We start from the raw sequence: 144,179 nt of genomic DNA on the forward strand, positions 1-144,179 counted from the left end.
GTTGGAATACTTTCTACATGGTTGGAATGCTTTCTACAGGGTTGGAATACCTTCGACAGGGTTGGAATACCATTGTACAGGGTTGGAATGCTTTCTACAGGGTGGGAATGCTTTCTACAGAGTTGGAATACCTTTGTACAGAGTTGGAATAACTTTGTACAGGGTAGGAATACTTTCTACAGGGTTGGAATACTTTCTACAGGGTTGGAATACTTTGTACAGGGTTGGAATGCTTTGTACAGGGTTGGAATGCTTTCTAGAGGGTTGGAATGCTTTCGACAGGGTTGGAATGCTTTCGACAGGGTGGGAATGCTTTCGACAGAGTTGGAATACCATTGTACAGAGTTGGAATGCTTTCTACAGGGTTGGAATACCTTTGTACAGAGTCAGAATGTTATGTACAGGGTTGGAATTCTTTCTACAGAGTTGGAATACCGTTCTACAGAGTTGGAATGCTTTCTACAGGGTTCAAATACCTTTGTACAGAGTTGGAATGCTTTCTACAGGGTTGGAATGCTTCTGACAGAGTTGGAATACCATTGTACAGAGTTAGAATGTTATGTACGGGGTTGGAATTCTTTCTACAGATTTGGAATACCTTTGTACAGAGTTGGAATTCTTTCTACAGGTTTGGAATACCTTTGTACAGAGTTGGAATGCTTTCTACAGGGTTGGAATGCTTTCGACAGAGTTGGAATACCTTTGTACAGGGTGGGAATACATTCTACAGGGTTGGAATGCTGTCTAGAGGGTTGGAATGCTTTCTAGAGGGTTGGAATGCTTTCTAGAGGGTTGGAATGCTATCTACAGTGTTGGAATGCTTTCTACAGAATTGGAATACCTTTGTACAGGGTTGGAACAGCTTTGTACAGGGTTGGAATACTTTCTACAGGGTTGGAATGCTTTCTACAGGGTTGGAATTCTTTCTACAGAGTTGGAATACCGTTCTACAGAGTTGGAATGCTTTCTACAGGGTTCAAATACCTTTGTACAGAGTTGGAATGCTTTCTACAGGGTTGGAATGCTTCTGACAGAGTTGGAATACCATTGTACAGAGTTAGAATGTTATGTACGGGGTTGGAATTCTTTCTACAGATTTGGAATACCTTTGTACAGAGTTGGAATTCTTTCTACAGGTTTGGAATACCTTTGTACAGAGTTGGAATGCTTTCTACAGGGTTGGAATGCTTTCGACAGAGTTGGAATACCTTTGTACAGGGTTGGAATGCTTTCTAGAGGGTTGGAATGCTTTCGACAGGGTTGGAATGCTTTCTAGAGGGTTGGAATGCTTTCGACAGGGTTGGAATGCTTTCGACAGGGTGGGAATGCTTTCGAAAGGGTTGGAATACCTTTGTACAGAGTCAGAATGTTATGTACAGGGTCGGAATTCTTTCTACAGAGTTGGAATACCTTTGTACAGAGTTGGAATGCTTTCTACAGGGTTGGAATGCTTTCTACAGGGTTTTAATGCTTTCTACAGGGTTGGAATGCTTTGGACAGAGTTGGAATACCTTTGTACAGAGTCAGAATGTTATGTACAGTGTTGGAATTCTTCCTACAGAGTTGGAATACCTTTGTACAGAGTTGGAATGCTTTCTACAGGGTTGGAATACCTTTGTACAGAGTTGGAATGCTTTCTACAGGGTTGGAATGCTTTCTACAGGGTTTTAATGCTTTCTACAGGGTTGGAATGCTTTGGACAGAGTTGGAATACCTTTGTACAGAGTCAGAATGTTATGTACAGTGTTGGATTTCTTGTTACAGAGTTGGAATACCTTTGTACACAGTTGGAATGCTTTCTACAGGGTTGGAATGCTTTCTACAGGGTTTTAATGCTTTCTACAGGGTTGGAATGCTTTCTACAGGGTTGGAATGCCGTCGACAGAGTTGGAATACCTTTGAACAGAGTCAGAATGTTATGTACAGGGTTGGAATTCTTTCTACAGAGTTGGAATACCTTTGTACAGAGTTGGAATACCTTTGTACAGGGTTGGAGCAGCTTTGTACAGCGTTGGAATATTTTCTACAGGGTTGGAATGCTTTCTAGAGGGTTGGAATGCTTTCGACAGGGTTGGAATGCTTTCGACAGGGTGGGAATTCTTTCGACAGAGTTGGAATACCATTGTACAGAGTTGGAATGCTTTCTACAGGGTTGGAATACCTTTGTACAGAGTCAGAATGTTATGTACAGGGTTGGAATTCTTTCTACAGAGTTGGAATACCGTTCTACAGAGTTGGAATGCTTTCTACAGGGTTCAAATACCTTTGTACAGAGTTGGAATGCTTTCTACAGGGTTGGAATGCTTCTGACAGAGTTGGAATACCATTGTACAGTGTTAGAATGTTATGTACGGGGTTGGAATTCTTTCTACAGATTTGGAATACCTTTGTACAGAGTTGGAATTCTTTCTACAGGTTTGGAATACCTTTGTACAGAGTTGGAATGCTTTCTACAGGGTTGGAATGCTTTCGACAGAGTTGGAATACCTTTGTACAGGGTGGGAATACTTTCTACAGGGTTGGAATGCTTTCTAGAGGGTTGGAATGCTTTCTAGAGGGTTGGAATGCTTTCTAGAGGGTTGGAATGCTATCTACAGTGTTGGAATGCTTTCTACAGAATTGGAATACCTTTGTACAGGGTTGGAACAGCTTTGTACAGGGTTGGAATGCTTTCTAGAGGGTTGGAATGCTTTCGACAGGGTTGGAATGCTTTCTAGAGGGTTGGAATGCTATCTACAGTGTTGGAATGCTTTCTACAGAGTTGGAATACCGTTCTACAGAGTTGGAATGCTTTCTACAGGGTTCAAATACCTTTGTACAGAGTTGGAATGCTTTCTACAGGGTTGGAATGCTTCTGACAGAGTTGGAATACCATTGTACAGTGTTAGAATGTTATGTACGGGGTTGGAATTCTTTCTACAGATTTGGAATACCTTTGTACAGAGTTGGAATTCTTTCTACAGGTTTGGAATACCTTTGTACAGAGTTGGAATGCTATCTACAGTGTTGGAATGCTTTCTACAGAATTGGAATACCTTTGTACAGAGTTGGAATGCTTTCTACAGGGTTGGAATGCTTTGGACAGAGTTGGAATACCTTTGTACAGAGTCAGAATGTCATGTACAGTGTTGGATTTCTTGTTACAGAGTTGGAATACCTTTGTACACAGTTGGAATGCTTTCTACAGGGTTGGAATGCTTTCTACAGGGTTTTAATGCTTTCTACAGGGTTGGAATGCTTTCTACAGGGTTGGAATGCTTTCGACAGAGTTGGAATACCTTTGTACAGAGTTGGAATGCTTTCTACAGGGTTGGAATACCTTTGTACAGAGTCAGAATGTTATGTACAGTGTTGGAATTCTTCCTACAGAGTTGGAATACCTTTGTACAGAGTTGGAATGCTTTCTACAGGGTTGGAATACCTTTGTACAGAGTTGGAATGCTTTCTACAGGGTTGGAATGCTTTCTACAGGGTTTTAATGCTTTCTACAGGGTTGGAATGCTTTGGACAGAGTTGGAATACCTTTGTACAGAGTCAGAATGTTATGTACAGTGTTGGATTTCTTGTTACAGAGTTGGAATACCTTTGTACACAGTTGGAATGCTTTCTACAGGGTTGGAATGCTTTCTACAGGGTTTTAATGCATTCTACAGGATTGGAATGCTTTCTACAGGGTTGGAATGCTTTCGACAGAGTTGGAATACCTTTGAACAGAGTCAGAATGTTATGTACAGGGTTGGAATTCTTTCTACAGAGTTGGAATACCTTTGTACAGAGTTGGAATACCTTTGTACAGGGTTGGAACAGCTTTGTACAGCGTCGGAATATTTTCTACAGGGTGGAATGCTTTCTAGAGGGTTGGAATGCTTTCGACAGGGTTGGAATGCTTTCGACAGGGTGGGAATGCTTTCGAAAGGGTTGGAATACCTTTGTACAGAGTCAGAATGTTATGTACAGGGTCGGAATTCTTTCTACAGAGTTGGAATACCTTTGTACAGAGTTGGAATGCTTTCTACAGGGTTGGAATGCTTTCTACAGGGTTTTAATGCTTTCTACAGGGTTGGAATGCTTTGGACAGAGTTGGAATACCTTTGTACAGAGTCAGAATGTTATGTACAGTGTTGGAATTCTTCCTACAGAGTTGGAATACCTTTGTACAGAGTTGGAATGCTTTCTACAGGGTTGGAATACCTTTGTACAGAGTTGGAATGCTTTCTACAGGGTTGGAATGCTTTCTACAGGGTTTTAATGCTTTCTACAGGGTTGGAATGCTTTGGACAGAGTTGGAATACCTTTGTACAGAGTCAGAATGTTATGTACAGTGTTGGATTTCTTGTTACAGAGTTGGAATACCTTTGTACACAGTTGGAATGCTTTCTACAGGGTTGGAATGCTTTCTACAGGGTTTTAATGCTTTCTACAGGGTTGGAATGCTTTCTACAGGGTTGGAATGCCGTCGACAGAGTTGGAATACCTTTGAACAGAGTCAGAATGTTATGTACAGGGTTGGAATTCTTTCTACAGAGTTGGAATACCTTTGTACAGAGTTGGAATACCTTTGTACAGAGTTGGAATTCTTTCTACAGGTTTGGAATACCTTTGTACAGAGTTGGAATGCTTTCTACAGGGTTGGAATGCTTTCGACAGAGTTGGAATACCTTTGTACAGGGTGGGAATACTTTCTACAGGGTTGGAATGCTTTCTAGAGGGTTGGAATGCTTTCTAGAGGGTTGGAATGCTTTCTAGAGGGTTGGAATGCTATCTACAGTGTTGGAATGCTTTCTACAGAATTGGAATACCTTTGTACAGGGTTGGAACAGCTTTGTACAGGGTTGGAATACTTTCTACAGGGTTGGAATACCTTTGTACAGAGTTGGAATACCTTTGTACAGAGTTGGAATGCTTTCTACAGGGTTGGAATACCTTTGTACAGAGTTGGAATGCTTTCTACAGGGTTGGAATGCTTTCTACAGGGTTTTAATGCTTTCTACAGGGTTGGAATGCTTTGGACAGAGTTGGAATACCTTTGTACAGAGTCAGAATGTTATGTACAGTGTTGGATTTCTTGTTACAGAGTTGGAATACCTTTGTACACAGTTGGAATGCTTTCTACAGGGTTGGAATGCTTTCTACAGGGTTTTAATGCTTTCTACAGGGTTGGAATGCTTTCTACAGGGTTGGAATGCTTTCGACAGAGTTGGAATACCTTTGTACAGAGTTGGAATGCTTTCTACAGGGTTGGAATACCTTTGTACAGAGTCAGAATGTTATGTACAGTGTTGGAATTCTTCCTACAGAGTTGGAATACCTTTGTACAGAGTTGGAATGCTTTCTACAGGGTTGGAATACCTTTGTACAGAGTTGGAATGCTTTCTACAGGGTTGGAATGCTTTCTACAGGGTTTTAATGCTTTCTACAGGGTTGGAATGCTTTCTACAGGGTTGGAATGCTTTCGACAGAGTTGGAATACCTTTGAACAGAGTCAGAATGTTATGTACAGGGTTGGAATTCTTTCTACAGAGTTGGAATACCTTTGTACAGAGTTGGAATACCTTTGTACAGGGTTGGAACAGCTTTGTACAGCGTTGGAATATTTTCTACAGGGTTGGAATGCTTTCTAGAGGGTTGGAATGCTTTCGACAGGGTTTTAATGCTTTCTACAGGGTTGGAATGCTTTCGACAGGGTTGGAATGCTTTCGACAGAGTTGGAACACCTTTGTACAGAGTTGGCATGCTTTCTACAGGGTTGGAATACCTTTGTATAGAGTCAGAATGTTATGTACAGTGTTGGAATGCTTTCGGCAGAGTTGGAATACCTTTGTACAGAGTTGGAATAACTTTGTACAGGGTAGGAATACTTTCTACAGGGTTGGAATACTTTCTACGGGGTTGGAATGCTTTCTAGAGGGTTGGAATGCTTTCTACAGGGTTTTAATGCTTTCTACAGGGTTGGAATGCTTTCTACAGGGTTGGAATACCTTTGTACAGAGTTGGAATGCTTTCTACAGGGTTGGAATGCTTTCCACAGAGTTGGAATACCTTTGTACAGAGTCAGAATGTTATGTATAGGGTTGGACTTCTTTCTACAGAGTTGGAATACCTTTCTACAGAGTTGGAATGCTTTCTACAGGGTTGGAATGCTTTCGACAGAGTTGGAATATCTTTGTACAGAGTCAGCATGATATGTACAGGTTTGGAATTCTTTCTACAGATTTGGAATACCTTTGTACAGAGTTGGAATGCTTTCTACAGGTTTGGAATACCTTTGTACAGAGTTGGAATGCTTTCTACAGGGTTGGAATGCTTTCGACAGATTTGGAATACCTTTGTACAGGGTTGGAACAGCTTTGTACAAGGTGGGAATACTTTCTACAGGGTTGGAATGCTTTCTAGAGGGTTGGAATGCTTTCTAGAGGGTTGGAATGCTTTCTAGAGGGTTGGAATGCTTTCTAGAGGGTTGGAATGCTATCTACAGGGTTGGAATGCTTTCTACAGAGTTGGAATACCTTTGTACAGGGTTGGAACAGCTTTGTACAGGGTTGGAATACTTTCTACAGGGTTGGAATGCTTTCTACAGGGTTGGAATGCTTTCTACAGGGTTGGAATGCTTTCTACAGGGTTGGAATGCTTTCTAGAGGGTTGGAATGCTTTCTAGATGTTTGGAATGCTTTCGGCAGAGTTGGAATACCTTTGTACAGAGTTGGAATAACTTTGTACAGGGTAGGAATACTTTCTACAGGGTTGGAATACTTTCTACGGGGTTGGAATGCTTTCTAGAGGGTTGGAATGCTTTCTAGAGGTTTGGAATGCTTTCGGCAGAGTTGGAATACCTTTGTACAGAGTTGGAATAACTTTGTACAGGGTAGGAATACTTTCTACAGGGTTGGAATACTTTCTACATGGTTGGAATGCTTTCTACAGGGTTGGAATACCTTCGACAGGGTTGGAATACCATTGTACAGGGTTGGAATGCTTTCTACAGGGTGGGAATGCTTTCTACAGAGTTGGAATACCTTTGTACAGAGTTGGAATAACTTTGTACAGGGTAGGAATACTTTCTACAGGGTTGGAATACTTTCTACAGGGTTGGAATACTTTGTACAGGGTTGGAATGCTTTGTACAGGGTTGGAATGCTTTCTAGAGGGTTGGAATGCTTTCGACAGGGTTGGAATGCTTTCGACAGGGTGGGAATGCTTTCGACAGAGTTGGAATACCATTGTACAGAGTTGGAATGCTTTCTACAGGGTTGGAATACCTTTGTACAGAGTCAGAATGTTATGTACAGGGTTGGAATTCTTTCTACAGAGTTGGAATACCGTTCTACAGAGTTGGAATGCTTTCTACAGGGTTCAAATACCTTTGTACAGAGTTGGAATGCTTTCTACAGGGTTGGAATGCTTCTGACAGAGTTGGAATACCATTGTACAGAGTTAGAATGTTATGTACGGGGTTGGAATTCTTTCTACAGATTTGGAATACCTTTGTACAGAGTTGGAATTCTTTCTACAGGTTTGGAATACCTTTGTACAGAGTTGGAATGCTTTCTACAGGGTTGGAATGCTTTCGACAGAGTTGGAATACCTTTGTACAGGGTGGGAATACATTCTACAGGGTTGGAATGCTGTCTAGAGGGTTGGAATGCTTTCTAGAGGGTTGGAATGCTTTCTAGAGGGTTGGAATGCTATCTACAGTGTTGGAATGCTTTCTACAGAATTGGAATACCTTTGTACAGGGTTGGAACAGCTTTGTACAGGGTTGGAATACTTTCTACAGGGTTGGAATGCTTTCTACAGGGTTGGAATTCTTTCTACAGAGTTGGAATACCGTTCTACAGAGTTGGAATGCTTTCTACAGGGTTCAAATACCTTTGTACAGAGTTGGAATGCTTTCTACAGGGTTGGAATGCTTCTGACAGAGTTGGAATACCATTGTACAGAGTTAGAATGTTATGTACGGGGTTGGAATTCTTTCTACAGATTTGGAATACCTTTGTACAGAGTTGGAATTCTTTCTACAGGTTTGGAATACCTTTGTACAGAGTTGGAATGCTTTCTACAGGGTTGGAATGCTTTCGACAGAGTTGGAATACCTTTGTACAGGGTTGGAATGCTTTCTAGAGGGTTGGAATGCTTTCGACAGGGTTGGAATGCTTTCTAGAGGGTTGGAATGCTTTCGACAGGGTTGGAATGCTTTCGACAGGGTGGGAATGCTTTCGAAAGGGTTGGAATACCTTTGTACAGAGTCAGAATGTTATGTACAGGGTCGGAATTCTTTCTACAGAGTTGGAATACCTTTGTACAGAGTTGGAATGCTTTCTACAGGGTTGGAATGCTTTCTACAGGGTTTTAATGCTTTCTACAGGGTTGGAATGCTTTGGACAGAGTTGGAATACCTTTGTACAGAGTCAGAATGTTATGTACAGTGTTGGAATTCTTCCTACAGAGTTGGAATACCTTTGTACAGAGTTGGAATGCTTTCTACAGGGTTGGAATACCTTTGTACAGAGTTGGAATGCTTTCTACAGGGTTGGAATGCTTTCTACAGGGTTTTAATGCTTTCTACAGGGTTGGAATGCTTTGGACAGAGTTGGAATACCTTTGTACAGAGTCAGAATGTTATGTACAGTGTTGGATTTCTTGTTACAGAGTTGGAATACCTTTGTACACAGTTGGAATGCTTTCTACAGGGTTGGAATGCTTTCTACAGGGTTTTAATGCTTTCTACAGGGTTGGAATGCTTTCTACAGGGTTGGAATGCCGTCGACAGAGTTGGAATACCTTTGAACAGAGTCAGAATGTTATGTACAGGGTTGGAATTCTTTCTACAGAGTTGGAATACCTTTGTACAGAGTTGGAATACCTTTGTACAGGGTTGGAGCAGCTTTGTACAGCGTTGGAATATTTTCTACAGGGTTCGAATGCTTTCTAGAGGGTTGGAATGCTTTCGACAGGGTTGGAATGCTTTCGACAGGGTGGGAATTCTTTCGACAGAGTTGGAATACCATTGTACAGAGTTGGAATGCTTTCTACAGGGTTGGAATACCTTTGTACAGAGTCAGAATGTTATGTACAGGGTTGGAATTCTTTCTACAGAGTTGGAATACCGTTCTACAGAGTTGGAATGCTTTCTACAGGGTTCAAATACCTTTGTACAGAGTTGGAATGCTTTCTACAGGGTTGGAATGCTTCTGACAGAGTTGGAATACCATTGTACAGTGTTAGAATGTTATGTACGGGGTTGCAATTCTTTCTACAGATTTGGAATACCTTTGTACAGAGTTGGAATTCTTTCTACAGGTTTGGAATACCTTTGTACAGAGTTGGAATGCTTTCTACAGGGTTGGAATGCTTTCGACAGAGTTGGAATACCTTTGTACAGGGTGGGAATACTTTCTACAGGGTTGGAATGCTTTCTAGAGGGTTGGAATGCTTTCTAGAGGGTTGGAATGCTTTCTAGAGGGTTGGAATGCTATCTACAGTGTTGGAATGCTTTCTACAGAATTGGAATACCTTTGTACAGGGTTGGAACAGCTTTGTACAGGGTTGGAATGCTTTCTAGAGGGTTGGAATGCTTTCGACAGGGTTGGAATGCTTTCTAGAGGGTTGGAATGCTATCTACAGTGTTGGAATGCTTTCTACAGAGTTGGAATACCGTTCTACAGAGTTGGAATGCTTTCTACAGGGTTCAAATACCTTTGTACAGAGTTGGAATGCTTTCTACAGGGTTGGAATGCTTCTGACAGAGTTGGAATACCATTGTACAGTGTTAGAATGTTATGTACGGGGTTGGAATTCTTTCTACAGATTTGGAATACCTTTGTACAGAGTTGGAATTCTTTCTACAGGTTTGGAATACCTTTGTACAGAGTTGGAATGCTATCTACAGTGTTGGAATGCTTTCTACAGAATTGGAATACCTTTGTACAGAGTTGGAATGCTTTCTACAGGGTTGGAATGCTTTGGACAGAGTTGGAATACCTTTGTACAGAGTCAGAATGTCATGTACAGTGTTGGATTTCTTGTTACAGAGTTGGAATACCTTTGTACACAGTTGGAATGCTTTCTACAGGGTTGGAATGCTTTCTACAGGGTTTTAATGCTTTCTACAGGGTTGGAATGCTTTCTACAGGGTTGGAATGCTTTCGACAGAGTTGGAATACCTTTGTACAGAGTTGGAATGCTTTCTACAGGGTTGGAATACCTTTGTACAGAGTCAGAATGTTATGTACAGTGTTGGAATTCTTCCTACAGAGTTGGAATACCTTTGTACAGAGTTGGAATGCTTTCTACAGGGTTGGAATACCTTTGTACAGAGTTGGAATGCTTTCTACAGGGTTGGAATGCTTTCTACAGGGTTTTAATGCTTTCTACAGGGTTGGAATGCTTTGGACAGAGTTGGAATACCTTTGTACAGAGTCAGAATGTTATGTACAGTGTTGGATTTCTTGTTACAGAGTTGGAATACCTTTGTACACAGTTGGAATGCTTTCTACAGGGTTGGAATGCTTTCTACAGGGTTTTAATGCATTCTACAGGATTGGAATGCTTTCTACAGGGTTGGAATGCTTTCGACAGAGTTGGAATACCTTTGAACAGAGTCAGAATGTTATGTACAGGGTTGGAATTCTTTCTACAGAGTTGGAATACCTTTGTACAGAGTTGGAATACCTTTGTACAGGGTTGGAACAGCTTTGTACAGCGTTGGAATATTTTCTACAGGGTGGAATGCTTTCTAGAGGGTTGGAATGCTTTCGACAGGGTTGGAATGCTTTCGACAGGGTGGGAATGCTTTCGAAAGGGTTGGAATACCTTTGTACAGAGTCAGAATGTTATGTACAGGGTCGGAATTCTTTCTACAGAGTTGGAATACCTTTGTACAGAGTTGGAATGCTTTCTACAGGGTTGGAATGCTTTCTACAGGGTTTTAATGCTTTCTACAGGGTTGGAATGCTTTGGACAGAGTTGGAATACCTTTGTACAGAGTCAGAATGTTATGTACAGTGTTGGAATTCTTCCTACAGAGTTGGAATACCTTTGTACAGAGTTGGAATGCTTTCTACAGGGTTGGAATACCTTTGTACAGAGTTGGAATGCTTTCTACAGGGTTGGAATGCTTTCTACAGGGTTTTAATGCTTTCTACAGGGTTGGAATGCTTTGGACAGAGTTGGAATACCTTTGTACAGAGTCAGAATGTTATGTACAGTGTTGGATTTCTTGTTACAGAGTTGGAATACCTTTGTACACAGTTGGAATGCTTTCTACAGGGTTGGAATGCTTTCTACAGGGTTTTAATGCTTTCTACAGGGTTGGAATGCTTTCTACAGGGTTGGAATGCCGTCGACAGAGTTGGAATACCTTTGAACAGAGTCAGAATGTTATGTACAGGGTTGGAATTCTTTCTACAGAGTTGGAATACCTTTGTACAGAGTTGGAATACCTTTGTACAGGGTTGGAGCAGCTTTGTACAGCGTTGGAATATTTTCTACAGGGTTGGAATGCTTTCTAGAGGGTTGGAATGCTTTCGACAGGGTTGGAATGCTTTCGACAGGGTGGGAATTCTTTCGACAGAGTTGGAATACCATTGTACAGAGTTGGAATGCTTTCTACAGGGTTGGAATACCTTTGTACAGAGTCAGAATGTTATGTACAGGGTTGGAATTCTTTCTACAGAGTTGGAATACCGTTCTACAGAGTTGGAATGCTTTCTACAGGGTTCAAATACCTTTGTACAGAGTTGGAATGCTTTCTACAGGGTTGGAATGCTTCTGACAGAGTTGGAATACCATTGTACAGTGTTAGAATGTTATGTACGGGGTTGGAATTCTTTCTACAGATTTGGAATACCTTTGTACAGAGTTGGAATTCTTTCTACAGGTTTGGAATACCTTTGTACAGAGTTGGAATGCTTTCTACAGGGTTGGAATGCTTTCGACAGAGTTGGAATACCTTTGTACAGGGTGGGAATACTTTCTACAGGGTTGGAATGCTTTCTAGAGGGTTGGAATGCTTTCTAGAGGGTTGGAATGCTTTCTAGAGGGTTGGAATGCTATCTACAGTGTTGGAATGCTTTCTACAGAATTGGAATACCTTTGTACAGGGTTGGAACAGCTTTGTACAGGGTTGGAATGCTTTCTAGAGGGTTGGAATGCTTTCGACAGGGTTGGAATGCTTTCTAGAGGGTTGGAATGCTATCTACAGTGTTGGAATGCTTTCTACAGAGTTGGAATACCGTTCTACAGAGTTGGAATGCTTTCTACAGGGTTCAAATACCTTTGTACAGAGTTGGAATGCTTTCTACAGGGTTGGAATGCTTCTGACAGAGTTGGAATACCATTGTACAGTGTTAGAATGTTATGTACGGGGTTGGAATTCTTTCTACAGAGTTGGAATACCGTTCTACAGAGTTGGAATGCTTTCTACAGGGTTCAAATACCTTTGTACAGAGTTGGAATGCTTTCTACAGGGTTGGAATGCTTCTGACAGAGTTGGAATACCATTGTACAGTGTTAGAATGTTATGTACGGGGTTGGAATTCTTTCTACAGATTTGGAATACCTTTGTACAGAGTTGGAATTCTTTCTACAGGTTTGGAATACCTTTGTACAGAGTTGGAATGCTATCTACAGTGTTGGAATGCTTTCTACAGAATTGGAATACCTTTGTACAGGGTGGGAATACTTTCTACAGGGTTGGAATACTTTCTACAGGGTTGGAATGCTTTCTAGAGGGTTGGAATGCTTTCTAGAGGGTTGGAATGCTATCTACAGTGTTGGAATGCTTTCTACAGAATTGGAATACCTTTGTACAGGGTTGGAACAGCTTTGTACAGGGTTGGAATGCTTTCTAGAGGGTTGGAATGCTTTCGACAGGGTTGGAATGCTTTCTAGAGGGTTGGAATGCTATCTACAGTGTTGGAATGCTTTCTACAGAGTTGGAATACCGTTCTACAGAGTTGGAATGCTTTCTACAGGGTTCAAATACCTTTGTACAGAGTTGGAATGCTTTCTACAGGGTTGGAATGCTTCTGACAGAGTTGGAATACCATTGTACAGTGTTAGAATGTTATGTACGGGGTTGGAATTCTTTCTACAGGTTTGGAATACCTTTGTACAGAGTTGGAATGCTATCTACAGTGTTGGAATGCTTTCTACAGAATTGGAATACCTTTGTACAGAGTTGGAATGCTTTCTACAGGGTTGGAATGCTTTGGACAGAGTTGGAATACCTTTGTACAGAGTCAGAATGTCATGTACAGTGTTGGATTTCTTGTTACAGAGTTGGAATACCTTTGTACACAGTTGGAATGCTTTCTACAGGGTTGGAATGCTTTCTACAGGGTTTTAATGCTTTCTACAGGGTTGGAATGCTTTCTACAGGGTTGGAATGCTTTCGACAGAGTTGGAATACCTTTGTACAGAGTTGGAATGCTTTCTACAGGGTTGGAATACCTTTGTACAGAGTCAGAATGTTATGTACAGTGTTGGAATTCTTCCTACAGAGTTGGAATACCTTTGTACAGAGTTGGAATGCTTTCTACAGGGTTGGAATACCTTTGTACAGAGTTGGAATGCTTTCTACAGGGTTGGAATGCTTTCTACAGGGTTTTAATGCTTTCTACAGGGTTGGAATGCTTTGGACAGAGTTGGAATACCTTTGTACAGAGTCAGAATGTTATGTACAGTGTTGGATTTCTTGTTACAGAGTTGGAATACCTTTGTACACAGTTGGAATGCTTTCTACAGGGTTGGAATGCTTTCTACAGGGTTTTAATGCATTCTACAGGATTGGAATGCTTTCTACAGGGTTGGAATGCTTTCGACAGAGTTGGAATACCTTTGAACAGAGTCAGAATGTTATGTACAGGGTTGGAATTCTTTCTACAGAGTTGGAATACCTTTGTACAGAGTTGGAATACCTTTGTACAGGGTTGGAACAGCTTTGTACAGCGTTGGAATATTTTCTACAGGGTGGAATGCTTTCTAGAGGGTTGGAATGCTTTCGACAGGGTTGGAATGCTTTCGACAGGGTGGGAATGCTTTCGAAAGGGTTGGAATACCTTTGTACAGAGTCAGAATGTTATGTACAGGGTCGGAATTCTTTCTACAGAGTTGGAATACCTTTGTACAGAGTTGGAATGCTTTCTACAGGGTTGGAATGCTTTCTACAGGGTTTTAATGCTTTCTACAGGGTTGGAATGCTTTGGACAGAGTTGGAATACCTTTGTACAGAGTCAGAATGTTATGTACAGTGTTGGAATTCTTCCTACAGAGTTGGAATACCTTTGTACAGAGTTGGAATGCTTTCTACAGGGTTGGAATACCTTTGTACAGAGTTGGAATGCTTTCTACAGGGTTGGAATGCTTTCTACAGGGTTTTAATGCTTTCTACAGGGTTGGAATGCTTTGGACAGAGTTGGAATACCTTTGTACAGAGTCAGAATGTTATGTACAGTGTTGGATTTCTTGTTACAGAGTTGGAATACCTTTGTACACAGTTGGAATGCTTTCTACAGGGTTGGAATGCTTTCTACAGGGTTTTAATGCTTTCTACAGGGTTGGAATGCTTTCTACAGGGTTGGAATGCCGTCGACAGAGTTGGAATACCTTTGAACAGAGTCAGAATGTTATGTACAGGGTTGGAATTCTTTCTACAGAGTTGGAATACCTTTGTACAGAGTTGGAATACCTTTGTACAGGGTTGGAGCAGCTTTGTACAGCGTTGGAATATTTTCTACAGGGTTGGAATGCTTTCTAGAGGGTTGGAATGCTTTCGACAGGGTTGGAATGCTTTCGACAGGGTGGGAATTCTTTCGACAGAGTTGGAATACCATTGTACAGAGTTGGAATGCTTTCTACAGGGTTGGAATACCTTTGTACAGAGTCAGAATGTTATGTACAGGGTTGGAATTCTTTCTACAGAGTTGGAATACCGTTCTACAGAGTTGGAATGCTTTCTACAGGGTTCAAATACCTTTGTACAGAGTTGGAATGCTTTCTACAGGGTTGGAATGCTTCTGACAGAGTTGGAATACCATTGTACAGTGTTAGAATGTTATGTACGGGGTTGGAATTCTTTCTACAGATTTGGAATACCTTTGTACAGAGTTGGAATTCTTTCTACAGGTTTGGAATACCTTTGTACAGAGTTGGAATGCTTTCTACAGGGTTGGAATGCTTTCGACAGAGTTGGAATACCTTTGTACAGGGTGGGAATACTTTCTACAGGGTTGGAATGCTTTCTAGAGGGTTGGAATGCTTTCTAGAGGGTTGGAATGCTTTCTAGAGGGTTGGAATGCTATCTACAGTGTTGGAATGCTTTCTACAGAATTGGAATACCTTTGTACAGGGTTGGAACAGCTTTGTACAGGGTTGGAATGCTTTCTAGAGGGTTGGAATGCTTTCGACAGGGTTGGAATGCTTTCTAGAGGGTTGGAATGCTATCTACAGTGTTGGAATGCTTTCTACAGAGTTGGAATACCGTTCTACAGAGTTGGAATGCTTTCTACAGGGTTCAAATACCTTTGTACAGAGTTGGAATGCTTTCTACAGGGTTGGAATGCTTCTGACAGAGTTGGAATACCATTGTACAGTGTTAGAATGTTATGTACGGGGTTGGAATTCTTTCTACAGATTTGGAATACCTTTGTACAGAGTTGGAATTCTTTCTACAGGTTTGGAATACCTTTGTACAGAGTTGGAATGCTATCTACAGTGTTGGAATGCTTTCTACAGAATTGGAATACCTTTGTACAGAGTTGGAATGCTTTCTACAGGGTTGGAATGCTTTGGACAGAGTTGGAATACCTTTGTACAGAGTCAGAATGTCATGTACAGTGTTGGATTTCTTGTTACAGAGTTGGAATACCTTTGTACACAGTTGGAATGCTTTCTACAGGGTTGGAATGCTTTCTACAGGGTTTTAATGCTTTCTACAGGGTTGGAATGCTTTCTACAGGGTTGGAATGCTTTCGACAGAGTTGGAATACCTTTGTACAGAGTTGGAATGCTTTCTACAGGGTTGGAATACCTTTGTACAGAGTCAGAATGTTATGTACAGTGTTGGAATTCTTCCTACAGAGTTGGAATACCTTTGTACAGAGTTGGAATGCTTTCTACAGGGTTGGAATACCTTTGTACAGAGTTGGAATGCTTTCTACAGGGTTGGAATGCTTTCTACAGGGTTTTAATGCTTTCTACAGGGTTGGAATGCTTTGGACAGAGTTGGAATACCTTTGTACAGAGTCAGAATGTTATGTACAGTGTTGGATTTCTTGTTACAGAGTTGGAATACCTTTGTACACAGTTGGAATGCTTTCTACAGGGTTGGAATGCTTTCTACAGGGTTTTAATGCATTCTACAGGATTGGAATGCTTTCTACAGGGTTGGAATGCTTTCGACAGAGTTGGAATACCTTTGAACAGAGTCAGAATGTTATGTACAGGGTTGGAATTCTTTCTACAGAGTTGGAATACCTTTGTACAGAGTTGGAATACCTTTGTACAGGGTTGGAACAGCTTTGTACAGCGTTGGAATATTTTCTACAGGGTGGAATGCTTTCTAGAGGGTTGGAATGCTTTCGACAGGGTTGGAATGCTTTCGACAGGGTGGGAATGCTTTCGACAGTGTTGGAATACCATTGTACAGAGTTGGAATGCTTTCTACAGGGTTGGAATACCTTTGTACAGAGTCAGAATGTTATGTACAGGGTTGGAATTCTTTCTACAGAGTTGGAATACCTTTCTACAGAGTTGGAATGCTTTCTACAGGGTTCAAATACCTTTGTACAGAGTTGGAATGCTTTCTACAGGGTTGGAATGCTTCTGACAGAGTTGGAATACCATTGTACAGAGTTAGAATGTTATGTACGGGGTTGGAATTCTTTCTACAGATTTGGAATACCTTTGTACAGAGTTGGAATTCTTTCTACAGGTTTGGAATACCTTTGTACAGAGTTGGAATGCTTTCTACAGGGTTGGAATGCTTTCGACAGAGTTGGAATACCTTTGTACAGGGTGGGAATACTTTCTACAGGGTTGGAATGCTTTCTAGAGGGTTGGAATGCTTTCTAGAGGGTTGGAATGCTTTCTAGAGGGTTGGAATGCTATCTACAGTGTTGGAATGCTTTCTACAGAATTGGAATACCTTTGTACAGGGTTGGAACAGCTTTGTACAGGGTTGGAATACTTTCTACAGGGTTGGAATGCTTTCTACAGGGTTGGAATACCTTTGTACAGAGTTGGAATGCTTTCTAGAGGGTTGGAATGCTTTCTAGAGTGTTCGAATGCTTTCGACAGGGTTGGAATGCTTTCGACAGGGTGGGAATGCTTTCGACAGAGTTGGAATACCTTTCTACAGAGTTGGAATGCTTTCTACAGGGTTGGAATGCTTTCGACAGAGTTGGAATACCTTTGTACAGAGTCAGAATGTTATGTACAGGGTTGGAATTCTTTCTACAGAGTTGGAATACCTTTGTACAGAGTTGGAATACCTTTGTACAGGGTTGGAACAGCTTTTTACAGAGTTGGAATACTTTCTACAGGGTTGAAATGCTTTCTAGAGGGTTGGAATGCTTTCGACAGGGTTGGAATGCTTTCGACAGGGTGGGAATGCTTTCGACAGAGTTGGAATACCATTGTACAGAGTTGGAATGCTTTCTACAGGGTTGGAATACATTTGTACAGAGTCAGAATGTTATGTACAGGGTCGGAATTCTTTCTACAGAGTTGGAATACCTTTGTACAGAGTTGGAATACCTTTGTACAGAGTTGGAATGCTTTCTACAGGGTTGGAATACCTTTGTACAGAGTTGGAATGCTTTCTACAGGGTTTTAATGCTTTCTACAGCGTTGGAATGCTTTCTACAGGGTTGGAATGCTTTCGACAGAGTTGGAATACCTTTGAACAGAGTCAGAATGTTATGTACAGGGTTGGAATTCTTTCTACAGAGTTGGAATACCTTTGTACAGAGTTGGAATACCTTTGTACAGGGTTGGAACAGCTTTGTACAGCGTTGGAATATTTTCTACAGGGTTGGAATGCTTCTGACAGAGTTGGAATACCATTGTACAGAGTTAGAATGTTATGTACGGGGTTGGAATTCTTTCTACAGATTTGGAATACCTTTGTACAGAGTTGGAATTCTTTCTACAGGTTTGGAATACCTTTGTACAGAGTTGGAATGCTTTCTACAGGGTTGGAATGCTTTCGACAGAGTTGGAATACCTTTGTACAGGGTGGGAATACTTTCTACAGGGTTGGAATGCTTTCTGGAGGGTTGGAATGCTTTCTAGAGGGTTGGAATGCTTTCTAGAGGGTTGGAATGCTATCTACAGTGTTGGAATGCTTTCTACAGAATTGGAATACCTTTGTACAGGGTTGGAACAGCTTTGTACAGGGTTGGAATACTTTCTACAGGGTTGGAATGCTTTCTACAGGGTTGGAATACCTTTGTACAGAGTTGGAATGCTTTCTACAGGGTTGGAATGCTTTCCACAGAGTTGGAATACCTTTGTACAGAGTCAGAATGTTATGTATAGGGTTGGACTTCTTTCTACAGAGTTGGAATACCTTTCTACAGAGTTGGAATGCTTTCTACAGGGTTGGAATACCTTTGTACAGAGTTGGAATGCTTTCTACAGGGTTGGAATGCTTTCGACAGAGTTGGAATATCTTTGTACAGAGTCAGCATGATATGTACAGGGTTGGAATTCTTTCTACAGATTTGGAATACCTTTGTACAGAGTTGGAATGCTTTCTACAGGTTTGGAATACCTTTGTACAGAGTTGGAATGCTTTCTAGAGGGTTGGAATGCTTTCTAGAGTGTTCGAATGCTTTCGACAGGGTTGGAATGCTTTCGACAGGGTGGGAATGCTTTCGACAGAGTTGGAATACCTTTCTACAGAGTTGGAATGCTTTCTACAGGGTTGGAATGCTTTCTACAGGGTTGGAATGCTTTCTACAGGGTTGGCATGCTTTCTACAGGGTTGGAATACTTTCTACAGGGTTGGAATGCTTTCTAGAGGTTTGGAATGCATTCGGCAGAGTTGGAATACCTTTGTACAGAGTTGGAATAACTTTGTACAGGGTAGGAATACTTTCTACAGGGTTGGAATACTTTCTACAGGGTTGGAATGCTTTCTACAGGGTTGGAATGCTTTCGACAGGGTTGGAATACCATTGTACAGGGTTGGAATGCTTTCTACAGGGTGGGAATGCTTTCTACAGAGTTGGAATACCTTTGTACAGAGTTGGAATAACTTTGTACAGGGTAGGAATACTTTCTACAGGGTTGGAATACTTTCTACAGGGTTGGAATACTTTGTACAGGGTTGGAATGCTTTCTACAGGGTTGGAATGCTTTCTACAGGGTTGGAATGCTTTCGACAGGGTTGGAATGCTTTCGACAGAGTTGGAATACCATTGTACAGAGTTGGAATGCTTTCTACAGGGTTGGAATACCTTTGTACAGAGTCAGAATGTTATGTACAGGGTTGGAATTCTTTCTACAGAGTTGGAATACCTTTGTACAGAGTTGGAATGCTTTCTACAGGGTTGGAATGCTTTCTACAGGGTTTTAATGCTTTCTACAGGGTTGGAATGCTTTCTACAGGGTTGGAATGCTTTCGACAGAGTTGGAATACCTTTGTACAGAGTTGGAATGCTTTCTACAGGGTTGGAATACCTTTGTACAGAGTCAGAGTGTTATGTACAGTGTTGGAATTCTTCCTACAGAGTTGGAATACCTTTGTACAGAGTTGGAATGCTTTCTACAGGGTTGGAATACCTTTGTACAGAGTTGGAATGCTTTCTACAGGTTTGGAATACCTTTGTACAGAGTTGGAATGCTTTCTACAGGGTTGGAATGCTTTCTAGAGGGTTGGAATACCTTTGTACAGAGTCAGAATGTTATGTACAGTGTTGGAATTCTTTCTACAGAGTTGGAATACCTTTGTACAGAGTTGGAATGCTTTCTACAGGGTTGGAATACCTTTGTACAGAGTTGGAATGCTTTCTACAGGGTTGGAATGCTTTCGACAGGGTTGGAATGCTTTCGACAGAGTTGGAATACCTTTGTACAGAGTTGGAATGCTTTCTACAGGGTTGGAATACCTTTGTACAGAGTTGGAATGCTTTCTACAGGGTTGGAATGCTTTCGACAGGGTTGGAATGCTTTCGACAGAGTTGGAATACCTTTGTACAGAGTCAGAATGTTATGTACAGTGTTGGAATTCTTTCTACAGAGTTGGAATACCTTTGTACAGAGTTGGAATGCTTTCTACAGGGTTGGAATACCTTTGTACAGAGTTGGAATGCTTTCTACAGGGTTGGAATGCTTTCGACAGGGTTGGAATGCTTTCGACAGAGTTGGAATACCTTTGTTCAGAGTTGCAAAGCTTTCTACAGGGTTGGAATACTTTCTACAGGATTGGAATGTTTTGTACGGGGTTGGAATGCTTTCTAGAGGGTTGGAATGCTATCTACAGGGTTGGAATGCTTTCTACAGAGTTGGAATACCTTTGAACAGGGTTGGAACAGCTTTGTACAGGGTTGGAATACTTTCTACAGGGTTGGAATGCTTTCTAGAGGGTTGGGATGCTTTCGACAGGGTTGGAATGCTTTCGACAGAGTTGGAATACCTTTGTACAGAGTTGGAATGCCTTCTACAGGGTTGGAATACCTTTGTACAGAGTCAGAATGTTATGTACAGTGTTGGAATTCTTTCTACAGAGTTGGAATACCTTTGTACAGAGTTGGAATGCTTTCTACAGGGTTGGAATACCTTTGTACAGAGTTGGAATGCTTTCTACAGGGTTGGAATGCTTTCGACAGGGTTGGAATGCTTTCGACAGAGTTGGAATACCTTTGTTCAGAGTTGCAAAGCTTTCTACAGGGTTGGAATACTTTCTACAGGATTGGAATGTTTTGTACGGGGTTGGAATGCTTTCTACAGGGTGGGAATGCTTCCTAGAGGGTTGGAATTCTTTCGACAGCGTTGGAATGCTTTCGACAGAGTTGGTACACCTTTGTACAGAGTTGGAATGCTTTCTACAGGGTTGGAATGCCTTTGTACAGAGTTGGAATGCTTTCTACAGGGTTGGAATGCTTTCTACAGGGTTGGAATGCTTTCTACAGGGTTGGAATGCTTTCGACAGAGTTGGAATACCTTTGTACAGGGCTGGAACAGCTTTGTACAGGGTGGGAATACTTTCTACAGGGTTGGAATGCTTTCTAGAGGGTTGGAATGCTTCCTACAGAGTTGGAATACCTTTGTACAGGGTTGGAACAGCTTTGTACAGGGTTGGAATGCTTTCTACAGAGTTGGAATACCCTTGTACAGGGTTGGAATGCTTTCTACAGGGTAGGAATACTTTCTACAGGGTTGGAATACTTTCTACAGGGTTGGAATGCTTTCTACAGGGTTGGAATGCTTTCGACAGGGTTGGAATACCATTGTACAGGGTTGGAATGCTTTCTACATGGTGGGAATGCTTTCTACAGAGTTGGAATACCTTTGTACAGAGTTGGAATACCTTTGTACAGGGTTGGAACAGCTTTGTACAGCGTGGGAATACCCTCTACAGGGTTGGAATGCTTTTTAGAGGGCTGGAATGCTTTCGAGAGGGTTGGAATGCTTTCTACAGGGTTGGAATGCTTTCTACAGAATTGGGATACCTTTGTACAGGGTTGGAACAGCATTGTACAGGGTTGGAATACTTTCTACAGGGTTGGAATGCTTTCTAGAGGGTTGGAATGCTTTCGACAGGGATGGAATGCTTTCGACAGAGTTGGAATACCTTTGTACAGAGTTGGAATGCTTTCTACAGGGTTCGAATACCTTTGTGCAGAGTCAGAATGTTATGTACAGTGTTGTAATTCTTTCTACATAGTTGGAATACCTTTGTACAGGGTTGGAACAGCTTTGTACAGGGTTCCAATACTTTCTACAGGGTTGGAATGCTTTCTAGAGGGTTGGAATGCTTTCGACAGGGATGGAATGCTTTCGACAGAGTTGGAATACCTTTGTACAGAGTCAGAATGTTATGTACAGTGTTGGAATTCTTTCTACAGTGTTGGAATACCTTTGTACAGAGTAGGAATGCTTTCTACAGGGTCGGAATGCTTTGGACAGAGTTGGAATACCTTTGTAGAGAGTTGGAATGCTTTCTACAGGGTTCGAATACCTTTGTGCAGAGTCAGAATGTTATGTACAGTGTTGTAATTCTTTCTACAGAGTTGGAATACCTTTGTACAGGGTTGGAACAGCTTTGTACAGGGTTCGAATACTTTCTACAGGGTTGGAATGCTTTCTAGAGGGTTGGAATGCTTTCGACAGGGATGGAATGCTTTCGACAGAGTTGGAATACCTTTGTACAGAGTCAGAATGTTATGTACAGTGTTGGAATTCTTTCTACAGTGTTGGCATACCTTTGTACAGAGTTGGAATGCTTTCTACAGGGTTGGAATACCTTTGTACAGAGTTGTTATGCTTTCTACAGGGTTGGAATGCTTTCTACAGGGTTGGAATGCTTTCGACAGAGTTGGAATACCTTTGTACAGGGTTGGAACAGCTTTGTACAGCGTGGGAATACCCTCTACAGGGTTGGAATGCTTTTTAGAGGGCTGGAATGCTTTCGAGAGGGTTGGAATGCCTTGTACAGGGTTGGAATGCTTTCTACAGAGTTGGGATACCTTTGTACAGGGTTGGAACAGCATTGTACAGGGTTGGAATACTTTCTACAGGGTTGGAATGCTTTCTAGAGGGTTGGAATGCTTTCGACAGGGATGGAATGCTTTCGACAGAGTTGGAATACCTTTGTACAGAGTCAGAATGTTATGTACAGCGTTGGAATGCTGTCTACAGTGTTGGAATACTTTCTACAGGGTTGGAATGCTTTCTACAGGGTTGGAATGCTTCCTACAGTGTTGGAATGCTTTCTACAGGGTTGGAATGCTTTCTACAAGGTTGGAATACCTTTGTACAGTGTTGGAATGCTTTCTACAGGGTTGGAATGCTTTCTACAGGGTTGGAATGCTTTCTACAGGGTTGGAATACCTTTGTACAGAGTCAGAATGTTATGTACAGTGTTGGAATTCTTTCTACAGAGTTGGAATACCTTTGTGCAGAGTTGGAATGCTTTCTACAGGGTTGGAATACCTTTGTACAGAGTCAGAATGTTATGTACAGTGTTGGAATTCTTTCTACAGTGTTGGAATACCTTTGTACAGAGTCAGAATGTTATGTACAGTGTTGTAATTCTTTCTACAGAGTTGGAATACCTTTGTACAGGGTTGGAACAGCTTTGTACAGGGTTCGAATACTTTCTACAGGGTTGGAATGCTTTCTAGAGGGTTGGAATGCTTTCTACAGGGTTGGAATGCTTTCTACAGGGTAGGAATGCTTTCTACAGGGTTGGAATACCTTTTTACAGAGTTGGAATGCTTTCTACAGGGTTGGAATACCTTTGTACAGGGTTGGAACAGCTTTGTACAGGGTTGGAATACTTTCTACAGGGTTGGAATGCTTTCTAGAGGGTTGGAATGCTTTCGACAGAGTTGGAATACCTTTGTACAGAGTTGGAATGCTTTCTACAGGGTTGGAATGCTTTCTACATGGTTGGAATGCTTTCTACAGGTTTGGAAAACCTTTGTACAGAGTTGGAATGCTTTCTACAGGGTTGGAATGCTTTCGACGGAGTTGGAATACCTTTGTACAGAGTCAGAATGTTATGTACAGGGTTGGAATTCTTTCTACAGAGTTGGAATACCTTTGTACAGAGTTGGAATGCTTTCGACAGAGTTGGAATACCTTTGTACAGAGTTGGAATGCTTTCTACAGGGTTGGAATACCTTTGTACAGTGTTGGAATGCTTTCTACAGGGTTGGAATGCTTTCTACAGGGTTGGAATGCTTTCTACAGGGTTGGAATACCTTTGTACAGAGTCAGAATGTTATGTACTGTGTTGGAATTCTTTCTACAGTGTTGGGATACCTTTGTACAGAGTTGGAATGCTTTCTACAGGGTTGGAATACCTTTGTACAGAGTCAGAATGTTATGTACAGTGTTGGAATTCTTTCTACAGTGTTGGAATACCTTTGTACAGTGTTGGAATACCTTTGTACAGAGTTGGAATGCTTTCTACAGGGTTGGAATACCTTTGTACAGAGTTGTTATGCTTTCTACAGGGTTGGAATGCTATCTACTGGGTTGGAATGCTTTCGACAGAGTTGGAATACCTTTGTACAGGGTTGGAACAGCTTTGTACAGCGTGGGAATACCCTCTACAGGGTTGGAATGCTTTTTAGAGGGCTGGAATGCTTTCGAGAGGGTTGGAATGCTTTCTACAGGGTTGGAATGCTTTCTACAGAATTGGGATACCTTTGTACAGGGTTGGAACAGCATTGTACAGGGTTGGAATACTTTCTACAGGGTTGGAATGCTTTCTAGAGGGTTGGAATGCTTTCGACAGGGATGGAATGCTTTCGACAGAGTTGGAATACCTTTGTACAGAGTTGGAATGCTTTCTACAGGGTTCGAATACCTTTGTGCAGAGTCAGAATGCTATGTACAGTGTTGTAATTCTTTCTACAGAGTTGGAATACCTTTGTACAGAGTTGGAATGCTTTCGACAGAGTGGGAATACCTTTGTACAGAGTTGGAATGCTTTCTACAGGGTTGGAATACTTTCTACAGGGTTGGAATGCTTTCTAGAGGGTTGGAATGCTTTCGACAGGGATGGAATGCTTTCGACATAGTTGGAATACCTTTGTACAGAGTCAGAATGTTATGTACAGTGTTGGAATTCTTTCTACAGTGTTGGCATACCTTTGTACAGAGTTGGAATGCTTTCTACAGGGTTGGAATACCTTTGTACAGAGTTGTTATGCTTTCTACAGGGTTGGAATGCTTTCTACAGGGTTGGAATGCTTTCGACAGAGTTGGAATACCTTTGTACAGGGTTGGAACAGCTTTGTACAGCGTGGGAATACCCTCTACAGGGTTGGAATGCTTTTTAGAGGGCTGGAATGCTTTCGAGAGGGTTGGAATGCCTTGTACAGGGTTGGAATGCTTTCTACAGAGTTGGGATACCTTTGTACAGGGTTGGAACAGCATTGTACAGGGTTGGAATACTTTCTACAGGGTTGGAATGCTTTCTAGAGGGTTGGAATGCTTTCGACAGGGATGGAATGCTTTCGACAGAGTTGGAATACCTTTGTACAGAGTCAGAATGTTATGTACAGCGTTGGAATGCTTTCTACAGGGTTGGAATGCTTCCTACAGTGTTGGAATGCTTTCTACAGGGTTGGAATGCTTTCTACAGGGTTGGAATACCTTTGTACAGTGTTGGAATGCTTTCTACAGGGTTGGAATGCTTTCTACAGGGTTGGAATGCTTTCTACAGGGTTGGAATGCTTTCTACAGGGTTGGAATACCTTTGTACAGAGTCAGAATGTTATGTACAGTGTTGGAATTCTTTCTACAGAGTTGGAATACCTTTGTGCAGAGTTGGAATGCTTTCTACAGGGTTGGAATACCTTTGTACAGAGTCAGAATGTTATGTACAGTGTTGTAATTCTTTCTACAGAGTTGGAATACCTTTGTACAGGGTTGGAACAGCTTTGTACAGGGTTCGAATACTTTCTACAGGGTTGGAATGCTTTCTAGAGGGTTGGAATGCTTTCTACAGGGTTGGAATGCTTTCTACAGGGTAGGAATGCTTTCTACAGGGTTGGAATACCTTTTTACAGAGTTGGAATGCTTTCTACAGGGTTGGAATACCTTTGTACAGGGTTGGAACAGCTTTGTACAGGGTTGGAATACTTTCTACAGGGTTGGAATGCTTTCTAGAGGGTTGGAATGCTTTCGACAGAGTTGGAATACCTTTGTACAGAGTTGGAATGCTTTCTACAGGGTTGGAATTCTTTCTACATGGTTGGAATGCTTTCTACAGGTTTGGAAAACCTTTGTACAGAGTTGGAATGCTTTCTACAGGGTTGGAATGCTTTCGACAGAGTTGGAATACCTTTGTACAGAGTCAGAATGTTATGTACAGGGTTGGAATTCTTTCTACAGAGTTGGAATACCTTTGTACAGAGTTGGAATGCTTTCGACAGAGTTGGAATACCTTTGTACAGAGTTGGAATGCTTTCTACAGGGTTGCAATGCTTTCGACAGAGTTGGAATACCTTTGTACAGGGTTGGAACCGCTTTGTACAGGGTGGGAATACTTTCTACAGGGTTGGAATGCTTTCTAGAGGGTTGGAATGCTTTCTAGAGGGTTGGAATGCTTTCTAGAGGGTTGGAATGCTATCTACAGGGTTGGAATGCTTTCTACAGAGTTGGAATACCTTTGTACAGGATTGGAACAGCTTTGTACAGGGTTGGAATGCTTTCTACAGGGTTGGAATGCTTTCTACAGGGTTGGAATGCTTTCTACAGGGTTGGAATGCTTTCTACAGGGTTGGAATACCTTTGTACAGAGTCAGAATGTTATGTACCGTGTTGGATTTCTTGTTACAGAGTTGGAATACCTTTGTACACAGTTGGAATGCTTTCTACAGGGTTGAAATGCTTTCTACAGGGTTGGAATGCTTTCTACAGGGTTGGAATACCTTTGTACAGTGTTGGAATGCTTTCTACAGGGTTGGAATGCTTTCTACAGGGTTGGAATACCTTTGTACAGAGTTGGAATGCTTTCTACAGGGTTGGAATACCTTTGTACAGAGTCAGAATGTTATGTACAGTGTTGGAATTCTTCCTACAGAGTTGGAATACCTTTGTACAGAGTCAGAATGTTATGTACCGTGTTGGATTTCTTGTTACAGAGTTGGAATACCTTTGTGCAGAGTTGGAATGCTTTCTACAGGGTTGGAATACCTTTGTACAGAGTCAGAATGTTATGTACAGTGTTGTAATTCTTTCTACAGAGTTGGAATACCTTTGTACAGGGTTGGAACCGCTTTGTACAGGGTGGGAATACTTTCTACAGGGTTGGAATGCTTTCTAGAGGGTTGGAATGCTTTCTAGAGGGTTGGAATGCTTTCTACAGGGTAGGAATGCTTTCTACAGGGTTGGAATACCTTTTTACAGAGTTGGAATGCTTTCTACAGGGTTGGAATACCTTTGTACAGGGTTGGAACAGCTTTGTACAGGGTTGGAATACTTTCTACAGGGTTGGAATGCTTTCTAGAGGGTTGGAATGCTTTCGACAGAGTTGGAATACCTTTGTACAGAGTTGGAATGCTTTCTACAGGGTTGGAATTCTTTCTACATGGTTGGAATGCTTTCTACAGGTTTGGAAAACCTTTGTACAGAGTTGGAATGCTTTCTACAGGGTTGGAATGCTTTCGACAGAGTTGGAATACCTTTGTACAGAGTCAGAATGTTATGTACAGGGTTGGAATTCTTTCTACAGAGTTGGAATACCTTTGTACAGAGTTGGAATGCTTTCGACAGAGTTGGAATACCTTTGTACAGAGTTGGAATGCTTTCTACAGGGTTGCAATGCTTTCGACAGAGTTGGAATACCTTTGTACAGGGTTGGAACCGCTTTGTACAGGGTGGGAATACTTTCTACAGGGTTGGAATGCTTTCTAGAGGGTTGGAATGCTTTCTAGAGGGTTGGAATGCTTTCTAGAGGGTTGGAATGCTATCTACAGGGTTGGAATGCTTTCTACAGAGTTGGAATACCTTTGTACAGGATTGGAACAGCTTTGTACAGGGTTGGAATGCTTTCTACAGGGTTGGAATGCTTTCTACAGGGTTGGAATGCTTTCTACAGGGTTGGAATGCTTTCTACAGGGTTGGAATACCTTTGTACAGAGTCAGAATGTTATGTACCGTGTTGGATTTCTTGTTACAGAGTTGGAATACCTTTGTACACAGTTGGAATGCTTTCTACAGGGTTGAAATGCTTTCTACAGGGTTGGAATGCTTTCTACAGGGTTGGAATACCTTTGTACAGTGTTGGAATGCTTTCTACAGGGTTGGAATGCTTTCTACAGGGTTGGAATACCTTTGTACAGAGTTGGAATGCTTTCTACAGGGTTGGAATACCTTTGTACAGAGTCAGAATGTTATGTACAGTGTTGGAATTCTTCCTACAGAGTTGGAATACCTTTGTACAGAGTCAGAATGTTATGTACCGTGTTGGATTTCTTGTTACAGAGTTGGAATACCTTTGTACACAGTTGGAATGCTTTCTACAGGGTTGAAATGCTTTCTACAGGGTTGGAATGCTTTCGACAGAGTTGGAATACCTTTGAACAGAGTCAGAATGTTATGTACAGGGTTGGAATTCTTTCTACAGAGTTGGAGTACCTTTGTACAGAGTTGGAATACCTTTGTACAGGGTTGGAACAGCTTTGTACAGCGTTGGAATATTTTCTACAGGGTTGGAATGCTTTCTAGAGGGTTGGAATGCTTTCGACAGGTTTGGAATGCTTTCGACAGGGTGGGAATGCTTTCGGCAGAGTTGGAATACCATTGTACAGAGTTGGAATGCTTTCTACAGGGTTGGAATACCTTTGTACAGAGTCAGAATGTTATGTACAGGGTTGGAATTCTTTCTACAGAGTTGGAATACCTTTCTACAGAGTTGGAATGCTTTCTACAGGGTTGGAATACGTTTGTACAGAGTTGGAATGCTTTCTACAGGGTTGGAATGCTTTCGACAGAGTTGGAATACCTTTGTACAGAGTTAGAATGTTATGTACGGGGTTGGAATTCTTTCTACAGATTTGGAATACCTTTGTACAGAGTTGGAATGCTTTCTACAGGTTTGGAATACCTTTGTACAGAGTTGGAATGCTTTCTACAGGGTTGGAATGCTATCGACAGAGTTGGAATACTTTTGTACAGGGTTGGAACAGCTTTGTACAGGGTGGGAATACTTTCTACAGGGTTGGAATGCTTTCTAGAGGGTTGGAATGCTTTCTAGAGGGTTGGAATGCTATCTACAGGGTTGGAATGCTTTCTACAGAGTTGGAATACCTTTGTACAGGGTTGGAACAGCTTTGTACAGGGTTGGAATACTTTCTACAGGGTTGGAATGCTTTCTAGAGGGTTGGAATGCTTTCTAGAGGGTTGGAATGCTACCTACAGGGTTGGAATGCTTTCTACAGAGTTGGAATACCTTTGTACAGGGTTGGAGCAGCTTTGTACAGGGTTGGAATACTTTCTACAGGGTTGGAATGCTTTCTACAGGGTTGGAATACCTTTGTACAGAGTTGGAATGCTTTCTACAGGGTTGGAATGCTTTCTACAGGGTTGGAATACCTTTGTACAGAGTTGGAATGCTTTCTACAGGGTTGGAATGCTTTCGACAGAGTTGGAATACCTTTGTACAGAGTTGGAATGCTTTCTACAGGGTTGGAATACCTTTGTACAGAGTCAGAATGTTATGTACAGTGTTGGAATTCTTCCTACAGAGTTGGAATACCTTTGTACAGAGTTGGAATGCTTTCTACAGGGTTGGAATACATTTGTACAGAGTTGGAATGCTTTCTACAGGGTGGGAATGCTTTCTACAGGGTTTTAATGCTTTCTACAGGGTTGGAATGCTTTGGACAGAGTTGGAATACCTTTGTACAGGGTCAGAATGTTATGTACAGTGTTGGAATTCTTCCTACAGAGTTGGAATACCTTTGTACACAGTTGGAATGCTTTCTACAGGGTTGGAATGCTTTCTACAGGGTTTTAATGCTTTCTACAGGGTTGGAATGCTTTCTACAGGGTTGGAATGCTTTCGACAGAGTTGGAATACCTTTGAACAGAGTCAGAATGTTATGTACAGGGTTGGAATTCTTTCTACAGAGTTGGAATACCTTTGTACAGAGTTGGAATACCTTTGTACAGGGTTGGAACAGCTTTGTACAGCGTTGGAATTCTTTCTACAGGGTTGGAATGATTTCTAGAGGGTTGGAATGCTTTCGACAGGGTTGGAATGCTTTCGACAGGGTGGGAATGCTTTCGACAGAGTTGGAATACCATTGTACAGAGTTGGAATGCTTTCTACAGGGTTGGAATACCTTTGTACAGAGTCAGAATGTTATGTACAGGGTTGGAATTCTTTCTACAGAGTTGGAATACCTTTCTACAGAGTTGGAATGCTTTCTACAGGGTTGGAATACCTTTGTACAGAGTTGGAATGCTTTCTACAGGGTTGCAATGCTTTCGACAGAGTTGGAATACCTTTGTACAGGGTTGGAACCGCTTTGTACAGGGTGGGAATACTTTCTACAGGGTTGGAATGCTTTCTAGAGGGTTGGAATGCTTTCTAGAGGGTTGGAATGCTTTCTAGAGGGTTGGAATGCTATCTACAGGGTTGGAATGCTTTCTACAGAGTTGGAATACCTTTGTACAGGATTGGAACAGCTTTGTACAGGGTTGGAATACTTTCTACAGGGCTGGAATGCTTTCTACAGGGTTGGAATACCTTTGTACAGAGTTGGAATGCTTTCTACAGGGTTGGAATGCTTTCGACAGAGTTGGAATACCTTTGTACAGAGTCAGAATGTTATGTACAGGGTTGGACTTCTTTCTACAGAGTTGGAATACCTTTCTACAGAGTTGGAATGCTTTCTACAGGGTTGGAATACCTTTGTACAGAGTTGGAATGCTTTCTACAGGGTTGGAATGCTTTCGACAGAGTTGGAATACCTTTGTACAGAGTTGGAATACCTTTGTACAGGGTTTTAACAGCTTTGTACAGCGTTGGAATACCTTTTTACAGAGTTGGAATGCTTTCTACAGGGTTGGAATGCTTTCGACAGAGTTGGAATACCTTTGTACAGGGTTGGAACAGCTTTGTACAGGGTGGGAATACTTTCTACAGGGTTGGAATGCTTTCTAGAAGGTTGGAATGCTTTCTAGAGGGTTGGAATGCTTTCGAGAGTGTTGGAATGCTTTCGACAGGGTTGGAATGCTTTCGACAGGGTGGGAATGCTTTCGACAGAGTTGGAATACCTTTCTACAGAGTTGGAATGCTTTCTACAGGGTTGGAATGCTTTCGACAGAGTTGGAATGCCTTTGTACAGAGTCAGAATGTTATGTACAGGGTTGGAATTCTTTCTACAGAGTTGGAATACCTTTGTACAGAGTTGGAATACCTTTGTACAGGGTTGGAACAGCTTTTTACAGAGTTGGAATACTTTCTACAGGGTTGGAATGCTTTCTAGAGGGTTGGCATGCTTTCGACAGGGTTGGAATGCTTTCGACAGGGTGGGAATGCTTTCGACAGAGTTGGAATACCATTGTACAGAGTTGGAATGCTTTCTACAGGGTTGGAATACCTTTGTACAGAGTCAGAATGTTATGTACAGGGTCGGAATTCTTTCTACAGAGTTGGAATACCTTTGTACAGAGTTGGAATTCTTTCTACAGGGTTGGAATGCTTTCTACAGGGTTGGAATGCTTTCGACAGAGTTGGAATACCTTTGTACAGGGTTGGAGCAGCTTTGTACTGGGTGGGATTACTTTCCACAGGGTTCGAATGCTTTCTAGAGGGTTGGAATGCTTTCTAGAGGGTTGGAATGCTTTCTAGATGGTTGGAATGCTTTCTACAGGGTTGGAATGCTTTCGACAGAGTTGGAATACCTTTGTACAGAGTCAGAATGTTATGTACAGGGTTGGAATTCTTTCTACAGAGTTGGAATACCTTTGTACAGAGTTGGAATACCTTTGTACAGGGTTGAAACAGCTTTTTACAGAGTTGGAATACCTTTGTACAGGTTTGGAACAGCTTTTTACAGCGTTGGAATACTTTCTACAGGGTTGGAATGCTATCTGGAGGGTTGGAATGCTTTCTACAGAGTTGGAATACCTTTGTACAGGGTTGGAAGTGCTTTGTACGGGGTTGGAATACTTTCTACAGGGTTGGAATACCTTTGTACAGAGTTGGAATGCTTTCTACAGGGTTGGAATACCTTTGTACAGAGTTGGAATGCTTTCTACAGGGTTGGAATGCTTTCGACAGAGTTGGAATACCTTTGTACAGAGTTGGAATGCTTTCTACAGGGTTGGAATACCTTTGTACAGAGTCAGAATGTTATGTACAGTGTTGGAATTCTTCCTACAGAGTTGGAATACCTTTGTACAGAGTCAGAATGTTATGTACAGTGTTGGATTTCTTGTTACAGAGTTGGAATACCTTTGTACACAGTTGGAATGCTTTCTACAGGGTTGGAATGCTTTCTACAGGGTTTTAATGCTTTCTACAGGGTTGGAATGCTTTCTACAGGGTTGGAATGCTTTCGACAGAGTTGGAATACCTTTGAACAGAGTCAGAATGTTATGTACAGGGTTGGAATTCTTTCTACAGAGTTGGAATACCTTTGTACAGAGTTGGAATACCTTTGTACAGGGTTGGAACAGCTTTGTACAGCGTTGGAATATTTTCTACAGGGTAGGAATGCTTTCTAGAGGGTTGGAATGCTTTCGACAGGGTTGGAATGCTTTCGACAGGGTGGGAATGCTTTCGGCAGAGTTGGAATACCATTGTACAGAGTTGGAATGCTTTCTACAGGGTTGGAATACCTTTGTACAGAGTTGGAATGCTTTCTACAGGGTTGGAATACCTTTGTACAGAGTTGGAGTGCTTTCTACAGTGTTGGAATGCTTTCTACAGGGTTGGAATGCTTTCTACAGGGTTGGAATGCTTTCTAGAGGGTTGGAATGCTTTCTAGAGGTTTGGAATGCTTTCGACAGAGTTGGAATACCTTTGAACAGAGTCAGAATGTTATGTACAGGGTTGGAATTCTTTCTACAGAGTTGGAATACCTTTGTACAGAGTTGGAATACCTTTGTACAGGGTTGGAACAGCTTTGTACAGCGTTGGAATTCTTTCTACAGGGTTGGAATGATTTCTAGAGGGTTGGAATGCTTTCGACAGGGTTGGAATGCTTTCGACAGGGTGGGAATGCTTTCGACAGAGTTGGAACACCATTGTACAGAGTTGGAATGCTTTCTACAGGGTTGGAATACCTTTGTACAGAGTCAGAATGTTATGTACAGGGTTGGAATTCTTTCTACAGAGTTGGAATACCTTTCTACAGAGTTGGAATGCTTTCTACAGGGTTGGAATACCTTTGTACAGAGTTGGAATGCTTTCTACAGGGTTGCAATGCTTTCGACAGAGTTGGAATACCTTTGTACAGGGTTGGAACCGCTTTGTACAGGGTGGGAATACTTTCTACAGGGTTGGAATGCTTTCTAGAGGGTTGGAATGCTTTCTAGAGGTTTGGAATGCTTTCGACAGAGTTGGAATACCTTTGAACAGAGTCAGAATGTTATGTACAGGGTTGGAATTCTTTCTACAGAGTTGGAATACCTTTGTACAGAGTTGGAATACCTTTGTACAGGGTTGGAACAGCTTTGTACAGCGTTGGAATTCTTTCTACAGGGTTGGAATGATTTCTAGAGGGTTGGAATGCTTTCGACAGGGTTGGAATGCTTTCGACAGGGTGGGAATGCTTTCGACAGAGTTGGAATACCATTGTACAGAGTTGGAATGCTTTCTACAGGGTTGGAATACCTTTGTACAGAGTCAGAATGTTATGTACAGGGTTGGAATTCTTTCTACAGAGTTGGAATACCTTTCTACAGAGTTGGAATGCTTTCTACAGGGTTGGAATACCTTTGTACAGAGTTGGAATGCTTTCTACAGGGTTGCAATGCTTTCGACAGAGTTGGAATACCTTTGTACAGGGTTGGAACCGCTTTGTACAGGGTGGGAATACTTTCTACAGGGTTGGAATGCTTTCTAGAGGGTTGGAATGCTTTCTAGAGGGTTGGAATGCTTTCTAGAGGGTTGGAATGCTATCTACAGGGTTGGAATGCTTTCTACAGAGTTGGAATACCTTTGTACAGAGTTGGAATAACTTTGTACAGGGTAGGAATACTTTCTACAGGGTTGGAATACTTTCTACAGGGTTGGAATGCTTTCTAGAGGGTTGGAATGCTTTCTAGAGGTTTGGAATGCTTTCGGCAGAGTTGGAATACCTTTGTACAGAGTTGGAATAACTTTGTACAGGGTAGGAATACTTTCTACAGGGTTGGAATACTTTCTACAGGGTTGGAATGCTTTGTACAGGGTTGGAATGCTTTCTAGAGGGTTGGAATGCTTTCGACAGAGTTGGAATACCTTTGTACAGGGTTGGAACAGCTTTGTACAGGGTGGGAATACTTTCTACAGGGTTGGAATGCTTTCTAGAGGGTTGGAATGCTTTCTAGAGGGTTGGAATGCTATCTACAGGGTTGGAATGCTTTCTACAGAGTTGGAATACCTTTGTACAGGGTAGGAATACTTTCTACAGGGTTGGAATACTTTCTACAGGGTTGGAATACTTTGTACAGGGTTGGAATGCTTTCTACAGGGTTGGAATGCTTTCTACAGGGTTGGAATGCTTTCGACAGGGTTGGAATGCTTTCGACAGGGTTGGAATGCTTTCGACAGAGTTGGAATACCATTGTACAGAGTTGGCATGCTTTCTACAGGGTTGGAATACGTTTGTGCAGAGTCAGAATGTTATGTACAGGGTTGGAATTCTTTCTACAGAGTTGGAATACCTTTCTACAGAGTTGGAATGCTTTCTACAGGGTTGGAATACCTTTGTACAGAGTTGGAATGCTTTCTACAGGGTTGGAATGCTTTCGACAGAGTTGGAATACCTTTGTACAGAGTTAGAATGTTATGTACGGGGTTGGAATTCTTTCTACAGATTTGGAATACCTTTGTACAGAGTTGGAATGCTTTCTACAGGTTTGGAATACCTTTGTACAGAGTTGGAATGCTTTCTACAGGGTTGAAATGCTTTCGACAGAGTTGGAATACCTTTGTACAGGGTTGGAACAGCTTTGTACAGGGTGGGAATACTTTCTACAGGGTTGGAATGCTTTCTAGAGGGTTGGAATGCTTTCTAGAGGGTTGGAATGCTTTCTAGAGGGTTGTAATGCTATCTACAGGGTTGGAATGCTTTCTACAGAGTTGGAATACCTTTGTACAGGGTTGGAACAGCTTTGTACAGGGTTGGAATACTTTCTACAGGGTGGGAATGCTTTCTACAGGGTTGGAATACCTTTGTACAGAGTTGGAATGCTTTCTACAGGGTTGGAATGGATTCGACAGAGTTGGAACACCTTTGTACAGGGTTGGAACAGCTTTGTACAATGTGGGAATACTTTCTGCAGGGTTGGAATGCTTTCTAGAGGGTTGGAATGCTTTCTAGAGGGTTGGAATGCTTTCTACAGGGTTGGAATGCTTTGTACAGGGTTGGAATGCTTTCTAGAGGGTTGGAATGCTTTCGACAGAGTTGGAATACCTTTGTACAGGGTTGGAACAGCTTTGTACAGGGTGGGAATACTTTCTACAGGGTTGGAATGCTTTCTAGAGGGTTGGAATGCTTTCTAGAGGGTTGGAATGCTATCTACAGGGTTGGAATGCTTTCTACAGAGTTGGAATACCTTTGTACAGGGTAGGAATACTTTCTACAGGGTTGGAATACTTTCTACAGGGTTGGAATACTTTGTACAGGGTTGGAATGCTTTCTACAGGGTTGGAATGCTTTCTACAGGGTTGGAATGCTTTCGACAGGGTTGGAATGCTTTCGACAGGGTTGGAATGCTTTCGACAGAGTTGGAATACCATTGTACAGAGTTGGCATGCTTTCTACAGGGTTGGAATACGTTTGTGCAGAGTCAGAATGTTATGTACAGGGTTGGAATTCTTTCTACAGAGTTGGAATACCTTTCTACAGAGTTGGAATGCTTTCTACAGGGTTGGAATACCTTTGTACAGAGTTGGAATGCTTTCTACAGGGTTGGAATGCTTTCGACAGAGTTGGAATACCTTTGTACAGAGTTAGAATGTTATGTACGGGGTTGGAATTCTTTCTACAGATTTGGAATACCTTTGTACAGAGTTGGAATGCTTTCTACAGGTTTGGAATACCTTTGTACAGAGTTGGAATGCTTTCTACAGGGTTGAAATGCTTTCGACAGAGTTGGAATACCTTTGTACAGGGTTGGAACAGCTTTGTACAGGGTGGGAATACTTTCTACAGGGTTGGAATGCTTTCTAGAGGGTTGGAATGCTTTCTAGAGGGTTGGAATGCTTTCTAGAGGGTTGTAATGCTATCTACAGGGTTGGAATGCTTTCTACAGAGTTGGAATACCTTTGTACAGGGTTGGAACAGCTTTGTACAGGGTTGGAATACTTTCTACAGGGTGGGAATGCTTTCTACAGGGTTGGAATACCTTTGTACAGAGTTGGAATGCTTTCTACAGGGTTGGAATGGATTCGACAGAGTTGGAACACCTTTGTACAGGGTTGGAACAGCTTTGTACAAGGTGGGAATACTTTCTGCAGGGTTGGAATGCTTTCTAGAGGGTTGGAATGCTTTCTAGAGGGTTGGAATGCTTTCTAGAGGGTTGGAATGCTTTCTAGAGGGTTGGAATGCTTTCTAGAGGGTTGGAATGCAATCTACAGGGTTGGAATGCTTTCTACAGAGTTGGAATAACTTTGTACAGGGTTGGAACAGCTTTGTACAGGGTTGGAATACATTCTACAGGGTTGGAATGCTTTCTAGAGGGTTGGAATGCTTTCGACAGGGTTGGAATGCTTTCGACAGAGTTGGAAAACCTTTGTACAGAGTTGGAATGCTTTCTACAGGGTTGGAATACCTTTGTACAGGTTTGGAACAGCTTTTTACAGCGTTGGAATACTTTCTACAGGGTTGGAATGCTTTCTAGAGGGTTGGAATGCTTTCTACAGGGTTGGAATGCTTTCTACAGGGTTGGAATGCTTTCGACAGAGTTGGAATACCTTTGTACAGAGTTGGAATGCTTTCTACAGGGTTGGAATACCTTTGTACAGGGTTGAAACAGCCTTTTACAGAGTTGGAATACCTTTGTACAGGTTTGGAACAGCTTTTTACAGCGTTGGAATACTTTCTACAGGGTTGGAATGCTTTCTAGAGGGTTGGAATGCTTTCTACAGGGTTGGAATGCTTTCTACAGGGTTGGAATGCTTTCTAGAGGGTTGGAATGCCTTCTAGAGGGTTGGAATGCTTTCTACAGAGTTGGAATACCTTTGTACAGGGTTGGAACTGCTTTGTACAGGGTTGGAATACTTTCTACAGGGTTGGAATACCTTTGTACAGAGTCAGAATGTTATGTACAGTGTTGGAATTCTTCCTACAGAGTTGGAATACCTTTGTACAGAGTTGGAATGCTTTCTACAGGGTTGGAACACCTTTGTACAGAGTTGGAATGCTTTCTACAGGGTTGGAATACTTTCTACAGGGTTGGAATGCTTTCTACAGGGTTGGAATGCTTTCTAGAGGGTTGGAATGCTATCTACAGGGTTGGAATGCTTTCTACAGAGTTGGAATACCTTTGTACAGGGTTGGAACAGCTTTGTACAGGGTTGGAATACTTTCTACAGGGTTGGAATGCTTTCTACAGGGTTGGAATACCTTTGTACAGAGTTGGAATGCTTTCTACAGGGTTGGAATGCTTTCTAGAGGGTTGGAATGCTTTCTCGAGGGTTGGAATGCTTTCTAGAGGGTTGTAATGCTATCTACAGGGTTGGAATGCTTTCTACAGAGTTGGAATACCTTTGTACAGGGTTGGAACAGCTTTGTACAGGGTTGGAATACTTTCTACAGGGTGGGAATGCTTTCTACAGGGTTGGAATACCTTTGTACAGAGTTGGAATGCTTTCTACAGGGTTGGAATGCATTCGACAGAGTTGGAACACCTTTGTACAGGGTTGGAACAGCTTTGTACAAGGTGGGAATACTTTCTGCAGGGTTGGAATGCTTTCTAGAGGGTTGGAATGCTTTCTAGAGGGTTGGAATGCTTTCTAGAGGGTTGGAATGCTTTCTAGAGGGTTGGAATGCTATCTACAGGGTTGGAATGCTTTCTACAGAGTTGGAATAACTTTGTACAGGGTTGGAACAGCTTTGTACAGGGTTGGAATACATTCTACAGGGTTGGAATGCTTTCTAGAGGGTTGGAATGCTTTCGACAGGGTTGGAATGCTTTCGACAGAGTTGGAATACCTTTGTACAGAGTTGGAATGCTTTCTACAGGGTTGGAATACCTTTGTACAGGGTTGAAACAGCCTTTTACAGAGTTGGAATACCTTTGTACAGGTTTGGAACAGCTTTTTACAGCGTTGGAATACTTTCTACAGGGTTGGAATGCTTTCTAGAGGGTTGGAATGCTTTATACAGGGTTGGAATGCTTTCTACAGGGTTGGAATGCTTTCTAGAGGGTTGGAATGCCTTCTAGAGGGTTGGAATGCTTTCTACAGAGTTGGAATACCTTTGTACAGGGTTGGAACTGCTTTGTACAGGGTTGGAATACTTTCTACAGGGTTGGAATACCTTTGTACAGAGTCAGAATGTTATGTACAGTGTTGGAATTCTTCCTACAGAGTTGGAATACCTTTGTACAGAGTTGGAATGCTTTCTACAGGGTTGGAACACCTTTGTACAGAGTTGGAATGCTTTCTACAGGGTTGGAATACTTTCTACAGGGTTGGAATGCTTTCTACAGGGTTGGAATGCTTTCTAGAGGGTTGGAATGCTATCTACAGGGTTGGAATGCTTTCTACAGAGTTGGAATACCTTTGTACAGGGTTGGAACAGCTTTGTACAGGGTTGGAATACTTTCTACAGGGTTGGAATGCTTTCTACAGGGTTGGAATACCTTTGTACAGAGTTGGAATGCTTTCTACAGGGTTGGAATGCTTTCTAGAGGGTTGGAATGCTTTCTAGAGGGTTGGAATGCTTTCTAGAGGGTTGTAATGCTATCTACAGGGTTGGAATGCTTTCTACAGAGTTGGAATACCTTTGTACAGGGTTGGAACAGCTTTGTACAGGGTTGGAATACTTTCTACAGGGTGGGAATGCTTTCTACAGGGTTGGAATACCTTTGTACAGAGTTGGAATGCTTTCTACAGGGTTGGAATGCATTCGACAGAGTTGGAACACCTTTGTACAGGGTTGGAACAGCTTTGTACAAGGTGGGAATACTTTCTGCAGGGTTGGAATGCTTTCTAGAGGGTTGGAATGCTTTCTAGAGGGTTGGAATGCTTTCTAGAGGGTTGGAATGCTTTCTAGAGGGTTGGAATGCTTTCTAGAGGGTTGGAATGCTATCTACAGGGTTGGAATGCTTTCTACAGAGTTGGAATAACTTTGTACAGGGTTGGAACAGCTTTGTACAGGGTTGGAATACATTCTACAGGGTTGGAATGCTTTCTAGAGGGTTGGAATGCTTTCGACAGGGTTGGAATGCTTTCGACAGAGTTGGAATACCTTTGTACAGAGTTGGAATGCTTTCTACAGGGTTGGAATACCTTTGTACAGGGTTGAAACAGCCTTTTACAGAGTTGGAATACCTTTGTACAGGTTTGGAACAGCTTTTTACAGCGTTGGAATACTTTCTACAGGGTTGGAATGCTTTCTAGAGGGTTGGAATGCTTTCTACAGGGTTGGAATGCTTTCTACAGGGTTGGAATGCTTTCTAGAGGGTTGGAATGCCTTCTAGAGGGTTGGAATGCTTTCTACAGAGTTGGAATACCTTTGTACAGGGTTGGAACTGCTTTGTACAGGGTTGGAATACTTTCTACAGGGTTGGAATACCTTTGTACAGAGTCAGAATGTTATGTACAGTGTTGGAATTCTTCCTACAGAGTTGGAATACCTTTGTACAGAGTTGGAATGCTTTCTACAGGGTTGGAACACCTTTGTACAGAGTTGGAATGCTTTCTACAGGGTTGGAATACTTTCTACAGGGTTGGAATGCTTTCTACAGGGTTGGAATGCTTTCTAGAGGGTTGGAATGCTATCTACAGGGTTGGAATGCTTTCTACAGAGTTGGAATACCTTTGTACAGGGTTGGAACAGCTTTGTACAGGGTTGGAATACTTTCTACAGGGTTGGAATGCTTTCTACAGGGTTGGAATACCTTTGTACAGAGTTGGAATGCTTTCTACAGGGTTGGAATGCTTTCTAGAGGGTTGGAATGCTTTCTAGAGGGTTGGAATGCTTTCTAGAGGGTTGTAATGCTATCTACAGGGTTGGAATGCTTTCTACAGAGTTGGAATACCTTTGTACAGGGTTGGAACAGCTTTGTACAGGGTTGGAATACTTTCTACAGGGTGGGAATGCTTTCTACAGGGTTGGAATACCTTTGTACAGAGTTGGAATGCTTTCTACAGGGTTGGAATGCTTTCTAGAGGGTTGGAATGCTTTCTAGAGGGTTGGAATGCTTTCTAGAGGGTTGTAATGCTATCTACAGGGTTGGAATGCTTTCTACAGAGTTGGAATACCTTTGTACAGGGTTGGAACAGCTTTGTACAGGGTTGGAATACTTTCTACAGGGTGGGAATGCTTTCTACAGGGTTGGAATACCTTTGTACAGAGTTGGAATGCTTTCTACAGGGTTGGAATGCATTCGACAGAGTTGGAACACCTTTGTACAGGGTTGGAACAGCTTTGTACAGGGTTGGAATACTTTCTACAGGGTGGGAATGCTTTCTACAGGGTCGGAATACCTTTGTACAGAGTTGGAATGCTTTCTACAGGGTTGGAATGCATTCGACAGAGTTGGAACACCTTTGTACAGGGTTGGAACAGCTTTGTACAAGGTGGGAATACTTTCTGCAGGGTTGGAATGCTTTCTAGAGGGTTGGAATGCTTTCTAGAGGGTTGGAATGCTTTCTAGAGGGTTGGAATGCTTTCTAGAGGGTTGGAATGCTTTCTAGAGGGTTGGAATGCTATCTACAGGGTTGGAATGCTTTCTACAGAGTTGGAATAACTTTGTACAGGGTTGGGACAGCTTTGTACAGGGTTGGAATACATTCTACAGGGTTGGAATGCTTTCTAGAGGGTTGGAATGCTTTCTACAGGGTTGGAATACCTTTGTACAGAGTTGGAATGCTTTCTACAGGGTTGGAATGCATTCGACAGAGTTGGAACACCTTTGTACAGGGTTGGAACAGCTTTGTACAAGGTGGGAATACTTTCTGCAGGGTTGGAATGCTTTCTAGAGGGTTGGAATGCTTTCTAGAGGGTTGGAATGCTTTCTAGAGGGTTGGAATGCTTTCTAGAGGGTTGGAATGCTATCTACAGGGTTGGAATGCTTTCTACAGAGTTGGAATAACTTTGTACAGGGTTGGAACAGCTTTGTACAGGGTTGGAATACATTCTACAGGGTTGGAATGCTTTCTAGAGGGTTGGAATGCTTTCGACAGGGTTGGAATGCTTTCGACAGAGTTGGAATACCTTTGTACAGAGTTGGAATGCTTTCTACAGGGTTGGAATACCTTTGTACAGGGTTGAAACAGCCTTTTACAGAGTTGGAATACCTTTGTACAGGTTTGGAACAGCTTTTTACAGCGTTGGAATACTTTCTACAGGGTTGGAATGCTTTCTAGAGGGTTGGAATGCTTTCTACAGGGTTGGAATGCTTTCTACAGGGTTGGAATGCTTTCTAGAGGGTTGGAATGCCTTCTAGAGGGTTGGAATGCTTTCTACAGAGTTGGAATACCTTTGTACAGGGTTGGAACTGCTTTGTACAGGGTTGGAATACTTTCTACAGGGTTGGAATACCTTTGTACAGAGTCAGAATGTTATGTACAGTGTTGGAATTCTTCCTACAGAGTTGGAATACCTTTGTACAGAGTTGGAATGCTTTCTACAGGGTTGGAACACCTTTGTACAGAGTTGGAATGCTTTCTACAGGGTTGGAATACTTTCTACAGGGTTGGAATGCTTTCTACAGGGTTGGAATGCTTTCTAGAGGGTTGGAATGCTATCTACAGGGTTGGAATGCTTTCTACAGAGTTGGAATACCTTTGTACAGGGTTGGAACAGCTTTGTACAGGGTTGGAATACTTTCTACAGGGTTGGAATGCTTTCTACAGGGTTGGAATACCTTTGTACAGAGTTGGAATGCTTTCTACAGGGTTGGAATGCTTTCTAGAGGGTTGGAATGCTTTCTAGAGGGTTGGAATGCTTTCTAGAGGGTTGTAATGCTATCTACAGGGTTGGAATGCTTTCTACAGAGTTGGAATACCTTTGTACAGGGTTGGAACAGCTTTGTACAGGGTTGGAATACTTTCTACAGGGTGGGAATGCTTTCTACAGGGTTGGAATACCTTTGTACAGAGTTGGAATGCTTTCTACAGGGTTGGAATGCTTTCTAGAGGGTTGGAATGCTTTCTAGAGGGTTGGAATGCTTTCTAGAGGGTTGTAATGCTATCTACAGGGTTGGAATGCTTTCTACAGAGTTGGAATACCTTTGTACAGGGTTGGAACAGCTTTGTACAGGGTTGGAATACTTTCTACAGGGTGGGAATGCTTTCTACAGGGTTGGAATACCTTTGTACAGAGTTGGAATGCTTTCTACAGGGTTGGAATGCATTCGACAGAGTTGGAACACCTTTGTACAGGGTTGGAACAGCTTTGTACAGGGTTGGAATACTTTCTACAGGGTGGGAATGCTTTCTACAGGGTCGGAATACCTTTGTACAGAGTTGGAATGCTTTCTACAGGGTTGGAATGCATTCGACAGAGTTGGAACACCTTTGTACAGGGTTGGAACAGCTTTGTACAAGGTGGGAATACTTTCTGCAGGGTTGGAATGCTTTCTAGAGGGTTGGAATGCTTTCTAGAGGGTTGGAATGCTTTCTAGAGGGTTGGAATGCTTTCTAGAGGGTTGGAATGCTTTCTAGAGGGTTGGAATGCTATCTACAGGGTTGGAATGCTTTCTACAGAGTTGGAATAACTTTGTACAGGGTTGGGACAGCTTTGTACAGGGTTGGAATACATTCTACAGGGTTGGAATGCTTTCTAGAGGGTTGGAATGCTTTCTACAGGGTTGGAATACCTTTGTACAGAGTTGGAATGCTTTCTACAGGGTTGGAATGCATTCGACAGAGTTGGAACACCTTTGTACAGGGTTGGAACAGCTTTGTACAAGGTGGGAATACTTTCTGCAGGGTTGGAATGCTTTCTAGAGGGTTGGAATGCTTTCTAGAGGGTTGGAATGCTTTCTAGAGGGTTGGAATGCTTTCTAGAGGGTTGGAATGCTATCTACAGGGTTGGAATGCTTTCTACAGAGTTGGAATAACTTTGTACAGGGTTGGAACAGCTTTGTACAGGGTTGGAATACATTCTACAGGGTTGGAATGCTTTCTAGAGGGTTGGAATGCTTTCGACAGGGTTGGAATGCTTTCGACAGAGTTGGAATACCTTTGTACAGAGTTGGAATGCTTTCTACAGGGTTGGAATACCTTTGTACAGGGTTGAAACAGCCTTTTACAGAGTTGGAATACCTTTGTACAGGTTTGGAACAGCTTTTTACAGCGTTGGAATACTTTCTACAGGGTTGGAATGCTTTCTAGAGGGTTGGAATGCTTTCTACAGGGTTGGAATGCTTTCTACAGGGTTGGAATGCTTTCTAGAGGGTTGGAATGCCTTCTAGAGGGTTGGAATGCTTTCTACAGAGTTGGAATACCTTTGTACAGGGTTGGAACAGCTTTGTACAGGGTTGGAATACTTTCTACAGGGTTGGAATACCTTTGTACAGAGTCAGAATGTTATGTACAGTGTTGGAATTCTTCCTACAGAGTTGGAATACCTTTGTACAGAGTTGGAATGCTTTCTACAGGGTTGGAACACCTTTGTACAGAGTTGGAATGCTTTCTACAGGGTTGGAATACTTTCTACAGGGTTGGAATGCTTTCTACAGGGTTGGAATGCTTTCTAGAGGGTTGGAATGCTATCTACAGGGTTGGAATGCTTTCTACAGAGTTGGAATACCTTTGTACAGGGTTGGAACAGCTTTGTACAGGGTTGGAATACTTTCTACAGGGTTGGAATGCTTTCTACAGGGTTGGAATACCTTTGTACAGAGTTGGAATGCTTTCTACAGGGTTGGAATGCTTTCTAGAGGGTTGGAATGCTTTCTAGAGGGTTGTAATGCTATCTACAGGGTTGGAATGCTTTCTACAGAGTTGGAATACCTTTGTACAGGGTTGGAACAGCTTTGTACAGGGTTGGAATACTTTCTACAGGGTGGGAATGCTTTCTACAGGGTTGGAATACCTTTGTACAGAGTTGGAATGCTTTCTACAGGGTTGGAATGCATTCGACAGAGTTGGAACACCTTTGTACAGGGTTGGAACAGCTTTGTACAAGGTGGGAATACTTTCTGCAGGGTTGGAATGCTTTCTAGAGGGTTGGAATGCTTTCTAGAGGGTTGGAATGCTTTCTAGAGGGTTGGAATGCTTTCTAGAGGGTTGGAATGCTTTCTAGAGGGTTGGAATGCTATCTACAGGGTTGGAATGCTTTCTACAGAGTTGGAATAACTTTGTACAGGGTTGGAACAGCTTTGTACAGGGTTGGAATACATTCTACAGGGTTGGAATGCTTTCTAGAGGGTTGGAATGCTTTCGACAGGGTTGGAATGCTTTCGACAGAGTTGGAATACCTTTGTACAGAGTTGGAATGCTTTCTACAGGGTTGGAATACCTTTGTACAGGGTTGAAACAGCCTTTTACAGAGTTGGAATACCTTTGTACAGGTTTGGAATGCTTTCTAGAGGGTTGGAATGCTTTCGACAGGGTTGGAATGCTTTCGACAGAGTTGGAATACCTTTGTACAGAGTTGGAATGCTTTCTACAGGGTTGGAATACCTTTGTACAGGGTTGAAACAGCCTTTTACAGAGTTGGAATACCTTTGTACAGGTTTGGAACAGCTTTTTACAGCGTTGGAATACTTTCTACAGGGTTGGAATGCTTTCTAGAGGGTTGGAATGCTTTCTACAGGGTTGGAATGCTTTCTACAGGGTTGGAATGCTTTCTAGAGGGTTGGAATGCCTTCTAGAGGGTTGGAATGCTTTCTACAGAGTTGGAATACCTTTGTATAGGGTTGGAACTGCTTTGTACAGGGTTGGAATTCTTTCTACAGGGTTGGAATACCTTTGTACAGAGTCAGAATGTTATGTGCAGTGTTGGAATTCTTCCTACAGAGTTGGAATACCTTTGTACAGAGTTGGAATGCTTTCTACAGGGTTGGAACACCTTTGTACAGAGTTGGAATGCTTTCTACAGGGTTGGAATACTTTCTACAGGGTTGGAATGCTTTCTACAGGGTTGGAATGCTTTCTAGAGGGTTGTAATGCTATCTACAGGGTTGGAATGCTTTCTACAGAGTTGGAATACCTTTGTACAGGGTTGGAACAGCTTTGTACAGGGTTGGAATACTTTCTACAGGGTGGGAATGCTTTCTACAGGGTTGGAATACCTTTGTACAGAGTTGGAATGCTTTCTACAGGGTTGGAATGCATTCGACAGAGTTGGAACACCTTTGTACAGGGTTGGAACAGCTTTGTACAAGGTGGGAATACTTTCTGCAGGGTTGGAATGCTTTCTAGAGGGTTGGAATGCTTTCTAGAGGGTTGGAATGCTTTCTAGAGGGTTGGAATGCTTTCTAGAGGGTTGGAATGCTTTCTAGAGGGTTGGAATGCTATCTACAGGGTTGGAATGCTTTCTACAGAGTTGGAATAACTTTGTACAGGGTTGGAACAGCTTTGTACAGGGTTGGAATACATTCTACAGGGTTGGAATGCTTTCTAGAGGGTTGGAATGCTTTCGACAGGGTTGGAATGCTTTCGACAGAGTTGGAATACCTTTGTACAGAGTTGGAATGCTTTCTACAGGGTTGGAATACCTTTGTACAGGGTTGAAACAGCCTTTTACAGAGTTGGAATACCTTTGTACAGGTTTGGAACAGCTTTTTACAGCGTTGGAATACTTTCTACAGGGTTGGAATGCTTTCTAGAGGGTTGGAATGCTTTCTACAGGGTTGGAATGCTTTCTACAGGGTTGGAATGCTTTCTAGAGGGTTGGAATGCCTTCTAGAGGGTTGGAATGCTTTCTACAGAGTTGGAATACCTTTGTACAGGGTTGGAACTGCTTTGTGCAGGGTTGGAATTCTTTCTACAGGGTTGGAATACCTTTGTACAGAGTCAGAATGTTATGTACAGTGTTGGAATTCTTCCTACAGAGTTGGAATACCTTTGTACAGAGTTGGAATGCTTTCTACAGGGTTGGAACACCTTTGTACAGAGTTGGAATGCTTTCTACAGGGTTGGAATACTTTCTACAGGGTTGGAATGCTTTCTACAGGGTTGGAATGCTTTCTAGAGGGTTGGAATGCTATCTACAGGGTTGGAATGCTTTCTACAGAGTTGGAATACCTTTGTACAGGGTTGGAACAGCTTTGTACAGGGTTGGAATACTTTCTACAGGGTTGGAATGCTTTCTACAGGGTTGGAATACCTTTGTACAGAGTTGGAATGCTTTCTACAGGGTTGGAATGCTTTCGACAGAGTTGGAATACCTTTGTACAGAGTCAGAATGTTATGTACAGGGTTGGACTTCTTTCTACAGAGTTGGAATACCTTTCTACAGAGTTGGAATGCTTTCTACAGGGTTGGAATACCTTTGTACAGAGTTGGAATGCTTTCTACAGGGTTGGAATGCTTTCGACAGAGTTGGAATACCTTTGTACAGAGTCAGAATGTTATGTACAGGGTTGGAATTCTTTCTACAGATTTGGAATACCTTTGTACAGAGTTGGAATGCTTTCTACAGGTTTGGAATACCTTTGTACAGAGTTGGAATGCTTTCTACAGGGTTGGAATGCTTTCGACAGAGTTGGAATACCTTTGTACAGGGTTGGAACAGCTTTGTACAAGGTGGGAATACTTTCTACAGGGTTGGAATGCTTTCTAGAGGGTTGCAATGCTTTCTAGAGGGTTGGAATGCTTTCTAGAGGGTTGGAATGCTTTCTAGAGGGTTGGAATGCTATCTACAGGGTTGGAATGCTTTCTACAGAGTTGGAATACCTTTGTACAGGGTTGGAACAGCTTTGTACAGGGTTGGAATACTTTCTACAGGGTTGGAATGCTTTCTAGACGGTTGGAATGCTTTCGACAGGGTTGGAATGCTTTCGACAGAGTTGGAACACCTTTGTACAGAGTTGGAATGCTTTCTACAGGGTTGGAATATCTTTGTACAGAGTCAGAATGTTATGTACAGTGTTGGAATTCTTTCTACAGAGTTGGAATACCTTTGTACAGAGTTGGAATGCTTTCTACAGGGTTGGAATACCTTTGTACAGAGTTGGAATGCTTTCTACAGGGTTGGAATGCTTTCTACAGGGATGGAATGCTTTCTACAGGGTTGGAATGCTTTCTACAGTGTTGGAATGCTTTCGACAGAGTTGGAATACCTTTGTACAGTGTTGGAACAGCTTTGTACAGGGTGGGAATACTTTCTACAGGGTTGGAATGCTTTCTAGAGGGTTGGAATGCTTTCTAGAGGGTTGGAATGCTTTCTACAGGGTTGGAATGCTTTCTACAGAGTTGGAATACCTTTGTACAGGGTTGGAACAGCTTTGTACAGGGTTGGAATGCTTTCTACAGAGTTGGAATACCCTTGTACAGGGTTGGAATGCTTTCTACAGGGTTGGAATGCTTTCTACAGGGTTGGAATGCTTTCTACAGGGTTGGAATGCTTTCTACAGGGTTGGAATACTTTCTACAGGGTTGGAATGCTTTCTAGAGGGTTGGAATGCTTTCTAGAGGTTTGGAATGCTTTCGGCAGAGTTGGAATACCTTTGTACAGAGTTGGAATAACTTTGTACAGGGTAGGAATACTTTCTACAGGGTTGGAATACTTTCTACAGGGTTGGAATGCTTTCTACAGGGTTGGAATGCTTTCGACAGGGTTGGAATACCATTGTACAGGGTTGGAATGCTTTCTACAGGGTGGGAATGCTTTCTACAGAGTTGGAATACCTTTGTACAGAGTTGGAATAACTTTGTACAGGGTAGGAATACTTTCTACAGGGTTGGAATACTTTCTACAGGGTTGGAATACTTTGTACAGGGTTGGAATGCTTTCTACAGGGTTGGAATGCTTTCTACAGGGTTGGAATGCTTTCGACAGGGTTGGAATGCTTTCGACAGAGTTGGAATACCATTGTACAGAGTTGGAATGCTTTCTACAGGGTTGGAATACCTTTGTACAGAGTCAGAATGTTATGTACAGGGTTGGAATTCTTTCTACAGAGTTGGAATACCTTTCTACAGAGTTGGAATGCTTTCTACAGGGTTGGAATACCTTTGTACAGAGTTGGAATGCTTTCCACAGGGTTGGAATGCTTTCGACAGAGTTGGAATACCTTTGTACAGAGTTAGAATGTTATGTACGGGGTTGGAATTCTTTCTACAGATTTGGAATACCTTTGTACAGAGTTGGAATGCTTTCTACAGGTTTGGAATACCTTTGTACAGAGTTGGAATGCTTTCTACAGGGTTGGAATGCTTTCGACAGAGTTGGAATACCTTTGTACAGGGTTGGAACAGCTTTGTACAGGGTGGGAATACTTTCTACAGGGTTGGAATGCTTTCTAGAGGGTTGGAATGCTTTCTAGAGGGTTGGAATGCTTTCTAGAGGGTTGGAATGCTATCTACAGGGTTGGAATGCTTTCTAGAGGGTTGGAATGCTTTCTAGAGGGTTGGAATGCTATCTACAGGGTTGGAATGCTTTCTACAGAGTTGGAATACATTTGTACAGGGTTGGAACAGCTTTGTACAGGGTTGGAATACTTTCTACAGGGTTGGAATGCTTTCTAGAGGGTTGGAATGCTTTCGACAGGGTAGGAATGCTTTCGACAGAGTTGGAATACCTTTGTACAGAGTTGGAATGCTTTCTACAGGGTTGGAATACCTTTGTACAGAGTCAGAATGTTATGTACAGTGTTGGAATTCTTCCTACAGAGTTGGAATACCTTTGTACAGAGTTGGAATGCTTTCTACAGGGTTGGAACACCTTTGTACAGAGTTGGAATGCTTTCTACAGGGTTGGAATACTTTCTACAGGGTTGGAATGCTTTCTACAGGGTTGGAATGCTTTCTAGAGGGTTGGAATGCTTTCTAGAGGGTTGGAATGCTATCTACAGGGTTGGAATGCTTTCTACAGAGTTGGAATACCTTTGTACAGGGTTGGAACAGCTTTGTACAGGGTTGGAATACTTTCTACAGGGTGGGAATGCTTTCTACAGGGTTGGAATACCTTTGTACAGAGTTGGAATGCTTTCTACAGGGTTGGAATGCATTCGACAGAGTTGGAACACCTTTGTACAGGGTTGGAACAGCTTTGTACAAGGTGGGAATACTTTCTGCAGGGTTGGAATGCTTTCTAGAGGGTTGGAATGCTTTCTAGAGGGTTGGAATGCTTTCTAGAGGGTTGGAATGCTTTCTAGAGGGTTGGAATGCTTTCTAGAGGGTTGGAATGCTTTCTAGAGGGTTGGAATGCTTTCTAGAGGGTTGGAATGCTATCTACAGGGTTGGAATGCTTTCTACAGAGTTGGAATAACTTTGTACAGGGTTGGAACAGCTTTGTACAGGGTTGGAATACATTCTACAGGGTTGGAATGCTTTCTAGAGGGTTGGAATGCTTTCGACAGGGTTGGAATGCTTTCGACAGAGTTGGAATACCTTTGTACAGAGTTGGAATGCTTTCTACAGGGTTGGAATACCTTTGTACAGGGTTGAAACAGCCTTTTACAGAGTTGGAATACCTTTGTACAGGTTTGGAACAGCTTTTTACAGCGTTGGAATACTTTCTACAGGGTTGGAATGCTTTCTAGAGGGTTGGAATGCTTTCTACAGGGTTGGAATGCTTTCTACAGGGTTGGAATGCTTTCTAGAGGGTTGGAATGCCTTCTAGAGGGTTGGAATGCTTTCTACAGAGTTGGAATACCTTTGTACAGGGTTGGAACTGCTTTGTACAGGGTTGGAATACCTTTGTACAGAGTTGGAATGCTTTCTACAGGGTTGGAATGCATTCGACAGAGTTGGAACACCTTTGTACAGGATTGGAACAGCTTTGTACAAGGTGGGAATACTTTCTGCAGGGTTGGAATGCTTTCTAGAGGGTTGGAATGCTTTCTAGAGGGTTGGAATGCTTTCTAGAGGGTTGGAATGCTTTCTAGAGGGTTGGAATGCTATCTACAGGGTTGGAATGCTTTCTACAGAGTTGGAATACCTTTGTACAGGGTTGGAACTGCTTTGTACAGGGTTGGAATACTTTCTACAGGGTTGGAATACCTTTGTACAGAGTCAGAATGTTATGTACAGTGTTGGAATTCTTCCTACAGAGTTGGAATACCTTTGTACAGAGTTGGAATGCTTTCTACAGGGTTGGAACACCTTTGTACAGAGTTGGAATGCTTTCTACAGGGTTGGAATACTTTCTACAGGGTTGGAATGCTTTCTACAGGGTTGGAATGCTTTCTAGAGGGTTGGAATGCTTTCTAGAGGGTTGGAATGCTATCTACAGGGTTGGAATGCTTTCTACAGAGTTGGAATAACTTTGTACAGGGTTGGAACAGCTTTGTACAGGGTTGGAATACTTTCTACAGGGTTGGAATGCTTTCTACAGGGTTGGAATACCTTTGTACAGAGTTGGAATGCTTTCTACAGGGTTGGAATGCTTTCTAGAGGGTTGGAATGCTTTCTAGAGGGTTGGAATGCTTTCTAGAGGGTTGTAATGCTATCTACAGGGTTGGAATGCTTTCTACAGAGTTGGAATACCTTTGTACAGGGTTGGAACAGCTTTGTACAGGGTTGGAATACTTTCTACAGGGTGGGAATGCTTTCTACACGGTTGGAATACCTTTGTACAGAGTTGGAATGCTTTCTACAGGGTTGGAATGCATTCGACAGAGTTGGAACACCTTTGTACAGGGTTGGAACAGCTTTGTACAAGGTGGGAATACTTTCTGCAGGGTTGGAATGCTTTCTAGAGGGTTGGAATGCTTTCTAGAGGGTTGGAATGCTTTCTAGAGGGTTGGAATGCTTTCTAGAGGGTTGGAATGCTTTCTAGAGGGTTGGAATGCTATCTACAGGGTTGGAATGCTTTCTACAGAGTTGGAATAACTTTGTACAGGGTTGGAACAGCTTTGTACAGGGTTGGAATACATTCTACAGGGTTGGAATGCTTTCTAGAGGGTTGGAATGCTTTCGACAGGGTTGGAATGCTTTCGACAGAGTTGGAATACCTTTGTACAGAGTTGGAATGCTTTCTACAGGGTTGGAATACCTTTGTACAGGGTTGAAACAGCCTTTTACAGAGTTGGAATACCTTTGTACAGGTTTGGAACAGCTTTTTACAGCGTTGGAATACTTTCTACAGGGTTGGAATGCTTTCTAGAGGGTTGGAATGCTTTCTACAGGGTTGGAATGCTTTCTACAGGGTTGGAATGCTTTCTAGAGGGTTGGAATGCCTTCTAGAGGGTTGGAATGCTTTCTACAGAGTTGGAATACCTTTGTACAGGGTTGCAACTGCTTTGTACAGGGTTGGAATTCTTTCTACAGGGTTGGAATACCTTTGTACAGAGTCAGAATGTTATGTACAGTGTTGGAATTCTTCCTACAGAGTTGGAATACCTTTGTACAGAGTTGGAATGCTTTCTACAGGGTTGGAACACCTTTGTACAGAGTTGGAATGCTTTCTACAGGGTTGGAATACTTTCTACAGGGTTGGAATGCTTTCTACAGGGTTGGAATGCTTTCTAGAGGGTTGGAATGCTATCTACAGGGTTGGAATGCTTTCTACAGAGTTGGAATACCTTTGTACAGGGTTGGAACAGCTTTGTACAGGGTTGGAATACTTTCTACAGGGTTGGAATGCTTTCTACAGGGTTGGAATACCTTTGTACAGAGTTGGAATGCTTTCTACAGGGTTGGAATGCTTTCGACAGAGTTGGAATACCTTTGTACAGAGTCAGAATGTTATGTACAGGGTTGGACTTCTTTCTACAGAGTTGGAATACCTTTCTACAGAGTTGGAATGCTTTCTACAGGGTTGGAATACCTTTGTACAGAGTTGGAATGCTTTCTACAGGGTTGGAATGCTTTCGACAGAGTTGGAATACCTTTGTACAGAGTCAGAATGTTATGTACAGGGTTGGAATTCTTTCTACAGATTTGGAATACCTTTGTACAGAGTTGGAATGCTTTCTACAGGTTTGGAATACCTTTGTACAGAGTTGGAATGCTTTCTACAGGGTTGGAATGCTTTCGACAGAGTTGGAATACCTTTGTACAGGGTTGGAACAGCTTTGTACAAGGTGGGAATACTTTCTGCAGGGTTGGAATGCTTTCTAGAGGGTTGGAATGCTTTCTAGAGGGTTGGAATGCTTTCTAGAGGGTTGGAATGCTTTCTAGAGGGTTGGAATGCTTTCTAGAGGGTTGTAATGCTATCTACAGGGTTGGAATGCTTTCTACAGAGTTGGAATACCTTTGTACAGGGTTGGAACAGCTTTGTACAGGGTTGGAATACTTTCTACAGGGTGGGAATGCTTTCTACACGGTTGGAATACCTTTGTACAGAGTTGGAATGCTTTCTACAGGGTTGGAATGCATTCGACAGAGTTGGAACACCTTTGTACAGGGTTGGAACAGCTTTGTACAAGGTGGGAATACTTTCTGCAGGGTTGGAATGCTTTCTAGAGGGTTGGAATGCTTTCTAGAGGGTTGGAATGCTTTCTAGAGGGTTGGAATGCTTTCTAGAGGGTTGGAATGCTTTCTAGAGGGTTGGAATGCTATCTACAGGGTTGGAATGCTTTCTACAGAGTTGGAATAACTTTGTACAGGGTTGGAACAGCTTTGTACAGGGTTGGAATACATTCTACAGGGTTGGAATGCTTTCTAGAGGGTTGGAATGCTTTCGACAGGGTTGGAATGCTTTCGACAGAGTTGGAATACCTTTGTACAGAGTTGGAATGCTTTCTACAGGGTTGGAATACCTTTGTACAGGGTTGAAACAGCCTTTTACAGAGTTGGAATACCTTTGTACAGGTTTGGAACAGCTTTTTACAGCGTTGGAATACTTTCTACAGGGTTGGAATGCTTTCTAGAGGGTTGGAATGCTTTCTACAGGGTTGGAATGCTTTCTACAGGGTTGGAATGCTTTCTAGAGGGTTGGAATGCCTTCTAGAGGGTTGGAATGCTTTCTACAGAGTTGGAATACCTTTGTACAGGGTTGCAACTGCTTTGTACAGGGTTGGAATTCTTTCTACAGGGTTGGAATACCTTTGTACAGAGTCAGAATGTTATGTACAGTGTTGGAATTCTTCCTACAGAGTTGGAATACCTTTGTACAGAGTTGGAATGCTTTCTACAGGGTTGGAACACCTTTGTACAGAGTTGGAATGCTTTCTACAGGGTTGGAATACTTTCTACAGGGTTGGAATGCTTTCTACAGGGTTGGAATGCTTTCTAGAGGGTTGGAATGCTATCTACAGGGTTGGAATGCTTTCTACAGAGTTGGAATACCTTTGTACAGGGTTGGAACAGCTTTGTACAGGGTTGGAATACTTTCTACAGGGTTGGAATGCTTTCTACAGGGTTGGAATACCTTTGTACAGAGTTGGAATGCTTTCTACAGGGTTGGAATGCTTTCGACAGAGTTGGAATACCTTTGTACAGAGTCAGAATGTTATGTACAGGGTTGGACTTCTTTCTACAGAGTTGGAATACCTTTCTACAGAGTTGGAATGCTTTCTACAGGGTTGGAATACCTTTGTACAGAGTTGGAATGCTTTCTACAGGGTTGGAATGCTTTCGACAGAGTTGGAATACCTTTGTACAGAGTCAGAATGTTATGTACAGGGTTGGAATTCTTTCTACAGATTTGGAATACCTTTGTACAGAGTTGGAATGCTTTCTACAGGTTTGGAATACCTTTGTACAGAGTTGGAATGCTTTCTACAGGGTTGGAATGCTTTCGACAGAGTTGGAATACCTTTGTACAGGGTTGGAACAGCTTTGTACAAGGTGGGAATACTTTCTACAGGGTTGGAATGCTTTCTAGAGGGTTGCAATGCTTTCTAGAGGGTTGGAATGCTTTCTAGAGGGTTGGAATGCTTTCTAGAGGGTTGGAATGCTATCTACAGGGTTGGAATGCTTTCTACAGAGTTGGAATACCTTTGTACAGGGTTGGAACAGCTTTGTACAGGGTTGGAATACTTTCTACAGGGTTGGAATGCTTTCTAGAGGGTTGGAATGCTTTCGACAGGGTTGGAATGCTTTCGACAGAGTTGGAACACCTTTGTACAGAGTTGGAATGCTTTCTACAGGGTTGGAATATCTTTGTACAGAGTCAGAATGTTATGTACAGTGTTGGAATTCTTTCTACAGAGTTGGAATACCTTTGTACAGAGTTGGAATGCTTTCTACAGGGTTGGAATACCTTTGTACAGAGTTGGAATGCTTTCTACAGGGTTGGAATGCTTTCTACAGGGATGGAATGCTTTCTACAGGGTTGGAATGCTTTCTACAGTGTTGGAATGCTTTCGACAGAGTTGGAATACCTTTGTACAGTGTTGGAACAGCTTTGTACAGGGTGGGAATACTTTCTACAGGGTTGGAATGCTTTCTAGAGGGTTGGAATGCTTTCTAGAGGGTTGGAATGCTTTCTACAGGGTTGGAATGCTTTCTACAGAGTTGGAATACCTTTGTACAGGGTTGGAACAGCTTTGTACAGGGTTGGAATGCTTTCTACAGAGTTGGAATACCCTTGTACAGGGTTGGAATGCTTTCTACAGGGTTGGAATGCTTTCTACAGGGTTGGAATGCTTTCTACAGGGTTGGAATGCTTTCTACAGGGTTGGAATACTTTCTACAGGGTTGGAATGCTTTCTAGAGGGTTGGAATGCTTTCTAGAGGTTTGGAATGCTTTCGGCAGAGTTGGAATACCTTTGTACAGAGTTGGAATAACTTTGTACAGGGTAGGAATACTTTCTACAGGGTTGGAATACTATCTACAGGGTTGGAATGCTTTCTACAGGGTTGGAATGCTTTCGACAGGGTTGGAATACCATTGTACAGGGTTGGAATGCTTTCTACAGGGTGGGAATGCTTTCTACAGAGTTGGAATACCTTTGTACAGAGTTGGAATAACTTTGTACAGGGTAGGAATACTTTCTACAGGGTTGGAATACTTTCTACAGGGTTGGAATACTTTGTACAGGGTTGGAATGCTTTCTACAGGGTTGGAATGCTTTCTACAGGGTTGGAATGCTTTCGACAGGGTTGGAATGCTTTCGACAGAGTTGGAATACCATTGTACAGAGTTGGAATGCTTTCTACAGGGTTGGAATACCTTTGTACAGAGTCAGAATGTTATGTACAGGGTTGGAATTCTTTCTACAGAGTTGGAATACCTTTCTACAGAGTTGGAATGCTTTCTACAGGGTTGGAATACCTTTGTACAGAGTTGGAATGCTTTCCACAGGGTTGGAATGCTTTCGACAGAGTTGGAATACCTTTGTACAGAGTTAGAATGTTATGTACGGGGTTGGAATTCTTTCTACAGATTTGGAATACCTTTGTACAGAGTTGGAATGCTTTCTACAGGTTTGGAATACCTTTGTACAGAGTTGGAATGCTTTCTACAGGGTTGGAATGCTTTCGACAGAGTTGGAATACCTTTGTACAGGGTTGGAACAGCTTTGTACAGGGTGGGAATACTTTCTACAGGGTTGGAATGCTTTCTAGAGGGTTGGAATGCTTTCTAGAGGGTTGGAATGCTTTCTAGAGGGTTGGAATGCTATCTACAGGGTTGGAATGCTTTCTAGAGGGTTGGAATGCTTTCTAGAGGGTTGGAATGCTATCTACAGGGTTGGAATGCTTTCTACAGAGTTGGAATACATTTGTACAGGGTTGGAACAGCTTTGTACAGGGTTGGCATACTTTCTACAGGGTTGGAATGCTTTCTAGAGGGTTGGAATGCTTTCGACAGGGTAGGAATGCTTTCGACAGAGTTGGAATACCTTTGTACAGAGTTGGAATGCTTTCTACAGGGTTGGAATACCTTTGTACAGAGTCAGAATGTTATGTACAGTGTTGGAATTCTTTCTACAGAGTTGGAATACCTTTGTACAGAGTTGGAATGCTTTCTACAGGGTTGGAATACCATTGTACAGAGTTCGAATGCTTTCTACAGGGTTGGAATACCTTTGTACAGAGTCCGAATGTTATGTACAGGGTCGGAATTCTTTCTACAGAGTTGGAATACCTTTGTACAGAGTTGGAATGCTTTCTAGAGGGTTGGAATGCTTTCTAGAGGGTTGGAATGCTTTCTACAGGGTTGGAATGCTTTCGACAGAGTTGGAATACCTTTGTACAGAGTCAGAATGTTATGTACAGGGTTGGAATTCTTTCTACAGAGTTGGAATACCTTTGTACAGAGTTGGAATACCTTTGTACAGGGTTGAAACAGCTTTTTACAGAGTTGGAATACCTTTGTACAGGTTTGGATCAGCTTTTTACAGCGTTGGAATACTTTCTACAGGGTTGGAATGCTTTCTAGAGGGTTGGAATGCTTTCTACAGGGTTGGAATACTTTCGACAGAGTTGGAATACCTTTGTACAGAGTTGGAATGCTTTCTACAGGGTTGGAATACCTTTGTAAAGAGTCAGAATGTTATGTACAGGGTTGGAATACCTTTGTACAGAGTTGGAATGCTTTCTACAGGGTTGGAATACCTTTGTACAGAGTTGGAATGCTTTCTACAGGGTTGGAATGCTTTCGACAGAGTTGGAATACCTTTGTACAGAGTTGGAATGCTTTCTACAGGGTTGGAATACCTTTGTAAAGAGTCAGAATGTTATGTACAGTGTTGGAATTCTTCCTACAGAGTTGGAATACCTTTGTACAGAGTTGGAATGCTTTCTACAGGGTTGGAATACCTTTGTACAGAGTTGGAATGCTTTCTACAGGGTTGGAATGCTTTCTACAGGGTTTTAATGCTTTCTACAGGGTTGGAATGCTTTGGACAGAGTTGGAATACCTTTGTACAGAGTCAGAATGTTATGTACAGTGTTGGAATTCTTCCTACAGAGTTGGAATACCTTTGTACACAGTTGGAATGCTTTCTACAGGGTTGGAATGCTTTCTACAGGGTTTTAATGCTTTCTACAGGGTTGGAATGCTTTCTACAGGGTTGGAATGCTTTCGACAGAGTTGGAATACCTTTGAACAGAGTCAGAATGTTATGTACAGGGTTGGAATTCTTTCTACAGAGTTGGAATACCTTTGTACAGAGTTGGAATACCTTTGTACAGGGTTGGAACAGCTTTGTACAGCGTTGGAATTCTTTCTACAGGGTTGGAATGATTTCTAGAGGGTTGGAATGCTTTCGACAGGGTTGGAATGCTTTCGACAGGGTGGGAATGCTTTCGACAGAGTTGGAATACCATTGTACAGAGTTGGAATGCTTTCTACAGGGTTGGAATACCTTTGTACAGAGTCAGAATGTTATGTACAGGGTTGGAATTCTTTCTACAGAGTTGGAATACCTTTCTACAGAGTTGGAATGCTTTCTACAGGGTTGGAATACCTTTGTACAGAGTTGGAATGCTTTCTACAGGGTTGCAATGCTTTCGACAGAGTTGGAATACCTTTGTACAGGGTTGGAACCGCTTTGTACAGGGTGGGAATACTTTCTACAGGGTTGGAATGCTTTCTAGAGGGTTGGAATGCTTTCTAGAGGGTTGGAATGCTTTCTAGAGGGTTGGAATGCTATCTACAGGGTTGGAATGCTTTCTACAGAGTTGGAATACCTTTGTACAGGATTGGAACAGCTTTGTACAGGGTTGGAATACTTTCTACAGGGTTGGAATGCTTTCTACAGGGTTGGAATACCTTTGTACAGAGTTGGAATGCTTTCTACAGGGTTGGAATGCTTTCGACAGAGTTGGAATACCTTTGTACAGAGTCAGAATGCTATGTACAGGGTTGGACTTCTTTCTGCAGAGTTGGAATACCTTTCTACAGAGTTGGAATGCTTTCTACAGGGTTGGAATACCTTTGTACAGAGTTGGAATGCTTTCTACAGGGTTGGAATGCTTTCGACAGAGTTGGAATACCTTTGTACAGAGTCAGAATGTTATGTACAGGGTTGGAATTCTTTCTACAGATTTGGAATACCTTTGTACAGAGTTGGAATGCTTTCTACAGGTTTGGAATACCTTTGTACAGAGTTGGAATGCTTTCTACAGGGTTGGAATGCTTTCGACAGAGTTGGAATACCTTTGTACAGGGTTGGAACAGCTTTGTACAAGGTTTGAATACTTTCTACAGGGTTGGAATGCTTTCTAGAGGGTTGGAATGCTATCTAGAGGGTTGGAATGCTTTCTAGAGGGTTGGAATGCTTTCTAGAGGGTTGGAATGCTATCTACAGGGTTAGAATGCTTTCTACAGAGTTGGAATACCTTTGTACAGAGTCAGAATGTTATGTACAGGGTTGGAATTCTTTCTACAGAGTTGGAATACCTTTGTACAGAGTTGGAATACCTTTGTACAGGGTTTTAACAGCTTTGTACAAGGTTTGAATACTTTCTACAGGGTTGGAATGCTTTCTAGAGGGTTGGAATGCTTTCTAGAGGGTTGGAATGCTTTCTAGAGGGTTGGAATGCTTTCTAGAGGGTTGGAATGCTTTCTAGAGGGTTGGAATGCTATCTACAGGGTTGGAATTCTTTCTACAGAGTTGGAATACCTTTGTACAGGGTTGGGACAGCTTTGTACAGGGTGGGAATACTTTCTACAGATTTGGAATACCTTTGTACAGAGTTGGAATGCTTTCTACAGGTTTGGAATACCTTTGTACAGAGTTGGAATGCTTTCTACAGGGTTGGAATGCTTTCGACAGAGTTGGAATACCTTTGTACAGGGTTGGAACAGCTTTGTACAGGGTGGGAATACTTTCTACAGGGTTGGAATGCTTTCTAGAGGGTTGGAATGCTTTCTAGAGGGTTGGAATGCTTTCTAGAGGGTTGGAATGCTATCTACAGGGTTGGAATGCTTTCTACAGAGTTGGAATACCTTTGTACAGGGTTGGAACAGCTTTGTACAGGGTTGGAATACCTTCTACAGCGTTGGAATGCTTTCGACAGAGTTGGAATACCTTTGTACAGAGTTAGAATGTTATGTACGTGGTTGGAATTCTTTCTACAGGGTTGGAATACCTTTGTACAGAGTTGGAATGCTTTCTACAGGGTTGGAATGCTTTCGACAGAGTTGGAATACCTTTGTACAGAGTTAGAATGTTATGTACGGGGTTGGAATTCGTTCTACAGATTTGGAATACCTTTGTACAGAGTTGGAATGCTTTCTACAGGTTTGGAATACCTTTGTACAGAGTTGGAATGCTTTCTACAGGGTTGGAATGCTTTCTACAGGGTTGGAATACCTTTGTACAGAGTTGGAATGCTTTCTACAGGGTTGGAATGCTTTCGACAGAGTTGGAATACCTTTGTACAGAGTCCGAATGTTATGTACAGGGTCGGAATTCTTTCTACAGAGTTGGAATACCTTTGTACAGAGTTGGAATGCTTTCTAGAGGGTTGGAATGCTTTCTAGAGGGTTGGAATGCTTTCTACAGGGTTGGAATGCTTTCGACAGAGTTGGAATACCTTTGTACAGAGTCAGAATGTTATGTACAGGGTTGGAATTCTTTCTACAGAGTTGGAATACCTTTGTACAGAGTTGGAATGCTTTCTACAGGGTTGGAATACCTTTGTAAAGAGTCAGAATGTTATGTACAGGGTTGGAATACCTTTGTACAGAGTTGGAATGCTTTCTACAGGGTTGGAATACCTTTGTACAGAGTTGGAATGCTTTCTACAGGGTTGGAATGCTTTCGACAGAGTTGGAATACCTTTGTACAGAGTTGGAATGCTTTCTACAGGGTTGGAATACCTTTGTAAAGAGTCAGAATGTTATGTACAGTGTTGGAATTCTTCCTACAGAGTTGGAATACCTTTGTACAGAGTTGGAATGCTTTCTACAGGGTTGGAATACCTTTGTACAGAGTTGGAATGCTTTCTACAGGGTTGGAATGCTTTCTACAGGGTTTTAATGCTTTCTACAGGGTTGGAATGCTTTGGACAGAGTTGGAATACCTTTGTACAGAGTCAGAATGTTATGTACAGTGTTGGAATTCTTCCTACAGAGTTGGAATACCTTTGTACACAGTTGGAATGCTTTCTACAGGGTTGGAATGCTTTCTACAGGGTTTTAATGCTTTCTACAGGGTTGGAATGCTTTCTACAGGGTTGGAATGCTTTCGACAGAGTTGGAATACCTTTGAACAGAGTCAGAATGTTATGTACAGGGTTGGAATTCTTTCTACAGAGTTGGAATACCTTTGTACAGAGTTGGAATACCTTTGTACAGGGTTGGAACAGCTTTGTACAGCGTTGGAATTCTTTCTACAGGGTTGGAATGATTTCTAGAGGGTTGGAATGCTTTCGACAGGGTTGGAATGCTTTCGACAGGGTGGGAATGCTTTCGACAGAGTTGGAATACCATTGTACAGAGTTGGAATGCTTTCTACAGGGTTGGAATACCTTTGTACAGAGTCAGAATGTTATGTACAGGGTTGGAATTCTTTCTACAGAGTTGGAATACCTTTCTACAGAGTTGGAATGCTTTCTACAGGGTTGGAATACCTTTGTACAGAGTTGGAATGCTTTCTACAGGGTTGCAATGCTTTCGACAGAGTTGGAATACCTTTGTACAGGGTTGGAACCGCTTTGTACAGGGTGGGAATACTTTCTACAGGGTTGGAATGCTTTCTAGAGGGTTGGAATGCTTTCTAGAGGGTTGGAATGCTTTCTAGAGGGTTGGAATGCTATCTACAGGGTTGGAATGCTTTCTACAGAGTTGGAATACCTTTGTACAGGATTGGAACAGCTTTGTACAGGGTTGGAATACTTTCTACAGGGTTGGAATGCTTTCAAAGGGTTGGAATACCTTTGTACAGAGTTGGAATGCTTTCTACAGGGTTGGAATGCTTTCGACAGAGTTGGAATACTTTTGTACAGAGTCAGAATGTTATGTACAGGGTTGGACTTCTTTCTACAGAGTTGGAATACCTTTCTACAGAGTTGGAATGCTTTCTACAGGGTTGGAATACCTTTGTACAGAGTTGGAATGCTTTCTACAGGGTTGGAATGCTTTCGACAGAGTTGGAATACCTTTGTACAGAGTCAGAATGTTATGTACAGGGTTGGAATTCTTTCTACAGATTTGGAATACCTTTGTACAGAGTTGGAATGCTTTCTACAGGTTTGGAATACCTTTGTACAGAGTTGGAATGCTTTCTACAGGGTTGGAATGCTTTCGACAGAGTTGGAATACCTTTGTACAGGGTTGGAACAGCTTTGTACAAGGTTTGAATACTTTCTACAGGGTTGGAATGCTTTCTAGAGGGTTGGAATGCTATCTAGAGGGTTGCAATGCTTTCTAGAGGGTTGGAATGCTTTCTAGAGGGTTGGAATGCTATCTACAGGGTTGGAATGCTTTCTACAGAGTTGGAATACCTTTGTACAGAGTCAGAATGTTATGTACAGGGTTGGAATTCTTTCTACAGAGTTGGACTACCTTTGTACAGAGTTGGAATACCTTTGTACAGGGTTTTAACAGCTTTGTACAAGGTTTGAATACTTTCTACAGGGTTGGAATGCTTTCTAGAGGGTTGGAATGCTTTCTAGAGGGTTGGAATGCTTTCTAGAGGGTTGGAATGCTTTCTAGAGGGTTGGAATGCTTTCTAGAGGGTTGGAATGCTATCTACAGGGTTGGAATGCTTTCTACAGAGTTGGAATGCCTTTGTACAGAGTCAGAATGTTATGTACAGGGTTGGAATTCTTTCTACAGAGTTGGAATACCTTTGTACAGGGTTGGGACAGCTTTGTACAGGGTGGGAATACTTTCTACAGATTTGGAATACCTTTGTACAGAGTTGGAATGCTTTCTACAGGTTTGGAATACCTTTGTACAGAGTTGGAATGCTTTCTACAGGGTTGGAATGCTTTCGACAGAGTTGGAATACCTTTGTACAGGGTTGGAACAGCTTTGTACAGGGTGGGAATACTTTCTACAGGGTTGGAATGCTTTCTAGAGGGTTGGAATGCTTTCTAGAGGGTTGGAATGCTATCTACAGGGTTGGAATGCTTTCTACAGAGTTGGAATACCTTTGTACAGGGTTGGAACAGCTTTGTACAGGGTTGGAATACCTTCTACAGGGTTGGAATGCTTTCGACAGAGTTGGAATACCTTTGTACAGAGTTAGAATGTTATGTACGTGGTTGGAATTCTTTCTACAGGGTTGGAATACCTTTGTACAGAGTTGGAATGCTTTCTACAGGGTTGGAATGCTTTCGACAGAGTTGGAATACCTTTGTACAGAGTTAGAATGTTATGTACGGGGTTGGAATTCGTTCTACAGATTTGGAATACCTTTGTACAGAGTTGGAATGCTTTCTACAGGTTTGGAATACCTTTGTACAGAGTTGGAATGCTTTCTACAGGGTTGGAATGCTTTCTACAGGGTTGGAATACCTTTGTACAGAGTTGGAATGCTTTCTACAGGGTTGGAATGCTTTCGACAGAGTTGGAATACCTTTGTACATAGTCAGAATGTTATATACAGGGTTGGACTTCTTTCTACAGAGTTGGAATACCTTTCTACAGAGTTGGAATGCTTTCTACAGGGTTGGAATACCTTTGTACAGAGTTGGCATGCTTTCTACAGGGTTGGAATGCTTTCTACAGGGTTGGAATGCTTTCTACAGGGTTGGAATACCTTTGTACAGGGTTGGACTGCTTTCTAGAGGGTTGGAATGCTTTCGACAGGGTAGGAATGCTTTCGACAGAGTTGGAATACCTTTGTACAGAGTTGGAATGCTTTCTACAGGGTTGGAATACCTTTGTACAGAGTCAGAATGTTATGTACAGTGTTGGAATTCTTTCTACAGAGTTGGAATACCTTTGTACAGAGTTGGAATGCTTTCTACAGGGTTGGAATACCATTGTACAGAGTTCGAATGCTTTCTACAGGGTTGGAATACCTTTGTACAGAGTCCGAATGTTATGTACAGGGTCGGAATTCTTTCTACAGAGTTGGAATACCTTTGTACAGAGTTGGAATGCTTTCTAGAGGGTTGGAATGCTTTCTAGAGGGTTGGAATGCTTTCTACAGGGTTGGAATGCTTTCGACAGAGTTGGAATACCTTTGTACAGAGTCAGAATGTTATGTACAGGGTTGGAATTCTTTCTACAGAGTTGGAATACCTTTGTACAGAGTTGGAATACCTTTGTACAGGGTTGAAACAGCTTTTTACAGAGTTGGAATACCTTTGTACAGGTTTGGATCAGCTTTTTACAGCGTTGGAATACTTTCTACAGGGTTGGAATGCTTTCTAGAGGGTTGGAATGCTTTCTACAGGGTTGGAATGCTTTCGACAGAGTTGGAATACCTTTGTACAGAGTTGGAATGCTTTCTACAGGGTTGGAATACCTTTGTAAAGAGTCAGAATGTTATGTACAGGGTTGGAATACCTTTGTACAGAGTTGGAATGCTTTCTACAGGGTTGGAATACCTTTGTACAGAGTTGGAATGCTTTCTACAGGGTTGGAATGCTTTCGACAGAGTTGGAATACCTTTGTACAGAGTTGGAATGCTTTCTACAGGGTTGGAATACCTTTGTAAAGAGTCAGAATGTTATGTACAGTGTTGGAATTCTTCCTACAGAGTTGGAATACCTTTGTACAGAGTTGGAATGCTTTCTACAGGGTTGGAATACCTTTGTACAGAGTTGGAATGCTTTCTACAGGGTTGCAATGCTTTCGACAGAGTTGGAATACCTTTGTACAGGGTTGGAACCGCTTTGTACAGGGTTGGAATACATTCTACAGGGTTGGAATGCTTTCTACAGGGTTGGAATACCTTTGTACAGAGTTGGAATGCTTTCTACAGGGTTGGAATGCTTTCGACAGAGTTGGAATACCTTTGTACAGAGTCAGAATGTTATGTACAGGGTTGGACTTCTTTCTACAGAGTTGGAATACCTTTCTACAGAGTTGGAATGCTTTCTACAGGGTTGGAATACCTTTGTACAGAGTTGGAATGCTTTCTACAGGGTTGGAATGCTTTCGACAGAGTTGGAATACCTTTGTACAGAGTCAGAATGTTATGTACAGGGTTGGAATTCTTTCTACAGATTTGGAATACCTTTGTACAGAGTTGGAATGCTTTCTACAGGTTTGGAATACCTTTGTACAGAGTTGGAATGCTTTCTACAGGGTTGGAATGCTTTCGACAGAGTTGGAATACCTTTGTACAGGGTTGGAACAGCTTTGTACAAGGTTTGAATACTTTCTACAGGGTTGGAATGCTTTCTAGAGGGTTGGAATGCTTTCTAGAGGGTTGGAATGCTTTCTAGAGGGTTGGAATGCTTTCTAGAGGGTTGGAATGCTATCTACAGGGTTGGAATGCTTTCTACAGAGTTGGAATACCTTTGTACAGAGTCAGAATGTTATGTACAGGGTTGGAATTCTTTCTACAGAGTTGGAATACCTTTGTACAGAGTTGGAATACCTTTGTACAGGGTTTTAACAGCTTTGTACAAGGTTTGAATACTTTCTACAGGGTTGGAATGCTTTCTAGAGGGTTGGAATGCTTTCTAGAGGGTTGGAATGCTTTCTAGAGGGTTGGAATGCTTTCTAGAGGGTTGGAATGCTTTCTAGAGGGTTGGAATGCTATCTACAGGGTTGGAATGCTTTCTACAGAGTTGGAATGCCTTTGTACAGAGTCAGAATGTTATGTACAGGGTTGGAATTCTTTCTACAGAGTTGGAATACCTTTGTACAGGGTTGGGACAGCTTTGTACAGGGTGGGAATACTTTCTACAGATTTGGAATACCTTTGTACAGAGTTGGAATGCTTTCTACAGGTTTGGAATACCTTTGTACAGAGTTGGAATGCTTTCTACAGGGTTGGAATGCTTTCGACAGAGTTGGAATACCTTTGTACAGGGTTGGAACAGCTTTGTACAGGGTGGGAATACTTTCTACAGGGTTGGAATGCTTTCTAGAGGGTTGGAATGCTTTCTAGAGGGTTGGAATGCTTTCTAGAGGGTTGGAATGCTATCTACAGGGTTGGAATGCTTTCTACAGAGTTGGAATACCTTTGTACAGGGTTGGAACAGCTTTGTACAGGGTTGGAATACCTTCTACAGGGTTGGAATGCTTTCGACAGAGTTGGAATACCTTTGTACAGAGTTAGAATGTTATGTACGTGGTTGGAATTCTTTCTACAGGGTTGGAATACCTTTGTACAGAGTTGGAATGCTTTCTACAGGGTTGGAATGCTTTCGACAGAGTTGGAATACCTTTGTACAGAGTTAGAATGTTATGTACGGGGTTGGAATTCTTTCTACAGATTTGGAATACCTTTGTACAGAGTTGGAATGCTTTCTACAGGTTTGGAATACCTTTGTACAGAGTTGGAATGCTTTCTACAGGGTTGGAATGCTTTCTACAGGGTTGGAATACCTTTGTACAGAGTTGGAATTCTTTCTACAGGGTTGGAATGCTTTCGACAGAGTTGGAATACCTTTGTACAGAGTCAGAATGTTATATACAGGGTTGGACTTCTTTCTACAGAGTTGGAATACCTTTCTACAGAGTTGGAATGCTTTCTACAGGGTTGGAATACCTTTGTACAGAGTTGGCATGCTTTCTACAGGGTTGGAATGCTTTCTACAGGGTTGGAATGCTTTCTACAGGGTTGGAATACCTTTGTACAGGGTTGGACTGCTTTCGACAGAGTTGGAATACCTTTGTACAGAGTTAGAATGTTATGTACGGGGTTGGAATTCTTTCTACAGATTTGGAATACCTTTGTACAGAGTTGGAATGCTTTCTACAGGTTTGGAATACCTTTGTACAGAGTTGGAATGCTTTCTACAGGGTTGGAATGCTTTCGACAGAGTTGGAATACCTTTGTACAGGGTTGGAACAGCTTTGTACAGGGTGGGAATACTTTCTACAGGGTTGGAATGCTTTCTAGAGGGTTGGAATGCTTTCTAGAGGGTTGGAATGCTTTCTAGAGGGTTGGAATGCTATCTACAGGGTTGGAATGCTTTCTACAGAGTTGGAATACCTTTGTACAGGGTTGGAACAGCTTTGTACAGGGTTGGAATACCTTCTACAGGGTTGGAATGCTTTCTACAGGGTTGGAATACCTTTGTACAGAGTTGGAATGCTTTCTACAGGGTTGGAATGCTTTCGACAGAGTTGGAATACCTTTGTATAGAGTCAGAATGTTATATACAGGGTTGGACTTCTTTCTACAGAGTTGGAATACCTTTCTACAGAGTTGGAATGCTTTCTACAGGGTTGGAATGCTTTCGACAGAGTTGGAATACCTTTGTACAGGGTTGGAACTGCTTTGTACAAGGTGGGAATACTTTCTACAGGGTTGGAATGCTTTCTAGTGGGTTGGAATGCTATCTACAGGGTTGGAATGCTTTCTACAGAGTTGGAATACATTTGTACAGGGTTGGAACAGCTTTGTACAGGGTTGGAATACTTTCTACAGGGTTGGAATGCTTTCTAGAGGGTTGGAATGCTTTCGACAGGGTTGGAATGCTTTCGACAGAGTTGGAATACCTTTGTACAGAGTTGGAATGCTTTCTACAGGGTTGGAATACCTTTGTACAGAGTCAGAATGTTATGTACAGTGTTGGAATTCTTTCTACAGAGTTGGAATACCTTTGTACAGAGTTGGAATGCTTTCTACAGGGTTGGAATACCTTTGTACAGAGTTGGAATGCTTTCTACAGGGTTGGAATGCTTTCTACAGGGTTGGAATGCTTTCTACAGGGTTGGAATGCTTTCTACAGGGTTGGAATGCTTTCGACAGAGTTGGAATACCTTTGTACAGGGTTGGAACAGCTTTGTACAGGGTGGGAATACTTTCTACAGGGTTGGAATGCTTTCTAGAGGGTTGGAATGCTTTCTAGAGGGTTGGAATGCTTTCTACAGGGTTGGAATGCTTTCTGCAGAGTTGGAATACCTTTGTACAGGGTTGGAACAGCTTTGTACAGGGTTGGAATTCTTTCTACAGAGTTGGAATACCCTTGTACAGGGTTGGAATGCTTTCTACAGGGTTGGAATGCTTTCTACAGGGTTGGAATGCTTTCTACAGGGTTGGAATGCTTTCTACAGGGTTGGAATACTTTCTACAGGGTTGGACTGCTTTCAACAGGGTTGCAATGCTTTCTACAGGGTTGGAAAGCTTTCGACAGGGTTGGAATGCTTTCGACAGAGTTGGAATACCTTTGTTCAGAGTTGCAAAGCTTTCTACAGAGTTGGAATACTTTCTACAGGATTGGAATGTTTTGTACGGGGTTGGAATGCTTTCTACAGGGTGGGAATGCTTCCTAGAGGGTTGGAATTCTTTCGACAGCGTTGGAATGCTTTCGACAGAGTTGGTACACCTTTGTACAGAGTTGGAATGCTTTCTACAGGGTTGGAATGCTTTCTACAGGGTTGGAATGCTTTCGACAGGGTTGGAATGCTTCCGACAGAGTTGGAATACCTTTGTACAGAGTTGGAATAACTTTGTACAGGGTAGGAATACTTTCTACAGGGTTGGAATACTTTCTACAGGGTTGGAATGCTTTCGACAGAGTTGGAATGCTTTCGACAGGGTTGGAATACCATTATACAGGGTTGGAACGCTTCCTACAGGGTTAGAATGGTTTCGACAGATTTGGAATACCTTTGTACAGGGTTGGAATGCTTTCTACAGAGTTGGAATACCCTTGTACAGGGTTGGAATGCTTTCTACAGGGTTGGAATGCTTTCGACAGGGTTGGAATGCCTCCGACAGAGTTGGAATGCTTTCGACAGGGTTGGAATGCTTTCGACAGAGTTGGAATACCTTTGTACAGAGTTGGAATAACTTTGTACAGGGAAGGAATACTTTCTACAGGGTTGGAATACTTTCTACAGGGTTGGAATGCTTTCTACAGGGTTGGAATGCTTTCGACAGGGTTGGAATGCTTTCTACAGGGTTGGAATGCTTTCTACAGGGTTGGACTGCTTTCAGCAGGGTTGCAATGCTTTCTACAGGGTTGGAAAGCTTTCGACAGGGTTGCAATGCTTTCGACAGAGTTGGAATACCTTTGTTCAGAGTTGCAAAGCTTTCTATAGGGTTGGAATACTTTCTACAGGATTGGAATGTTTTGTACGGGGTTGGAATGCTTTCTACAGGGTGGGAATGCTTCCTAGAGGGTTGGAATTCTTTCGACAGCGTTGGAATGCTTTCGACAGAGTTGGTACACCTTTGTACAGAGTTGGAATAACTTTGTATAGGGTAGGAATACTTTCTACAGGGTTGGCATGCTTTCTACAGAGCTGGAATGCTTTCTACAGGATTGGAATGCTTTCTACAGGGTTGGAATTTTTTCGGCAGGGTTGGAATACCTTTGTGCAGAGTTAGAATGTTATGTACAGAGTTGGAGTGCTTTCTACAGGGTTGGAACGCTTCCTACAGGGTTAGAATGGTTTCGACAGATTTGGAATACCTTTGTACAGGGTTGGAATGCTTTCGACAGAGTTGGAATACCTTTGTACAGAGTTGGAATAACTTTGTACAGGGAAGGAATACTTTCTACAGGGTTGGAATACTTTCTACAGGGTTGGAATGCTTTCTACAGGGTTGGAATGCTTTCGACAGGGTTGGAATGCTTTCTACAGGGTTGGAATGCTTTCTACAGGGTTGGACTGCTTTCAGCAGGGTTGCAATGCTTTCGACAGAGTTGGAATGCTTTCGACAGGGTTGGAATGCTTTCGACAGAGTTGGAATACCTTTGTGCAGAGTTGGAATAATTTTGTACAGGGTAGGAATACTTTCTACAGGGTTGGAATACTTTCTACAGGGTTGGAATGCTTTCTACAGGGTTGGAATGCTTTCTACAGGGTTGGAATGCTTTCTACAGGGTTGGAATGCTTTCGACAGGGTTGGAATGCTTCCGACAGAGTTGGAATACCTTTGTACAGAGTTGGAATAACTTTGTACAGGGTAGGAATACTTTCTACAGGGTTGGAATACTTTCTACAGGGTTGGAATGCTTTCGACAGAGTTGGAATGCCTTCGACAGGGTTGGAATACCATTATACAGGGTTGGAACGCTTCCTACAGGGTTAGAATGGTTTCGACAGATTTGGAATACCTTTGTACAGGGTTGGAATGCTTTCTACAGAGTTGGAATACCCTTGTACAGGGTTGGAATGCTTTCTACATGGTTGGAATGCTTTCGACAGGGTTGGAATGCCTTCGACAGAGTTGGAATGCTTTCGACAGGGTTGGAATGCTTTCGACAGAGTTGGAATACCTTTGTACAGAGTTGGAATAACTTTGTACAGGGAAGGAATACTTTCTACAGGGTTGGAATACTTTCTACAGGGTTGGAATGCTTTCTACAGGGTTGGAATGCTTTCGACAGGGTTGGAATGCTTTCTAGAGGGTTGGAATGCTTCTACAGGGTTGGACTGCATTCAGCAGGGTTGCAATGCTTTCTACAGGGTTGGAAAGCTTTCGACAGGGTTGGAATGCTTTCGACAGAGTTGGAATACCTTTGTTCAGAGTTGCAAAGCTTTCTACAGAGTTGGAATACTTTCTACAGGATTGGAATGTTTTGTACGGGGTTGGAATGCTTTCTACAGGGTGGGAATGCTTCCTAGAGGGTTGGAATTCTTTCGACAGCGTTGGAATGCTTTCGACAGAGTTGGTACACCTTTGTACAGAGTTGGAATGCTTTCTACAGGGTTGGAATGCTTTCTACAGGGTTGGAATGCTTTCGACAGGGTTGGAATGCTTCCGACAGAGTTGGAATACCTTTGTACAGAGTTGGAATAACTTTGTACAGGGTAGGAATACTTTCTACAGGGTTGGAATACTTTCCACAGGGTTGGAATGCTTTCGACAGAGTTGGAATGCTTTCGACAGGGTTGGAATACCATTATACAGGGTTGGAACGCTTCCTACAGGGTTAGAATGGTTTCGACAGATTTGGAATACCTTTGTACAGGGTTGGAATGCTTTCTACAGAGTTGGAATACCCTTGTACAGGGTTGGAATGCTTTCTACAGGGTTGGAATGCTTTCGACAGGGTTGGAATGCCTCCGACAGAGTTGGAATGCTTTCGACAGGGTTGGAATGCTTTCGACAGAGTTGGAATACCTTTGTACAGAGTTGGAATAACTTTGTACAGGGAAGGAATACTTTCTACAGGGTTGGAATACTTTCTACAGGGTTGGAATGCTTTCTACAGGGTTGGAATGCTTTCGACAGGGTTGGAATGCTTTCTACAGGGTTGGAATGCTTTCTACAGGGTTGGACTGCTTTCAGCAGGGTTGCAATGCTTTCTACAGGGTTGGAAAGCTTTCGACAGGGTTGCAATGCTTTCGACAGAGTTGGAATACCTTTGTTCAGAGTTGCAAAGCTTTCTATAGGGTTGGAATACTTTCTACAGGATTGGAATGTTTTGTACGGGGTTGGAATGCTTTCTACAGGGTGGGAATGCTTCCTAGAGGGTTGGAATTCTTTCGACAGCGTTGGAATGCTTTCGACAGAGTTGGTACACCTTTGTACAGAGTTGGAATAACTTTGTATAGGGTAGGAATACTTTCTACAGGGTTGGCATGCTTTCTACAGAGCTGGAATGCTTTCTACAGGATTGGAATGCTTTCTACAGGGTTGGAATTTTTTCGGCAGGGTTGGAATACCTTTGTGCAGAGTTAGAATGTTATGTACAGAGTTGGAGTGCTTTCTACAGGGTTGGAACGCTTCCTACAGGGTTAGAATGGTTTCGACAGATTTGGAATACCTTTGTACAGGGTTGGAATGCTTTCTACAGAGTTGGAATACCCTTGTACAGGGTTGGAATGCTTTCTACAGGGTTGGAATGCATTCGACATGGTTGGAATGCTTTCGACAGAGTTGGAATGCTTTCGACAGGGTTGGAATGCTTTCGACAGAGTTGGAATACCTTTGTGCAGAGTTGGAATAATTTTGTACAGGGTAGGAATACTTTCTACAGGGTTGGAATACTTTCTACAGGGTTGGAATGCTTTCTACAGGGTTGGAATGCTTTCTACAGGGTTGGAATGCTTTCTACAGGGTTGGAATGCTTTCGACAGGGTTGGAATGCTTCCGACAGAGTTGGAATACCTTTGTACAGAGTTGGAATAACTTTGTACAGGGTAGGAATACTTTCTACAGGGTTGGAATACTTTCTACAGGGTTGGAATGCTTTCGACAGAGTTGGAATGCCTTCGACAGGGTTGGAATACCATTATACAGGGTTGGAACGCTTCCTACAGGGTTAGAATGGTTTCGACAGATTTGGAATACCTTTGTACAGGGTTGGAATGCTTTCTACAGAGTTGGAATACCCTTGTACAGGGTTGGAATGCTTTCTACATGGTTGGAATGCTTTCGACAGGGTTGGAATGCCTTCGACAGAGTTGGAATGCTTTCGACAGGGTTGGAATGCTTTCGACAGAGTTGGAATACCTTTGTACAGAGTTGGAATAACTTTGTACAGGGAAGGAATACTTTCTACAGGGTTGGAATACTTTCTACAGGGTTGGAATGCTTTCTACAGGGTTGGAATGCTTTCGACAGGGTTGGAATGCTTTCTACAGGGTTGGAATGCTTCTACAGGGTTGGACTGCATTCAGCAGGGTTGCAATGCTTTCTACAGGGTTGGAAAGCTTTCGACAGGTTTGGAATGCTTTCGACAGAGTTGGAATACCTTTGTTCAGAGTTGCAAAGCTTTCTACAGGGTTGGAATACTTTCTACAGGATTGGAATGTTTTGTACGGGGTTGGAATGCTTTCTACAGGGTGGGAATGCTTCCTAGAGGGTTGGAATTCTTTCGACAGCGTTGGAATGCTTTCGACAGAGTTGGTACACCTTTGTACAGAGTTGGAATAACTTTGTATAGGGTAGGAATACTTTCTACAGGGTTGGAATACTTTCTACAGGGTTGGAATACTTTCTACAGGGTTGGAATACTTTCTACATTGTTGAAATACTTTCTACAGGGGTGGAGTACTTTCTACAGGGTTGGAATGCTTTCTAGAGGGTTGGAATGCTTTCTACAGGGTTGGAATGCTTTCGACAGGGTTGGAATGCTTTCGACAGAGTTGGAATACCTTTGTACAGAGTTGGAATAACTTTGTACAGGGTAGGAATGCTTTCTACAGGGTTGGAATACTTTCTACTGGGTTGGAATGCTTTCGACAGAGTTGGAATGCTTTCTACAGGGTTGGAATGCTTTCTACAGGGTTGGAGTGCTTTCTACAGGGTTGGAATGCTTTCTACGGGGCTGGAATGCTTTCTACAGGGTTGGAATGATTTCTACAGGTTTGGAATGCTTTCGACAGGGTTGGAATACCTTTGTACAGGGTTGGAATGCTTTCTACACGGCGGGAATGCTTTCTACAGGGTTGGAATGCTTTCTACAGAGCTGGAATGCTTTCTACAGGATTGGAATGCTTTCTACAGGGTTGGAATTTTTTCGGCAGGGTTGGAATACCTTTGTGCAGAGTTAGAATGTTATGTACAGAGTTGGAGTGCTTTCTACAGGGTTGGAACATTTCCTACAGGGTTAGAATGGTTTCGACAGATTTGGAATACCTTTGTACAGGGTTGGAATGCTTTCTACAGAGTTGGAATACCCTTGTACAGGGTTGGAATGCTTTCTACAGGGTTGGAATGCATTCGACATGGTTGGAATGCTTTCGACAGAGTTGGAATGCTTTCGACAGGGTTGGAATGCTTTCGACAGAGTTGGAATACCTTTGTGCAGAGTTGGAATAATTTTGTACAGGGTAGGAATACTTTCTACAGGGTTGGAATACTTTCTACAGGGTTGGAATGCTTTCTACAGGGTTGGAATGCTTTCGACAGGGTTGGAATGCTTTCTACAGGGTTGGAATGCTTTTTACAGGGTTGGAATGCTTTCAACAGGGTTGCAATGCTTTCTACAGGGTTGGAATGCTTTCGACAGAGTTGGAATACCGTAATGCTACATAACGTTATACGTTATTACGTAATAGTATACAACGTTATACGTTATAACGTAATGCTACATAACGTTATACGTTATAACGTAATAGTATACAACGTTATACGTTATAACGTAATGCTACATAACGTTATACGTTATAACGTAATAGTATATAACGTTATACGATGTAACGTAGTGCAACATAACGTTATACGTTATAACGTAATAGTATATAACGTTATACGATGTAACGTAGTGCAACATAACGTTATACGTTATAACGTAGTGCTACATAACGTTATACGTTATAACGTAATAGTATACAACGTTATACATTATAACGTAATGCTACATAACGTTATACGTTATAACGTAATAGTATATAACGTTATACGATATAACGTAGTGCAACATAATGTTATACGTTATAACGTAGTTCTACATAACGTTATACGTTATAACGTAATAGTATACAACGTTATACGTTATAACGTAATGCTACATAACGATATACGTTATAAGGTAATAGTATATAACGTTATACGTTATAACGTAATGCTACATAACGTAATACGTTATAAGGTAACAGTATATAACGTTATACGATATAACGTAGTGCAACATAACGTTATACGTTATAACGTAGTGCTACATAACGTTATACGTTATAACGTAATAGTATACAACGTTATACGTTATAACGTAATGCTACATAACGTTATACGTTATAACGTAATGCTCCATAACGTTATACGTTATAACGTAATAGTATACGACGTTATATGTTATAGCGTAATGCTACATAACGTTATACGCTATAGCGTAATGCTACATAACGTTATACGTTATAAGGTAATAGTATATAACGGTATACGTTATAACGTAATGCTACATATCGTTATACGTTATAAGGTAATAGTATATAACGTTATACGTTATAACGTAGTGCTACATAACGTTATACGTTATAACGTAATAGTATACAACGTTATACGTTATAACGTAATGCTACATAACGTTATACGTTATAATGTAATAGTATATAACGTATAACGTTATATGGTAACAATATATAACGATATACGTTATAACGTAATGCTACATAACGTTATAAGATATCAGGTAACAGTATATAACGTTATACGTTATAACGTAATGCTACATAACGTTATACGATATAAGGTAATAGTATATAACGATATACGTTATAACGTAGTGCTACATAACGTTATACGTTATAAGGTAAGAGTATATAACGTTATACGTTATTACGTAATGCTACATATCGTTGTACGTTATAAGGTAATAGTATATAACGTTATACGTTATAACGTAGTGCTACATAACGTTATACGTTATAACGTAATAGTATAGAACGTTATACGTTATAACGTAATGCTACATAACGCTATACGTTATAACGTAATAGTATACAACGTTATACGTTATAACGTAATACTACATAACGTTATACGTTATAACGTAATAGTATACAACGTTATACGTTATAACGTAATGCTACATAACGTTATACGTTATAACGTCGTGCTACGTAACGTTATACGATATAACGTAGTGCTACATAACGTTATACGTTATAACGTAGTGCTACATAACGTTATACGTCGTAAGGTGATAGTATATAACGTTATACGTTATAACGTAGTGCTACATAACGTTATACGTTACAACGTAATAGTATACAACGTCATACGTTATAACGTAATGCTACATAACGTTATACGTTATATCGTAATAGTATACAACGTTATACGTTATAACGTAATGCTACATAACGTTATACGTTATAAGGTAATAGTATACAACGTTATATGTTATAGCATAATGCTACATAACGTTATACGTTATAACGTCGTGCTACAAAACGTTATACGTTATAACGTAATAGTATACAACGTTATACGTTATAACGTAATGCTATCTAACGTTATACGTTATAACGTAATAGTATAAACGTTATACGATATAACGTAGTGCTACATAACGTTATACATTATAACGTGGTGCTACATAACGTTATACGTTATAACGTCGTGCTACATAACGTTATACGTTATAACGTAATAGTATACAACGTTATACGTTATAACGTAATGCTACATAACGTTATACGTTATAACGTCGTGCTACGTAACGTTATACGTTATAACGTAATAGTATACAACGAAATACGTTATAACGTAATGCTACATAACGTTATACGTTATAAGGTAATAGTATATAACGTTATACGTTATAGCGTAATGCTACATAACGTTATACGTTATAATGTAATAGTATATAACCTTATACGTTATAACGTAATGCTACATAACGTAATACGTTATAAGGTAACAGTACATAGCGTTATACGATATAACGTAGTGCTACATAACGTTATACATTATAACGTGGTGCTACATAACGTTATACGTTATAACGTCGTGCTACATAACGTTATACGTTATAACGTAATAGTATACAACGTTATACGTTATAACGTAATGCTACATAACGTTATACGTTATAACGTCGTGCTACGTAACGTTATACGTTATAACGTAATAGTATACAACGTTATACGTTATAACGTAATGCTACATAACGTTATACGTTATAACGTAATAGTATACAACGTTATACGTTATAACGTAATGCTATCTAACGTTATACGTTATAACGTAATAGTATAAACGTTATACGATATAACGTAGTGCTACATAACGTTATACGTTATAACGTAGTGCTACATAACGTTATACGTCATAAGGTGATAGTATATAACGTTATACGTTATAACGTAGTGCTACATAACGTTATACGTTATAACGTAATAGTATACAACGTCATACGTTATAACGTAATGCTACATAACGTTATACGTTATATCGTAATAGTATACAACGTTATACGTTATAACGTAATGCTACGTAACGTTATACGTTATAAGGTAATAGTATACAACGTTATATGTTATAGCGTAATGCTACATAACGTTATACGCTATAGCGTAATGCTACATAACGTTATACGTTATAAGGTAATAGTATATAACGGTATACGTTATAACGTAATGCTACATATCGTTATACGTTATAAGGTAATAGTATATAACGTTATACGTTATAACGTAGTGCTACATAACGTTATACGTTATAACGTAATAGTATACAACGTTATACGTTATAACGTAATGCTACATAACGTTATACGTTATAATGTAATAGTATATAACGTATAACGTTATATGGTAACAATATATAACGATATACGTTATAACGTAATGCTACATAACGTTATAAGATATCAGGTAACAGTATATAACGTTATACGTTATAACGTAATGCTACATAACGTTATACGATATAAGGTAATAGTATATAACGATATACGTTATAACGTAGTGCTACATAACGTTATACGTTATAAGGTAAGAGTATATAACGTTATACGTTATTACGTAATGCTACATAACGTTGTACGTTATAAGGTAATAGTATATAACGTTATACGTTATAACGTAGTGCTACATAACGTTATACGTTATAACGTAATAGTATAGAACGTTATACGTTATAACGTAATGCTACATAACGCTATACGTTATAACGTAATAGTATACAACGTTATACGTTATAACGTAATACTACATAACGTTATACGTTATAACGTAATAGTATACAACGTTATACGTTATAACGTAATGCTACATAACGTTATACGTTATAACGTCGTGCTACGTAACGTTATACGATATAACGTAGTGCTACATAACGTTATACGTTATAACGTAGTGCTACATAACGTTATACGTCGTAAGGTGATAGTATATAACGTTATACGTTATAACGTAGTGCTACATAACGTTATACGTTACAACGTAATAGTATACAACGTCATACGTTATAACGTAATGCTACATAACGTTATACGTTATATCGTAATAGTATACAACGTTATACGTTATAACGTAATGCTACATAACGTTATACGTTATAAGGTAATAGTATACAACGTTATATGTTATAGCATAATGCTACATAACGTTATACGTTATAACGTCGTGCTACAAAACGTTATACGTTATAACGTAATAGTATACAACGTTATACGTTATAACGTAATGCTATCTAACGTTATACGTTATAACGTAATAGTATAAACGTTATACGATATAACGTAGTGCTACATAACGTTATACATTATAACGTGGTGCTACATAACGTTATACGTTATAACGTCGTGCTACATAACGTTATACGTTATAACGTAATAGTATACAACGTTATACGTTATAACGTAATGCTACATAACGTTATACGTTATAACGTCGTGCTACGTAACGTTATACGTTATAACGTAATAGTATACAACGAAATACGTTATAACGTAATGCTACATAACGTTATACGTTATAAGGTAATAGTATATAACGTTATACGTTATAGCGTAATGCTACATAACGTTATACGTTATAATGTAATAGTATATAACCTTATACGTTATAACGTAATGCTACATAACGTAATACGTTATAAGGTAACAGTACATAGCGTTATACGATATAACGTAGTGCTACATAACGTTATACATTATAACGTGGTGCTACATTACGTTATACGTTATAACGTCGTGCTACATAACGTTATACGTTATAACGTAATAGTATACAACGTTATACGTTATAACGTAATGCTACATAACGTTATACGTTATAACGTCGTGCTACGTAACGTTATACGTTATAACGTAATAGTATACAACGTTATACGTTATAACGTAATGCTACATAACGTTATACGTTATAACGTAATAGTATACAACGTTATACGTTATAACGTAATGCTATCTAACGTTATACGTTATAACGTAATAGTATAAACGTTATACGATATAACGTAGTGCTACATAACGTTATACGTTATAACGTAGTGCTACATAACGTTATACGTCATAAGGTGATAGTATATAACGTTATACGTTATAACGTAGTGCTACATAACGTTATACGTTATAACGTAATAGTATACAACGTCATACGTTATAACGTAATGCTACATAACGTTATACGTTATATCGTAATAGTATACAACGTTATACGTTATAACGTAATGCTACATAACGTTATACGTTATAAGGTAATAGTATACAACGTTATATGTTATAGCATAATGCTACATAACGTTATACGTTATAAGGTACTAGTATACAACGTTATACGTTATAACGTCGTGCTACAAAACGTTATACGTTATAACGTAATAGTATACAACGTTATACGTTATAACGTAATGCTACATAACGTTATACGTTATAACGTAATAGTATACAACGTTATACGTTATAACGTAATGCTACATAACGTTATACGTTATAAAGTAATAGTATACAACGTTATACGTTATAACGTAATGCTACATAACGTTATACGTTATAACGTAATAGTATATAACGTTATACGATATAACGTAGTGCAACATAACGATATACGTTATAACGTAGTGCTCCATAACGTTATACGTAATAAGGTAATAGTATATAACGTTATACGATATAACGTAGTGCAACATAACGTTATACGTTATAACGTAGTGCTACATAACGTTATACGTTATAACGTAATAGTATATAACGTTATACGTTATAACGTAATGCTACATAACGTTATACGTTATAACGTAATAGTATATAACGTTATACGATATAACGTAGTGCAACATAACGTTATACGTTATAACGTAGTGCAACATTACGTTATACGTTATAACGTAGTGCTACATAACGTTATACGTTATAACGTAATAGTATACAACGTTATACGCTATAGCGTAATGCTACATAACGTTATACGTTATAAGGTAATAGTATATAACGGTATACGTTATAACGTAATGCTACATAACGTTATACGTTATAAGGTAATAGTATATAACGTTATACGTTATAACGTAGTGCTACATAACGTTATACGTTATAACATAATAGTATACAACGTTATACGTTATAACGTAATGCTACATAACGTTATACGTTATAAGGTAACAATATATAACGAAATACGTTATAACGTAATGCTACATAACGTTATACGTTATAAGGTAAGCGTATATAACGTTATACGTTATGGCGTAATGCTACATATCGTTATACGTTATAACGTAATAGTATACAACGTTATACGTTATAACCTAATGCTACATAACGTTATACGTTATAAGGTAATAGTATACAACGTATAACGTTATAAGGTAACAATATATAAGGATATACGTTATAACGTAATGCTACATAACGTTATACGTTATAACGTAATAGTATACAACGAAATACGTTATAACGTAATGCTACATAACGTTATACGTTATAACGTCGTGCTACGTAACGTTATACGTTATAACGTAATAGTATACAACGTTATACGTTATAACGTAATGCTACATAACGTTATACGTTATAACGTAATAGTATACAACGTTATACGTTATAACGTAATGCTATCTAACGTTATACGTTATAACGTAATAGTATAAACGTTATACGATATAACGTAGTGCTACATAACGTTATACGTTATAACGTAGTGCTACATAACGTTATACGTCATAAGGTGATAGTATATAACGTTATACGTTATAACGTAGTGCTACATAACGTTATACGTTATAACGTAATAGTATACAACGTCATACGTTATAACGTAATGCTACATAACGTTATACGTTATATCGTAATAGTATACAACGTTATACGTTATAACGTAATGCTACATAACGTTATACGTTATAAGGTAATAGTATACAACGTTATATGTTATAGCATAATGCTACATAACGTTATACGTTATAAGGTACTAGTATACAACGTTATACGTTATAACGTCGTGCTACAAAACGTTATACGTTATAACGTAATAGTATACAACGTTATACGTTATAACGTAATGCTACATAACGTTATACGTTATAACGTAATAGTATACAACGTTATACGTTATAACGTAATGCTACATAACGTTATACGTTATAAAGTAATAGTATACAACGTTATACGTTATAACGTAATGCTACATAACGTTATACGTTATAACGTAATAGTATATAACGTTATACGATATAACGTAGTGCAACATAACGATATACGTTATAACGTAGTGCTCCATAACGTTATACGTAATAAGGTAATAGTATATAACGTTATACGATATAACGTAGTGCAACATAACGTTATACGTTATAACGTAGTGCTACATAACGTTATACGTTATAACGTAATAGTATATAACGTTATACGTTATAACGTAATGCTACATAACGTTATACGTTATAACGTAATAGTATATAACGTTATACGATATAACGTAGTGCAACATAACGTTATACGTTATAACGTAGTGCAACATTACGTTATACGTTATAACGTAGTGCTACATAACGTTATACGTTATAACGTAATAGTATACAACGTTATACGCTATAGCGTAATGCTACATAACGTTATACGTTATAAGGTAATAGTATATAACGGTATACGTTATAACGTAATGCTACATAACGTTATACGTTATAAGGTAATAGTATATAACGTTATACGTTATAACGTAGTGCTACATAACGTTATACGTTATAACATAATAGTATACAACGTTATACGTTATAACGTAATGCTACATAACGTTATACGTTATAAGGTAACAATATATAACGAAATACGTTATAACGTAATGCTACATAACGTTATACGCTATAGCGTAATGCTACATAACGTTATACGTTATAAGGTAATAGTATATAACGGTATACGTTATAACGTAATGCTACATATCGTTATACGTTATAAGGTAATAGTATATAACGTTATACGTTATAACGTAGTGCTACATAACGTTATACGTTATAACGTAATAGTATACAACGTTATACGTTATAACGTAATGCTACATAACGTTATACGTTATAATGTAATAGTATATAACGTATAACGTTATATGGTAACAATATATAACGATATACGTTATAACGTAATGCTACATAACGTTATAAGATATCAGGTAACAGTATATAACGTTATACGTTATAACGTAATGCTACATAACGTTATACGATATAAGGTAATAGTATATAACGATATACGTTATAACGTAGTGCTACATAACGTTATACGTTATAAGGTAAGAGTATATAACGTTATACGTTATTACGTAATGCTACATAACGTTGTACGTTATAAGGTAATAGTATATAACGTTATACGTTATAACGTAGTGCTACATAACGTTATACGTTATAACGTAATAGTATAGAACGTTATACGTTATAACGTAATGCTACATAACGCTATACGTTATAACGTAATAGTATACAACGTTATACGTTATAACGTAATACTACATAACGTTATACGTTATAACGTAATAGTATACAACGTTATACGTTATAACGTAATGCTACATAACGTTATACGTTATAACGTCGTGCTACGTAACGTTATACGATATAACGTAGTGCTACATAACGTTATACGTTATAACGTAGTGCTACATAACGTTATACGTCGTAAGGTGATAGTATATAACGTTATACGTTATAACGTAGTGCTACATAACGTTATACGTTACAACGTAATAGTATACAACGTCATACGTTATAACGTAATGCTACATAACGTTATACGTTATATCGTAATAGTATACAACGTTATACGTTATAACGTAATGCTACATAACGTTATACGTTATAAGGTAATAGTATACAACGTTATATGTTATAGCATAATGCTACATAACGTTATACGTTATAACGTCGTGCTACAAAACGTTATACGTTATAACGTAATAGTATACAACGTTATACGTTATAACGTAATGCTATCTAACGTTATACGTTATAACGTAATAGTATAAACGTTATACGATATAACGTAGTGCTACATAACGTTATACATTATAACGTGGTGCTACATAACGTTATACGTTATAACGTCGTGCTACATAACGTTATACGTTATAACGTAATAGTATACAACGTTATACGTTATAACGTAATGCTACATAACGTTATACGTTATAACGTCGTGCTACGTAACGTTATACGTTATAACGTAATAGTATACAACGAAATACGTTATAACGTAATGCTACATAACGTTATACGTTATAAGGTAATAGTATATAACGTTATACGTTATAGCGTAATGCTACATAACGTTATACGTTATAATGTAATAGTATATAACCTTATACGTTATAACGTAATGCTACATAACGTAATACGTTATAAGGTAACAGTACATAGCGTTATACGATATAACGTAGTGCTACATAACGTTATACATTATAACGTGGTGCTACATTACGTTATACGTTATAACGTCGTGCTACATAACGTTATACGTTATAACGTAATAGTATACAACGTTATACGTTATAACGTAATGCTACATAACGTTATACGTTATAACGTCGTGCTACGTAACGTTATACGTTATAACGTAATAGTATACAACGTTATACGTTATAACGTAATGCTACATAACGTTATACGTTATAACGTAATAGTATACAACGTTATACGTTATAACGTAATGCTATCTAACGTTATACGTTATAACGTAATAGTATAAACGTTATACGATATAACGTAGTGCTACATAACGTTATACGTTATAACGTAGTGCTACATAACGTTATACGTCATAAGGTGATAGTATATAACGTTATACGTTATAACGTAGTGCTACATAACGTTATACGTTATAACGTAATAGTATACAACGTCATACGTTATAACGTAATGCTACATAACGTTATACGTTATATCGTAATAGTATACAACGTTATACGTTATAACGTAATGCTACATAACGTTATACGTTATAAGGTAATAGTATACAACGTTATATGTTATAGCATAATGCTACATAACGTTATACGTTATAAGGTACTAGTATACAACGTTATACGTTATAACGTCGTGCTACAAAACGTTATACGTTATAACGTAATAGTATACAACGTTATACGTTATAACGTAATGCTACATAACGTTATACGTTATAACGTAATAGTATACAACGTTATACGTTATAACGTAATGCTACATAACGTTATACGTTATAAAGTAATAGTATACAACGTTATACGTTATAACGTAATGCTACATAACGTTATACGTTATAACGTAATAGTATATAACGTTATACGATATAACGTAGTGCAACATAACGATATACGTTATAACGTAGTGCTCCATAACGTTATACGTAATAAGGTAATAGTATATAACGTTATACGATATAACGTAGTGCAACATAACGTTATACGTTATAACGTAGTGCTACATAACGTTATACGTTATAACGTAATAGTATATAACGTTATACGTTATAACGTAATGCTACATAACGTTATACGTTATAACGTAATAGTATATAACGTTATACGATATAACGTAGTGCAACATAACGTTATACGTTATAACGTAGTGCAACATTACGTTATACGTTATAACGTAGTGCTACATAACGTTATACGTTATAACGTAATAGTATACAACGTTATACGCTATAGCGTAATGCTACATAACGTTATACGTTATAAGGTAATAGTATATAACGGTATACGTTATAACGTAATGCTACATAACGTTATACGTTATAAGGTAATAGTATATAACGTTATACGTTATAACGTAGTGCTACATAACGTTATACGTTATAACATAATAGTATACAACGTTATACGTTATAACGTAATGCTACATAACGTTATACGTTATAAGGTAACAATATATAACGAAATACGTTATAACGTAATGCTACATAACGTTATACGTTATAAGGTAAGCGTATATAACGTTATACGTTATGGCGTAATGCTACATATCGTTATACGTTATAACGTAATAGTATACAACGTTATACGTTATAACCTAATGCTACATAACGTTATACGTTATAAGGTAATAGTATACAACGTATAACGTTATAAGGTAACAATATATAAGGATATACGTTATAACGTAATGCTACATAACGTTATACGTTATAACGTAATAGTATACAACGAAATACGTTATAACGTAATGCTACATAACGTCATACGTTATAAGGTAATAGTATATAACGTTATACTTTATAGCGTAATGCTACATAACGTTATACGTTATAAGGTAATAGTATATAACGTTATACGTTATAACGTAATGCTAAATAACGTTATACGTTATAAGGTAATAGTATACAACGTATAACGTTATAAGGTAACAATATATAAGGATATACGTTATAACGTAATGCTACATAACGTTATATGTTATAACGTAATAGTATACAACGAAATACGTTATAACGTAATGCTACATAACGTCATACGTTATAAGGTAATAGTATATAACGTTATACTTTATAGCGTAATGCTACATAACGTTATACGTTATAAGGTAATAGTATATAACGTTATACGTTATAACGTAATGCTACATAACGTAATACGTTATAAGGTAACAGTACATAGCGTTATACGATATAACGTAGTGCTACATAACGTTATACGTTATAACGTGGTGCTACATAACGTTATACGTTATAACGTCGTGCTACATAACGTTATACGTTATAACGTAATAGTATACAACGTTATACGTTATAACGTAATGCTACATACCGTTATACGTTATAACGTAATAGTATACAACGTTATACGTTATAACGTAATAGTATACAACAAAATACGTTATAACGTAATGCTACATAACGTTATACGTTATAACGTAATAGTATACAACGTTATACGTTATAACGTAATGCTACATATCGTTATACGTTATAACGTAATAGTATACAACGTTATACGTTATAACGTAATGCTACATAACGTTATACGTTATAACGTAATAGTATACAACGTTATACGTTATAACGTAATGCTACATAACATTATACGTTATAACGTAATGCTACATAACGTTATACGTTATAAGGTAGTAGTATACAACGTTATACGTTATAACGTAATGCTACATAACGTTATACGTTATAACGTAATAGTATACAACGTTATACGTTATAACGTAATAGTATACAACGAAATACGTTATAACGTAATGCTACATAACGTTATACGTTATAAGGTAATAGTATATAACGTTATACGTTATAGCGTTATGCTACATAACGTTATACGTTATAAGGTAATAGTATATAACGTTATACGTTATAACGTAATGCTACATAACGTAATACGTTATAAGGTAACAGTATACAACGTTATACGTTATAACCTAATGCTACATAACGTTATACGTTATAAGGTAATAGTATACAACGTATAACGTTATAAGGTAACAATATATAAGGATATACGTTATAACGTAATGCTATATAACGTTATACGTTATAACGTACTAGTATACAACGTTATACGTTATAACGTCGTGCTACATACCGTTATACGTTATAACGTAATAGTATATAACGATATACGTTATAACGTAGTGCTACATAACGTTATACGTTACAAGGTAAGAGTATATAACGTTATACGTTATTACGTAATGCTACAAAACGTTGTACGTTATAAGGTAATAGTATATAACGTTATACGTTATAAGGTAACAATATATAAGGATATACGTTATAACGTAATGCTATATAACGTTATACGTTATAACGTACTAGTATACAACGTTATACGTTATAACGTCGTGCTACATAACGTTATACGTTATAACGTAATAGTATATAACGATATACGTTATAACGTAGTGCTAGATAACGTTATACGTTACAAGGTAAGAGTATATAACGTTATACGTTATTACGTAATGCTACATAACGTTGTACGTTATAAGGTAATAGTATATAACGTTATACGTTATAAGGTAACAGTACATAGCGTTATACGATATAACGTAGTGCTACATAACGTTATAAGTTATAACGTGGTGCTACATAACGTTATACGTTATAACGTCGTGCTACATAACGTTATACGTTATAACGTAATAGTATACAACGTTATACGTTATAATGTAATGCTACATAACGTTATACGTTATAAGGTAATAGTATACCACGTTATACGTTATAACGTAATGCTACATAACGTTATACGTTATAACGTAATAGTATACAACGTTATACGTTATAACGTAATGCTACATAACGTTATACGTTATAACGTAATAGTATACAACGTTATACGTTATAACGTAATGCTACATAACGTTATACGTTATAACGTAATAGTATACAACGAAATACGTTATAACGTAATGCTACATAACGTTATACGTTATAAGGTAACAGTACATAGCGTTATACGATATAACGTAGTGCTACATAACGTTATACGTTATAACGTGGTGCTACATAACGTTATACGTTATAACGTCGTGCTACATAACGTTATACGTTATAACGTAATAGTATACAACGTTATACGTTATAACGTAATGCTACATAACGTTATACGTTATAACGTAATAGTATACAACGTTATACGTTATAACGTAATGCTATCTAACGTTATACGTTATAACGTAATAGTATACAACGTTATACGTTATAACGTAATGCTACATATCGTTATACGTTATAACGTAATAGTATATAACGTTATACGTTATAACGTAATGCTACATAACATTATACGTTATAAGGTTATAGTATACAACGTTATAAGTTATAGCATAATCCTACATAACGTTATACGTTATAACGTAATGCTACATAACGTTATACGTTATAAGGTAGTAGTATACAACGTTATACGTTATAACGTAATGCTACATAACGTTATACGTTATAACGTAATAGTATACAACGTTATACGTTATAACGTAATGCTACATAACATTATACGTTATAAGGTTATAGTATACAACGTTATACGTTATAACGTAATGCTACATATCGTTATACGTTATAACGTAATAGTATACAACGTTATACGTTATAACGTAATGCTACATAACGTTATACGTTATAACGTAATAGTATACAACGTTATACGTTATAACGTAATGCTACATAACATTATACGTTATAAGGTTATAGTATACAACGTTATAGGTTATAGCATAATGCTACATTACGTTATACGTTATAACGTAATGCTACATAACGTTATACGTTATAAGGTAGTAGTATACAACGTTATACGTTATAACGTAATGCTACATAACGTTATACGTTATAACGTAATAGTATACAACGTTATACGTTATAACGTAATAGTATACAACGAAATACGTTATAACGTAATGCTACATAACGTTATACGTTATAAGGTAATAGTATATAACGTTATACGTTATAGCGTTATGCTACATAACGTTATACGTTATAAGGTAATAGTATATAACGTTATACGTTATAACGTAATGCTACATAACGTAATACGTTATAAGGTAACAGTATACAACGTTATACGTTATAACCTAATGCTACATAACGTTATACGTTATAAGGTAATAGTATACAACGTATAACGTTATAAGGTAACAATATATAAGGATATACGTTATAACGTAATGCTATATAACGTTATACGTTATAACGTACTAGTATACAACGTTATACGTTATAACGTCGTGCTACATACCGTTATACGTTATAACGTAATAGTATATAACGATATACGTTATAACGTAGTGCTACATAACGTTATACGTTACAAGGTAAGAGTATATAACGTTATACGTTATTACGTAATGCTACAAAACGTTGTACGTTATAAGGTAATAGTATATAACGTTATACGTTATAAGGTAACAGTACATAGTGTTATACGATATAACGTAGTGCTACATAACGTTATACGTTATAACGTGGTGCTACATAACGTTATACGTTATAACGTCGTGCTACATAACGTTATACGTTATAACGTAATAGTATACAACGTTATACGTTATAATGTAATGCTACATAACGTTATACGTTATAAGGTAATAGTATACCACGTTATACGTTATAACGTAATGCTACATAACGTTATACGTTATAACGTAATAGTGTACAACGTTATACGTTATAACGTAATGCTACATAACGTTATACGTTATAACGTAATAGTATACAACGTTATACGTTATAACGTAATGCTACATAACGTTATACGTTATAACGTAATAGTATACAACGAAATACGTTATAACGTAATGCTACATAACGTTATACGTTATAAGGTAACAGTACATAGCGTTATACGATATAACGTAGTGCTACATAACGTTATACGTTATAACGTGGTGCTACATAACGTTATACGTTATAACGTCGTGCTACATAACGTTATACGTTATAACGTAATAGTATACAACGTTATACGTTATAACGTAATGCTACATAACGTTATACGTTATAACGTAATAGTATACAACGTTATACGTTATAACGTAATGCTACATATCGTTATACGTTATAACGTAATAGTATATAACGTTATACGTTATAACGTAATGCTACATAACATTATACGTTATAAGGTTATAGTATACAACGTTATAAGTTATAGCATAATCCTACATAACGTTATACGTTATAACGTAATGCTACATAACGTTATACGTTATAAGGTAGTAGTATACAACGTTATACGTTATAACGTAATGCTACATAACGTTATACGTTATAACGTAATAGTATACAACGTTATACGTTATAACGTAATGCTACATAGCATTATACGTTATAAGGTTATAGTATACAACGTTATATGTTATAGCATAATGTTACATAACGTTATACATTATAACGTAATGCTACATGACGTTATACGTTATAAGGTAGTAGTATACAACGTTATACGTTATAACGTAATGCTACATAACGTTATACGTTATAACGTGGTGCTACATAACGTTATACGTTATAACGTCGTGCTACATAACGTTATACGTTATAACGTAATAGTATACAACGTTATACGTTATAACGTAATGCTACATAACGTTATACGTTATAATGTAATAGTATACAACGTTATACGTTATAACGTAGTGCTACATATAGTTATACGTTATAACGTAATAGTATACAATGTTATACGTTATAACGTAATGCTACATAACGTTATACGTTATAACGTAATAGTATACAACGTTATACGTTATAACGTAATGCTACATAACGTTATACGTTATAAGGTACTAGTATAAAGCGTCATACGTTATAACGTAATGCTACATAACGTTATACGTTATAAGGAAATAGTATACAACGTTATACGTTATAACCTAATTCTACATAACGTTATACGTTATAAGGTAATAATATATAACGTATAACGTTATAAGGTAACAATATATAACGATATACGTTATAACGTAATGCTACATAACGTTATACGTTATAAGGTACTAGTATACAACGTTATACGTTATAACGTAATGCTACATAACGTTATACGTTATAACGCAATAGTATACATCGTTATACGTTATAACGTAATGCTACATAACGTTATACGTTAAAAGGTAATAGTATATAACGTTATACGTTATAACGCAGTGCTACATAACGTTATACGTTATAAGGTAATTGTATATAACGTTATACGCTATAGCGTAATGTTCCAAACGTTATACGTTATAAGGTAATAGTATATAACGTTATACGTTATAATGTAATGCTACATAACGTTATACGTTATAAAGTAATAGTATACAACGTTATACGTTATAACGTAATGCTATCTAACGTTATACGTTATAACGTAATAGTATACAACGGTATACGTTATAACGTAATGCTACATAACGTTATACGTTATAAGGTAATAGTATATAACGTTATACGTTATAACGTAGTGCTACATAACGTTATACGTTATAACATAATAGTATACAACGTTATACGTTATAACGTAATGCTACATAACGTTATACGTTATAAGGTAATAGTATATAACGTATAACGTTATAAGGTAACAATATATAACGAAATACGTTATAACGTAATGCTACATAACGTTATACGTTATAAGGTAAGCGTATATAACGTTATACGTTATGGCGTAATGCTACATATCGTTATACGTTATAACGTAATAGTATACAACGTTATACGTTATAACCTAATGCTACATAACGTTATACGTTATAAGGTAATAGTATACAACGTATAACGTTATAAGGTAACAATATATAAGGATATACGTTATAACGTAATGCTACATAACGTTATACGTTAAAAGGTAATAGTATATAACGTTATACGTTATAACGCAGTGCTACATAACGTTATACGTTATAAGGTAATTGTATATAACGTTATACGCTATAGCGTAATGTTCCAAACGTTATACGTTATAAGGTAATAGTATATAACGTTATACGTTATAATGTAATGCTACATAACGTTATACGTTATAAAGTAATAGTATACAACGTTATACGTTATAACGTAATGCTATCTAACGTTATACGTTATAACGTAATAGTATACAACGTTATACGTTATAACCTAATGCTACATAACGTTATACGTTATAAGGTAATAGTATACAACGTATAACGTTATAAGGTAACAATATATAAGGATATACGTTATAACGTAATGCTATATAACGTTATACGTTATAACGTACTAGTATACAACGTTATACGTTATAACGTCGTGCTACATACCGTTATACGTTATAACGTAATAGTATATAACGATATACGTTATAACGTAGTGCTACATAACGTTATACGTTACAAGGTAAGAGTATATAACGTTATACGTTATTACGTAATGCTACAAAACGTTGTACGTTATAAGGTAATAGTATATAACGTTATACGTTATAACGTAATGCTACATAACGTTATACGTTATAACGTAATAGTATACAACGAAATACGTTATAACGTAATGCTACATAACGTTATACGTTATAAGGTAACAGTACATAGCGTTATACGATATAACGTAGTGCTACATAACGTTATACGTTATAACGTGGTGCTACATAACGTTATACGTTATAACGTCGTGCTACATAACGTTATACGTTATAACGTAATAGTATACAACGTTATACGTTATAATGTAATGCTACATAACGTTATACGTTATAAGGTAATAGTATACCACGTTATACGTTATAACGTAATGCTACATAACGTTATACGTTATAACGTAATAGTGTACAACGTTATACGTTATAACGTAATGCTACATAACGTTATACGTTATAACGTAATAGTATACAACGTTATACGTTATAACGTAATGCTACATAACGTTATACGTTATAACGTAATAGTATACAACGAAATACGTTATAACGTAATGCTACATAACGTTATACGTTATAAGGTAACAGTACATAGCGTTATACGATATAACGTAGTGCTACATAACGTTATACGTTATAACGTGGTGCTACATAACGTTATACGTTATAACGTCGTGCTACATAACGTTATACGTTATAACGTAATAGTATACAACGTTATACGTTATAACGTAATGCTACATAACGTTATACGTTATAACGTAATAGTATACAACGTTATACGTTATAACGTAATGCTACATATCGTTATACGTTATAACGTAATAGTATATAACGTTATACGTTATAACGTAATGCTACATAACATTATACGTTATAAGGTTATAGTATACAACGTTATAAGTTATAGCATAATCCTACATAACGTTATACGTTATAACGTAATGCTACATAACGTTATACGTTATAAGGTAGTAGTATACAACGTTATACGTTATAACGTAATGCTACATAACGTTATACGTTATAACGTAATAGTATACAACGTTATACGTTATAACGTAATGCTACATAGCATTATACGTTATAAGGTTATAGTATACAACGTTATATGTTATAGCATAATGTTACATAACGTTATACATTATAACGTAATGCTACATGACGTTATACGTTATAAGGTAGTAGTATACAACGTTATACGTTATAACGTAATGCTACATAACGTTATACGTTATAACGTGGTGCTACATAACGTTATACGTTATAACGTCGTGCTACATAACGTTATACGTTATAACGTAATAGTATACAACGTTATACGTTATAACGTAATGCTACATAACGTTATACGTTATAATGTAATAGTATACAACGTTATACGTTATAACGTAGTGCTACATATAGTTATACGTTATAACGTAATAGTATACAATGTTATACGTTATAACGTAATGCTACATAACGTTATACGTTATAACGTAATAGTATACAACGTTATACGTTATAACGTAATGCTATCTAACGTTATACGTTATAACGTAATAGTATACAACGTTATACGTTATAACGTATTGCTACATATCGTTATACGTTATAACGTAATAGTATACAACGTTATACGTTATAACGTAATGCTACATAACGTTATACGTTATAAGGTACTAGTATAAAGCGTCATACGTTATAACGTAATGCTACATAACGTTATACGTTATAAGGAAATAGTATACAACGTTATACGTTATAACCTAATTCTACATAACGTTATACGTTATAAGGTAATAATATATAACGTATAACGTTATAAGGTAACAATATATAACGATATACGTTATAACGTAATGCTACATAACGTTATACGTTATAAGGTACTAGTATACAACGTTATACGTTATAACGTAATGCTACATAACGTTATACGTTATAACGCAATAGTATACATCGTTATACGTTATAACGTAATGCTACATAACGTTATACGTTAAAAGGTAATAGTATATAACGTTATACGTTATAACGCAGTGCTACATAACGTTATACGTTATAAGGTAATTGTATATAACGTTATACGCTATAGCGTAATGTTCCAAACGTTATACGTTATAAGGTAATAGTATATAACGTTATACGTTATAATGTAATGCTACATAACGTTATACGTTATAAAGTAATAGTATACAACGTTATACGTTATAACGTAATGCTATCTAACGTTATACGTTATAACGTAATAGTATACAACGTTATACGTTATAACGTAATGCTACATATCGTTATACGTTATAACGTAATAGTATATAACGTTATACGTAATAACGTAATGCTACATAACATTATACGTTATAAGGTTATAGTATACAACGTTATATGTTATAGCATAATGCTACATAACGTTATACGTTATAACGTAATGCTACATAACGTTATACGTTATAAGGTAGTAGTATACAACGTTATACGTTATAACGTAATGCTACATAACGTTATACGTTATAACGTAATAGTATACAACGTTATACGTTATAACGTAATGCTACATAACATTATACGTTATAAGGTTATAGTATACAACATTATATGTTATAGCATAATGCTACATAACGTTATACGTTATAACGTAATGCTACATATAGTTATACGTTATAACGTAATAGTATACAATGTTATACGTTATAACGTAATGCTACATAACGTTATACGTTATAAGGTAGTAGTATACAACGTTATACGTTATAACGTAATGCTACATAACGTTATACGTTATAAGGTACTAGTATAAAGCGTCATACGTTATAACGTAATGCTACATAACGTTATACGTTATAAGGAAATAGTATACAACGTTATACGTTATAACCTAATTCTACATAACGTTATACGTTATAAGGTAATAATATATAACGTATAACGTTATAAGGTAACAATATATAACGATATACGTTATAACGTAATGCTACATAACGTTATACGTTATAAGGTACTAGTATACAACGTTATACGTTATAACGTAATGCTACATAACGTTATACGTTATAACGCAATAGTATACATCGTTATACGTTATAACGTAATGCTACATAACGTTATACGTTAAAAGGTAATAGTATATAACGTTATACGTTATAACGCAGTGCTACATAACGTTATACGTTATAAGGTAATTGTATATAACGTTATACGTTATAGCGTAATGTTCCAAACGTTATACGTTATAAGGTAATAGTATATAACGTTATACGTTATAATGTAATGCTACATAACGTTATACGTTATAACGTAATAGTATACAACGTTATACGTTATAACGTAATGCCATCTATCGTTATACGTTATAACGTAATAGTATACAACGTTATACGTTATAACGTAATGCTACATAACGTTATACGTTATAAGGTACTAGTATACAACGTTATACGTTATAACGTAATGCTACATAACGTTATACGTTATAACGCAATAGTATACATCGTTATACGTTATAACGTAATGCTACATAACGTTATACGTTAAAAGGTAATAGTATATAACGTTATACGTTATAACGCAGTGCTACATAACGTTATACGTTATAAGGTAATTGTATATAACGTTATACGTTATAGCGTAATGTTCCAAACGTTATACGTTATAAGGTAATAGTATATAACGTTATACGTTATAATGTAATGCTACATAACGTTATACGTTATAACGTAATAGTATACAACGTTATACGTTATAACGTAATGCCATCTATCGTTATACGTTATAACGTAATAGTATACAACGTTATACGTTATAACGTAATGCTACATATCGTTATACGTTATAACGTAATAGTATATAACGTTATACGTAATAACGTAATGCTACATAACATTATACGTTATAAGGTTATAGTATACAACGTTATATGTTATAGCATAATGCTACATAACGTTATACGTTATAACGTAATGCTACATAACGTTATACGTTATAAGGTAGTAGTATACAACGTTATACGTTATAACGTAATGCTACATAACGTTATACGTTATAACGTAATAGTATACAACGTTATACGTTATAACGTAATGCTACATAACATTATACGTTATAAGGTTATAGTATACAACGTTATATGTTATAGCATAATGCTACATAACGTTATACGTTATAACGTAATGCTACATAACGTTATACGTTATAAGGTAGTAGTATACAGCGTTATACGTTATAACGTGATGCTACATAACGTTATACGTTATAACGTAATAGTATACAACGTTATACGTTATAACGTAATGCTACATAACATTATACGTTATAAGGTTATAGTATACAACGTTATATGTTATAGCATAATGCTACATAACGTTATACGTTATAACGTAATGCTACATAACGTTATACGTTATAACGTACTAGTAAACAACGTTATAAGTTATAACGTCGTGCGACATAACGTTATACGTTTTAACGTAATAGTATACAACGTTATACGTTATAACGTAATGCTACATAACGTTATACGTTATAACGTAATAGTATACAACGTTATACGTTATAACGTAATAGTATACAACGTTATACGTTATAACGTAATGCTACATATAGTTATACGTTATAACGTAATAGTATACAACGTTATACGTTATAACGAAATGCTCTCTAACGTTATACGTTATAACGTAATAGTATACAACGTTATACGTTATAACGTAATGCTACATATCGTTATACGTTATAAGGTACTAGTATAAAGCGTCATACGTTATAACGTAATGCTACATAACGTTATACGTTATAAGGAAATAGTATACAACGTTATACGTTATAACCTAATTCTACATAACGTTATACGTTATAAGGTAATAATATATAACGTATAACGTTATAAGGTAACAATATATAACGATATACGTTATAACGTAATGCTACATAACGTTATACGTTAAAAGGTAATAGTATATAACGTTATACGTTATAACGCAGTGCTGCATAACGTTATACGTTATAACGTAATAGTATACAACGTTATACGTTATAACGTAATTCTACATATCGTTATACGTTATAACGTAATAGTATATAACGTTATACGTTATAACGTAATGCTACATAACATTATACGTTATAAGGTTATAGTATACAACGTTATAAGTTATAGCATAATCCTACATAACGTTATACGTTATATCGTAATGCTACATAACGATATACGTTATAAGGTAGTAGTATACAACGTTATACGTTATAACGTAATGCTACATAACGTTATACGTTATAACGTAATAGTATACAACGTTATACGTTATAACGTAATGCTACATAACATTATACGTTATAAGGTTATAGTATACAACGTTATATGTTATAGCATAATGCTACATAACGTTATACGTTATAACGTAATGCTACATAACGTTATACGTTATAAGGTAGTAGTATACAACGTTATACGTTATAACGTAATGCTACATAACGTTATACGTTATAACGTGGTGCTACATAACGTTATACGTTATAACGTCGTGCTACATAACGTTATACGTTATAACGTAATAGTATACAACGTTATACGTTATAACGTAATGCTACATAACGTTATACGTTATAATGTAATAGTATACAACGTTATACGTTATAAAGTAGTGCTACATATAGTTATACGTTATAACGTAATAGTATACAATGTTATACGTTATAACGTAATGCTACATAACGTTATACGTTATAACGTAATAGTATACAACGTTATACGTTATAACGTAATGCTATCTAACGTTATACGTTATAACGTAATAGTATACAACGTTATACGTTATAACGTATTGCTACATATCGTTATACGTTATAACGTAATAGTATACAACGTTATACGTTATAACGTAATGCTACATAACGTTATACGTTATAAGGTACTAGTATAAAGCGTCATACGTTATAACGTAATGCTACATAACGTTATACGTTATAAGGAAATAGTATACAACGTTATACGTTATAACCTAATTCTACATAACGTTATACGTTATAAGGTAATAATATATAACGTATAACGTTATAAGGTAACAATATATAACGATATACGTTATAACGTAATGCTACATAACGTTATACGTTATAAGGTACTAGTATACAACGTTATACGTTATAACGTAATGCTACATAACGTTATACGTTATAACGCAATAGTATACATCGTTATACGTTATAACGTAATGCTACATAACGTTATACGTTAAAAGGTAATAGTATATAACGTTATACGTTATAACGCAGTGCTACATAACGTTATACGTTATAAGGTAATTGTATATAACGTTATACGCTATAGCGTAATGTTCCAAACGTTATACGTTATAAGGTAATAGTATATAACGTTATACGTTATAATGTAATGCTACATAACGTTATACGTTATAAAGTAATAGTATACAACGTTATACGTTATAACGTAATGCTATCTAACGTTATACGTTATAACGTAATAGTATACAACGTTATACGTTATAACGTAATGCTACATATCGTTATACGTTATAACGTAATAGTATATAACGTTATACGTAATAACGTAATGCTACATAACATTATACGTTATAAGGTTATAGTATACAACGTTATATGTTATAGCATAATGCTACATAACGTTATACGTTATAACGTAATGCTACATAACGTTATACGTTATAAGGTAGTAGTATACAACGTTATACGTTATAACGTAATGCTACATAACGTTATACGTTATAACGTAATAGTATACAACGTTATACGTTATAACGTAATGCTACATAACATTATACGTTATAAGGTTATAGTATACAACATTATATGTTATAGCATAATGCTACATAACGTTATACGTTATAACGTAATGCTACATATAGTTATACGTTATAACGTAATAGTATACAATGTTATACGTTATAACGTAATGCTACATAACGTTATACGTTATAAGGTAGTAGTATACAACGTTATACGTTATAACGTAATGCTACATAACGTTATACGTTATAAGGTACTAGTATAAAGCGTCATACGTTATAACGTAATGCTACATAACGTTATACGTTATAAGGAAATAGTATACAACGTTATACGTTATAACCTAATTCTACATAACGTTATACGTTATAAGGTAATAATATATAACGTATAACGTTATAAGGTAACAATATATAACGATATACGTTATAACGTAATGCTACATAACGTTATACGTTATAAGGTACTAGTATACAACGTTATACGTTATAACGTAATGCTACATAACGTTATACGTTATAACGCAATAGTATACATCGTTATACGTTATAACGTAATGCTACATAACGTTATACGTTAAAAGGTAATAGTATATAACGTTATACGTTATAACGCAGTGCTACATAACGTTATACGTTATAAGGTAATTGTATATAACGTTATACGTTATAGCGTAATGTTCCAAACGTTATACGTTATAAGGTAATAGTATATAACGTTATACGTTATAATGTAATGCTACATAACGTTATACGTTATAACGTAATAGTATACAACGTTATACGTTATAACGTAATGCCATCTATCGTTATACGTTATAACGTAATAGTATACAACGTTATACGTTATAACGTAATGCTACATAACGTTATACGTTATAAGGTACTAGTATACAACGTTATACGTTATAACGTAATGCTACATAACGTTATACGTTATAACGCAATAGTATACATCGTTATACGTTATAACGTAATGCTACATAACGTTATACGTTAAAAGGTAATAGTATATAACGTTATACGTTATAACGCAGTGCTACATAACGTTATACGTTATAAGGTAATTGTATATAACGTTATACGTTATAGCGTAATGTTCCAAACGTTATACGTTATAAGGTAATAGTATATAACGTTATACGTTATAATGTAATGCTACATAACGTTATACGTTATAACGTAATAGTATACAACGTTATACGTTATAACGTAATGCCATCTATCGTTATACGTTATAACGTAATAGTATACAACGTTATACGTTATAACGTAATGCTACATATCGTTATACGTTATAACGTAATAGTATATAACGTTATACGTAATAACGTAATGCTACATAACATTATACGTTATAAGGTTATAGTATACAACGTTATATGTTATAGCATAATGCTACATAACGTTATACGTTATAACGTAATGCTACATAACGTTATACGTTATAAGGTAGTAGTATACAACGTTATACGTTATAACGTAATGCTACATAACGTTATACGTTATAACGTAATAGTATACAACGTTATACGTTATAACGTAATGCTACATAACATTATACGTTATAAGGTTATAGTATACAACGTTATATGTTATAGCATAATGCTACATAACGTTATACGTTATAACGTAATGCTACATAACGTTATACGTTATAAGGTAGTAGTATACAGCGTTATACGTTATAACGTGATGCTACATAACGTTATACGTTATAACGTAATAGTATACAACGTTATACGTTATAACGTAATGCTACATAACATTATACGTTATAAGGTTATAGTATACAACGTTATATGTTATAGCATAATGCTACATAACGTTATACGTTATAACGTAATGCTACATAACGTTATACGTTATAACGTACTAGTAAACAACGTTATAAGTTATAACGTCGTGCGACATAACGTTATACGTTTTAACGTAATAGTATACAACGTTATACGTTATAACGTAATGCTACATAACGTTATACGTTATAACGTAATAGTATACAACGTTATACGTTATAACGTAATAGTATACAACGTTATACGTTATAACGTAATGCTACATATAGTTATACGTTATAACGTAATAGTATACAACGTTATACGTTATAACGAAATGCTCTCTAACGTTATACGTTATAACGTAATAGTATACAACGTTATACGTTATAACGTAATGCTACATATCGTTATACGTTATAAGGTACTAGTATAAAGCGTCATACGTTATAACGTAATGCTACATAACGTTATACGTTATAAGGAAATAGTATACAACGTTATACGTTATAACCTAATTCTACATAACGTTATACGTTATAAGGTAATAATATATAACGTATAACGTTATAAGGTAACAATATATAACGATATACGTTATAACGTAATGCTACATAACGTTATACGTTAAAAGGTAATAGTATATAACGTTATACGTTATAACGCAGTGCTGCATAACGTTATACGTTATAACGTAATAGTATACAACGTTATACGTTATAACGTAATTCTACATATCGTTATACGTTATAACGTAATAGTATATAACGTTATACGTTATAACGTAATGCTACATAACATTATACGTTATAAGGTTATAGTATACAACGTTATAAGTTATAGCATAATCCTACATAACGTTATACGTTATATCGTAATGCTACATAACGATATACGTTATAAGGTAGTAGTATACAACGTTATACGTTATAACGTAATGCTACATAACGTTATACGTTATAACGTAATAGTATACAACGTTATACGTTATAACGTAATGCTACATAACATTATACGTTATAAGGTTATAGTATACAACGTTATATGTTATAGCATAATGCTACATAACGTTATACGTTATAACGTAATGCTACATAACGTTATACGTTATAAGGTAGTAGTATACAACGTTATACGTTATAACGTAATGCTACATAACGTTATACGTTATAACGTGGTGCTACATAACGTTATACGTTATAACGTCGTGCTACATAACGTTATACGTTATAACGTAATAGTATACAACGTTATACGTTATAACGTAATGCTACATAACGTTATACGTTATAATGTAATAGTATACAACGTTATACGTTATAAAGTAGTGCTACATATAGTTATACGTTATAACGTAATAGTATACAATGTTATACGTTATAACGTAATGCTACATAACGTTATACGTTATAACGTAATAGTATACAACGTTATACGTTATAACGTAATGCTATCTAACGTTATACGTTATAACGTAATAGTATACAACGTTATACGTTATAACGTATTGCTACATATCGTTATACGTTATAACGTAATAGTATACAACGTTATACGTTATAACGTAATGCTACATAACGTTATACGTTATAAGGTACTAGTATAAAGCGTCATACGTTATAACGTAATGCTACATAACGTTATACGTTATAAGGAAATAGTATACAACGTTATACGTTATAACCTAATTCTACATAACGTTATACGTTATAAGGTAATAATATATAACGTATAACGTTATAAGGTAACAATATATAACGATATACGTTATAACGTAATGCTACATAACGTTATACGTTATAAGGTACTAGTATACAACGTTATACGTTATAACGTAATGCTACATAACGTTATACGTTATAACGCAATAGTATACATCGTTATACGTTATAACGTAATGCTACATAACGTTATACGTTAAAAGGTAATAGTATATAACGTTATACGTTATAACGCAGTGCTACATAACGTTATACGTTATAAGGTAATTGTATATAACGTTATACGCTATAGCGTAATGTTCCAAACGTTATACGTTATAAGGTAATAGTATATAACGTTATACGTTATAATGTAATGCTACATAACGTTATACGTTATAAAGTAATAGTATACAACGTTATACGTTATAACGTAATGCTATCTAACGTTATACGTTATAACGTAATAGTATACAACGTTATACGTTATAACGTAATGCTACATATCGTTATACGTTATAACGTAATAGTATATAACGTTATACGTAATAACGTAATGCTACATAACATTATACGTTATAAGGTTATAGTATACAACGTTATATGTTATAGCATAATGCTACATAACGTTATACGTTATAACGTAATGCTACATAACGTTATACGTTATAAGGTAGTAGTATACAACGTTATACGTTATAACGTAATGCTACATAACGTTATACGTTATAACGTAATAGTATACAACGTTATACGTTATAACGTAATGCTACATAACATTATACGTTATAAGGTTATAGTATACAACATTATATGTTATAGCATAATGCTACATAACGTTATACGTTATAACGTAATGCTACATATAGTTATACGTTATAACGTAATAGTATACAATGTTATACGTTATAACGTAATGCTACATAACGTTATACGTTATAAGGTAGTAGTATACAACGTTATACGTTATAACGTAATGCTACATAACGTTATACGTTATAAGGTACTAGTATAAAGCGTCATACGTTATAACGTAATGCTACATAACGTTATACGTTATAAGGAAATAGTATACAACGTTATACGTTATAACCTAATTCTACATAACGTTATACGTTATAAGGTAATAATATATAACGTATAACGTTATAAGGTAACAATATATAACGATATACGTTATAACGTAATGCTACATAACGTTATACGTTATAAGGTACTAGTATACAACGTTATACGTTATAACGTAATGCTACATAACGTTATACGTTATAACGCAATAGTATACATCGTTATACGTTATAACGTAATGCTACATAACGTTATACGTTAAAAGGTAATAGTATATAACGTTATACGTTATAACGCAGTGCTACATAACGTTATACGTTATAAGGTAATTGTATATAACGTTATACGTTATAGCGTAATGTTCCAAACGTTATACGTTATAAGGTAATAGTATATAACGTTATACGTTATAATGTAATGCTACATAACGTTATACGTTATAACGTAATAGTATACAACGTTATACGTTATAACGTAATGCCATCTATCGTTATACGTTATAACGTAATAGTATACAACGTTATACGTTATAACGTAATGCTACATATCGTTATACGTTATAACGTAATAGTATATAACGTTATACGTAATAACGTAATGCTACATAACATTATACGTTATAAGGTTATAGTATACAACGTTATATGTTATAGCATAATGCTACATAACGTTATACGTTATAACGTAATGCTACATAACGTTATACGTTATAAGGTAGTAGTATACAACGTTATACGTTATAACGTAATGCTACATAACGTTATACGTTATAACGTAATAGTATACAACGTTATACGTTATAACGTAATGCTACATAACATTATACGTTATAAGGTTATAGTATACAACGTTATATGTTATAGCATAATGCTACATAACGTTATACGTTATAACGTAATGCTACATAACGTTATACGTTATAAGGTAGTAGTATACAACGTTATACGTTATAACGTGATGCTGCATAACGTTATACGTTATAACGTAATAGTATCCAACGTTATACGTTATAACGTAATGCTACATAACATTATACGTTATAAGGTTATAGTATACAACGTTATATGTTATAGCATAATGCTACATAACGTTATACGTTATAACGTACTAGTATACAACGTTATAAGTTATAACGTCGTGCGACATAACGTTATACGTTTTAACGTAATAGTATACAACGTTATACGTTATAACGTAATGCTACATAACGTTATACGTTATAACGTAATAGTATACAACGTTATACGTTATAACGTAATAGTATACAACGTTATACGTTATAACGTAATGCTACATATAGTTATACGTTATAACGTAATAGTATACAACGTTATACGTTATAACGAAATGCTCTCTAACGTTATACGTTATAACGTAATAGTATACAACGTTATACGTTATAACGTAATGCTACATATCGTTATACGTTATAAGGTACTAGTATAAAGCGTCATACGTTATAACGTAATGCTACATAACGTTATACGTTATAAGGAAATAGTATACAACGTTATACGTTATAACCTAATTCTACATAACGTTATACGTTATAAGGTAATAATATATAACGTATAACGTTATAAGGTAACAATATATAACGATATACGTTATAACGTAATGCTACATAACGTTATACGTTATAAGGTACTAGTATACAACGTTATACGTTATAACGTAATGCTACATAACGTTATACGTTATAACGCAATAGTATACATCGTTATACGTTATAACGTAATGCTACATAACGTTATACGTTAAAAGGTAATAGTATATAACGTTATACGTTATAACGCAGTGCTACATAACGTTATACGTTATAACGTAATAGTATACAACGTTATACGTTATAACGTAATTCTACATATCGTTATACGTTATAACGTAATAGTATATAACGTTATACGTTATAACGTAATGCTACATAACATTATACGTTATAAGGTTATAGTATACAACGTTATATGTTATAGCATAATGCTACATAACGTTATACGTTATATCGTAATGCTACATAACGATATACGTTATAAGGTAGTAGTATACAACGTTATACGTTATAACGTAATGCTACATAACGTTATACGTTATAACGTAATAGTATACAACGTTATACGTTATAGCGTAATGCTACATAATATTATACGTTATAAGGTTATAGTATACAGCGTTATACGTTATAGCATAATGCTACATAACGTTATACGTTATAACGTAATGCTACATAACGTTATACGTTATAAGGTAGTAGTATACAACGTTATACGTTATAACGTAATGCTACATAACGTTATACGTTATAACGTACTAGTATACAACGTTATACGTTATAACGACTTGCTACATAACGTTATACGTTATAACGTAATAGTATACAACGTTATACGTTATAACGTAATGCTACATAACGTTATACGTTATAACGTAATAGTATACAACGTTATACGTTATAGCGTAATGCTACATAACATTATACGTTATAAGGTTAAAGTATACAGCGTTATACGTTATAACGTAATGCTACATAACGTTATACGTTATAACGTACTAGTATACAAACGTATACGTTATAACGACGTGCTACATAACGTTATACGTTATAACGACGTGCTACATAACGTTATACGTTATAACGTAATAGTATACAACGTTATACGTTATAACGTAATGCTACATAACGTTATACGTTATAACGTAATAGTATACAACGTTATACGTTATAACGTAATGCTACATACAGTTATACGTTATAACGTAATAGTATACAACGTTATACGTTACAACGTAATGCTATCTAACGTTATACGTTATAACGTAATAGTATACAACGTTATACGTTATAACGTAATGCTACATATCGTTATACGTTATAAGGTACTAGTATAAAGTGTCATACGTTATAACGTAATGCTACATAACGTTATACGTTATACGGAAATAGTATACAACGTTATACGTTATAACCTAATTCTACATAACGTTATACGTTATAAGGTAATAATATATAACGTATAACGTTATAAGGTAACAATATATAACGATATACGTTATAACGTAATGCTACATAACGTTATACGTTATAAGGTACTAGTATACAACGTTATACGTTATAACGTAATGCTACATAACGTTATACGTTATAATGCAATAGTATACATCGTTATACGTTATAACGTAATGCTACATAACGTTATACGTTAAAAGGTAATAGTATATAACGTTATACGTTATAACGCAGTGCTACATAACGTTATACGTTATAAGGTAATAGTATATAACGTTATACGTTATAGCGTAATGCTACATAACGTTATACGTTATAAGGTAATAGTATATAACGTTATACGTTATAACGTAATGCTACATAACGTAATACGTTATAAGGTAACAGTACATAGCGTTATACGATATAACGTAGTGCTACATAACGTTATACGTTATAACGTGGTGCTACATAACGTTATACGTTATAACGTAATACTATACAACGTTATACGTTATAACGTAATGCTATCTAACGTTATACGTTAAAAGGTAATAGTATATAACGTTATACGTTATAACGCAGTGCTACATAACGTTATACGTTATAAGGTAATAGTATATAACGTTATACGTTATAGCGTAATGCTCCATAACGTTATACGTTATAACGTAATAGTATACGACGTTATATGTTATAGCGTAGTGCTACATAACGTTATACGTTAAAAGGTAATAGTATATAAAGTTATACGTTATAACGCAGTGCTACATAACGTTATACGTTATAAGGTAATAGTATATAACGTTATACGTTATAGCGTAATGCTCCATAACGTTATACGTTATGACGTAATAGTATACGACGTTATATGTTATAGCGTAGTGCTACATAACGTTATACGTTATAACGTAATAGTATACAAAGTTATACGTTATACCGTAATGCTACATAACGTTATACGTTATAAGGTAATAGTATATAACGTATAACGTTATAAGGTAACAATATATAACGAAATACGTTATAACGTAATGCTACATAACGTTATACGTTATAAGGTAAGCGTATATAACGTTATACGTTATGGCGTAATGCTACATAACATTATACGTTATAAGGTAATAGTATATAACGTTACACGTTATAACGTTGTGCTACATAACGTTATACGTTACAACGTAATAGTATAAAACGTTATAGGTTATAACGTAATGCTACATAACGTCATACGTTATAAGGTAATAGTATATAACGTATAACGTTATATGGTAACAATATATAACGATATACGTTATAACGTAATGCTACATAACGTTATACGATTTAAGGTAATAGTATATAACGATATACGTTATAACGTAGTGCTACATAACGTTATACGTTATAAGGTAAGAGTATATAACGTTATACGTTATTACGTAATGCTACATAACGTTGTACGTTATAAGGTAATAGTATATAACGTTATACGTTATAACGTAGTGCTACATAACGTTATACGTTATAACGTAATAGTATAGAACGTTATACGTTATAACGTAATGCTACATAACGTTATACGTTATAACGTAATAGTATACAACGTTATACGTTATAACGTAATGCTACATAACGTTATACGTTATAACGTAATAGTATACAACGTTATACGTTATAACGTAATGCTACATAACGTTATACGTTATAATGCAATAGTATACATCGTTATACGTTATAACGTAATGCTACATAACGTTATACGTTAAAAGGTAATAGTATATAACGTTATACGTTATAACGCAGTGCTACATAACGTTATACGTTATAAGGTAATAGTATATAACGTTATACGTTATAGCGTAATGCTACATAACGTTATACGTTATAAGGTAATAGTATATAACGTTATACGTTATAACGTAATGCTACATAACGTAATACGTTATAAGGTAACAGTACATAGCGTTATACGATATAACGTAGTGCTACATAACGTTATACGTTATAACGTGGTGCTACATAACGTTATACGTTATAACGTAATACTATACAACGTTATACGTTATAACGTAATGCTATCTAACGTTATACGTTAAAAGGTAATAGTATATAACGTTATACGTTATAACGCAGTGCTACATAACGTTATACGTTATAAGGTAATAGTATATAACGTTATACGTTATAGCGTAATGCTCCATAACGTTATACGTTATAACGTAATAGTATACGACGTTATATGTTATAGCGTAGTGCTACATAACGTTATACGTTAAAAGGTAATAGTATATAAAGTTATACGTTATAACGCAGTGCTACATAACGTTATACGTTATAAGGTAATAGTATATAACGTTATACGTTATAGCGTAATGCTCCATAACGTTATACGTTATGACGTAATAGTATACGACGTTATATGTTATAGCGTAGTGCTACATAACGTTATACGTTATAACGTAATAGTATACAAAGTTATACGTTATAACGTAATGCTACATAACGTTATACGTTATAAGGTAATAGTATATAACGTATAACGTTATAAGGTAACAATATATAACGAAATACGTTATAACGTAATGCTACATAACGTTATACGTTATAAGGTAAGCGTATATAACGTTATACGTTATGGCGTAATGCTACATAACATTATACGTTATAAGGTAATAGTATATAACGTTACACGTTATAACGTTGTGCTACATAACGTTATACGTTACAACGTAATAGTATAAAACGTTATAGGTTATAACGTAATGCTACATAACGTCATACGTTATAAGGTAATAGTATATAACGTATAACGTTATATGGTAACAATATATAACGATATACGTTATAACGTAATGCTACATAACGTTATACGATTTAAGGTAATAGTATATAACGATATACGTTATAACGTAGTGCTACATAACGTTATACGTTATAAGGTAAGAGTATATAACGTTATACGTTATTACGTAATGCTACATAACGTTGTACGTTATAAGGTAATAGTATATAACGTTATACGTTATAACGTAGTGCTACATAACGTTATACGTTATAACGTAATAGTATAGAACGTTATACGTTATAACGTAATGCTACATAACGTTATACGTTATAACGTAATAGTATACAACGTTATACGTTATAACGTAATGCTACATAACGTTATACGTTATAACGTAATAGTATACAACGTTATACGTTATAACGTAATGCTACATAACGTTATACGTTATAATGCAATAGTATACATCGTTATATGTTATAACGTAATGCTACATAACGTTATACGTTAAAAGGTAATAGTATATAACGTTATACGTTATAACGCAGTGCTACATAACGTTATACGTTATAAGGTAATAGTATATAACGTTATACGTTATAGCGTAATGCTACATAACGTTATACGTTATAAGGTAATAGTATATAACGTTATACGTTATAACGTAATGCTACATAACGTAATACGTTATAAGGTAACAGTACATAGCGTTATACGATATAACGTAGTGCTACATAACGTTATACGTTATAACGTGGTGCTACATAACGTTATACGTTATAACGTAATACTATACAACGTTATACGTTATAACGTAATGCTATCTAACGTTATACGTTAAAAGGTAATAGTATATAACGTTATACGTTATAACGCAGTGCTACATAACGTTATACGTTATAAGGTAATAGTATATAACGTTATACGTTATAGCGTAATGCTCCATAACGTTATACGTTATAACGTAATAGTATACGACGTTATATGTTATAGCGTAGTGCTACATAACGTTATACGTTAAAAGGTAATAGTATATAAAGTTATACGTTATAACGCAGTGCTACATAACGTTATACGTTATAAGGTAAGAGTATATAACGTTATACGTTATAGCGTAATGCTCCATAACATTATACGTTATAAGGTAATAGTATATAACGTTATACGTTATAACGTAGTGCTACATAACGTTATACGTTATAACGTAATAGTATACAACGTTATACGTTATAACGTAATGCTACATAACGTTATACGTTATAACGTAATAGTATACAACGTTATACGTTATAACGTAATGCTACATAACGTTATACGTTATAAGGTAATAGTATACCACGTTATACGTTATAACGTAATGCTACATAACGTTATACGTTATAAGGTACTAGTATACAACGTTATACGTTATAACCTAATGCTACATAACGTTATACGTTATAAGGTAATAGTATACAACTTATAACGTTATAAGGTAACAATATATAAGGATATACGTTATGACGTAATGCTACATAACGTTATACGTTATAACGTAATCGTATACAACGAAATACGTTATTACGTAATGCTACATAACGTTGTACGTTATAAGGTAATAGTATATAACGTTATACGTTATAACGTAGTGCTACATAACGTTATACGTTATCACGTAATAGTATAGAACGTTATACGTTATAACGTAATGCTACATAACGTTATACGTTATAACGTAATAGTATACAACGTTATACGTTATAACGTAATGCTACATAACGTTATACGTTATAACGTAATAGTATACAACGTTATACGTTATAACGTAATGCTACATAACGTTATACGTTATAAGGTAATAGTATACCACGTTATACGTTATAACGTAATGCTACATAACGTTATACGTTATAAGGTACTAGTATACAACGTTATACGTTATAACCTAATGCTACATAACGTTATACGTTATAAGGTAATAGTATACAACTTATAACGTTATAAGGTAACAATATATAAGGATATACGTTATGACGTAATGCTACATAACGTTATACGTTATAACGTAATCGTATACAACGAAATACGTTATAACGTAATAGTATACAACGAAATACGTTATAACGTAATGCTACATAACGTTATACGTTATAAGGTAATAGTATATAACGTTATACTTTATAGCGTAATGCTACATAACGTTATACGTTATAAGGTAATAGTATATAACGTTATACGTTATAACGTGATGCTACATAACGTTATACGTTATAACGTAATAGTATACAACGTTATACGTTATAACCTAATGCTACATAACGTTATACGTTATAAGGTAATAGTATACAACGTATAACGTTATAAGGTAACAATATATAAGGATATACGTTATAACGTAATGCTACATAACGTTATACGTTATAACGTAATAGTATACAACGAAATACGTTATAACGTAATGCTAATAACGTTATACGTTATAAGGTAATGGTATATAACGTTATACGTTATAGCGTAATGCTACATAACGTTATACGTTATAAGGTAATAGTATATAGCGTTATACGTTATAACGTAGTGCTACATAAAGTTATACGTTATAAGGTAAGAGTATATAACGTTATACGTTATTACGTAATGCTACATAACGTTGTACGTTATAAGGTAATAATATATAACGTTATACGTTATAACGTAGTGCTACATAACGTTATACGTTATAACGTAATAGTATAGAACGTTATACGTTATAACGTAATGCTACATAACGTTATACGTTATAACGTAATAGTATACAACGTTATACGTTATAACGTAATGCTACATAACGTTATACGTTATAACGTAATAGTATACAACGTTATACGTTATAACGTAATGCTACATAACGTTATACGTTATAAGGTAATAGTATATAACGTTATACGTTATAACGTGATGCTACATAACGTTATACGTTATAACGTAATAGTATACAACGTTATACGTTATAACCTAATGCTACATAACGTTATACGTTATAAGGTAATAGTATACAACGTATAACGTTATAAGGTAACAATATATAAGGATATACGTTATAACGTAATGCTACATAACGTTATACGTTATAACGTAATAGTATACAACGAAATACGTTATAACGTAATGCTAATAACGTTATACGTTATAAGGTAATAGTATACCACGTTATACGTTATAACGTAATGCTACATAACGTTATACGTTATAAGGTACTAGTATACAACGTTATACGTTATAACCTAATGCTACATAACGTTATACGTTATAAGGTAATAGTATACAACTTATAACGTTATAAGGTAACAATATATAAGGATATACGTTATGACGTAATGCTACATAACGTTATACGTTATAACGTAATCGTATACAACGAAATACGTTATAACGTAATAGTATACAACGAAATACGTTATAACGTAATGCTACATAACGTTATACGTTATAAGGTAATAGTATATAACGTTATACGTTATAGCGTAATGCTACATAACGTTATACGTTATAAGGTAATAGTATATAACGTTATACGTTATAACGTGATGCTACATAACGTTATACGTTATAACGTAATAGTATACAACGTTATACGTTATAACCTAATGCTACATAACGTTATACGTTATAAGGTAATAGTATACAACGTATAACGTTATAAGGTAACAATATATAAGGATATACGTTATAACGTAATGCTACATAACGTTATACGTTATAACGTAATAGTATACAACGAAATACGTTATAACGTAATGCTAATAACGTTATACGTTATAAGGTAATGGTATATAACGTTATACGTTATAGCGTAATGCTACATAACGTTATACGTTATAAGGTAATAGTATATAGCGTTATACGTTATAACGTAGTGCTACATAAAGTTATACGTTATAAGGTAAGAGTATATAACGTTATACGTTATTACGTAATGCTACATAACGTTGTACGTTATAAGGTAATAATATATAACGTTATACGTTATAACGTAGTGCTACATAACGTTATACGTTATAACGTAATAGTATAGAACGTTATACGTTATAACGTAATGCTACATAACGTTATACGTTATAACGTAATAGTATACAACGTTATACGTTATAACGTAATGCTACATAACGTTATACGTTATAACGTAATAGTATACAACGTTATACGTTATAACGTAATGCTACATAACGTTATACGTTATAAGGTAATAGTATACCACGTTATACGTTATAACGTAATGCTACATAACGTTATACGTTATAAGGTACTAGTATACAACGTTATACGTTATAACCTAATGCTACATAACGTTATACGTTATAAGGTAATAGTATACAACTTATAACGTTATAAGGTAACAATATATAAGGATATACGTTATGACGTAATGCTACATAACGTTATACGTTATAACGTAATCGTATACAACGAAATACGTTATAACGTAATAATATACAACGAAATACGTTATAACGTAATGCTACATAACGTTATACGTTATAAGGTAATAGTATATAACGTTATACGTTATAGCGTAATGCTACATAACGTTATACGTTATAAGGTAATAGTATATAACGTTATACGTTATAACGTGATGCTACATAACGTTATACGTTATAACGTAATAGTATACAACGTTATACGTTATAACCTAATGCTACATAACGTTATACGTTATAAGGTAATAGTATACAACGTATAACGTTATAAGGTAACAATATATAAGGATATACGTTATAACGTAATGCTACATAACGTTATACGTTATAACGTAATAGTATACAACGAAATACGTTATAACGTAATGCTACATAACGTTATACGTTATAAGGTAATGGTATATAACGTTATACGTTATAGCGTAATGCTACATAACGTTATACGTTATAAGGTAATAGTATATAGCGTTATACGTTATAACGTAATGCTATCTAACGTTATACGTTATAACGTAATAGTATACAACGTTATACGTTATAACGTAATGCTACATATCGTTATACGTTATAACGTAATAGTATACAACGTTATACGTTATAACGTAATGCTACATAACGTTATACGTTATAACGTAATAGTATACAACGTTATACGTTATAGCGTAATGCTACATAACATTATACGTTATAAGGTTATAGTATACAGCGTTATATGTTATAGCATAATGCTACATAACGTTATACGTTATAACGTAATGCTACATAACGTTATACGTTATAAGGTAGTAGTATACAACGTTATACGTTATAACGTAATGCTACATAACGTTATACGTTATAACGTACTAGTATACAACGTTATACGTTATAACGACGTGCTACATAACGTTATACGTTATAACGTAATAGTATACAACGTTATACGTTATAACGTAATGCTACATAACGTTATACGTTATAACGTAATAGTATACAACGTTATACGTTATAGCGTAATGCTACATAACATTATACGTTATAAGGTTATAGTATACAGCGTTAAATGTTATAGGATAATGCTACATAACGTTATACGTTATAACGTAATGCTACATAATGTTATACGTTATAAGGTAGTAGTATACAACGTTATACGTTATAACGTAATGCTACATAACGTTATACGTTATAACGTACTAGTATACAACGTTATACGTTATAACGTAACGCCACATATCGTTATACGTTATAACGTAATAGTATACAACGTTATACGTTATAACGTAATGCTACATAACGTTATACGTTATAACGTAATAGTATACAACGTTATACGTTATAACGTAATGCTACATAACGTTATACGTTATAAGGTAATAGTATACCACGTTATACGTTATAACGTAATGCTACATAACGTTATACGTTATAAGGTACTAGTATACAACGTTATACGTTATAACCTAATTCTACATAACGTTATACGTTATAAGGTAATAGTATACAACTTATAACGTTATAAGGTAACAATATATAAGGATATACGTTATGACGTAATGCTACATAACGTTATACGTTATAACGTAATCGTATACAACGAAATACGTTATAACGTAATAATATACAACGAAATACGTTATAACGTAATGCTACATAACGTTATACGTTATAAGGTAATAGTATATAACGTTATACGTTATAGCGTAATGCTACATAACGTTATACGTTATAAGGTAATAGTATATAACGTTATACGTTATAACGTGATGCTACATAACGTTATACGTTATAACGTAATAGTATACAACGTTATACGTTATAACCTAATGCTACATAACGTTATACGTTATAAGGTAATACTATACAACGTATAACGTTATAAGGTAACAATATATAAGGATATACGTTATAACGTAATGCTACATAACGTTATACGTTATAACGTAATAGTATACAACGAAATACGTTATAACGTAATGCTACATAACGTTATACGTTATAAGGTAATGGTATATAACGTTATACGTTATAGCGTAATGCTACATAACGTTATACGTTATAAGGTAATAGTATATAGCGTTATACGTTATAACGTAATGCTACATAACGTAATACGTTATAAGGTAACAGTACATAGCGTTATACGATATAACGTAGTGCTACATAACGTTATACGTTATAACGTGGTGCTACATAACGTTATACGTTATAACGTCATGCTACATAACGTTATACGTTATAACGTAATGCTACATAACGTTATACGTTATAACGTAATAGTATACAACGGTATACGTTATAACGTAATGCTATCTAACGTTATACGTTATAACGTAATAGTATACAACGTTATACGTTATAACGTAATGCTACATATCGTTATACGTTATAACGTAATAGTATACAACGTTATACGTTATAACGTAATGCTACATAACGTTATACGTTATAACGTAATAGTATACAACGTTATACGTTATAGCGTAATGCTACATAACATTATACGTTATAAGGTTATAGTATACAGCGTTATATGTTATAGCATAATGCTACATAACGTTATACGTTATAACGTAATGCTACATAACGTTATACGTTATAAGGTAGTAGTATACAACGTTATACGTTATAACGTAATGCTACATAACGTTATACGTTATAACGTACTAGTATACAACGTTATACGTTATAACGACGTGCTACATAACGTTATACGTTATAACGTAATACTATACAACGTTATACGTTATAACGTAATGCTACATAACGTTATACGTTATAACGTAATAGTATACAACGTTATACGTTATAGCGTAATGCTACATAACATTATACGTTATAAGGTTATAGTATACAGCGTTATATGTTATAGCATAATGCTACATAACGTTATACGTTATAACGTAATGCTACATAATGTTATACGTTATAAGGTAGTAGTATACAACGTTATACGTTATAACGTAATGCTACATAACGTTATACGTTATAACGTACTAGTATACAACGTTATACGTTATAACGACGTGCTACATAACGTTATACGTTATAACGTAATAGTATACAACGTTATACGTTATAACGTAATGCTACATAACGTTATACGTTATAACGTAATAGTATACAACGTTATACGTTATAACGTAATGCTACATATCGTTATATGTTATAACGTAATAGTATACAACGTTATACGTTATAACGTAATGCTACATAACGTTATACGTTATAACGTAATAGTATACAACGTTATACGTTATAACGTAACGCCACATATCGTTATACGTTATAACGTAATAGTATACAGCGTTATACGTTATAACTTAATGCTACATAACGTTGTACGTTATAACGTAATAGTATACAACGTTATACGTTATAACGTAATGCTACATAACGTTATACGTTATAAGGTAATAGTATATAACGTATAACGTTATATGGTAACAATATATAACGATATACGTTATAACGTAATGCTACATAACGTTGTACGTTATAAGGTAACAGTATATAACGTTATACGTTAGAACGTAATGCTACATAACGTTATACGATATAAGGTAATAGTATATAACGATATACGTTATAACGTAGTGCTACATAACGTTATACGTTATAAGGTAATAGTATATAACGATATACGTTATAACGTAGTGCTACATAACGTTATACGTTATAAGGTAAGAGCATATAACGTTATACGTTATTACGTAATGCTACATAACGTTGTACGTTATAAGGTAATAGTATATAACGTTATACGTTATAACGTAGTGCTACATAACGTTATACGTTATAACGTAATAGTATAGAACGTTATACCTTATAACGTAATGCTACATAACGTTATACGTTATAAGGTAATGGAATATAACGTATAACGTTATAAGGTAACAATATATAAGGATATACGTTATAACGTAATGCTACATAACGTTATTCGTTATAACGTAATAGTATACAACGAAATCCGTTATAACGTAATAGTATACAACGAAATACGTTATAACGTAATGCTACATAACGTTATACGTTATAAGGTAATAGTATATAACGTTATACGTTATAGCGTAATGCTACATAACGTTATACGTTATAAGGTAATAGTATATAACGTTATACGTTATAACGTAATAGTATACAACGAAATACGTTATAACGTAATGCTACATAACGTTATACGTTATAAGGTAATAGTATACAACGTATAACGTTATAAGGTAACAATATATAAGGATATACGTTATAACGTAATGCTACATAACGTTATACGTTATAACGTAATAGTATACAACGAAATACGTTATAACGTAATGCTACATAACGTTATACGTTATAAGGTAATGGTATATAACGTTATACGTTATAGCGTAATGCTACATAACGTTATACGTTATAAGGTAATAGTATATAGCGTTATACGTTATAACGTAATGCTACATAACGTAATACGTTATAAGGTAACAGTACATAGCGTTATACGATATAACGTAGTGCTACATAACGTTATACGTTATAACGTGGTGCTACATAACGTTATACGTTATAACGTCATGCTAGATAACGTTATACGTTATAACGTAATGCTACATAACGTTATACGTTATAACGTAATAGTATACAACGTTATACGTTATAACGTAATGCTATCTAACGTTATACGTTATAACGTAATAGTATACAACGTTATACGTTATAACGTAATGCTACATATCGTTATACGTTATAACGTAATAGTATACAACGTTATACGTTATAACGTAATGCTACATAACGTTATACGTTATAACGTAATAGTATACAACGTTATACGTTATAGCGTAATGCTACATAACATTATACGTTATAAGGTTATAGTATACAGCGTTATATGTTATAGCATAATGCTACATAACGTTATACGTTATAACGTAATGCTACATAACGTTATACGTTATAAGGTAGTAGTATACAACGTTATACGTTATAACGTAATGCTACATAACGTTATACGTTATAACGTACTAGTATACAACGTTATACGTTATAACGACGTGCTACATAACGTTATACGTTATAACGTAATAGTATACAACGTTATACGTTATAACGTAATGCTACATAACGTTATACGTTATAGCGTAATGGTATACAACGTTATACGTTATAGCGTAATGCTACATAACATTATACGTTACAAGGTTATAGTATACAGCGTTATATGTTATAGCATAATGCTACATAACGTTATAAGTTATAACGTAATGCTACATAACGTTATACGTTATAAGGTAGTAGTATACAACGTTATACGTTATAACGTAATGCTACATGACGTTATACGTTATAACGTACTAGTATACAACGTTATACGTTATAACGACGTGCTACACAACGTTATACGTTATAACGTAATAGTATACAACGTTATACGTTATAACGTAATGCTACATAACGTTATACGTTATAACGTAATAGTATACAACGTTATACGTGATAACGTAACGCCACATATCGTTATACGTTATAACGTAATAGTATACAGCGTTATACGTTATAACGTAATGTTACATAACGTTGTACGTTATAACGTAATAGTATACAACGTTATAAGTTATAACGTAATGCTACATAACGTTATACGTTATAAGGTAATAGTATATAACGTATAACGTTATATGGTAACAATATATAACGATATACGTTATAACGTAATGCTACATAACGTTGTACGTTATAAGGTAACAGTATATAACGTTATACGTTAGAACGTAATGCTACATAACGTTATACGATATAAGGTAATAGTATATAACGATATACGTTATAACGTAGTGCTACATAACGTTATACGTTATAAGGTAAGAGTATATAACGTTATACGTTATTACGTAATGCTACATAACGTTGTACGTTATAAGGTAATAGGATATAACGTTATACGTTATAACGTAGTGCTACATAACGTTATACGTTATAACGTAATAGTATAGAACGTTATACGTTATAACGTAATGCTACATAACGTTATACGTTATAACGTAATAGTATAGAACGTTATACGTTATAACGTAATGCTACATAACGTTATACGATATAACGTAATAGTATGCAACGTTATACGTTATAACGTAATGCTACATAACATTATACGTTATAAGGTACTAGTATACAACGTTATACGTTATAACCTAATGCTACATAACGTTATACGTTATAAGGTAATAGTATACAACGTATAACGTTATAAGGTAACAATATATAAGGATATACGTTATAACGTAATGCTACATAACGTTATTCGTTATAACGTAATAGTATACAACGAAATACGTTATAACGTAATAGTATACAACGAAATACGTTATAACGTAATGCTACATAACGTTATACGTTATAAGGTAATAGTATATAACGTTATACGTTATAGCGTAATGCTACATAACGTTATACGTTATAAGGTAATAGTATATAACGTTATACGTTATAACGTAATAGTATACAACGAAATACGTTATAACGTAATGCTACATAACGTTATACGTTATAAGGTAATAGTATATAACGTTATACGTTATAGCGTAATGCTACATAACGTTATACGTTATAAGGTAATAGTATATAGCGTTATACGTTATAACGTAATGCTACATAACGTAATACGTTATAAGGTAACAGTACATAGCGTTATACGATATAACGTAGTGCTACATAACGTTATACGTTATAACGTTGTGCTACATAACGTTATACGTTATAACGTCGTGCTACATAACGTTATACGTTATAACGTAATAGTATACAACGTTATACGTTATAACGTAATGCTACATAACGTTATACGTTATAACGTAATAGTATACAACGTTATACGTTATAACGTAATGCTATCTAACGTTATACGTTATAACGTAATAGTATACAACGTTATACGTTATAACGTAATGCTACATATCGTTATACGTTATAACGTAATAGTATACAACGTTATACGTTATAACGTAATGCTACATAATGTTATACGTTATAAAGTAATAGTATACAACGTTATACGTTATAACGTAATGCTACATAACATTATACGTTATAAGGTTATAGTATACAACGTTATATGTTATAGCATAGTGCTACATAACGTTATACGTTATAACGTAATGCTACATAACGTTATACGTTATAAGGTTGTAGTATACAACGTTATACGTTATAACGTAATGCTACATATCGTTATACGTTATAAGGTACTAGTATAAAGCGTCATACGTTATAACGTAATGCTACATAACGTTTTACGTTATAAGGAAATAGTATACAACGTTATACGTTATAACCTAATTCTACATAACGTTATACGTTATAAGGTAATAATATATAACGTATAACGTTATAAGGTAACAATATATAACGATATACGTTATAACGTAATGCTACATGACGTTATACGTTATAAGGTACTAGTATACAACGTTATACGTTATAACGTAATGCTACATAACGTTATACGTTATAACGCAATAGTATACATCGTTATACGTTATAACGTAATGCTACATAACGTTATACGTTAAAAGGTAATAGTATATAACGTTATACGTTATAACGCAGTGCTACATAACGTTATACGTTATAACGTAATAGTATACAACGTTATACGTTATAACGTAATGCTACATATCGTTATACGTTATAACGTAATAGTATATAACGTTATACGTTATAACGTAATGCTACATAACATTATACGTTATAAGGTTATAGTATACAACGTTATATGTTATAGCATAATGCTACATAACGTTATACGTTATATCGTAATGCTACATAACGATATACGTTATAAGGTAGTAGTATACAACGTTATACGTTATAACGTAATGCTACATAACGTTATACGTTTTAACGTAATAGTATACAACGTTATACGTTATAACGTAATGCTACATAACATTATACGTTATAAGGTTATAGTATACAACGTTATATGTTATAGCATAATGCTACATAACGTTATACGTTATAACGTAATGCTACATAACGTTATACGTTATAAGGTAGTAGTATACAACGTTATACGTTATAACGTAATGCTAAATAACGTTATACGTTATAACGTACTAGTATACAACGTTATACGTTATAACGTCGTGCTACATAACGTTATACGTTATAACGTAATAGTATACAACGTTATACGTTATAACGTAATGCTACATAACGTTATACGTTATAACGTAATAGTATACAACGTTATACGTTATAACGTAATGCTATCTAACGTTATACGTTATAACGTAATAGTATACAACGTTATACGTTATAACGTAATGCTACATATCGTTATACGTTATAACGTAATAGTATACAACGTTATACGTTATAACGTAATGCTACATAATGTTATACGTTATAAAGTAATAGTATACAACGTTATACGTTATAACGTAATGCTACATAACATTATACGTTATAAGGTTATAGTATACAACGTTATATGTTATAGCATAGTGCTACATAACGTTATACGTTATAACGTAATGCTACATAACGTTATACGTTATAAGGTTGTAGTATACAACGTTATACGTTATAACGTAATGCTACATATCGTTATACGTTATAAGGTACTAGTATAAAGCGTCATACGTTATAACGTAATGCTACATAACGTTTTACGTTATAAGGAAATAGTATACAACGTTATACGTTATAACCTAATTCTACATAACGTTATACGTTATAAGGTAATAATATATAACGTATAACGTTATAAGGTAACAATATATAACGATATACGTTATAACGTAATGCTACATGACGTTATACGTTATAAGGTACTAGTATACAACGTTATACGTTATAACGTAATGCTACATAACGTTATACGTTATAACGCAATAGTATACATCGTTATACGTTATAACGTAATGCTACATAACGTTATACGTTAAAAGGTAATAGTATATAACGTTATACGTTATAACGCAGTGCTACATAACGTTATACGTTATAACGTAATAGTATACAACGTTATACGTTATAACGTAATGCTACATATCGTTATACGTTATAACGTAATAGTATATAACGTTATACGTTATAACGTAATGCTACATAACATTATACGTTATAAGGTTATAGTATACAACGTTATATGTTATAGCATAATGTTACATAACGTTATACGTTATATCGTAATGCTACATAACGATATACGTTATAAGGTAGTAGTATACAACGTTATACGTTATAACGTAATGCTACATAACGTTATACGTTTTAACGTAATAGTATACAACGTTATACGTTATAACGTAATGCTACATAACATTATACGTTATAAGGTTATAGTATACAACGTTATATGTTATAGCATAATGCTACATAACGTTATACGTTATAACGTAATGCTACATAACGTTATACGTTATAAGGTAGTAGTATACAACGTTATACGTTATAACGTAATGCTACATAACGTTATACGTTATAACGTACTAGTATACAACGTTATACGTTATAACGTCGTGCTACATAACGTTATACGTTATAACGTAATAGTATACAACGTTATACGTTATAACGTAATGCTACATAACGTTATACGTTATAACGTAATAGTATACAACGTTATACGTTATAACGTAATGCTACATACAGTTATACGTTATAACGTAATAGTATACAACGTTATACGTTATAACGTAATGCTATCTAACGTTATACGTTATAACGTAATAGTATACAACGTTATACGTTATAACGTAATGCTACATATCGTTATACGTTATAAGGTACTAGTATAAAGCGTCATACGTTATAACGTAATGCTACATAACGTTATACGTTATAAGGAAATAGTATACAACGTTATACGTTATAACCTAATTCTACATAACGTTATACGTTATAAGGTAATAATATATAACGTATAACGTTATAAGGTAACAATATATAACGATATACGTTATAACGTAGTGCTACATAACGCTATACGTTATAAGGTAAGAGTATATAACGTTATACGTTATTACGTAATGCTACATAACGTTGTACGTTATAAGGTAATAGTATATAACGTTATACGTTATAACGTAGTGCTACATAACGTTATACGTTAAAAGGTAATAGTATATAACGTTATACGTTATCACGCAGTGCTACATAACGTTATACGTTATAAGGTAATAGTATATAACGTTATACGTTATAGCGTAATGCTACATAACGTTATATGTTATAAGGTAATAGTATATAACGTTATACGTTATAACGTAATGCTACATAACGTAATACGTTATAAGGTAACAGTACATAGCGTTATACGATATAACGTAGTGCTACATAACGTTATACGTTATAACGTGGTGCTACATAATGTTATACGTTATAACGTAATAGTATACAACGTTATACGTTATAACGTAATGCTATCTAACGTTATACGTTAAAAGGTAATAGTATATAACGTTATACGTTATAACGCAGTGCTACATAACGTTATACGTTATAAGGTAATAGTATATAACGTTATACGTTATAGCGTAATGCTCCATAACGTTATACGTTATAACGTAATAGTATACGACGTTATATGTTATAGCGTAGTGCTACATAACGTTATACGTTAAAAGGTAATAGTATATAACGTTATACGTTATAACGCAGTGCTACATAACGTTATACGTTATAAGGTAATAGTATATAACGTTATACGTTATAGCGTAATGCTCCATAACGTTATACGTTATAACGTAATAGTATACGACGTTATATGTTATAGCGTAGTGCTACATAAAGTTATACGTTATAACGTTATAGTATACAAAGTTATACGTTATAACGTAATGCTACATAACGTTATACGTTATAAGGTAATAGTATATAACGTATAACGTTATAAGGTAACAATATATAACGAAATACGTTATAACGTAATGCTACATAACGTTATACGTTATAAGGTAAGCGTATATAACGTTATACGTTATGGCTTAATGCTACATAACATTATAAGTTATAAGGTAATAGTATATAACGTTACACGTTATAACGTAGTGCTACATAACGTTATACGTTACAACGTAATAGTATATAACGTTATACGTTATAACGTAATGCTACATAACGTCATACGTTATAAGGTAATAGTATATAACGTATAACGTTATATGGTAACAATATATAACGATATACGTTATAACGTAATGCTACATAACGTTATACGATATAAGGTAATAGTATATAACGATATACGTTATAACGTAGTGCTACATAACGTTATACGTTATAAGGTAAGAGTATATAACGTTATACGTTATTACGTAATGCTACATAACGTTGTACGTTATAAGGTAATAGTATATAACGTTATACGTTATAACGTAGTGCTACATAACGTTATACGTTATAACGTAATAGTATAGAACGTTATACGTTATAACGTAATGCTACATAACGTTATACGTTATAACGTAATAGTATACAACGTTATACGTTATAACGTAATGCTACATAACGTTATACGTTATAACGTAATAGTATACAACGTTATACGTTATAACGTAATGCTACATAACGTTATACGTTATAAGGTAATAGTATACCACGTTATACGTTATAACGTAATGCTACATAACGTTATACGTTATAAGGTACTAGTATACAACGTTATACGTTATAACCTAATGCTACATAACGTTATACGTTATAAGGTAATAGTATATAACGTTATACGTTATAACGTGATGCTACATAACGTTATACGTTATAACGTAATAGTATACAACGTTATACGTTATAACCTAATGCTACATAACGTTATACGTTATAAGGTAATAGTATACAACGTATAACGTTATAAGGTAACAATATATAAGGATATACGTTATAACGTAATGCTACATAACGTTATACGTTATAACGTAATAGTATACAACGAAATACGTTATAACGTAATGCTACATAACGTTATACGTTATAAGGTAATGGTATATAACGTTATACGTTATAGCGTAATGCTACATAACGTTATACGTTATAAGGTAATAGTATATAGCGTTATACGTTATAACGTAATGCTACATAACGTAATACGTTATAAGGTAACAGTACATAGCGTTATACGATATAACGTAGTGCTACATAACGTTATACGTTATAACGTGGTGCTACATAACGTTATACGTTATAACGTCATGCTACATAACGTTATACGTTATAACGTAATGCTACATAACGTTATACGTTATAACGTAATAGTATACAACGTTATACGTTATAACGTAATTCTATCTAACGTTATACGTTATAACGTAATAGTATACAACGTTATACGTTATAACGTAATGCTACATATCGTTATACGTTATAACGTAATAGTATACAACGTTATACGTTATAACGTAATGCTACATAACGTTATACGTTATAACGTAATAGTATACAACGTTATACGTTATAGCGTAATGCTACATAACATTATACGTTATAAGGTTATAGTATACAGCGTTATATGTTATAGCATAATGCTACATAACGTTATACGTTATAACGTCGTGCTACATAACGTTATACGTTATAACGTAATAGTATACAACGTTATACGTTATAACGTAATGCTACATAACGTTATACGTTATAACGTAATAGTATACAACGTTATACGTTATAGCGTAATGCTACATACAGTTATACGTTATAACGTAATAGTATACAACGTTATACGTTATAACGTAATGCTATCTAACGTTATACGTTATAACGTAATAGTATACAACGTTATACGTTATAACGTAATGCTACATATCGTTATACGTTATAAGGTACTAGTATAAAGCGTCATACGTTATAACGTAATGCTACATAACGTTATACGTTATAAGGAAATAGTATACAACGTTATACGTTATAACCTAATTCTACATAACGTTATACGTTATAAGGTAATAATATATAACGTATAACGTTATAAGGTAACAATATATAACGATATACGTTATAACGTAATGCTACATAACGTTATACGTTATAAGGTACTAGTATACAACGTTATACGTTATAACGTAATGCTACATAACGTTATACGTTATAATGCAATAGTATACATCGTTATACGTTATAACGTAATGCTACATAACGTTATACGTTAAAAGGTAATAGTATATAACGTTATACGTTATAACGTGGTGCTACATAACGTTATACGTTATAACGTAATAGTATACAACGTTGTACGTTATAACGTAATGCTATCTAACGTTATACGTTAAAAGGTAATAGTATATAACGTTATACGTTATAACGCAGTGCTACATAACGTTATACGTTATAAGGTAATAGTATATAACGTTATACGTTATAGCGTAATGCTCCATAACGTTATACGTTATAACGTAATAGTATACGACGTTATATGTTATAGCGTAGTGCTACATAACGTTATACGTTAAAAGGTAATAGTATATAACGTTATACGTTATAACGCAGTGCTACATAACGTTATACGTTATAAGGTAATAGTATATAACGTTATACGTTATAGCGTAATGCTCCATAACGTTATACGTTATAACGTAATAGTATACGACGTTATATGTTATAGCGTAGTGCTACATAAAGTTATACGTTATAACGTAATAGTATACAACGTTATACGTTATAACGTAATGCTACATAACGTTATACGTTATAAGGTAATAGTATACCACGTTATACGTTATAACGTAATGCTACATAACGTTATACGTTATAAGGTACTAGTATACAACGTTATACGTTATAACCTAATGCTACATAACGTTATACGTTATAAGGTAATAGTATATAACGTTATACGTTATAACGTGATGCTACATAACGTTATACGTTATAACGTAATAGTATACAACGTTATACGTTATAACCTAATGCTACATGACGTTATACGTTATAAGGTAATAGTATACAACGTATAACGTTATAAGGTAACAATATATAAGGATATACGTTATAACGTAATGCTACATAACGTTATACGTTATAACGTAATAGTATACAACGAAATACGTTATAACGTAATGCTACATAACGTTATACGTTATAAGGTAATGGTATATAACGTTATACGTTATAGCGTAATGCTACATAACGTTATACGTTATAAGGTAATAGTATATAGCGTTATACGTTATAACGTAATGCTACATAACGTAATACGTTATAAGGTAACAGTACATAGCGTTATACGATATAACGTAGTGCTACATAACGTTATACGTTATAACGTGGTGCTACATAACATTATACGTTATAAGGTTATAGTATACAGCGTTATATGTTATAGCATAATGCTACATAACGTTATACGTTATAACGTAATGCTACATAACGTTATACGTTATAACGTAATAGTATACAACGTTATACGTTATAACGTAATTCTATCTAACGTTATACGTTATAACGTAATAGTATACAACGTTATACGTTATAACGTAATGCTACATATCGTTATACGTTATAACGTAATAGTATACAACGTTATACGTTATAACGTAATGCTACATAACGTTATACGTTATAACGTAATAGTATACAACGTTATACGTTATAGCGTAATGCTACATAACATTATACGTTATAAGGTTATAGTATACAGCGTTATATGTTATAGCATAATGCTACATAACGTTATACGTTATAACGTAATGCTACATAACGTTATACGTTATAAGGTAGTAGTATACAACGTTATACGTTATAACGTAATGCTACATAACGTTATACGTTACAACGTACTAGTATACAACGTTATACGTTATAACGACGTGCTACATAACGTTATACGTTATAACGTAATAGTATACAACGTTATACGTTATAGCGTAATGCTACATAACATTATACGTTATAAGGTTATAGTATACAGCGTTATATGTTATAGCATAATGCTACATAACGTTATACGTTATAACGTAATGCTACATAATGTTATACGTTATAAGGTAGTAGTATACAACGTTATACGTTATAACGTAATGCTACATAACGTTATACGTTATAACGTACTAGTATACAACGTTATACGTTATAACGACGTGCTACATAACGTTATACGTTATAACGTAATAGTATACAACGTTATACGTTATAACGTAATGCTACATAACGTTATACGTTATAAGGTAATAGTATATAACGTATAACGTTATATGGTAACAATATATAACGATATACGTTATAACGTAATGCTACATAACGTTGTACGTTATAAGGTAACAGTATATAACGTTATACGTTAGAACGTAATGCTACATAACGTTATACGATATAAGGTAATAGTATATAACGATATACGTTATAACGTAGTGCTACATAACGTTATACGATATAAGGTAATAGTATATAACGATATACGTTATAACGTAGTGCTACATAACGTTATACGTTATAAGGTAAGAGCATATAACGTTATACGTTATTACGTAATGCTACATAACGTTGTACGTTATAACGTAATAGTATACAACGTTATACGTTATAACGTAATGCTACATAACGTTATACGTTATAAGGTAATAGTATATAACGTATAACGTTATATGGTAACAATATATAACGATATACGTTATAACGTAATGCTACATAACGTTATACGATATAAGGTAATAGTATATAACGATATACGTTATAACGTAGTGCTACATAACGTTATACGATATAAGGTAATAGTATATAACGATATACGTTATAACGTAGTGCTACATAACGTTATACGTTATAAGGTAAGAGCATATAACGTTATACGTTATTACGTAATGCTACATAACGTTGTACGTTATAACGTAATAGTATACAACGTTATACGTTATAACGTAATGCTACATAACGTTATACGTTATAAGGTAATGGTATATAACGTATAACGTTATAAGGTAACAATATATAAGGATATACGTTATAACGTAATGCTACATAACGTTATTCGTTATAACGTAATAGTATACAACGAAATACGTTATAACGTAATAGTATACAACGAAATACGTTATAACGTAATGCTACATAACGTTATACGTTATAAGGTAATAGTATATAACGTTATACGTTATAGCGTAATGCTACATAACGTTATACGTTATAAGGTAATAGTATATAACGTTATACGTTATAACGTAATAGTATACAACGTATAACGTTATAAGGTAACAATATATAAGGATATACGTTATAACGTAATGCTACATTACGTTATACGTTATAACGTAATAGTATACAACGAAATACGTTATAACGTAATGCTACATAACGTTATACGTTATAAGGTAATAGTATACAACGTATAACGTTATAAGGTAACAATATATAAGGATATACGTTATAACGTAATGCTACATAACGTTATACGTTATAAGGTAATAGTATACCACGTTATACGTTATAACGTAATGCTACATAACGTTATACGTTACAACGTAATAGTATAAAACGTTATACGTTATAACGTAATGCTACATAACGTCATACGTTATAAGGTAATAGTATATAACGTATAACGTTATATGGTAACAATATATAACGATATACGTTATAACGTAATGCTACATAACGTTATACGATATAAGGTAATAGTATATAACGATATACGTTATAACGTAGTGCTACATAACGTTATACGTTATAAGGTAAGAGTATATAACGTTATACGTTATTACGTAATGCTACATAACGTTGTACGTTATAAGGTAATAGTATATAACGTTATACGTTATAACGTAGTGCTACATAACGTTATACGTTATAACGTAATAGTATAGAACGTTATACGTTATAACGTAATGCTACATAACGTTATACGTTATAACGTAATAGTATACAACGTTATACGTTATAACGTAATGCTACATAACGTTATACGTTATAACGTAATAGTATACAACGTTATACGTTATAACGTAATGCTACATAACGTTATACGTTATAAGGTAATAGTATACCACGTTATACGTTATAACGTAATGCTACATAACGTTATACGTTATGAGGTACTAGTATACAACGTTATACGTTATAACCTAATGCTACATAACGTTATACGTTATAAGGTAATAGTATACAACTTATAACGTTATAAGGTAACAATATATAAGGATATACGTTATGACGTAATGCTACATAACGTTATACGTTATAACGTAATCGTATACAACGACATACGTTATAACGTAATAGTATACAACGAAATACGTTATAACGTAATGCTACATAACGTTATACGTTATAAGGTAATAGTATACCACGTTATACGTTATAACGTAATGCTACATAACGTTATACGTTACAACGTAATAGTATAAAACGTTATACGTTATAACGTAATGCTACGTAACGTCATACGTTATAAGGTAATAGTATATAACGTATAACGTTATATGGTAACAATATATAACGATATACGTTATAACGTAATGCTACATAACGTTATACGATATAAGGTAATAGTATATAACGATATACGTTATAACGTAGTGCTACATAACGTTATACGTTATAAGGTAAGAGTATATAACGTTATACGTTATTACGTAATGCTACATAACGTTGTACGATATAAGGTAATAGTATATAACGTTATACGTTATAACGTAGTGCTACATAACGTTATACGTTATAACGTAATAGTATAGAACGTTATACGTTATAACGTAATGCTACATAACGTTATACGTTATAACGTAATAGTATACAACGTTATACGTTATAACGTAATGCTACATAACGTTATACGTTATAACGTAATAGTATACAACGTTATACGTTATAACGTAATAGTATACAACGTTATACGTTATAACGTAATGCTACATAACGTTATACGTTATAAGGTAATAGTATACCACGTTATACGTTATAACGTAATGCTACATAACGTTATACGTTATAAGGTACTAGTATACAACGTTATACGTTATAACCTAATGCTACATAACGTTATACGTTATAAGGTAATAGTATACAACTTATAACGTTATAAGGTAACAATATATAAGGATATACGTTATGACGTAATGCTACATAACGTTATACGTTATAACGTAATCGTATACAACGAAATACGTTATAACGTAATAGTATACAACGAAATACGTTATAACGTAATGCTACATAACGTTGTACGTTATAAGGTAATAGTATATAACGTTATACGTTATAGCGTAATGCTACATAACGTTATACGTTATAAGGTTATAGTATACAGAGTTATATGTTATAGCATAATGCTACATAACGTTATACGTTATAACGTAATGCTACATAATGTTATACGTTATAAGGTAGTAGTATACAACGTTATACGTTATAACGTAATGCTACATAACGTTATACGTTATAACGTACTAGTATACAACGTTATACGTTATAACGACGTGCTACATAACGTTATACGTTATAACGTAATAGTATACAACGATATACGTTATAACGTAATGCTACATAACGTCATACGTTATAAGGTAATAGTATATAACGTATAACGTTATATGGTAACAATATATAACGATATACGTTATAACGTAATGCTACATAACGTTATACGATATAAGGTAATAGTATATAACGATATACGTTATAACGTAGTGCTACATAACGTTATACGTTATAAGGTAATAGTATATAACGTATAACGTTATATGGTAACAATATATAACGATATACGTTATAACGTAATAGTATAGATCGTTATACGTTATAACGTAATGCTACATAACGTTATACGTTATAAGGTAATGGTATATAACGTATAACGTTATAAGGTAACAATATATAAGGATATACGTTATAACGTAATGCTACATAACGTTATTCGTTATAACGTAATAGTATACAACGAAATACGTTATAACGTAATAGTATACAACGAAATACGTTATAACGTAATGCTACATAACGTTATACGTTATAAGGTAATAGTATATAACGTTATACGTTATAGCGTAATGCTACATAACGTTATACGTTATAACGTAATCGTATACAACGAAATACGTTATAACGTAATAGTATACAACGAAATACGTTATAACGTAATGCTACATAACGTTGTACGTTATAAGGTAATAGTATATAACGTTATACGTTATAGCGTAATGCTACATAACGTTATACGTTATAAGGTAATAGTATATAACGTTATACGTTATAACGTGGTGCTACATAACGTTATACGTTATAACGTAATAGTATACAACGTTATACGTTATAACCTAATGCTACATAACGTTATACGTTATAAGGTAATAGTATACAACGTATAACGTTATAACGTAATAGTATACAACGAAATACGTTATAACGTAATGCTACATAACGTTATACGTTATAAGGTAATGGTATATAACGTTATACGTTATAGCGTAATGCTACATAACGTTATACGTTATAAGGTAATAGTATATAGCGTTATACGTTATAACGTAATGCTACATAACGTAATATGTTATAAGGTAACAGTACATAGCGTTATACGATATAACGTAGTGCTACATAACGTTATACGTTATAACGTGGTGCTACATAACGTTATACGTTATAACGTCATGCTACATAACGTTATACGTTATAACGTAATGCTACATAACGTTATACGTTATAACGTAATAGTATACAAAGTTATACGTTATAACGTAATGCTATCTAACGTTATACGTTATAACGTAATAGTATACAACGTCATACGTTATAACGTAATGCTACATATCGTTATACGTTATAACGTAATAGTATACAACGTTATACGTTATAACGTAATGCTACATAACGTTATACGTTATAACGTAATAGTATACAACGTTATACGTTATAGCGTAATGCTACATAACATTATACGTTATAAGGTTATAGTATACAGCGTTATATGTTATAGCATAATGCTACATAACGTTATACGTTATAACGTAATGCTACATAACGTTATACGTTATAAGGTAGTAGTATACAACGTTATACGTTATAACGTAATGCTACATAACGTTATACGTTATAACGTACTAGTATACAACGTTATACGTTATAACGACGTGCTACATAACGTTATACGTTATAACGTAATAGTATACAACGTTATACGTTATAACGTAATGCTACATAACGTTATACGTTATAACGTAATAGTATACAACGTTATACGTTATAGCGTAATGCTACATAACATTATACGTTATAAGGTTATAGTATACAGCGTTATATGTTATAGCATAATGCTACATAACGTTATACGTTATAACGTAATGCTACATAATGTTATACGTTATGAGGTAGTAGTATACAACGTTATACGTTATAACGTAATGCTACATAACGTTATACGTTATAACGTACTAGTATACAACGTTATTCGTTATAACGACGTGCTACATAACGTTATACGTTATAACGTAATAGTATACAACGTTATACGTTGTAACGTAATGCTACATAACGTTATACGTTATAACGTAATAGTATACAACGTTATACGTTATAACGTAATGCTACATATCGTTATACGTTATAACGTAATAGTATACAACGTTATACGTTATAACGTAATGCTACATAACGTTATACGTTATAACGTAATAGTATACAACGTTATACGTTATAACGTAACGCCACATATCGTTATACGTTATAACGTAATAGTATACAGCGTTATACGTTATAACGTAATGCTACATAACGTTGTACGTTATAACGTAATAGTATACAACGTTATACGTTATAACGTAATGCTACATAACGTTATACGTTATAAGGTAATAGTATATAACGTATAACGTTATATGGTAACAATATATAACGATATACGTTATAACGTAATGCTACATAACGTTGTACGTTATAAGGTAACAGTATATAACGTTATACGTTATAACGTAATGCTACATAACGTTATACGTTATAAGGTAATAGTATACCACGTTATACGTTATAACGTAATGCTACATAACGTTATACGTTATAAGGTACTAGTATACAACGTTATACGTTATAACCTAATGCTACATAACGTTATACGTTATAAGGTAATAGTATATAACGTTATACGTTATAACGTGATGCTACATAACGTTATACGTTATAACGTAATAGTATACAACGTTATACGTTATAACCTAATGCTACATAACGTTATACGTTATAAGGTAATAGTATACAACGTATAACGTTATAAGGTAACAATATATAAGGATATACGTTATAACGTAATGCTACATAACGTTATACGTTATAACGTAATAGTATACAACAAAATACGTTATAACGTAATGCTACATAACGTTATACGTTATAAGGTAATGGTATATAACGTTATACGTTATAGCGTAATGCTACATAACGTTATACGTTATAAGGTAATAGTATATAGCGTTATACGTTATAACGTAATGCTACATAACGTAATACGTTATAAGGTAACAGTACATAGCGTTATACGATATAACGTAGTGCTACATAACGTTATACGTTATAACGTGGTGCTACATAACGTTATACGTTATAACGTCATGCTACATAACGTTATACGTTATAACGTAATGCTACATAACGTTATACGTTATAACGTAATAGTATACAACGTTATACGTTATAACGTAATTCTATCTAACGTTATACGTTATAACGTAATAGTATACAACGTTATACGTTATAACGTAATGCTACATATCGTTATACGTTATAACGTAATAGTATACAACGTTATACGTTATAACGTAATGCTACATAACGTTATACGTTATAACGTAATAGTATACAACGTTATACGTTATAGCGTAATGCTACATAACATTATACGTTATAAGGTTATAGTATACAGCGTTATATGTTATAGCATAATGCTACATAACGTTATACGTTATAACGTCGTGCTACATAACGTTATACGTTATAACGTAATAGTATACAACGTTATACGTTATAACGTAATGCTACATAACGTTATACGTTATAACGTAATAGTATACAACGTTATACGTTATAACGTAATGCTACATACAGTTATACGTTATAACGTAATAGTATACAACGTTATACGTTATAACGTAATGCTATCTAACGTTATACGTTATAACGTAATAGTATACAACGTTATACGTTATAACGTAATGCTACATATCGTTATACGTTATAAGGTACTAGTATAAAGCGTCATACGTTATAACGTAATGCTACATAACGTTATACGTTATAAGGAAATAGTATACAACGTTATACGTTATAACCTAATTCTACATAACGTTATACGTTATAAGGTAATAATATATAACGTATAACGTTATAAGGTAACAATATATAACGATATACGTTATAACGTAATGCTACATAACGTTATACGTTATAAGGTACTAGTATACAACGTTATACGTTATAACGTAATGCTACATAACGTTATACGTTATAATGCAATAGTATACATCGTTATACGTTATAACGTAATGCTACATAACGTTATACGTTAAAAGGTAATAGTATATAACGTTATACGTTATAACGTGGTGCTACATAACGTTATACGTTATAACGTAATAGTATACAACGTTATACGTTATAACGTAATGCTATCTAACGTTATACGTTAAAAGGTAATAGTATATAACGTTATACGTTATAACGCAGTGCTACATAACGTTATACGTTATAAGGTAATAGTATATAACGTTATACGTTATAGCGTAATGCTCCATAACGTTATACGTTATAACGTAATAGTATACGACGTTATATGTTATAGCGTAGTGCTACATAACGTTATACGTTAAAAGGTAATAGTATATAACGTTATACGTTATAACGCAGTGCTACATAACGTTATACGTTATAAGGTAATAGTATATAACGTTATACGTTATAGCGTAATGCTCCATAACGTTATACGTTATAACGTAATAGTATACGACGTTATATGTTATAGCGTAGTGCTACATAAAGTTATACGTTATAACGTAATAGTATACAAAGTTATACGTTATAACGTAATGCTACATAACGTTATACGTTATAAGGTAATAGTATATAACGTATAACGTTATAAGGTAACAATATATAACGAAATACGTTATAACGTAATGCTACATAACGTTATACGTTATAAGGTAAGCGTATATAACGTTATACGTTATGGCGTAATGCTACATAACATTATACGTTATAAGGTAATAGTATATAACGTTACACGTTATAACGTAGTGCTACATAACGTTATACGTAACAACGTAATAGTATAAAACGTTATACGTTATAACGTAATGCTACATAACGTCATACGTTATAAGGTAATAGTATATAACGTATAACGTTATATGGTAACAATATATAACGATATACGTTATAACGTAATGCTACATAACGTTATACGATATAAGGTAATAGTATATAACGATATACGTTATAACGTAGTGCTACATAACGTTATACGTTATAAGGTAAGAGTATATAACGTTATACGTTATTACGTAATGCTACATAACGTTGTACGTTATAAGGTAATAGTATATAACGTTATACGTTATAACGTAGTGCTACATAACGTTATACGTTATAACGTAATAGTATAGAACGTGATACATTATAACGTAATGCTACATAACGTTATACGTTATAACGTAATAGTATACAACGTTATACGTTATAACGTAATGCTACATAACGTTATACGTTATAACGTAATAGTATACAACGTTATACGTTATAACGTAATGCTACATAACGTTATACGTTATAACGTAATAGTATACAACGAAATACGTTATAACGTAATGCTACATAACGTTATACGTTATAAGGTAATGGTATATAACGTTATACGTTATAGCGTAATGCTACATAACGTTATACGTTATAAGGTAATAGTATATAGCGTTATACGTTATAACGTAATGCTACATAACGTAATACGTTATAAGGTAACAGTACATAGCGTTATACGATATAACGTAGTGCTACATAACGTTATACGTTATAACGTGGTGCTACATAACGTTATACGTTATAACGTCATGCTACATAACGTTATACGTTATAACGTAATGCTACATAACGTTATACGTTATAAGGTAATAGTATACAACGTTATACGTTATAACGTAATTCTATCTAACGTTATACGTTATAACGTAATAGTATACAACGTTATACGTTATAACGTAATGCTACATATCGTTATACGTTATAACGTAATAGTATACAACGTTATACGTTATAACGTAATGCTACATAACGTTATACGTTATAACGTAATAGTATACAACGTTATACGTTATAGCGTAATGCTACATAACATTATACGTTATAAGGTTATAGTATACAGCGTTATATGTTATAGCATAATGCTACATAACGTTATACGTTATAACGTAATGCTACATAACGTTATACGTTATAAGGTAGTAGTATACAACGTTATACGTTATAACGTAATGCTACATAACGTTATACGTTACAACGTACTAGTATACAACGTTATACGTTATAACGACGTGCTACATAACGTTATACGTTATAACGTAATAGTATACAACGTTATACGTTATAACGTAATGCTACATAACGTTATACGTTATAACGTAATAGTATACAACGTTATACGTTATAGCGTAATGCTACATAACATTATACGTTATAAGGTTATAGTATACAGCGTTATATGTTATAGCATAATGCTACATAACGTTATACGTTATAACGTAATGCTACATAATGTTATACGTTATAAGGTAGTAGTATACAACGTTATACGTTATAACGTAATGCTACATAACGTTATACGTTATAACGTACTAGTATACAACGTTATACGTTATAACGACGTGCTACATAACGTTATACGTTATAACGTAATAGTATACAACGTTATACGTTATAACGTAATGCTACATAACGTTATACGTTATAAGGTAATAGTATATAACGTATAACGTTATATGGTAACAATATATAACGATATACGTTATAACGTAATGCTACATAACGTTGTACGTTATAAGGTAACAGTATATAACGTTATACGTTAGAACGTAATGCTACATAACGTTATACGATATAAGGTAATAGTATATAACGATATACGTTATAACGTAGTGCTACATAACGTTATACGATATAAGGTAATAGTATATAACGATATACGTTATAACGTAGTGCTACATAACGTTATACGTTATAAGGTAAGAGCATATAACGTTATACGTTATTACGTAATGCTACATAACGTTGTACGTTATAACGTAATAGTATACAACGTTATACGTTATAACGTAATGCTACATAACGTTATACGTTATAAGGTAATAGTATATAACGTATAACGTTATATGGTAACAATATATAACGATATACGTTATAACGTAATGCTACATAACGTTATACGATATAAGGTAATAGTATATAACGATATACGTTATAACGTAGTGCTACATAACGTTATACGATATAAGGTAATAGTATATAACGATATACGTTATAACGTAGTGCTACATAACGTTATACGTTATAAGGTAAGAGCATATAACGTTATACGTTATTACGTAATGCTACATAACGTTGTACGTTATAACGTAATAGTATACAACGTTATACGTTATAACGTAATGCTACATAACGTTATACGTTATAAGGTAATGGTATATAACGTATAACGTTATAAGGTAACAATATATAAGGATATACGTTATAACGTAATGCTACATAACGTTATTCGTTATAACGTAATAGTATACATCGAAATACGTTATAACGTAATAGTATACAACGAAATACGTTATAACGTAATGCTACATAACGTTATACGTTATAAGGTAATAGTATATAACGTTATACGTTATAGCGTAATGCTACATAACGTTATACGTTATAAGGTAATAGTATATAACGTTATACGTTATAACGTAATAGTATACAACGTATAACGTTATAAGGTAACAATATATAAGGATATACGTTATAACGTAATGCTACATAACGTTATACGTTATAACGTAATAGTATACAACGAAATACGTTATAACGTAATGCTACATAACGTTATACGTTATAAGGTAATAGTATACAACGTATAACGTTATAAGGTAACAATATATAAGGATATACGTTATAACGTAATGCTACATAACGTTATACGTTATAACGTAATAGTATACAACGAAATACGTTATAACGTAATGCTACATAACGTTATACGTTATAAGGTAATGGTATATAACGTTATACGTTATAGCGTAATGCTACATAACGTTATACGTTATAAGGTAATAGTATATAGCGTTATACGTTATAACGTAATGCTACATAACGTAATACGTTATAAGGTAACAGTAAATAGCGTTATACGATATAACGTAGTGCTACATAACGTCATACGTTATAAGGTAATAGTATATAACGTATAACGTTATATGGTAACAATATATAACGATATACGTTATAACGTAATGCTACATAACGTTATACGATATAAGGTAATAGTATATAACGATATACGTTATAACGTAGTGCTACATAACGTTATACGTTATAAGGTAAGAGTATATAACGTTATACGTTATTACGTAATGCTACATAACGTTGTACGTTATAAGGTAATAGTATATAACGTTATACGTTATAACGTAGTGCTACATAACGTTATACGTTATAACGTAGTGCTACATAACGTTATACGTTATAACGTAATAGTATAGAACGTTATACGTTATAACGTAATGCTACATAACGTTATACGTTATAACGTAATAGTATACAACGTTATACGTTATAACGTAATGCTACATAACGTTATACGTTATAACGTAATAGTATACAACGTTATACGTTATAACGTAATAGTATACAACGTTATACGTTATAACGTAATGCTACATAACGTTATACGTCATAAGGTAATAGTATACAACGATATACGTTATAACGTAATGCTACATAACGTCATACGTTATAAGGTAATAGTATATAACGTATAACGTTATATGGTAACAATATATAACGATATACGTTATAACGTAATGCTACATAACGTTATACGTTATAACGTGGTGCTACATAACGTTATACGTTATAACGTCATGCTACATAACGTTATACGTTATAACGTAATGCTACATAACGTTATACGTTATAACGTAATAGTATACAACGTTATACGTTATAACGTAATGCTACATAACGTTATACGTTATAACGTAATAGTATACAACGTTATACGTTATAGCGTAATGCTACATAACATTATACGTTATAAGGTTATAGTATACAGCGTTATATGTTATAGCATAATGCTACATAACGTTATACGTTATAACGTAATGCTACATAATGTTATACGTTATAAGGTAGTAGTATACAACGTTATACGTTATAACGTAATGCTACATAACGTTATACGTTATAACGTACTAGTATACAACGTTATACGTTATAACGACGTGCTACATAACGTTATACGTTATAACGTAATAGTATACAACGTTATACGTTGTAACGTAATGCTACATAACGTTATACGTTATAACGTAATAGTATACAACGTTATACGTTATAACGTAATGCTACATATCGTTATACGTTATAACGTAATAGTATACAACGTTATACGTTATAACGTAATGCTACATAACGTTATACGTTATAACGTAATAGTATACAACGTTATACGTTATAACGTAACGCCACATATCGTTATACGTTATAACGTAATAGTATACAGCGTTATACGTTATAACGTAATGCTACATAACGTTGTACGTTATAACGTAATAGTATACAACGTTATACGTTATAACGTAATGCTACATAACGTTATACGTTATAAGGTAATAGTATATAACGTATAACGTTATATGGTAACAATATATAACGATATACGTTATAACGTAATGCTACATAACGTTGTACGTTATAAGGTAACAGTATATAACGTTATACGTTAGAACGTAATGCTACATAACGTTATACGATATAAGGTAATAGTATATAACGATATACGTTATAACGTAGTGCTACATAACGTTATACGTTATAAGGTAAGAGCATATAACGTTATACGTTATTACGTAATGCTACATAACGTTGTACGTTATAAGGTAATAGTATATAACGTTATACGTTATAACGTAGTGCTACATAACGTTATACGTTATAACGTAATAGTATAGAACGTTATACGTCATAACGTAATGCTACATAACGTTATACGTTATAAGGTAATGGTATATAACGTATAACGTTATAAGGTAACAATATATAAGGATATACGTTATAACGTAATGCTACATAACGTTATTCGTTATAACGTAATAGTATACAACGAAATACGTTATAACGTAATAGTATACAACGAAATACGTTATAACGTAATGCTACATAACGTAATACGTTATAAGGTAACAGTACATAGCGTTATACGATATAACGTAGTGCTACATAACGTTATACGTTATAACGTGGTGCTACATAACGTTATACGTTATAACGTCATGCTACATAACGTTATACGTTATAACGTAATGCTACATAACGTTATACGTTATAACGTAATAGTATACAACGTTATACGTTATAACGTAATGCTATCTAACGTTATACGTTATAACGTAATAGTATACAACGTCATACGTTATAACGTAATGCTACATATCGTTATACGTTATAACGTAATAGTATACAACGTTATACGTTATAACGTAATGCTACATAACGTTATACGTTATAACGTAATAGTATACAACGTTATACGTTATAGCGTAATGCTACATAACATTATACGTTATAAGGTTATAGTATACAGCGTTATATGTTATAGCATAATGCTACATAACGTTATACGTTATAACGTAATGCTACATAACGTTATACGTTATAAGGTAGTAGTATACAACGTTATACGTTATAACGTAATGCTACATAACGTTATACGTTATAACGTACTAGTATACAACGTTATACGTTATAACGACGTGCTACATAACGTTATACGTTATAACGTAATAGTATACAACGTTATACGTTATAACGTAATGCTACATAACGTTATACGTTATAACGTAATAGTATACAACGTTATACGTTATAGCGTAATGCTACATAACATTATACGTTATAAGGTTATAGTATACAGCGTTATATGTTATAGCATAATGCTACATAACGTTATACGTTATAACGTAATGCTACATAATGTTATACGTTATAAGGTAGTAGTATACAACGTTATACGTTATAACGTAATGCTACATAACGTTATACGTTATAACGTACTAGTATACAACGTTATACGTTATAACGACGTGCTACATAACGTTATACGTTATAACGTAATAGTATACAACGTTATACGTTATAACGTAATGCTACATAACGTTATACGTTATAACGTAATATTATACAACGTTATACGTTATAACGTAATGCTACATATCGTTATACGTTATAACGTAATAGTATACAACGTTATACGTTATAACGTAATGCTACATAACGTTATACGTTATAACGTAATAGTATACAACGTTATACGTTATAACGTAACGCCACATATCGTTATACGTTATAACGTAATAGTATACAGCGTTATACGTTATAACGTAATGCTACATAACGTTGTACGTTATAACGTAATAGTATACAACGTTATACGTTATAACGTAATGCTACATAACGTTATACGTTATAAGGTAATAGTATATAACGTATAACGTTATATGGTAACAATATATAACGATATACGTTATAACGTAATGCTACATAACCTTGTACGTTATAAGGTAACAGTATATAACGTTATACGTTAGAACGTAATGCTACATAACGTTATACGATATAAGGTAATAGTATATAACGATATACGTTATAACGTAGTGCTACATAACGTTATACGTTATAAGGTAAGAGCATATAACGTTATACGTTATTACGTAATGCTACATAACGTTGTACGTTATAAGGTAATAGTATATAACGTTATACGTTATAACGTAGTGCTACATAACGTTATACGTTATAACGTAATAGTATAGAACGTTATACGTTATAACGTAATGCTACATAACGTTATACGTTATAAGGTAATGGTATATAACGTATAACGTTATAAGGTAACAATATATAAGGATATACGTTATAACGTAATGCTACATAACGTTATTCGTTATAACGTAATAGTATACAACGAAATACGTTATAACGTAATAGTATACAACGAAATACGTTATAACGTAATGCTACATAACGTTATACGTTATAAGGTAATGGTATATAACGTTATACGTTATAGCGTAATGCTACATAACGTTATACGTTATAAGGTAATAGTATATAACGTTATACGTTATAACGTAATAGTATACAACGTATAACGTTATAAGGTAACAATATATAAGGATATACGTTATAACGTAATGCTACATAACGTTATACGTTATAACGTAATAGTATACAACGAAATACGTTATAACGTAATGCTACATAACGTTATACGTTATAAGGTAATAGTATACAACGTATAACGTAATAAGGTAACAATATATAAGGATATACGTTATAACGTAATGCTACATAACGTTATACGTTATAACGTAATAGTATACAACGAAATACGTTATAACGTAATGCTACATAACGTTATACGTTATAAGGTAATGGTATATAACGTTATACGTTATAGCGTAATGCTACATAACGTTATACGTTATAAGGTAATAGTATATAGCGTTATACGTTATAACGTAATGCTACATAACGTAATACGTTATAAGGTAACAGTACATAGCGTTATACGTTATAACGTCATGCTACATAACGTTATACGTTATAACGTAATGCTACATAACGTTATACGTTATAACGTAATAGTATACAACGTTATACGTTATAACGTAATGCTATCTAACGTTATACGTTATAACGTAATAGTATACAACGTTATACGTTATAACGTAATGCTACATATCGTTATACGTTATAACGTAATAGTATACAACGTTATACGTTATAACGTAATGCTACATAACGTTATACGTTATAACGTAATAGTATACAACGAAATACGTTATAACGTAATGCTACATAACGTTATACGTTATAAGGTAATGGTATATAACGTTATACGTTATAGCGTAATGCTACATAACGTTATACGTTATAAGGTAATAGTATATAGCGTTATACGTTATAACGTAATGCTACATAACGTAATACGTTATAAGGTAACAGTACATAGCGTTATACGTTATAACGTCATGCTACATAACGTTATACGTTATAACGTAATGCTACATAACGTTATACGTTATAACGTAATAGTATACAACGTTATACGTTATAACGTCATGCTACATAACGTTATACGTTATAACGTGGTGCTACATAACGTTATACGTTATAGCGTCATGCTACATAACGTTATACGTTATAACGTAATTCTACATAACGTTATACGTTATAAGGTAGTAGTATACAACGTTATACGTTTTAACGTAATGCTACATAACGTTGCTACATAACGTTATACGTTATAACGTACTAGTATACAACGTTATACGTTATAACGACGTGCTACATAACGTTATACGTTATAACGTAATAGTATACAACGTTATACGTTATAACGTAATGCTACATAACGTTATACGTTATAACGTAATAGTATACAACGTTATACGTTATAACGTAATGCTACATATCGTTATACGTTATAACGTAACAGTATACAACGTTATACGTTATAACGTAATGCTACATAACGTTATACGTTATAACGTAATAGTATACAACGTTATACGTTATAACGTAACGCCACATATCGTTATACGTTATAACGTAATAGTATACAACGTTATACGTTATAACGTAATGCTACATAACGTTATACGTTATAACGTAATAGTATACAACGTTATACGTTATAGCGTAATGCTACATAACATTATACGTTATAAGGTTATAGTATACAGCGTTATATGTTATAGCATAATGCTACATAACGTTAT

This window comes from Bombus fervidus, chromosome 3 (genome assembly GCF_041682495.2).
Source record: "Bombus fervidus isolate BK054 chromosome 3, iyBomFerv1, whole genome shotgun sequence".
In the NCBI taxonomy this organism is placed as follows: domain Eukaryota; kingdom Metazoa; phylum Arthropoda; class Insecta; order Hymenoptera; family Apidae; genus Bombus; species Bombus fervidus.